Raw genomic sequence first — 142162 nt, 5'->3', positions numbered from 1 at the left:
AAAATCCAAAAAACAGCCTACACTTGCCTCGTCCACCTCTGCGGTTATTTTTCCTGCTACTTACGAAGTGGCAGCAGGTGGGATGTGAGGACAGCTGGAGAGGTGATTGGCTGGCCATCCTGCATCCAAGCAGAGACAAGTGAGCCTGAACTTCTTTTTTACGACATCCAGGAAGACAAGAAAGAGAGAATGGAAGAGACGGTTTCTGTCACATGAGGCCATATGGAGAAAAGTAAATCATCTCTTAAGGAGGCACTGTGTGTTTAAGATGGTTAATGTGTTACATAGGATGTATTAGAACTTTGTGGAGAAGAGTGGCGGTGGAGTGCCGGGTCAAGGGTGTACCGAAGGGTCAGACAGATGATGAAGTTTGTGGGAAGCTTCACTTTGCAGAATAAATTAAGACATGAAAAGAAAACAAACTAACAGGATCAACAGCAACACAAGCTGCTTACAGTGTTATTATGTTTTAAAGTCACAATTTATTCAGACAGCATATTTGTGTGCATAAAAAAGAGCAGTATGGGTTATTATACATTTATGACCTTTTATTCCTAACAAGAAAACATAACATGTAGTGATTTTATATCAAAACATGATATAATCATTTTCAAATGTTTCAAATGCAGAAACGTGATACTAGATAACAGCAGAGGTGTGGACATAAGTCACATGACTTGGACTCGAGTCACTCATTTGTTGACTTTAGACTTCACAAACTCAAAAGAAAGACTTCCAACTCAGCTTGGACTTTGATACCATGACTCGTGATTTCACTTGGACTTGTTTAAAAAGTTTGCCTTTTTAAACAATTCATTTAAAACAATTAATTTCCCGAATCAACGCTATTCACTCTCATCAAGACGTACTGTTATTCCTCACATCTTATTTTAGATTTAAAAAAAAACATTCATGTTTTTGTAATAGTTATAAATTATTGCTCTGTTGTTAAAATTGCGTTGCAATTTCAAGAATGCATTATGACTAAGCACTTGTCTTGGAACTTGTCAGTCTCCATTTGGCGCTTGTCTTTGGAATGGTCGTTCGTGACTTGGGACTTGAGTCCTAAAACTTACTTGTGATTTGCAAAACAATAACTTGTCAAACTTGACCTGGGACTTGCCCATCTTAACACTTTTTGGACTTGAGTGCAGAGACCTAAAACATACTTGTGACCTGACACCTGAATGACACATCTAGATAAAAGCGAGACGCTCTACGTGGAGAAATCTACTTTGGTGTTGTGAAAGCTTCCCGCAGGCAGCGTTTCTGTTTATCTAGAAAGAGGAAGTAATTCATACAAGTATTATGTAAGCCAGTTCTTTTGCCACCGTGCTATTTTCCCATGTGGCCTCTGAAGTTTCAGTGTGCAGTGTAGGATACATGTGTAAAATAAAAGCTGGCAAAAAAAAAGAAGCTCATCAGATGTGTTGCTGCACTGTGAATCTTTTTGGTGATCTGCAATGTCCTGCTTTACAGTATAACAAGCATGTTGCCCTCTGAAAGTGAGACTTCCAGAGATCGGAGTGAGCAGCTGGCCCCAAAGCGAGCGGTGCAACTAATAATCTGTCCTTCTGACAGATGGGGTTAGATGGCTGTCATTTGAGCCCTGCTGATCATGCAGGCAGGGATATCTGCAGCCGCAAAGAGATGCGCTCACTGGTGGCATTTCATGGGACTGCGGTCACTGTTGCACTCGTTGCTTTGAACCTCTCCACTTTCACACACCTCTCCTGCATGACCCTGACTGAGCATGAACTCACTCCTCTCTGGACGTTTCAGGACATTAAACTGATACTTTAGTGCCACTTGCCTTACGGCATTATACATGTTACACATATTAAAATGTAAATTCAGTTGCATGAAGAGCAATAAGAGAGCACTATAAATATACGGTAGTAATAATAGTCTGCTAAACTGTTACACACACGCACACACACAAATTAAGATCTATAAACAGAAACAAGGGTGTGTTTTGGTTTCACTGTGCAATCTACTCCATTGTTTTAAGTCACAATTTCAAATATGATGATTGCTGGATTCTCCGGTTGCTGCATTGTTCACCACCTGATTTGCATATTCTCCTATAACATTTCAAAGACATTCAAGGAATTTGCCCGAAAGCAAACTACGAACACTCCCATGCTCTCATTTTCATTCCAGTCAGCCGATGTGACCTGCAAACCGTTTGGGAAATAGTTCACTGACCTTTTTTTCCTTTTTTACAAGTGGATTCTGGAGGTGGTATATTCAAAATGTACTTTTGATTTCCTCATGTTTGCATTTTAATGAAGGGTTGCTGCTCATACATGCATGTACTAGTATTAAAAGATTGTTCCAGTATTAATCTTTATTATTGGATATAGGCTAGTGCAGTTGCCAGAAGTCCATCAAAAATAAATAAATAAATGATAACTAATAAACATCCTTCCCTGTGAATCCCCATTTCCTCTAGTTGGATGGAGAGAGATAGTTAAATTACAAATATGTGAGATGCAATGTATCCGCCTTATGATAGTTTACTATTTACCATGAAACCTCAGAGGAATACAAAACTTAATTTGGGCAAGGGAAGGAGAGGGACAGCATGCCATTCAGACAATACCATGCGCGGGAAAAGGAGGGCGGTGAGAGGAGGAGCAGAGAGAGGAGGAGGAGGGTGGTGGCGGTAGAAGGGGGGGTAAATGGAAGTCTTTTATCTCTAGTTTCCCACATCCTGTGAACGGCTGCAAACGCGGCCACCCAATTTGAAAGAATGAGAGGAATGCGCCCATTCAGTTGAGAGGCATTGTCAGGCAACTCCAATAAAGACCACAGTGCGGGACTTCACTGCAGCCAATGGACCTCTGTGTTAATGTGAAAATAAGCAGGTAAATGGCAGGGGGTTAGAATAGCTGCGACGCAATTGATGAACTGCTCCCAGGCTGTGTGCGTCTTTCTTTACGTGCAAAAAAATGTCTTTATTAACGACGTGGATGCCTCATGTGCGACCACCGTTTGTGTTCTCAAATGCAAAAGTGGAGAAAAAAAATAACAGTAACAGACACCATAATATTAAACATGGTGTAACTGTATTTGTATCTTTGTATGAAATTGAATATAAAAGTAGCAGTTTAAGTTACTTCATGCACTCCTCATGTTTTTGTTAATCCCAGAATAATAATAGTGTTATCATATCTTCTATTCTCTCGGTCAGTCCGTTTCTCGCGACGAAAGGAACAGGGGGGACCATTTGGCTCTGAATTTGCATTTCCCTCCAACTTGAATTCATAATCACTACTTTAGTTTCACCTCCACCCCTCCTCCCTTTTTTTTTAGCGGGTGTTTTATTCCCGCCACGTCTGTGTCTGGCCCTGCCAATTGCGAGGTACTTTATTTTCATTACGTGATTGACGTGCGTTTGAGGCGCGTATCTGCAGTTCTATTGGTGCAGAGAGCGGAAGTAGGCGGTGACATGCTGACGTTAGAGCGTGTGGCCACGCCCCCTTACTACTGCCTTATAATACTCCTCACCCCCCCTCTTCGTCGTTTCCATGAGCCGGTGTGTGACGGAGGCATTTGCTCACCGCGCCGTCTGCTCTGTTTATATCACATTCTGTTTACAAAACATCGCGGGAGGGATCAGCCGTACGGTTTTAACGTGAACCCCGACGTCTTTGGCTGTTATTTCCCAGGATCACAAGCGGCTTTTCTTCTATCCGGATGAGAGGATCCTTACCGCATTTTTGTTCCTGCAACGTGGACTTTAAGCGCTACACGGGAGACGGGAGAGTCGCACCGCCGGAATAACACCACCGTTATAAACCCCCTAAAGAAGAAGAAGAAGACGCGTGGTGGATATTTAAAGGAATGCTGCTTTCCAAGCTCAATTCTCTGGCCGTAGACATGCCGGCGAAAATCCAGCTCCAAGTTCATCAAGGTTAGACGCCCTTCTTCTGTTTTTCCTCTCCGCCGTGTTGTCATGGAGGCCGGGGGCTGCAGCAATGGCTGGCTCGTGGCTCGGTCCACGCGCACACGCTAATGTTAGCTTAAATAACGTTGCTAGTTCTCAAGGACGGCATTTCATTTTGAGCATTTTATTCATCTATTAACAACATTATAAGAGTTTTGTAGTTTTTTAAATCTCGAGCGAGCGGTTGGCTCGCCGTGTGGTCCGGTGTTAACGGGGGACTGGCTCCGTACCGGGTATTTACCGGTGTTTGTGTACGTTTCGCAGTGAAGGAGAAGGAGCCGTTCGAGAAGCTTTACCAGGTCGGCGCCGTGCTGGGCAGCGGCGGCTTCGGCACTGTCTACTCCGGCACGAGGATAACCGACGGGGCTCCGGTTAGTATGCCTTACTGTCTTATTATTATAATACGTTCATCGTAGCTTTTATATACGTCGGTTCTGTGTTGTTCGTGTCATTTGACGCGGTGTCTTCTTTGCCCCGCCAGGTTGCAGTCAAACATGTGGCCAAGGACAGAGTCTCCGAGTGGGGAGAGCTGGTAAGAAACCGCTTTATTGGCGTTAATAACGACGCCATAAGAGTAATCATGGAACTACTAGGGAGTTATCTTACATGTACTCATTTTATTATTATAATCTCCTCAGCCTAATGGCTCCCGCGTCCCTATGGAGATCGTGCTGTTGAAGAAAGTCGGGACGGGCTTCCGCGGCATCATCAAGATGCTGGACTGGTTCGAGCGACCGGACAGCTTCATCATCGTGATGGAGAGGCCCGAAAACGTCAAGGACTTGTTCGACTTCATCACGGAGAAGGGCGCCTTGCCAGAGGAGCTGGCGCGGAGCTTTTTCCGCCAGGTGCTGGAGGCCGTACGCCACTGCCACAACTGCGGCGTGGTGCACCGGGACATCAAGGACGAGAACATCCTCATCGACCTCCGCACCGGAGAGATGAAACTCATCGACTTCGGATCAGGAGCCCTACTGAAAGACACCATATACACAGACTTTGATGGTGAGTCATGGATGCTTAAAACATTTTTTCCTATATTTAATTTTATTTGGTATATGTTTTGCGTCAGTAGCCCCCTTTAGTCTTATGATTTTTGCCCACACACCGCAGCAGAAATTCCTAGGTTGTGTCATCTCTGACATCCCCCCTCCACCACCATACTGCAGCCTTTTAATATTGGCCAGCAGCATTGCCTTTGCTTTAGTGCCCCCTATAGGTAGGAAGAAGCATTTTTACAACTCAAAGTTTGTAAACAAAGTCACATGTCTGCTCCCCCCTCCCACACACACACTCTCCTCACCAACATACACACAGGCTGTCACGCTGCCTGGCACCTGAGCCCAGATAAGAGCCTCGCAAACAGCACAGCTGATAATTCTGCACTTGTTTTAAATCATTTATCTCAAAGCTTTCATATTCAGTTTGACTCTTTAATACAATAAGGGATAACCAGTTAGACATGGTTGCATCGGTGCATGAATACATCTCATAGCTTTCTTCGTTAATGCATTGTTATTAAAGATTTCTCTAAATTTCCTTCCATCTGACAGGCACAAGAGTGTACAGCCCGCCAGAGTGGATCAAATATCATCGCTATCATGGACGATCTGCCACAGTTTGGTCCCTGGGGGTCTTGCTGTATGACATGGTGTGTGGGGACATTCCATTTGAACACGATGAGGAGATCACGAGAGGGCAGGTCCTCTTCCGCAGGAGAATCTCCACAGGTAAATTCACTCCTCGGTACACGTTTGAGCCTTCTGATAACACGTGTGTAATAGTTCATACTCGATTTATTGCTTCCGACTAATTGGTTGTCAATTCCTTCCTCCAGAATGCCAGCAGCTGATCAAGTGGTGCCTGTCTCTGCGGCCGGCCGACCGTCCGTCATTCGAGGACATCATCAATCACTCGTGGATGCAGAGCACGTCCTCCGTAGTCCCATCCACACTGCAGACGGAGAAGACGGCCACAGAGATCAGGCTGCATAGCATCAACCACGAGCCAACGGCCTTCACATCCACACCTGTGGCCGTGGCTCGGTGATGGTGGCAACCGTTCGTCCTGAATTGGACTGTCCTCACACAAGAGCCTATTACAAAAGACTTATGTAACAGACTTGAAGCAGAGAGGGAGGGGGCAGCACACAGGCCGGCAGTCCAGACACAGGCGAGAACAAGGTTGTAAAGGACTGCACACATGAAAAAAAGAAGCATCATGTCTTGTTTTCAAGCTGGCAGGCCAGACCCTCTCCGCCCTCACCACCCCAACTACTTGATTTCCCCAACAGTTGGGTGTTTATCAGTCTGTCGGAGGGCATGCTCTGTATGCATGGACACCTGTGTTGAGCAATTACAGCACATGCGCTTGCTGTCCTGCTGAATGGCAAGCGTGCGTTATATAACCTCTCGCTGCACTCTACTCTGCTCTCTCCTTCTATTCTCTCTGTCAAAGCAGAGTGGGAAGAGCAGAGGCGTCGGTGCAGAGGATGCATTGTTTTCAAAAATAAGTGCCTTCTGTGAGATTGTTGGGGGACCCTGAAAATACTTGAATTTGTGAACGCAAAATGTCTCTTTCTCTCAGAGACCTTTTTTGCTCCTTACCCTGTATAAGGCTTTATATTGTTTATTGCTGGATTTTATTTTTCCTCTCATGGGCCTAGATCAGTAAAGCCTATGTCATTCACAACTACTGCTATCACTACTTTGACTAATACAATGTCATTAGGAACCAGACAGCCTCATAGCTCCGGGAGCAACCTGTGCAAACAGATTTTAAAACACGAAACACTGGACTTACCTCACTCTTTACTACAGCATCTACAACCTCCGCTTACTCTTCTTCTCCTCGTGTTGTACTGTACACAAACACACGAGGCTTAGGCAACTGCCGCCCACTCACATTCACCTGAATGCACACCACAATGCAAACCATACCGAAATACAACATCCTCTGCTCTTCACTTCAATTTTTTTTTTTTTTACGTTCAAACAGTGCCTCACACATGTCTTAAAATTCGGTGGGGATAAGAATTGTAAATAATAATGATATTTATTATTGTTGTGACTTCTTTCTCACACTCAATGAGCGCAGAATTTATTTATTTATTTATGAGAGAATTTCGGCTGTTTGTGTGTATTTCATTCCACAGTCACTGAAGGGCCCACAGATTATTTAAAAAGACAAAAGACGACATACATTTTTTTTTTTTACCATATTTATGGCTTGAAATTTTTAAAAGAGCAGATGTGGGTGTGTATGTAATGTAAATATCGTGTAAATAGTCCCAAAAGCACTTCCATCTTAATGTATCTAAGCATTGAACATCTACTGATGGCAACTGGTTTTGTTACGCTGTTGTCTGCTGTGGGAGAAGTGAATGCTGAATGGTGTGTGTGTGAGTGTGTGTGAGTGTGTGTGAGTGTGAGTGTGTGTGTGTGAGAGAGAGAGAGAGAGAGAGTTGTGATAATGAGATAACTATCCTGGTTTCATGATTGCAACTTGGATTGTTCTTGTTTTTCGTCCATTCAAATTAGAATTGTAAATTATGTTAGAAACTATTTTTATACAATTTCAATAAATATTTTTTTAAACTGACACGTGACTCCTTTCTAATGCCTCCAGTAACACGTTGGGTAGTTATGACCCAGTGCAGCTCAACATCGTCCTCACACTTCAGATGAAGGTGAAACCAAATGTCATACATGTCAGAGTAGGACATTTAAAAACACTTTGTTCAAGGATATCTTTTGTATATGATACAGGTAATACACCAGCAGTAGATGAGGAGTTTTTACACAAATAGAATTTACTAGGTCAGAAGGCTCTACGGTTCTCAGCAGGTTTCCTGTTTGACACCTTTGTAGAAAAGCAGCGGATACGGAGAACCGATGAAGAGATAAGAGAAGGAGTGCAGTGCTGACATACAGAGAAGAAAACAAGATCCACACATTCCCAGAACTGAGATATTCAAGAATGGCAAACAGCTCTGGCTTCATTTTTGATCGAACACGTGGACTCTTGTCTTGTTTGTCTTGTTGACCTGGATTTTGTCGCGGTATTCTGACATGACAGAATCAAAGCTTTTATCTGATGAGTGACCTGAATCCACCCCAAAGTAAACACATGCAGGAACAAGAGGAGAGTGCATGCGCTTGTCCCACAAACTGAAATTAGACATTGGTGCTTTCTGCTTTGGAAAACAATTGATAAAAGTTTTAATCAGATGCTTGAATTTTACTTGAGTATTTAAACTACTTAAACTCAACTACATGTATATGACAGCTTTATGTAAAGGTACCTACAACGTCTGATGCACTGTAATGGGTTAAACTAATCCAGCACCTGAGGGGGGGCCCCACGGCAAAAGAGCTTTTATCACGAAAACATGAATCTGGTGTTCGCCATGTGATTGGGTGATGCTTTAATTTGCAGTGTGGAAACTTTGAAAAATGTATCTAATTCCAAAAAAATAATTACGGTACTTTCTAGTACGGCAGCTTTAAAAAATATATTGAACTGAAAGAAAAGTCCCAAAGTCTTTAAACTAGACACAGGCGCCCTCTAAGACAGGACCACAAACATTAGGCAACAATGCAGAATGCCTTAGTTGATATCAAAGATGAACCAATGCGGGTGGAGTTGCGTTTGCGATTTTTGTTGAGTTCTTTGTTCCTTGTAGCGTTGAGATTCTCCTCTTGTCATCACTGACATTATGGTATCGGAAATGGAGGAAAAACATATTGTAGCAGTCTGTGGTCCCCCAGAGCTCTACTATAGAACTTCACATGATTACAGAGACCAGAACAAACTGTGTATAAACCAGACTGTCTATAGTACAAACAACAACATCGCTGCCATATATATGTCTAGATGACGTTATTTAATTGTTTATGGAGCAGCTACAATGTTAGCATAGCCTAGCACCCATCAATCCTAACTCAGAAAACCTTGTTGTCATCTTGCAGACAGACCTTATTAAAATTAAGTTAGAGCATAATAGTTTAGTGGGGGTTCATACTGCTGTGGTAAACCAGCCGACATGCGTCACAGAGCACTTCTGGGTGATGTTATGAACTCAGACAGGACAGCGTTTGGTTTCCCGGCATATCTGGGACTTCACAACATGTACAAAGCACCAATAGTGGTTATTTCAGCCATCATTGATGAGACTTTGTTGGTGTCTACATGGAGGAAAGCCCCTCATCCTCTTCGGCGCTTCTAATGCGAGTGACTAACACAAATTATCCTGTGAGTAACACAAGGCAATCATTTGCTCAAACTTTGGTGTAAACACACCTTTATAGTGTCAGTTGTAAACTATACTTTATTCACCCTCTCCCAATTCACTTTTTTGTGTTATAATCCCACTAACAAACTGCAGATGCTGTCGTGGTGTAATCTAGAGGTGATAGTGACCAGCAGGCAGCAGCCTATCACGGATCGGCTGTCTTGGATAGATAAGAGTTGTAGCTTTAATCAGCTGCGAAGCTCCTTTGGGAATCCTGGCCTCACCGCTAATCTTCCTTCAGACCCCACCTGCAGCGAAACAAAGATTTACACAACAGTCAAGTACACAGAGCTCGAAAACACCACCGCTCCCATCAGCCCCCGTTAGTGCCTGTCAGGTGAGCACAATGTGGGCATACCAGCTGTAATATGAATGGATGCATGGGGACTGAAATAAATTGGTATCTAGATGGATGCCATAATGGCCTGTCTTCATACTCAGACATATTTCAAGTCACAAATATTTGAAATCAAAGTCTGACAGTGGCTCCAGTGCAACTCAGTGTATGTATTTTTGTATCTGATAAAAATAGACGGAGGCCATCAAAGGAAACTAGACCCGAAAATAAAATCTCATCTTCAGCATGAATTCAAAGTGGAGTGTCAGTCATCAGTAATCCTTTTCATCTGATGGTGGCTTTCTTCTGCAGGTACTCAGGCAACATGCAATTTCCCTGAAGAGATTACAGCGTATTGGAGACTAGAGGTATAGTTTCTGTGAATAACGTTTTCATTCATTTCCCCTCTGGTTCTAAGAACCACAGACCACATCAAGCTGCACGTCGGCTGGTGTTGTAACGAACGTCTTAAAATGCAGCCGAGCCTTTCTGCTGTTATAAAGCGACTTTACTAGCTTGTGTCTCGACACAGTGATCCGTGTTGTCCTATTGGTCATATTACCTCTGTCTGATTTTCCCCTGCACATGTGAAGGGACTTGTCATGCAAAACGTTAGAGTCAAATACAGAGTTGGCTATTTGCATGTGAGTCACTCGCTCTCTTCCCCAGAGTTCATTTGACTGTCTTAGTTCAACGCTGAGTCATCACAAACAGAGGACACAGTGAATGAGCTTCCAGAGACATTTTAGTACAACAACATCTATGTTTAGTTCTCGGAAGAATAGCAGCATTGATAACTCATTTGTGTCTCCTTGGGGAGACCTGATGCATGATAATGAGTCACTGATCGTCACTCGTTTTGATCACATTACGGCGGGCGCGCTGCACGAGGTCCTTCTGTCCTCCGCTTCCTCTCGGCAGCCGTTATTGACCTTACTCTCGTCGCCGCCTCACCAGTAAGAGCTGATTGGCTCATCTTCGCCTTGTTCCCGTAAGTCGTTTGCTGCACCTTCTCATGAGAAAGAAACAGAAAGGCCAGCTGTTGCTTAACCGCCCCGCTCCCTTTTCAAACTGTGAGACGCTGAGACAGAGCTGTTGGGCAATAATGTTGTCAGGAAGCCCCCCCACTCTATCTCTGTCACTATCTGTTTCCATTTGCCCGTCTGCCTGCTTGGTAAATACACAACACACATACACACACACTGTTACTCAGCCACAGGCAGGGGTCGGATCCTCACAGCTGAATGGGAAAGTCATGTGTGCACTGGTTTAGTCTGTAAATGTTCATGTTGGGTAATGGGCCTACACATACTGCATGATCCATACACTTATGCTGGTTATTGTGTCATATTTGGCTTTGCGTTAAGTAACGTGTAATCAATGGAACCAAAGAAGGGATAGTCATAAATCAAGACGATTGAAACAGTCACAGGAAAACAGGTCTGGTTAAGTGTCATAGTAAAAGCTTTCAAGCACACACCGATATGTTTAACTATAATTATGAGGGCCTTTACTTGACCCACAGTCTTTGCTGCGAACCAGGCGGCAACCACCCGTTCTGACAAGTGAACGCTGGTGTGTTAAACTTAACACTCTCTGCTAAGAAAAAATCACAAGGTAGCCATTTCCTAAAGCATCCCCTGCTATATGGTCTATTAGACTCTGGACCATAATTTACTAAATGAACATCATGCTGGATTGAAGAAGACTTGAAACTCTAGATTGAGACCATAGACTCCCGTTTACAATGTTAGTGAGATAATACATCAAGTGAGAAGTAGGGTCATTTTCTCATATTTACATCCAGAGGAGTTTGGTTGGGGTTAGAGGCATAGACGATTACCGCATGGGCAAAGTGGGCGTGTGCCCAGGGCCCCAGAGCCAATAGGGGCCCTTGGCCTTCAGAGTTGTTTCTTGTTTTTTTTTGGTACAGTTTAAAAAATATATTGGAATGGCTGTGGTTTTTGGTTTTGTGTGGTCGTAGCTGTGGCTCTTTACTGATGTTCATTCATATTGCCTTTATTACTTTCACGATTTGTTTTAGGTGGTTATATTTTAATTAAGGTGTGTTTTACTCCATACTACTACCATGGCTGGCTATTTGAGTTTGCTGTCTCTCCCATAATATGTATATTGTCCTGTACATGGCAGGTGCCAAACAAAACAGACCTAAAATGACAGTAATTTTGTGGTTGTTGTGGTGTTGCGGTGTTGTTATGTGCGTAATGGGAAGAGCGCCTTTGCGCGCGTACTATTTGCGTGTGTAGGCAGGGGCCCGTGGCGAGTTTGTGTCCAGGGCCCGTGGTCATGATAATCCGTCTATGGTTAGAGGAGGAGTTTAAGCCACTTCAGATTTGGCTTCACTTTTCGGAACTGAAGATTGCCGCCTGCATCGCGAACAAATCTAAAACCCAGACAAATGCTCTATAAAGTGAGAAGCAGTAAAAAAAAAATGTTCTCATTTTGAAGAATTCGCTAGGTCTTTCTGTCTCGCGGTCACCACAACCTCATAAAGGCAGAAGTACATGAATACACAGAAGTGAGTCATGGCCGTTGGCCAGCCAGTGTCTGTGTCACTTCAGCAGAACCGAGGGTGAGATGGTCCAATAAAGGTCGAGCTAAACCTTCTCCTCATGAAGCAGCACATCGTTCCAGATGTCACTGTTTGGCTCTGACCCTGCTCTTCGTCACAGCTCGTCTAACAGTCGATCCAGACTGTCTCGCTATCTCTCTCTCTCTCTCTCTCTCTCTCTCTCTCTCTCTCTCTCTCTCTCTCTCTCTCTCTCTCTCTCTCTCTCTCTCTCTGTCTCTCTGTCTCTCTCTCTCTCTGTGTGGCTGCTCCTGGCTGTGCCAGATTTGACAAAAAACGGACTTTCCAGAGATCAGCTCACAGTTTCCATCTCTTCACGGTGGAATGAGTCACACAGTGATGTAGTGGTAAAGGTGGGTAAAACTACCAGCTGCTGGTCATCACAGGGAAACAGTCAGCAAATTTGGTATTGTGTGTACAATCTGTTCTTATTATGGAAGAGACGAGGGGTGGTATGTGGTGGTAATATACTAATGATATATTCACCTCCTTCCAAAACTACTCAGACAGATGGTGTGGAATTCACTCCAGATCCAGAAATTGCAATTTTACAGTAGGTTGGTAACCAAATTAGCATATTGTTACTTTTAAAAAATGTATATTCAGTAGGTCTGATGGGTGCTACGCTATGCTAACACTGTGGCTGCTCCATCAACACTTAAAATAACGTCATAAAAATGGCAACGACGTCTCTGGTTTATTCACATAGTTTTGTTCGGTCTCTGTACCAATGTGAGGTTCTATCATAGAGCTCTGGGAGACCACAGACCGATACAACACTTTTGTCTCCATTTCTGATTCAGTGATGACTGGAGAATCTCCATGCTGATAGGTATTTGTGTTGGGCCAGTTTCTCGCTCGAGTAAATTATGCTAATTTTCTCCATTCATTCACATTCTTTGCACAAACTTTGGAAGCAACGTTTCCTGGCTTGTGAAATGACTGAACAGCTATAGATAAACATATTCCAATGAATGTCTCAAATGAAATGGGATCACTACGCTCTGAATGGTGGGTTGATGAAACACCCACAAATGATGGCAATAAACATATTTCTCAAGAAGCCATTCTCAAAATAATTGTTTTGGAGGCGTATATCTCTTTAATAGGCTCTTATAACACATCACAATACAACAACACACTATCACAATGCAATGTAAATGACCTCACCTCTCTGCTATTATCAAGCAGGATAAAACCCACACACACAAAACAAACCACTATGTAAAATGGTTAAAAAGTAAAATCAAACAGACCTGTCTACTCATGCTTTAATATATGTTTTGTAATTCATTTTGCTCTGAGGTCTTCTTTTACAATGTTCGCTTTAGCAGACGTCATCGTAACCATCTACCCTGAGTAGTACAGTTTCAGCACATAGCATTAAAGTATTCTCAGATCACCATCGAGGATACGTCTGCAGATTCATTGCAAATAGGAAACAGCAGAGTGTGAAATTAATGAAAGCAAACATGGCAGCAAGGAATTTGTTCATTAACTGATGTTCCCAGGGTGCTCTTATTCATTGCCTCATTAGGTAGGAATGTTTTTCTCTGTGTCTGCGTACATTTCTCCTGTTCAGTTTAACCTGCATGAGATGACAGCCGGCGGTCATTCCTCCCTCTCAACTTGTTGTCACACGAAGGCAACGGTGCTGCTGAGGTTGTGATGAATGAGTCAGACTTCCTAATAAGAGAGGAAGAGAGAGTAGAAGGCGGACAGCTCCCAACCCCACCTCAGCGCTCTCTCAACAGCTACGCTGGATCCCACGGGTTGCGTCGGTCCCTGGACGTGTTGCATCTCTATGACTAACAAGCCTGGACATGGAGGGAACAGGGAGGTCTAGGCTGGAAGTATGAGGAGGTTTGGCCCGGGTACGCTACATAAACCCACAGGTAGCAGCAGATTGTGCAAGTGCTCCTGTCGCAACTTTTTTTTGACACCCAAGTTTTCCGTTGAAATTCCAGAGAAAGATAGCAGAATTGTGGATTATGGGAACCAGAGAGGATGCATTGCCATTTTGACATGTGAAAAACTGCAAGACTGTAGAAGGACAAAAGAATGTTTTATCTCCTGTCACAATGACATGATTTTTCAGAAAGAGACACTGTATCCAGTCAATTTAAACACATTTAAACAAACAACCGGTGGTTAGATGGCCAAGGAGTCTATAGTTTCCCGTTCACAACCTCTACTTCTTCTACTCTGTTTACTGGTGGATTACAGCCATTTGTAGACGGGAATCGACAAAGGTCGGGGAGCCGGGAAATCAATCATTGCTTCCACTTTCGCCATGATGGGGTGAACCTGGCCCACTTGATTTCCAAGATACGTAAGAACTGCCTCCCCAAACTCACATCTTGTCCGGTTATGGGTAAGGGAGGCAGCATGCAGGTGACCGAAAATCTCACGGAGGGTGTTCACATGCTCAGGATGAATAAGCCACTTTATCATCTAGGTAGACTAATTATTGACCCCACGTAGGATTGTGGCCGGTGCATTCCTCAGACCGAACGGCATGACTGCGTAATGTGCGTATAAAAGAATGATGGACACCGCTTATTTCGGATGCCCACTCTGTTAGTGGGACCTGACAGTAGCCTTTAAGGAGTCTAATTTTGTTGACAGGTTTGGCAGATCCCATACGATCAACACAGTCATTCATGCAGGGTAACTGAAAAGAGTCCAGTTCTGGTCAGATTTCAGAATGATTAGAAGGGGAGCTCCATGGAACTGCACTCAAGGAAGTGCTGTACTTCTTGCTGCATTACGACACATTTTGTTGGATGGACACGATGGGCATGTTGCTTTGTGATTTCCCACATTGATATCATGTTTTAACAAGGTCTGTCTCTTTTAATGAGACCATTGATATCAGACCTGGAGGTCACAGCCTGACTTTGAAATGGAGTTTAGAAGGAAATTCAATTGGATCAGGGCCAGAAGGACAAATAAGCATTCAAACATCAAGAGATGAGCTAAACTTCCCTCCTATATCCACCCGAAGAAAACGAGAGAGGGCATTCAAGCTGAAACAGAAATTAAGAGTCCTGAGCTGACACAGGCCGGTTGAAGCTTCTCACCGAACACACTTGAACAGCCTGTTCTCTTTTATTTGCCTTAGTTAAAAACATTTTCTGTGAGTATTTTTTCCCAGGACTAACTGGGAACCGTGGGAGTGAAGGAGCTCACTGTGGCAGCTCAGTGGCTCTGTGTTTGTCTCCAGGATGCCTGTTGGGTTTCCAGGGTAGTGGGAGTCTGAGCCAGGGGTGACCCTGACTTTCTCTTTGGTTAATTCCCTGAGCAGCTGATAGGCTGTGAAAGGGGGAGGCAGCAGATCCTCCAGTCTGAAAGGTTATGGGAAGGAGAGGTTGAGGAAGCTCGGAAGAATGGATTTGGACAGATCACCAGAAAAAGGTTCATGGTGGTGTGTGTTCGAGTTGATGTCATGACCTGCGCTGTGTTGTCTCTTGTCCCTATAAATGTCCACTTGCTGTACACAGTCACAATAAAAACATAGTGATATATATTTTTGGAAACAAGCGTATTCATACAGACAAGAAAGTGGCATCGATCTTCTCGTCTAACTCTTAACTTCTTAAAGGCAATAAATAAAGCGGTAGAGTTTAGCAGCACGTGTGGACGAGGCTTGCTTGCACTTTGGCTGCATTGATGCCTAAATAATCAACGTGATAACTGCTCCGCTGAGCAGCATCATCAAAGTTGTTTGCCTTGACAGAAGGAACATTTGCAGTTGGTATTTGGCTTTCACGTTAAACGGGACGTTGAGTGAACAGAAATGGCTGAAGGGCTCTGGAAGCAGGCATTCAACCAGCTGGACCCGGTTGATCAGGTTTGAATTTTTTTTGTCAATTTGACAGATTCTTAGCAGGGCTAATGAGTTACACCCAAAACCGAGATTCTGCTTATTGTCTGATGAAAATACAGGAAATAGAATGTGTTGTTTCAAAGGGGAGTTGTCTTGGTATTGGGTGATTGCTTATCTTCTAAAAAGGAGGGATTTTCACAAAAATGGTTTATTGGAAGATGACGCTAGATGAGCCTAAGAAGAGAAATATGGGTGGGCAGCAACAGTAAGAGGGTTACTATCTTAGGGCCTGTGTCCACTCGCACCTTTTTCTGAGCACAAGCATCTTTTTCAATTGTGAGAGAGCGTGCTTCGAGAAAACGTGCTTCACCCTGCATCTTTTTTTTTCTGAGCACTTTGACTTTTTTGTGCAGCCGCTCTCAATGCTTCAAGTTAAAGCCTCTGAACTTTCCAGAAATGTGCTTGTGACGTAACTGTAGGAAATGGGGTAAATGCTTGTTTTGGACGATGAATACTGCTGGTGAGTGTTGTGCTTTTTTCACGGTTCTGTTGTCTATGACGGATCGTCCTCCTTGTTCTAACGATTGAACAGTGACCAGCTCGTCCATACTTAAAGTGCAAATCGAGCATCCTCTGATTGATGCTCATGTTGGAAGATGTTGGAATGAAGCGCTCCCCGCCGCCCTGCAGCCTCCACAAAAAGGCGCTATGTGGACACGGGGCCCTAAACTCTCCATCGCTCTGTGCAAACCTGCGCGAGGTTTCCAGGAGATGCCGGGGGAGTGCCGCATTCCTGCTGGCTGACTCGCCGGATTACACATCGTGCCGGCTGCTGCCACGTCCTTTATGGGATAAAAGGTCAGCCTGCTTTCTACTCTCTGTCAGCGAGTGAGAAAGTGGACACAGCAACACCAGATATGGCCCGAAAGATACAATCACCCACACACACTGCAATGCAATGCAGACGTCTTCTCTTGTTACAGAAAAACACACATCCATAGAGCCTCAGCGCACGGACCAGTAAGGTGGTGTAAGCACGTGCATGTCCCTGCCCTGTGAGTCATGCTCTGTATCTGCGTACGTTTGTACATGGTGTGTTGAGCTGTGTGTGTGTGTGTGTGTGTGTGTGTGTGTGGGTGTGTGTCAACTTGCACTTTCCTTCGACCGGAACATATTTTAGCAACTTTTCCTGACATTGTGAAAGAGAACACAGTGTATTATTGCCCCAAGCTACAATAATTCCCTCTTTGAATAATAATTCATCCTGCCGTACTGTGGTATGAAATTTGCTTTCATAAGCAACAGGTTTGCAAGCAGTAACAAGGACAATCCAGAGGCTGAATGGGTACAAAGAGACCGCAATGTGGGTAAGATGAGAAATGTGATTACCCAGGCTCAAACATAATTAAAGTTTACCACCTTTGCACTTTGCCTTTCTTCTCATCCCTTCCTGTCTGTCTTAACAAATATTTGTCATAACCTCCCCGCCCACATGCATTCCCATTAGCCCCTCCCTCGCACACTTGCTGCCTTCCCGTAAAGCTGCTGCCTCACACACTTCCTCATTCCTGAAAAACCAATAAAGAACACAGATGTGGCAACACTCAAGCTTCTGCTTGCGAGCGCTTTCACCCTCGTTGGGTGTGTGATGGTAATGATAATACACTGTATTTCTTAACCGTGTTGTTGTGGATCTTCAATTGCTCTGCAATGATCAGTGACTTTATATGATAAATGTCAGAAATCCTGTTAGAATTGGTGGAGGAAGGAACATAAGCTTCATCTGGTGTATAGTTGCTCTTTTCACCAGACAAATACAGTTCATGCAGGTTATGGTGAGTTGAGTTGGGAAACAGAATGAACAAAAAATACAAAAATGATAAATGGCGTGTAAGACCCATCAAACACGACAAATAGTGTGATATTCATTTTCATCAGATTAGTAGGGAAATTGTCTTTTTTGGCATAAGGTCATAAAACTTGATATTTGGTGCATGTGTACATATTGTGTGCTCGCTACATAATGGCGATCACGCTTTTTGAGCAGACACTTTTTGTTGCCCTCTTTAAATGGCTCTTTTTCCAGCAGCGAATTGAAATAATGCAATGAATTTCCCACTTTGCACTGTTGGTGGGTGCAGGCTTTCTGGCTCCAGCCAGGCTGACAGTAAGTGCTGAGTAGGGAGAGCCTGTCAGTAGCTGCTGACCATCAATTATATAAAGCTCCACTGACTGAACCCACTGAACTTTCCATTGGGCTGTTTGTTAAACTGTCATTAATAGCGGAGGAAACTGGGGATTTGCGGCTCTGCAGTTGACAGTAATGAAGAAGGTACAAAAACAGGAAGTGACCTTGAGTCTTCCTGCTGGCTGTTTGTGTGTGCTTGCTGCTTCCTCTGAACCAACTCAGGTGGACGACAGGGAGTTCCTATGTGTTGAAACTTTCTGTCACTGGCTCCATTCACAACAGTAGACAGGATACGATCATCACACAGCGGTGACAGAGCAGAATGTGATAATTAACCATGCAAATATGCCAATATCAAAACTACAGTTATAAATACATGCACACTGTACTGTATTTAATACATGCTGTGATAATGAGACAAACATGAAAGGGAAATGCTCAGACCTTTATCCTGACAGGAGGTTGAGCTGAACGCTATTAACACCACTCAGCAGCATCTGCTGGCACTCAGCACATGAACACAACAGAGCTCAATGCACATTACACAGAAAAAGGGCTTGTTTTCAATCGAAAATTGTATTATTTGCTTGTGACACATCAGGGTCAAACGTGAAACACACAAATGAACCAATCACCAGCAGTTTGTCATATGCTGCTTGGTGTTTTTTTATGTTTAATAGGACTTTTCCTCCCTGAAACATGAACTATAACCACCATAATAAGTCTTTGGATCGTTGGACCCCTGCGGATGTGGCATGGATGTGGAAGGCCAAGGTTCAGTGCTGAGTGTTGACGATGACCATTCTTACCATTCCATTTCAACAAGACTAAAGCCATGCTAGCAGCACAGTGGGAATGCTAACATGCTCATTTTCATCAGGTATTTTGGTTCCCATGTTCACCATCTTTCTTTAGCCTGTTAGCATGCTGACATTTGCGATTTAGCAGTAAACACAAGGTGCAGCTGAGGCTGATGGGAATGTCAGTTTTGAAAATAGATAAGAGTGTTAAGTCAAGTGCAACTGGACTTTCTTTAGGTTCTTGAAGCTTTGAATTTATTTGGTCATAAACCAAAGTATTGGGACAAATGAGAATGTTTGAGCTGATGGTGGGAATAGATGTAAAGTCAGGGGATCATCAAAGTTATTACAGTTCCTCCTGATGGGGCTGTGAACCACATTCCATGTTGATGCATCCATTAATTGTTGAAATATTTCATTTAAAAAAACTAAAAAGTCTACTTGGTGGTGCTAAAGGGTCATCAAAGTTGGGGGGGATTCATCTGCTGGAGATCATGATTATCTGTGCAAACATAGCAATCCCGTGGGTGCTGAGATATCTCAGTCGGGACCAAAGTAGTGGACTGACCAACCAAACTGACTTAAGACATCCCTGCTGCTGAGAACCTTAACAGACGTGGCTAAAAACAAGTTTATTTTTGCAGCAGATTTCCTTTGTCGCAATTTCATTTGAGCATAGAATCACTTCCCTGAATGTTTGTGCAAATCAAGGCAGTGTGGCTTATTTTTAGCACAGCCATGCGTGTGATGCCAGTAATTCTGCATGATCCTGGACGGAAGGTAATAAAGGTAAGCTGACCTCAGCTGTTGGCTTAATTCATGAATTGTTTCCAGCATTCGGAGAGGAAAACCGACATTGATACAACAATAGGAAATTCATAGTAGAGGATGTAAAAAGCAAAAAAGGTACAATGAGAGCCAGGGGGGAAAGATTTAGCAAGAGACAGCGGCGCCTTTGCTACCAGCTATTCCTGCTAATAGGATGTTGTGTATGTCTGCTTTCTGTGGCTTTTCTGTCTCCCCTTGTAGCACACACACACACACACACACACACACACACACAAAGCTGATCTTGATTAACTACACAAACGCATAAATATATCCAAATCTTGCTGACGTCACTGCTCCCCAACCTTCCCCTCAGCGGAGCCGAAGCAGAGCGGAGCAGGGTGACTCTGACCCATTTCCATCCTGCCATGACCCACTTCCTGGCTCTCTTCCCCTGCCCTCTCGCTGCGCAATGCACAATCTAATCCACACACTCGCTACTCACACTTAAGAGAGAGAGAGAGAGCGAGAGAGGTCAGTGGCTAAGTGGGCCAATGCTTGCGTAACTGGCTTATTACCCTGCAAATGTTTGGTCTGGCGCTCAGCAGTTCGAGCTGGGACTTTAAAAGGAACATATAAACAGGGATTTGCTGGTTCTACCAATTTGCTGCTGAACTGCCGTTTCCTGACCATGCAAATCTAATGAAATATATATCAGGAGGAAACTAATTCAGTCCAGCAGCAGACTGTTAGTTTTCACCACCACTGTCCTTGTTTGACACTGACTGATGATTTGTATATGCAAACGTGCAATCATATCAGTGACGCAAGTGTGCACACGCACAATGATCAAATACAAACTTGAAATGGGATATTAACATACATTACCCAACAATCATCATTTATCATCAGAAAATAAAGGTTTCCTTTAATTGAATAGTTCATACAATTTATGTAGAATACAAGTATATATTTTTTTATTAACGACAACAAAAAAGAAAGAAAACCATGATGAAGATGGGTTTGCCTTTTTAAAATCATACGGCACCATTTTCAATTTACTGCATGTTTTTCTTTGAACACAGGTGTATTTCTCAGGTGTCACCCTAGATTTTGTAAGAGCACAACCTTCACTGAACACATTGTTGGGCCCCAGAGGGGTCTATTCTCTCTACATGCCTCCCCACTGGGTCCCAGTGCAACTGCATTGCCAGCGTTCTATATTTATTCTACTGAATCAAATTGTATGGGAATGGACACATTGGCCAATACATGCTACATGTACATGCACCCATCTGGCTTCTGGTGTGAAGCAGTTAACAAAGTTAGCTCATAATTCTTTACCTTTACAGCTAAGGGTTGTAGCCATCTTAGTAGCTAATTGTATTGGTAGTGAGCTAGTGACGGAAGTGAGATTGCAGTAGCAACTAGTCAATAACAAGGCAGCCACGTCCCTAAAGAATACCGTTATATCGGCTTTTCAACTTTGAATGATTGTATTGATCATAATTTACTATACGAAACATGATGCTGTGTTGAAGAAGACTTGAAACTAGTTGAGTCCATAAACTCAAGTTTACTGAGATAAGAAATCAAGTGAGAAGTAGGGTTCTTTTTGCAACAAGTGGAGTCGCCCCCTGATGGCCAGGAGAGACAACGCAAGCTTAAGGCACTTTAGATTAGCTTCACTTTTGTCGCCTGGGAGAGATGTTATAGATGACACAGAGCATGCAGGAGAAGCAGTATAAAGATGCATTAACTAAAGAAAACACAAAATCAGTCTCCCATCCATGGTGTATTGTTGCAACCTGGCTAAAAATGCTGTACCAAATAAACAACAAAACGAGCTGGCTCTTACAAAAAAATAGGTGTATCATCAAAAACCAATAAACCAACAACATGGAGGAGGAGGGTGGTCACACTGGAGCAGCTCCAGACTTCATGCTTGATGACATCACAAGTTGGAGACTTAATTCTCTGGTTTCTGGCTTTGAGTTGAGAGTAGCTCATGTTCACAAATATTGTTTGAACTTTCCTTGAACGTGGAGATAACATGCTTAAATTAATTAAGGTGAAGTTCCACTTCTGAAGTAAAAAGTGTCAAGAGACACAAGTAGATACTGGTTGGAAAATTCCATAATAATCATGTGACATTGCACATGATTATTATGGGATTGAGGATTGTAAACTAGGCTAATTGCCAACATTCACATCCGTAACCTCACTGTTACCCCCTCACTGGGACCACAGCTTCAGGGAACAAAACACAGAGGTATTTCTGGCAGTGAAACGGCCAGTGCTGAAGTGTTTCCTGTGGGAGATTCTCTGGGGCTGACGGCCGACCCCCGTCTCTGTTTGATGACCCCGGACACTTACTGGAACCTGTCACACTTGCAAGTCAGCACCAAACATTTGTTCATTGCTAAGAAGGAATCCAAACAGGAGGTCAACAATAGGAAGAGGAATACTTCATTTTAAATCATTGTTAGTGTTTGAGGCTGGATTTTACTGTGAAGAATGTTGTTTAAGAGATTTATCCTGATTGGCTAAAAGGTGTGTTCCTGACACTTATGACACAGGTTTTTTTTTTTTTTTTTTTTTTCCGTTGTAAATTAATACTCTCATTGAATTTGATGGTAATGGTTTTATTTTTTCTGGCTATTCAGGCTGTTCTCATAGACACTTACATACTTAAGAAAATATTACACACTTAAGAAGGCACTTAAGAAAGTATACGTTGGTAATATATGAATTGATTATAATCAATTTATATATAACCCACGTAATCAATCCATATTAAACCCACATAATCAATTCATATATAAACCACATAATACATTCAAATATTACCCACATAACAAATTCGTAAACCACATAAACGTGAGCCAGGACTAGTGACAGTGGTTAAACTTGTCTTTTTGTCAATCTGCCTTTGTTTGTTTGCACATTCCAGGATTGGAACTTGAATCTCACATTGGTAGCGGCCTCTCTTTAATAAAACAAGTCTACTGACACTGCAGGGAGTAAGAATCAGCAGCAAAAATAACGGGGGGCTTTTATTGTGAAGAATTTATAGGACGTTTATCCACCGTTATACAGCTGCTCCATTGACCATGGAATATGCATCCAATCTGGCAGCTTGCATTAGAGTGTGCTGCTTGGACACGCTTATGCCGACACAGCAGAGTTCTCAGCTGAGGTGGATCATAAAAGAAACATTGAAAAGACAAGTGGAACCACTGCCCAGCTTTTCATGTCAACATTGACTTTCGTTATGTGACTTCCGTACTTGCATATAAAAATCTTCAGAACAATTAGGTTAAAGTCAGAGAAACATCTTATAATAGGTTTAAAATGTGTTTGCATCAGTGAAGTGTGAAGAACTTCCTCGCATTGTTGAATCTTAAAGTATGTGCGTAGATATACTTTTGACATACACAAACGTGCATAAATTGCAGCCTTGTTTACCTGGTATGAACTCTGGTGGTGTGTTTACTGTATATAGAAAAACACACCTTTGGTTATGCTGACACCCAGTGTTCAGCTGTGGAACAGCAAGCTGCTTCATTTTGATAAAAAAAAAAAAAAAACAGCAACAACTATAACTGTAGAGACGGAGTGCTCAGATGATGAGCGGACTGTCGAACACACTAACTCCATTACAAACCCCTGCGTCATTGTGTTCGATGCTCTTAGTCCTCAAAATATGGCCAATGGCCTCATTGAGGACAAGTTCTCTTCGGTGCCTGTATGAAGACACAAATGCATGCAAGTGAGATTAATGTTCATGAATCTATTCCTGTATGATTTTTCCTTTATGACACATGCATTCTGTATCGCTCTATGTCCTGTACCTCACATAGGCTCCGTAAATTCCTATTTCACAACAAACAGAGGAGAGTTTGACCGGAAGTCCTCTCCTCAGCAGGATGTTCTGTTCCGTTTGGGGACGGATCTTGTCCATCAGAATATAAGCAGCTCTCCTTTTGCCACTTTTATCCTCCTGTAGTATTTTAACAATGTCCTTTCCATAATAATTGTTCCCTGAAGTGGTGAAGCAGAGACATGTGAGGTCATGTGTAGTCTTAACTTTGGCAATGATAGCTGTTGCAGTCAGTGACTTCAGATTTCATGCTGACATCATCTTACCTCCTCCTTCTCTCTGAGGCTTCAGGACAAACTTATCTGGGTCGGCCAAAGCCATGGCCACGGCCTGGTCACCCTCTGGGCCCTGGAGTGTTAAAACGGATTCTCTCATTATTCTTACTTAATTTGATCTCTTACAGCTGTGTGGTATGTGCTGTTTTCTCACCATGTCTAGAGTGTAGAGGCCAGTGAACGTTGCTCTGAGCTGCTCCACTTCTTGGGGCTGGTCGGGGAAGAACCTCTCCAGAACTCCAGGTCTGGCTAGCACCTGCTGGACCTTCTTGGTTCCAGCCAGGTGAGTGCTGATATCTGGACATTTCACAGCCAGAGAGCGCTCCATCAGGAGACGGGCATCCCAACTCTACACCATACAAGAATTCAGAGTTAGAAATCACTCTCAACTAGAAATATTTCTTCACATCAATTTAACTGGTTAATCAATAAAGACTTCTTCTATTTTAATGATTCAGTGACTGGACATGATAGATTTTATGATGCGTACTTTCTTGTTTCTTAATATTTAGGTTTTTTATTTTTATGAATGTATCTAGGCTTTACAAATAAGCCACTGTTTACCCTCGCAACTTTATAACGTGATGTCAATATTGTGTTTACAGGAAGTATCTGCTGCCCCAAAGTGAAAAATGAATTAATGTAGTTTAAAGTAACACAGAAGTATTGATATATATTACCTGTTCAGTGTAGTGATCTGGCATGTAGCCATAGCGGAAGTACACAACAGCTACCTCCAACTCATCTCTGCAAAGATACAGTTAAAACATTTTAAGACATCACAAATATCTTAATTTAAACAATTTAAAGTGTAGCATTTAATGAAAAAAAAAAAAAAAGAATAACGCCTGCAGTGTAATGTCACCATGTAAACATAGTGGAATTAGCAATTTAACATTAGCAAGCTCACAAGCCAGTTACTGACCACACATGCAGGAGCCTGTCCGACGTCATCTCAAAAGGCTGGCCTGTTTCATCTAAAGGACTTCCACATGCGGGGGATAACAAGTGACGATGGACTGTCCTTGCGGGGTCAACGATTTATAATTCCTCACTCTCTCCAAAAATACTACCTGCAGCAACTCCACTCCACCAGGCCCACCCTAGTGTCAAGGCCACAAAGCACAGAGCTGAGTTGGTGCTGTTTTGGGTGTCCAGACGTAACGCCCTAAAGCCACACCAACAAAAGGAACCTCTGCTCCTCCACAAGGTCCCTAATCTGCCATGGGCCATCAATGCGGCTGACATTTTTGAGATGCATGACAAAGAGTACTTAGTGCTAGTAGACTCGTAGGTGCGTGCATAAATGTGCTCGTGATGTGTCTGACCTTTATGTAGCTCTCCTCAACCTTCGCAACACCCCACGTAGGGCTGGGCGATATGGACCAAAAGTTATATCGATATTTTCAAGCAAAATGTCGATATACAGTAAGACAAATATCGATATTTGTTGACACAATAACATAGATGGCGTTGCCGCGTTCCAACTCGCCATTCTACATCAGGCACCACTGTGCATTCATTTCCAGCCTGCCTGCGTCCTTGTGCTAGTAATCGGCTGATTGCAAACTCAATCCTAAATTTGTAAAGTGAATCAGTCTGTCCAGCCAAAATCGTTGCTAATGGACATCATGTGTCTGTGTGTCTACTTTGAATGTGGTAGAAACAGTGGTTTAATAAAAGGCAAAATGCTGCATTCGATGTGCATGGCTAATAAAGAGCGACAAGCAAGTTCAACAATGTGCCCTTTTGGATTTATTACACATTTAATCTACACTGTGTGATTCGGTTCTTAATGTTACAGTCTGCGTTCCTGTTTTCATTTCTTATTAAATCTTTGTTCCTGCCACTCCATTTGTCTGCGTCAGCGTTTGAGTCTTCATCTGTGTTCCATGACCCTGATAAGACAGCGAGTCTTCCTCGTTCAGAAGGTAAAACAATCTGCCTACAGCACTTCTAAAGCTCTCCAATTGTATTTTAGCTCCGTCCTCTGCATCCCTTAATCACTCTGTTGCTTGCAATTCAACTCCATGTTTCACAACTGTAAGAAATAAATGCAACTCACATAAACAAATGTTTGGCACCATCAAGGGATCCTCTCCTGGACACATCTGCAAATTTTCTGCGGATAACACGAATATTCCTGCGCAGAAAGCACAAATGATATGTGTTTATAATCTATAAAGTTCCTGCTGAAGAAATGTTGTGTATTCATGCTGTCATCACATATTTCTTGAACTCTTTGTGTACCTCCTCCTTAGCTCTTTCTCAATGAAACGGTGACTGAGTTTGACTTCCCCAACCAGGAACAGGATTACTGCCCTGCATGGAGAGCATCACATTTATTACCACTTGGTTATAAGTGTGAAAGCAAAGAAAATATAAAGAAATGTTATAGCAGTTCCAACGATTTTAACATTTTGTTATAGTGTTTTAACTGAGGGTAAACGCCGAACCAAATCATATGGATATGTATTTAAAGGAGAGAGAAAAACACATGTGGTAAACATGCAAGAAGTGACCCTGATTCTTGAACGCCCATCACATTTTTACAAACTTCCCCCAACAAGATATTTTTACATTGTATGTTTATCAAATGTAATCGATGTCTATTAAATATATTTTTCCCTTCTCAACATTTTGTTTATACACTCTGTTATGTTGACCTCCACCATCACTTACTTCTGTTGGCCGTAGAGCTCCCAGGCCTTGGCGAGAGCACCTCTTATTCCATGACTGCTGCTCAGTGGCGTGCACAGACATTTTGGGGGGCAGGTGCTCAGTGAAAAATAAGGGCACTTTATGCGGCATGTAGAACTGACGGCTGCCTTATTATGGCAGTGTGAGATTTAAAAAATAAATAAACATTACAGGCACATGTTGAACGTTATATGCTATTGTTTTATTTCCCACAGAGCTGCTCCCCTGGGCTGCCTGCTGTAGCTCCCTTTCTTTTTCCCTTCTTATCCTCTCCTTTCTAGGCATTATGCTGCAATTGGTAAATAAAAAGAGACCAACAATATGAATAAGACTGTTTGGTTATATTTCAACAAGGCACAGGGCTACTTTTTCTGCAGGCAATTGGGTATTGCCTGTTTGTCATTTAGCAAATACATTACTGCAAGTGTTAATTATGTAGGCCTAGCCTAATGTAAACCTACACAATAGCCTACTAAATATTCATCTTAAGTAAGTATACAGATAGATTCACATGCTGTAGGATACCAATGACAAACTCTACCGGTGGTCATCATCATGTCATATCTATTACTGATTTTGGGTAGCGTCTAGCTTGTGAGCAGCCGATAATTTATGCCCAGCTGTGTGGCGTTGAGACCGGCTACTTCACAACAGAGACAAATAAATGCAAGTTGCAGCTTGGCAACTGAGGCGTGTTCACACTGCTTTTATTTTGAAAATTGAACGGATTGTCTCGTGTTTCTTTGTGTGAAAAAAACGAACTTTCAAAAGGGCACTTGCTTGGTCCAGAGGGCAAGGGCAGGTGCTTTGGCACCACCTAGTGTCTACCTGTGCACGCCACTGCTGCTGCTGGTATCCTGGATACACTTGCTCTCTTCCAAAAGACCAACTGACCTCAGTATGTGTCTGAAAGACCAGAGGAAACATTAGATTTGCATTTGTCACACCGGCGACAGAAATTGACAATGGAATTTGAAATAATGTAAAATATCTGAAAGTTCATTTTTGTAATGTTAATGTTTTCTTGAGTACATTTACAGTTTATGAATATAAATGTAAAAAAATGATTTTTTGTTTTATTACACACTGTTTTAAGCATTTATAACATAATGATAAATAAAAGATATTGAAATTGAATTCTTCCCTGAAAAAAAGGGCCAAAATAATTGGCACAAAGGACATTTTCTGACACCTTCACAGCCAAAACAACGAAATAAATCCAGGCGACCGGTTTGAGGCTTAGGTTTAGAATGAATTATACCGTTCTCAACATAAATTTAAATGAATCTTAAAAACAACTATATACTTGATCAACACACCACTCCCTGTTAAACTGATGAGTAGTTAACAAAAACACTTCTCAGATACCTGTGCACCCCAGGGAGACGCTCAGACACGCTAAATCCACTAGCAGCAATAGTGTTGATCTCTATTTGTTTCAGGGAAGAAGTCACATCCTCCCTCTGATCCACCATGTAGTCACACCTGTTTACGCCCACAACAATAGACTGGAGAGAAGATACAGTTAGAGTTCAAAATTCACTCAGAGAATCAACTACTCCAAAAATAATAAATATCACTACAAGCTGCACATGATAATGATCATTAATTCCTTACATTCCAGTAAAATGCAGGCAAACAGGTGGATGAAAAAAAGGTTTATTTTAATAAGGGTTAAACTAACAAAACAGATCCAAACATAGGGGGGGCACTGGGGCAAAACACAGGATAATTCAAACAAAACTTACAAGATATTGAAAGATCAAATTACTGAATGATCTATTCCACAGACTTGTGATCTGTTTCGGAGAACTCTTCTGTCTGACCACTGACTGATATTAAAACATGACGTGTTCCGCAACAACTACTTCAACAGTCAACCATGGCCATGATTATTTTACTAATTTAAACCAAATTGAATAGAAAAATGATCACTTGAACATACAAATGTGTGATGTGAACATTGATTATGTATTAGAACTGCACAGTTTATGAGTATAGGTATCAAACTACCTGAAATTACACAAATGTGTGCTAAATACTGTATCGCTTAGTTTTTCCCGTGTCTCATCCTCTAACTTTTGACCTATATTGCAGCCATCCACCAGGGGGCGATCAAGATGGTTGGACTTTGCTTCACTTCACTTGTGCACCAAAAGTGCATCAATAACAAATTCAGCATTTACTACTGCTTAAGTAGCCATTCAGAGACATATTTACGGTTTTGGTCTTTTTGGATTTACTGACTGTAAGATAAATGTCAACAACACCAGCTTTGTTTAAGAGTGCAAATCCTGTTTCACAGCCAGGTTATCACGAGAAGTCAAGTTTCTTACCTGTGTCCCACCTTCTTGCTGCACTTGTCTGTATATGCTAAACAACTTAGCGGTGAAATCATCTGACCGGATAGTACTGTGATGTGGAAGGAGACAAATCATCAAATGCTATACATTATGAAGCACTGTACTTTGGATTTCATGTTGGTATAGATTAATCCAGTCACTGCTTTGTGTTCCGCCATCTAGCAGTGCCTCCATTACTGAAGTGGAAAGTCATGGTGACTACAAAGTCTGCTAAATGTATTCAATGTTAACTGGAAGATGGTCCAGTGCCAACACTTTTGTGTGTCTTTGTCTTTACTGTATTGAAACAGATGACCAGCCTGCGTCAGGAGCAACTTGGCCACAGTCGGTCTTCCCAATTTCTGGCAGACTTCTGCTGAATTCCTGGCGTTTTAGGAAATTCCATCCCCTTCTCCGGCTGTGCGCACCTTTTTGAAGCCCTTTCACCGGGACTTACCTACTTCTTCTAATTGGTCACTTTGGTGGATTGAGGGTCCATCTAGCCAATAGGCAAAAGAGGAGTTGATGCCCTCTGATCCATCCTAATAGGCTGGAATAGTTTAACTTTGTAAGTTACCTACCCCTGCTGATGTCACTCCTTTGGGCTTGCTAGGTCAGTTACCATGGTAACTAATTAAGTTCACTCTCTTTCTGGAATGGAACAATCAGAGTATCCCTCTTCTCAGGGTTAACAAACCCAGAGTTTTAGCAAAACCTGCCAGATACGCACATCTGTAAGATAGGAAATGAACTTGCGTTTCCGGGCGTGTCAGCAAAAAATTGAGGCGTGGTCCGGTCCGATTTCCCTTGGTGCTATTTTGGTGTTTCAGAAAACAATTCGGCCACAGACCAGGTAAAACATGGTTTTAAGTCAGTGGAGTGTTATTTAGATGCTATTTTAAGGGCGCATGCTTGGCTATATAGACCGTTACAAGAAAACATTTTTCAACACTGGGAAAATCATTGTGGAGTCTATGACAAAATGAACAAATAGGCATTTATCTAACGTACACATTCACCCAAATTATTCAGGATCATTGTAGAGGTTGACTGATCAAATTAACATCGCTATGTCACTATATATATGTATATATATATATATATATATATATATATATATATATATATATATATATATATATATATATATATATATATATATATACTGTATATATATACTGTATATATATATATATATATATATATATATATATATATATAATATTTGCATCAGGTGCAAGAGTCATTTATCCGCCGTTACAGTGTCTGAGATCCACCAACAAAGACACTTTGCGTTTCAGACGGCTAAAATAGGGCCCTATATGAATCAAATCTTGTTCTATATTAGCTGGAAACAGTCATTTGGTTTCATGTTTATGAGATTTAAGGGCTAGAATTCAAGGAGAGTTTTACAGAAAAAAAATAAGCAAAATGTTATTGTACCCTGCAAGACCCTCTTCCAGAAAGTCTGGGTCCTGGCTGACCTTGTCCACCAGTGTGTTGAAGTGAGTCTGCACTGCCAGAGCTTGGAGGAGGGCGGCTTTGGGCACAGGAGAGGGGAAGAGTGTGAACGGAGCGTAGGTCACGACCTGGAACATGACACAAATGGAGTGAACCATTGTTTTAAGAACAATCAGGAAAGATAAGACAAATAAGTGTTGGAGAGGGGGTCGGACTATGGAGCTAGAACAGTCTCATAATTCATAAATGCACACAGAAATTCATAAATGCACAAAAAAGATTTACAAATGTATTTGGGGATTTGTATATACATGTGACTCAAAACACAAATACATTTTCAATGCACACACAAATATGTTTCATTTCATATGTAAGTAAAAAATATTCACATATAAAAAACAAGATTCATAAACATATTTCCAATGCACACACAAATCTAAAAAAAAATCACAAATACATGAATGTTAAAGTATTTGCAATCTTCATCAAATACGCATTTGGGGCTTGTTACATTCATATATGAACTGTTGGACCTGTATTTACAAAGTGCTTTTAATTTGTAAACCTCCCTGCATTTGTGTGTGAAACTTTTGAGACTCCCCTGACGTGACTCTGATCCACAAATGCGTTTTTTCTAAGAGGAGGTTGTCTGTAGCCAATCAGATGTCTCCCTCCTTTACAGCCAATCACGTGAGTGCGTTGCGTTGGAGGGATATGGGTGCTAGAGCCAGAATCGACCTTATTTCTGGAGATAGTTTCCCTTCTTCCTGTGCTCCCTGTCTTTATGCTGTATAGATTAGGTGTACAGTTATATAAATATCTATTTTTCTTTTATAAAGAAGCATTTTATGGAAGTAATTTATTCCCTCATTCTGGGGAAGATGAACCGCTGCGGGCGGAGTTGTGTTTTAGACTTTTGGGGGAGACACTCACGTGATTGGCTGTAAAGGAGGGAGACATCTGATTGCCTACAGACAACCTCCTCTTAGAAAAAACGCATTTGTGGATCAGAGTCACGTCAGGGGAGTCTCAAAAGTTTCACACACAAATGCAGGGAGGTTTACAAATTAAAAGCACTTTGTAAATACAGGTCCAACAGTTCATATATGAATGTAACAAGCCCCAAATGCGTATTTGATGAAGATTGCAAATACTTTAACATTCATGTATTTGTGATTTTTTTTTAGATTTGTGTGTGCATTGGAAATATGTTTATGAATCTTGTTTTTTATATGTGAATATTTTTTACTTACATATGAAATGAAACATATTTGTGTGTGCATTGAAAATGTATTTGTGTTTTGAGTCACATGTATATACAAATCCCCAAATACATTTGTAAATCTTTTTTGTGCATTTATGAATTTCTGTGTGCATTTATGAATTATGAGACTGTTCTAGCTCCATATCGGACTAGAATAAATTATACTGATGTAATGTTATGAACAGAAATTGTGAAAAATGTAAATAAAATAATTACGACCCACTCATCTTTTAAGAAGATATGATACCTTTTTTTAACTGAGAGAAGATGCTGGTAACAACGTCAACAACATTCAGGTTTCAGGCTTTAAAACCAAAATGATGAGCTGAAAGCACTGTGGTGCTGAGGGGAACTGCAGAGTCGGGTGATAATTCACTACAAATGACTCCTGTCATATTACGTATACATTGTTAGAATACAATATCATTTTTGACCACAAGGAGGCAGGAACTCTCCAAACAAACAAACAGCAAAGATGGAATGTGAGCCCCTTCACAAATAAATTATATAATCCATTAATTGTTACAGAAATATATTGATTATATACTCTAGATATAAAGATGTTAATGGGTCGTTCTGTGTAATTTCATCAAATTTCTGAAAATCTTCCCACCTGACCATCACAGAGTTTCTTGAAAAAAATCATCTAGTACGAAGATACACTTGTTGATAGGACAAATTCAAAATATTAGGTCTCTCCTGTCAACAGTTTTCTCATGAAACATAATTGAATGAAGGGTAGTTTAGACATTTCTTTCATCTATTCCCTCTGCTCCTGCTGTGACAATAGTTGATGTCCAACGGCAAACTTAGTTATTTTCAAACTTAATTTTGATTCTTAGATAGGTGGTTTGCATATGATAACATAGGATTCATACGTCCCACTTTATATTCGACCACTCACTCCGTCACTATTGCAAAACTCATTAATAAATTATCACTTATATTAGACTCATACCGACTGACACAGTTCTTGTGTACCAAAAGAGTTTGTTTATTTACTTCCAAAGACCGAAGACAGCGAGCACAGGGTATACTTGGGGTGCAGTCGAATAGTCAAAAAATAAGGTCCTAACTCCTATTCCTAACTCCTATTCCTTGACCTCTGGGGAAAACGTCACAGGGTTAAGGAAAGGCGATAGGAGAACTCAAAAGGATTTAGGAATAGTCGACCGCGGTGCTCAGAGAATCCGACCGGACTTTCACTAAGATACGTCATTAAAACGCGGCCGCTGATGATTGACAGCTGATGATCAGCACCGGTGATTGACGTGCGTCTGCACTGGAGAAACTACAATAATGGACTACAAAAAGCGCATCGTCCACTTCTCCACATGTTGGTTTTATAAACAGCTGGTTCACTGACCGGCTTCAGGTCCAGCAGCTCCTCCTTCCTGTTTGACCGTTTTATTTACTTTTCATTTGTGGTTTTAGTTTCGTTTTTGTCAAACATTTGTAACACGATTGAAATAAAATTAAAAAAACCATTCAATTATTATCACTGTCCACACACATTTATTATCACTATTCCAATTACTATATGTCTGCATGAAAGTCATTGTTAAATATGTAAATGCACGTTTGTTTTCATGAACGGCCGAGGTGTGCGGCACTTTAAATGTTGCTCTCGCAAAGAATTGTGGGTCGGCGTAATCTCCTTTCCTATCGCATAGGAAGGTCCGTTGCATCCTATGCTAAAGGAGCTCTGAAAGGAAGCATTGGAGCTCCTTTCCTTTGCATTTAGAGAATTCGAACAGCTCTTATCATGGCGGCCACTTGTTTACTTCCGGGTCACTTCTTCAGTTAGGAACCTTCCTAAGCAAAAAAGACTATTCGACTGCACCCCTAGTTTCGTAGACCAGGCGCAGTCAGCTTTCAGCGCACCTGCGCCGCGCCGACGGGGTGTGTCCGCCTGGACTTTGCAAGTTTCGTGCACCGCGCAGGCTCGCGCAGGCACACCTCCCGTCTCGCCCACCGGCGCAAGTGGGAAAGAGGGAGGAGAAGAAGGCGTGAGTGGGAGACGAGGAGGAGACGAGGCGTGGACTGGGATTAATACAGCCGATTCAGATCTTCACCAATCAAATGAGCTCCTCTCCTCTCCTTTAATGCGTTAGGGGAGGTTCAGTGCAAGATCCGTCACTTGACAACCCGATGACAGAAGCAGCGCCGCCGCTCCCACCACGCTCATCACGCGCTGTGCGCGCGTATCATAATAATAACAATGCCGATATTATAAAAAACAGGAGAGAGAGAGGGAGATGTTTTGGTCCGAGAGGCTGAGTTTCCGTTACGCGTGCCATCCGCCTTTGATCTGACGTCAGATGTGACGGGACAATCTATATAGATATAAATACACGTGTTGATTCAATTAGTTGCATTAAATAGTGTTTGTTGTGATTATTTATTGCATTTAAATGTGCCTGGAACTGTGGAAACCTGCCTGTGAGGTCTCGGTGACGTGTGCGCACTGCGCGCCGGTCCGCCAAACTTCCGATCCGCCAGCTGTGATTCGCATTGAATGAATGGACTTTATTTACGGCTTGCGCCGAAAGTAGACCAGGTTGGAGCTGGCGAGCTTTCAGCGCAGTCTCGGCGAGGCTTTTTACCACGAAACTTCCGCTACGCCAAGCTGAATCTGTGACGCCTCCCCCTGCTGCGCCGCCACACCCATCTTGGCGCAGGCGATCCACCAAACTGCCAAACTGACGGTGCGCAAGGCTGCGCGGGTCGAAACTTGCATTGCGCCGGCTCCGCCACCCTGCGCCGCGCCACGAAACTAGGGCCCTTTGACTTTGTGTTACTTCATATCACCTTCATGTATTACCCATTTACTCACTTGCTAAACATTGAATTACAAATAAATGTTAATTTATCGCCAAGTCGTCTATGAATATTTCTTCTGAGCAGAAACTAATATCAATGTATCGAGGATACACAACTCAGATAATGAGATTGATTTATACTTGGATATTGACTGATTAATAATTGTTTATGGAGTAATTCAATTTACCTCTGTAATTCTCTTCTGATAAGATAATGAGATCAAATACTTGATCAAAAGAATTGACACTGCCTAATAACGTAGCCAAAAATCAACCAAAATGTGGGAACGAATTGTATCTCGTGGTCACAAATTAATTAAAATGTGGGAATGAGTTGTATCTCGTACACTCAATGTAGTAAAACGTTGCCTCAATATATAGGACTATATTTTTTTGCTCCGGATGGCCTTTCCGTTTGACTTATTCAGCCGCCTATTTCATGTGTTACAAATATTATATTCGTATTGAGTCTTAAGTGTTTAAAAGTTGTCTTACCAGGGTCCTCTGTCGCGTCTTTATGGTGTGTCCGTATAGGCACGAACGGCCTGCTTGCGCAAATTTTACTAATGCTACTACTTCCGGGTTAGGAGGGGGTTAACCTGGATGTACTTTGATTTATTATTTAGCATTAATTAAATAGTAGTTGTCAAATAGTTTCTAGGCTGAGTACAAGTTTATACGGGTATATATATTTATATAAGTCATTTTACTGCCTCATACTTGTACCCTACCAGTTAGGGTGATTAGGTCAGGTCCTATATTAGGCCAGGTTTTCAGTAAGACAAGAGGGCTGTCTTTTTTTTAGGAAGGTTCCCAACTGAAAAAATGACCCGGAAGTGAAAAGTGGCAGCCATGTTAAGAGCTGTTCAAATTCTCTACGGTTGCAGTCGAATAGTCAAAAAAATAGGTCCTAACTCCTATTCCTAACTCCTATTCCTTGACCTCTGGGGAAAATGTAACAGGGTTAAGGAAAGGCGATAGGAGAACTCAAAAGGATTTAGGAAAAGTTGACCATGGTGCTCAGAGAATCCAACCGGACTTTCACTAAGCTACATCATTATAATGTGCCTGCTGATGATTGACAGCTGATTATCGGCACCGGCAATTGACATGCGTCTGCACTGCAGAAACTACAATAATGGTCTACAAAAAGCTCAGTATCCACTTCTCCCCATGTTGTTGGTTTTATAAACAGCTGGTTCACTGACTGGCTTCAGCAGCTCCTCCTTCCTGTTTGACATCGACATCAGGGAGACCAAAATGAGGGGCCGGAAAAATATGGCTGGAAAATAATGAGCATCACATTAATAGCTACAGATAAACACTATGATAGCTCACGACATATGAGTGCATATATTGTTTTATTTTATCAAGTAAAATATATGTTACAGGTTTACTCAAATTTCAACAGCTTAAAGGTTGTATCAGCGATTCTGGGCTGAAACATAAATGATCACATTCATCTGTTTTTACCTCACGATCCGCTAGCTGCCCGCCCCATAAGCATGCCGTCAAAAAAACGCGTCTCTCTAGGCAGCCTAGGCTCCGAGATCGCACACAAAAACAAATGGTACTATCAACACCTCAAAAGCAAAATAAACTTTGTTCCAACCAATCACAGACAAGGGGTGGGTGGCACGTTCATGAAAATGCGCGTCCATGATCATTTTCAAAACACGGGAGGGAGTGGCTAGCTGGCTCTGTTTGTTTTGGATCTCGCAACGGAAGTGAGGGCAACCAGAATCGCTGATACAACCTTTAATAGTTCATAAAAATTCAGGTAGAAATAGGTTAAAGGGATAGTTCAGGACATAAGACCTATTTTCCAACTCAGCCGGTGTGTTCGAGACGTCTGGAGACGTTTTCAAGACATTTCATTCAGTTCTTCTAGTTGCCGAGTTCACTTGTGCTATGGCTAGCGCAAGTCAATGGTTCTAGTGAGCATGGCATTAAAAACAGTCTTGCCCACTCCACAGTGCACCCGAGGCAAATCAATTAAAACACTAGACTGTCGATGTACATATCTGTGTTGATAGAATAATATTTGAAACAAAACTAACCTTGCATCGCATGAATCATCCATTTTTTGAGGGACTAGTTTCTCAGCAGCAGCGGAATTTTACTTTGCTCCGTCGGACTCAAAACTCTAAGACGCGCTGCTCGGAATCCAGCCGGTAAATACACACCTGAACACCGCCGATTTGTCGGCCCGTAAGCCCCCAAGGCTGTCTGAAAAGCCCTCGGAGCTCACTCAAACACCGGGCAGCACACGGCCCCGCGAACCCACAATTACGCACCGCGAAGCCGAACCTCTGCTCCGTCCGGAGAACCGTAAACCCTCAGAGGCGTTGCGGGGAATCCCTCCGGTAAATACACACCTGAACACCGCCGAATTGTCGGCCCTTATGCCCTCAAGGCTGCCTGAAAAGCGATTGGACCTCACACAAACACCGGGCAGCACATGGCCACGCAAATCCACACATGCGGACTCTCCGTCGGACTCAAAACTCTATGACGCGCCGCCCGAAATACTGCCCGTAAATAGGCAATCGAACTGGGCCGAATTGTCGGGCCTCATGCCCTCAGACCTGGGTGACAAGCGCTTGGACCTCACGCAAACACCGGGCAGCCCACGGCCCAGCCAACCCACAATTACGCACCGCGAACCCGAACCTCTGCTTCGTCCGGAGAACCGTAAACCCTCGGACGCGTTGCGGGGGATTCCCTCCTGGCACAACCAGTCTCCGTTTGTTCGGTCCCGGTTCTCAGCTCCAGCAGGGGCTATCTCGGTCTCCACAGACGCTCGTTCACGTTCTGCCCTTTGAGCATCCCTCTCGCACAATTCTTCCTCTGTATATTCAGGCTCGTACAGGTACGGTTGGGTTTGGGTGGAAAAAAACTCCTCATCAGAGTCTTCAAAAGTTTCAGTATATTCTCCAAAAGTGGCCATTTCTGTGAGATTGAAGAAACTAGCACTGCAGGCTACTCTGCGTCTGTAGCAATGACAGCAGGTAAACAAACTATTATAGAACCGGTAACTTATAAGTGCTAGGTGATATCAGTCCGCCGCTGCCATAGCCTACTAGGAAGTATGACACGCTGCTGCTGCTGCTGCTGCTGCTGAGACATAAATCCTTAAAAATGCAAGGTTGGTTTTATTTCAAACATTCTATCAACACATATGTACATCGATAGTCTGCCGTTACAATTGATTTGCCTCGGGTGCACTGTGGAGTCGGTATGAGTGTTTTTAATGCCATGCTAGCTAGAACCATTGACTTGGGATAGCCATAGCACAAGCGAACTCGGCAACTAGAAGAACTGAATGAAATTTCTTGAAAACGTCTCCAGACGTCTCGAACACACCGGCTGAGTTGGAAAATAGGTCTTATGTCCAAAATTCTGAACTATCCCTTTAACTCAGAGTTCCACAGCTTATCAAAAAACAAACTTTATTTTATTAATTTAGGCTGCCTAGCATGGCTCGGCATGACTCCAGCCCAAACGGGCCTTGGCCCGATTGCCGGTTGTACTTACGTCATCATGTCATCATTGTACTTACGTCATCATGTCATCATTGTACTTACATCATCATGTCCTAATACTCGACACACAGCCACATTTTTATTATAAAAGTACCAGTTCCGGTTCCACTCACACCACGAGTCTGAAGAGTGCAACAGCTTATCAAAATACAGTGTCAACTTTCCGATTTTTCAAAGTAGAAAGCAACATTGTGGTGGTTCAAGAGGCGGACGGTCATCAGAACAACATCAAGTGCGTAAAGTACACAAAGAAGAACGTGGCTGGGGCGCGCGGTGAGGATTGCTGTGGCCGCGTCTTGCGGAGCAAGTCTACACTGTGCTGTGCGGAGATGAGAGAGGTCAGCTCATATCGGCCACTATACGGCCAGCATGTTTTAATGTTTTTTTCCACTAAAAGGGACAGTAAATATTCCTTCGCAGTCCGGATCCCTAGACCCAGCACCCAATCCAACTTTGAGAATAGATTAACGGTGATATTTTTTTTCATCACCCAATAAGAGTCTCGCCGATAACGGCCCACCACTGATATATACATATATAGTTATAAATATATAGTTATATATAGTATGAAAATTTAATTTACAATGAAGCAACTTATTATGGCTAGTAAGCAATTGCTCGCTAGTAAGCAACAGCTGGCAATGCTAACCGCTAAATCAGTGCTAAAACGCTATATAAACTCCTCAAAAAAACGTTTGTAAACATTATTTCGGTCGATTATTCCTCCCCTTTAATAATACCAATTGGTATTTTATATCATTGGAAAGCCTGATTAGTCACCTTTACAACGAGGTCCAACTTGTAAGGATCATGCATTCATGGAATGAGCAACACAGCTAACCGTGTGGGTAGTGGCCCAAAAAAATGTGCCAAAATCCCCTGCAACATTCTTCTGTTGGTATTCACTCTCATTTTGAGCTTCAAGTGCTGGCAGGTGTATACCAGTCACAGGTGTGTGACTGGCACCTGCTTGGCACCTAATTGACAGCACTTGTGTGCATGGGTCCTGCAACTTTGTTGAGTTTGTGTGTGCTCCAAGCATAAACATGCCAGGGCAAGTGGAAGCTGGTGTTTTCCGGTACGCAGAGTGGCAGCATTATTTGGTGTCAGCCCTGGTACCATTTCCAAACTTAGGACCAAGGTCCGTGAGACTGGTGAAGTCAAAGACAGACCACGAAGTGGCCATCCCAGGAAGACAACACCCCAAGAAGACTGGTTTCCCCTTTGACACTTCCACTAGCCTTATTGCATGGGCCTTATCTTGAAGGGACAAACGTGGCAAACGATATGCATATTATATAATGATATAAAATACAATACCAATTGGTATTATTAAAGGGGAGGAATAATCGACCAAGGAAAAGAATAACAATTTACTGACAAAATGACTTATAGTCTTGTTAAAAAAATCTTTGTTCATGAAGTATTTGGAATACTATGTTATTTATAGTTAATAGTTTTTCACATAGTCTGAATCAGTAATTGTCATAAGGTGCACAGTTAGCAGCCTGATCACAGTGGAAAAGAAAACCTACATCTATACTCACCAGGATCCAGTTGTTATCAGCAGCCCCATTAAAAGACATGAAATACATGGTGTGAAATATGAACTCTGGTTGGTCAGCTAAGTTGCTTTACCTCAGCAGATGCTTCACTGGTATATTGCCAGAGTTTAATGGATCTCCATAATGTAACTGGATAGTACAGCGTGACAATAACTAACCCACATTGACGTGTCCTTGTTGCTGCCTGTCAAATGCATAATGGGTGAATCACAACCGTATTTCCTGCATCAGCTCCTCTCTCTATCTAAGCTAATGTTTATTTGACAGCAAGTTGGAGGCATTAGATGAAATTAGTTTCTGTCCATCTATTCTCTATTGCTGATTATCCAGCATGATTTAGCTAAGAGATCACTTTCAAGGTTTAATGTTTAAAGTGGTTTTAAAAATAAGAGATGAACAGAAAATATGGTCAAATAAAATCTCCACATTGTAAAGAGAATACAGGTGTTGTGCATTGAGGTTTCATTATCAGTTTTCTTCTATTTCCTTTTTCAATTCTTTATATCCTTACTTAACTTAACAACTTAACAACTTAAAATCCACAGTAAGTCTCAGCCACATTTTTAGTGTTGTAGACGTAGTCTTAGTTTTACTGTGCTACACAGTAGGTGTTATTTGTATTTAATTTTAGTAGTAGTTAATGTATTTTAATTTAACTTTTTACAAATACAATGTATAATTGACATGTATAGGCCTATTTAAGTTCAAGTTAATTGGAAGTTGGCCTATATTTAGTGGCATAAATGTTTGTAACTTGTTTTGAGAGACTTCTTCTGCTTTAATCACTGTACTTATTTGAGCTTGATGTTCTTGTAAAGCTACGACAGCAGACTCAGATTAGTCCAATGACACACACCTAAAGATTGGATCTGGATCCATCTTGATCCTGCTGTTAACAAAGTTAGTTTTATAATTCAAGGTGGTTTATTTGACTCTAAATGGACTATAATTTACTAAATGAACATCATGCTATTGATGAAGACTTGAATCTATTGATTGACGTCATAAACTCATGTTTACGATGTTTACTGAGATATTAAATCAAGGGAGAAGCAAGGTCATTTTCTCATTCTTTCAGAATAGGATGTTGCCGCCTGGGTGTTAATAAAGATTAATTTTAGTGCAGCTTTATTGGTGTGGCTGGAGAGGAGAGAGATGGAATGAGAGGGGTGGGCCATATAGAGGCAGATACTTAACAAAAATCTAACTCAAATAAAAATAAAAACAATTTAGTATGACATATTCTTCTACAAATATGACGTCAATCTATATGAGAAACTCAATGAAAACAAACGTGTGAGTATCTAATTGACCCAGCTTTAAAAAAAAAAAGAACAGACAGAATTCTACATATGAAAAAAGTTTCTTTAATTATTTATTTGTTAGAAACTTAGTATGTAGTTAACTCATCTCCTTTAGGGTGATACACAGTCTATAGTGGACTCAATAGAATTGGTAACATAGTTGACACACAGCCCATTTTTCACTTCAAACAGAGAAAAACATACACTAATGCAAATTCATACATATGCAATTCATTAAGTTTGTCCTCAGTTGGAGATCAAACTGTAGTCGAAACTTGTGTCCCAGGAAACTGTCAGACTATCCTGAAGGAGAAACACAAAAGGAACAAGATTTATTATAAATAACCGGTCACATTCCACACTACGAGACTGTACTAACAGTTTACTGATGGATTCTTTTCTAGTAGGTCTTGTGTCTATAGGTCGAGTTTATCTACTGTAGTGCTACAGAAGTGAGATGTACAGATCTGGAGTCAGGATGCGGTTAGCTTTGTTGAGCATAATAAAGGGTAGCAGGGGGGACCAGCTACCCTTGCTAAGTCCAAAGTCTTTATTTTGTATAAAGGAAAAAATGTAATAATGACGGCTTATGATTTCCACCTTTGAATTTGAATTTGATGGTGCTGAAAGATCAGGACATAATGAGAAATGTCACATAACCAAAAATAAGAAATCATCCCTGGCTGGTCCATGAGTAACCAGAGTACTATGGTTGCATGAATAGCCAATACAGATGTTTCTCTGCTATTTTATCTCTGATGAAAATGATTCCACTTCAGACATGTTGTTTCTATGGTAAATAATCCATGGCCATATAGTAATGAACCTTCCAAAATATGACCACCCAGCACATGCCTTCTGCAGTCTCACCTCTTCCATTGTTGCATCCCAAGCCGGAGGCATTTCCTATTCGATCCATCCTGGCCCCAAAGCAGCCAGAAGACCGTTTCCTGGCGATCATCAGCAGGTCCTGCAGACGGCTCCTCTGATTCGGAGTCCGACCCTGGCCTTCAGTTGGTAACTGAGATCTTTCTGATATTGAAGGTTCTTGGTCCCCCTCCTGGTCCAGGTTCCATCCTCGGCCAGCTTGGCTGTTCTCAGGCTGCTGGTTTGTCCCTTCGTAATCAGAGTCTTCCTCCTGGGCTGCCTCAGCCAGAGTCTCCTCAAAGCGCTCCAGTAAAGACTGGAAAGATGGGTAAACACACTCAAACTGGTTACATTCATACTGGTTATGGTTATGGTTATGGTTAAATACACTCCATTAAGTTACTTTCTGTCATTTAATGGTGTGTATTTAGTGAAAAAAAACACAGAATAAAAAACAGAAATACACCTGTGAATTACATACTAAAATATACAGTCATATGTCAACACCCAGATATTTTTAGTCCCCGTGAGATTGTTCATGTATCGAGAATAAAATGTGCAAAAGAAATCCACTGAAAAAAATAAATATATATAGTATATGAACCATCCTTTTCACTGAAGAGACAAAAAAATGCAGCAGATGAACATCAAACCTTCCTCACATTAACAGTCTCCATGAGAAAAATAGTCTGTTGGAGGTTTGACTGACACTCTTAATTACATCTTGTTGTGTCCTCGGTTTGTAAGATTGTTTTAATGTCACTGATGAGAGAATTAGGACCAACAGCTACTGGACACAGACTGAGGGGCCTTAGCTGTCATCAGTTTCCATGGCTTCTCCCCCGGCTGGTGAGTAGAATTAAATTGAGGAAGTTTAAGATCACTTTTTGAAGTAAATAATAAGTTAATTATTTTTGAAAGATCATAATTAAAGGTGCAGGGTTAGAAGATCAGTTTCATCTGTTAACCCCATGAGGACTTGTTCAAGGCCTCAGAACTGTCCCTGTAGTCAGATGCAGAAATCTTAAAACAAATAAGGAAAAGACAATCTGCATCTCTAGAAACCACGAGTGAAGTCAGAAAATGGTTTTTATAACAGATGTGTTCACGCCAAATGCAAAGCACATTTAAGAACATGCAAAATTAACACCATTCGCTTCAGAAAATTCTGTGATGCGAAACCTAATCAGCGTTGATTCTCTCCTGTCATCACTGAATCAGAAATGGAGTACAAAAATATCGGTCTGAGCTCTACGATAGAACCTCACATTTGTACAGAGACAGAACCACAGACTGTCTATGGTACAACAAGGTCACTGCCATTTATGTGTAGAGGGCATTATTTTAAGTGTCGATGAAGCAGCTTCAATGTTACTTCCCCCTAGTTCTGATCATGTGTGTGTGTCCTATAGATACAGTGAAAACAGCTCAGTGCCGAGCACCTCTGGGTGATGTGAACTCATACAGGACGCTGTTTGATTACCTGGTGTGTCTGCGACTTCACAACATGTACAAAGCAGCAATAGAGGTTATTTCAGCCATGATTGATGAAACGTTGATGGTATCTACGCGGAGGTAAGCCCCCCATCCTCTCCGGGTTGTTCACCACGAGTCACACGAATAAACAAATTTTACTTTGCGTTTGGTGAGAACACAGCAGGAGATGTGAAAGTGAGGAGTTTTTGCATCAAACACAAATAAACACAACAGCCTCGACAGCTACTGTAAAAATGTTCCCATCTTTGACCTTATAGTCAACTAATCCCGTTTCCTTCAGACAAACCGGCGTGATGACTAACGGGTGTCTTACCTTGAGCTGAGTCAGGTCACTGGTCGAAGAGGGCCTTCCCAGTACGTGGCTGCTAACCAGTGTGTGCTGACACAGCAGGGCCAGCAGGCCCCACAGGACCGCAGTCCTCATGTTATCCTTCTGCTGCTGCTACTGATGCTACTGCGGGCGCTGCGTGATTTTATAGACATGTCGACACACATACACACACACACACACACACTCACCGTGCAACAGACAGTATTGTCAGTGGCTCATCATTTTGTAGATCGCCTCAAGTGCATTCTGACACCTCTGCATGATAAGGCGGCTGGTCAGATGTCCATTTAAGTGGCGCTTGGTGGTAGGTGATGTGTGTGTATGTATGTTTGTGTGTGTGTGTGTGTGTGTGTGCAGTATATGTGTCTGTGTATCATCACACTTCCAGCCAGGAAGCCATGACCTCAGGAGCCATGTTGGATCTCTGAGCTCAGACGTGGTGTGTATTGACGGGAATGCAGCATTCACTATGCAAATACTTAACATTGTCTACACTCTTGAGCCTGAAAAATACCATAGTAGGTTAAAACTGCTGCTCCCGCTGCATTAGAGGGAGGCTACAGGATTCAGATTAGGAGAGGAAGGAAACAACTTCATTATCAATACAAGGATTTTATCGTACATAATATTTCACATGATCAGCTGATGAAATGTCTGTGTGGTTTTGAGTTTCAGTCTGAGGTTGTGTAAAAAGGTTTAGCTGTTGTCACATTACATATGAGTTTTGTTCACGCTCAAATAATTGCTGGCAGTCTACCTAAACATTATATTAGTCATTCAGTTCGTCCATATAGTGAGAACGGCTCAGGAAACTCTCCACATTGATCGTTATTAATGTCAAACTGCCCATCTTCTGCTGGAAAACCAGTCACATAATCAGAGAAGGCATCCAGATGATCCATATTATTTGTGATGTTAGCGCTCACATGTGACAGTGATACTACAGAACTGCTCAAAAAATATGTCATTGCTTACAAACACAAAAAAGGTCTGTTGGGAGTCAATATCACAGATGGGACATGAGTGGGGCTGGAGCGTCCAGTCCACCTAAAGTCTAATCTATGTTGATCCAGCTGTCCACAGGACAGCAGTCGGACAAACTGTGACAGCAGAGATTTACTGGTGAAAAACTGTTTTCAAGTAGGCTTCTGTATACTCCATTCAGAGGCATGAAAACAACATTGATGTTTATTGATTCATAGACTTTATTTCCCTGTAGCCTTACTGCACAGCACATAGCCATACTGGGCGCCTTGATCGATCATTGTTGATAGATTGTCAATCACAAGGTAGCCCCGCCCTAAAGCATACCCTGCTTTATCCTCTGTTTGACTCTAAATGGACCATCATTTACCAAATGAACATCCTGCTGCATAGAAGAGGACATGAAACTACAGATGGAGACCATAAACTCATGTTTACAATGAGATAAGAATTCAAGTGAGAAGTAGGGTCATTTTCTCACAGACTTCCATGCAATCAGACTTCTTTTTACAACCAGATGATTTGCCCCCTGATGGCCAGCTGTGAGATTGCAAGTGTAAGGCACTCCGGCTTTGGCTTCCCTTTACAGAAACGGAGGTTGCCGCATGAGTCCTCATACAGAGAACTCCCTCGATAGAGAGTAGTGAGTGATTTTGGACACAACTAGCGTCTTCTTTCATTGTCAGATGTAACTTCATATACCACTGTCTGAGGTGTCCATTTGTTTTATGAATGGAGGTTAATTTCAGGAATGATTCATAATATTTGTGTGTGTGCATGTGTGATGATGCTTAAGCAACACTTGCTTCAATGATGTGCAGTTGTAAACATTTATTAAAACATACAACAGAACACAAACAACAGTCTTACATCACGTTTAAATAAATATATTTGTAAGCCACCAACAATATTCAATAAATATAAGTAAATAAATAGCAGTCAAATAAAAATATGTTTTGGTAGAGACTTTGCAGTTCCAGAAGATGGTAAGACTTCATCTTTACTTTGGATCTGTAAGACAACAACAACTCTGTTAATAAGACAGTTCACATTTCCTGATTCATTTCAGGATTGATGCACATTTGTGTGAGCAATAATGGTGCACTATATCATAATTGATACATTACAAAGAAGCATGAAGACAAACAAGCTTTTTTTAATGTTTTCTGGGAAGGCCCCCACTTGAACTTACTGTATTTGCCAACCGTGTTGCAGCCCAGAGAAGTCATGGAGCCTATTCTGTCCATTCGTCGCCCGAAGCAGCCGGAGGACTTCCTGGACGAGTCATTGCGGACGCTCTTCAGGTCCTTTGCCGAGAGAAACTCCCTGATCGCCGCCTCGTCCAGTCCGGTTTGTTGCTGCTGTCCATCTTCTATGTTCAGGCTGTCCAGACCATCCCTCCCTGCAGGGACTCTCTGGTCCACATCAGGAACTGACTCCTCTAGTCTGTCAAGGAGCACCTGCAACAAACACAGACGTTAGGTTACCACTTGCACATTAACAATAAACATGCACCAGTTGTTTTCCTGCAATGCCGGCTCCAAAAACATTTTTAATGTTGTTGATTATACGACCGCAGCACAAGTGATTTATTACGTTCTCATTGAAATTCGCCTCGAGCACCAATTTAACCTGAGCACATATCAGAGTTTCATTAATTCCTATGTGGCCCTAGAGGACCATGGAGTTTACACAACAATGACAATTAGATTCTGTAAATGGAAGGAAAACACTGGTCTTGTCTTGCTGCTGCAGATTGCCTTCAATTGCTCAAGGACCTGTGTCTCCATGAACTCCAACCTTCCAAACCCAAGTTTCAGTTCGCAGACTCACCTTCAAGATGTCCATGTCAGTGTCCGTGAAGCCGGTGCTGATGGGATACGTGCTGAACGGCTGCAGGTGTAAGACGAGGAGGAGGGCACAGATAGGAATGGCAGACAGATGCATGATTTTCTGTGAGTTCCTGTCAGTCTTATCACTGGATGGATTTGGCTTCTTTGCCCTGTAGCTCTTCGGATGATGGATCCAGCAGCAGCAGCCTCTGCTCTTTTATACATGAGCGCCACGCACGTCGGTATGCCAGGAAGTGGACTGGCATTCCTGACACCTGATTCTGATAACGGGAGCTGTCGGAAACGGCTCCTTTTAAAGCGCCGTCTCTTAGATATGGGGCATTCGTATGACATAGCTGCTTCCATTTGCCCCTTTGTTTCAGAAACATACTCCGACCCTCCTGTAAACGGGACGTTGTTGTGCCGGAGTTACGGGAAGTAGTAAACTAACACAGTGACGCTGTTGCTAAATTGAGGGTTGAGCGTTATTGTGCTCGGCGACCTGCTGGTTTCACCGTTCGTTCTTGGAACGATGCTCAGACCCTCTCAGGCTGCTGCTCTGTCTCTGAGCTCTCAGGCAAGATCACTGAAGCTCCACATCACATTGATATTAGAAAATTTCCAGTCTCACAATCAAGTGTAATTAGGAAACATAGAGGCCGCACCAATCAGAATATTTATATTAGCAATTGATCAGGAGAAAAATACGCAAAATCCACCTCATTCTAAATATTTCAACATATTCCTCGAAGTTGCTGAAGATGAAGTTTCAGAATTGAAAGAAAAAACATATTGTAGCAGTCTGTGATGCTACAATAGTCCTTCATGTAAGTACAGAGACCAGGACAAACTATGTGTAGACATGTATGAGTGTAAACCACAGACTGTCTATGGTAAAAACAACGTCACTGCTGTATTTATGGAGTAAGAGCAAGCGCAAATCGTGGCAGCGGCAGCTAGCCGTGGCACTTCCGGTGGCACCGCGAGGTGCCGCGGCAGCTGTCGCTGTTTGGTGGCATCTTCCGGTGGCATCTTCAGGTGCCACCGACATGCCACGGCACCTGAGGCTGTTTGAGGCACTTACCACTGACATGCCGCGGCATTTACCGACATGCCACGGCAACTACAGCTTTTTGAAGCAGCTGCCACAGGATGAAGTGGCTGTTAAATGATATTAAAAAAAAAAAAAAGATAATAAAAAGTGATTTAACCATAAAGACTTGGCACATAAGACTGTAGCATTATCAGAGCACTAAATATTTGTTGAATTTATGAATGCGAAAATCACGGGGGTGGGGGGGGGGGGGGGGGGGGGGGGCGATGTATATTTTCTCTCGCTCTCTCTCTCGCTCTCTCTCTCACACACACACTATGGGGTCAGTTCAGTCTCATTAATAATGAATGCACAGAGAAGGATTCACAAATGTATTTGTGATTTATATATAAATGACTTTCTGCTCACAAATACATTTCGTTTTAAATAAATGTAATAGAAATCCATAAATATATGAATCAAAAAATATTTGCAATTTTCATCAAAAATGTATTTGTATGTTGTTACATTTATATACAAACTGTTAAACTTGAATTTAAAAGACGCTTTTCATTTGTGAACTTGTTTGCATTTGTTCGTGAACTGGTCTGTATTTATTTGTGGATTTTTGAGACTCTCCTGGGGCCTGTACTACGAAGCGAGTTCAACATACCCACGGTATCGTACAGAGATCCAGCATAAGTTACCCTAACAAAGGCAATCGGAGATAAGCGGTCACACGAAGCTGGTTATCAACTCGTTAAGTCAACCCAGGGTTTACCTGTCCAGCTATGAGCGCGTGCACATGAAAGAGGCGGCGTTTGCAGCATTTGACCAATCACAAACATGGATCAGTCTACGGCAGCGGAGCGGCGTATTTCACGTACGAGGAGCGAACCATAATCTTACAGAAATACGAAGAAGTTTAACATATAATGCAGGCAAAAGGAAACCGTTTCATCTGTAACATGCAGGAAGGACAGCTGGCAAAAACTCGCCGACTGTGTGAATGCGGGAGTCGTATTAATAGTATATAATATGACTGCCCCATCATAAGGACACTACAAGATCTGACTGTCATGGTCACTTTAACTTTGCTGATAGCTTAGTGGTAGAGTTACTGCCCCATGTAATGAAGCTCCTTGCAGCGGCCCCGGTTCGAATCCGCCCTTCGGCCGTCTTTTAAATCATGTCGTCGCTCTCTCTCTCGTCCCTTTAACTCTTATGATGTCTCTTATGGGAGCAAATCAAATAAATATAAAAACATCATTCAAAGTGGTAAGTAGGCTGTACGCTGACAAAGAAAAGTCTTTGTGAGAAGAGAGTCATTTACCGTATATATAAATCAGAAAATACATTTGTGAATCCTTCGCTGTGCATTCATTATTAATGAGACTGAACTGACCCCATACACACACACACACTGGAGATTAATCATGTAAAATGTATTTCATATATGAAAGCAGTGTCAGTGTCTTGAAGACAAATACAGGCAGATTTGACATAGTTTGACTGACAGTAACTTCATTTCTGCGGCCGGTGAGTGGCAACTGCCTCAAACAGCTGTAGCTGTCGGTAAATGCCGTGGTAGGTGAGTGGCAGGCCGATTTTGGCATTCAACAAATATTTAGTGCTCTGATAATGCTACATTCTTATCTGCCAAGAATTTACGGTTACATTTTTATCATCATTATTTTTTTATTAAAAAATATCCCACAGCCACTTCATCATGTGGCAGCTGCTTCAAAAAGCTGTAGTTGCCGTGGCATGTCGGTAAATGCCGCGGCAGGTCAGTGGCAAGTGCCTCAAACAGCCTCAGGTGCCGTGGCATGTCGGTAAATGCCGCGGCATGTCAGTGGCAAGTGCCTCAAACAGCCTCAGGTGCCGTGGCATGTCGGTGGCACCTGAAGATGCCACCGGAAGATGCCACCAAACAGCGACAGCTGCCGCGGCACCTCGCGGTGCCACCGGAAGTGCCACGGCTAGCTGCCGCTGCCACGATTTGCGCTTGCCCCTACTGTATTTATGTCTAGATTTATGTTGTATATTTATGAGCAGCTACAATGTTGGAATAACCTAGCATCCATTGGTCCAAACTCCATTCAGAAAACATTTTTTAAGTTATTTGCATGTCCTCTTGCAGACAGACCTGACAAACCATGACTTCTGACTTTTAACAAATCACCATCATTATATAGTTATAAAAGCAGGCTTTTATATCCATTAATTACTATTACATTGCAGCCAAATTGTTTATTCTAGGTTCACCAAGGACCTCTGATGATATGAACTCAGACAGGACATTGTTTGGTTTCCCAGCGAGAGGAACATCCATCCATCCATCCATCCATCCATCCATCCATCCATATATCCATCCATCCATCCATCCATCCATTCATCCATCCATCCATCCATCCATCCATCCATCCATATATCCATCCATCCATCCATCCATATATCCATCCATCCATCCATCCATCCATCCATATATCCATCCATCCATCCATCCATCCATCCATCCATCCATCCATCCATCCATCCATATATCCATCCATCCATCCATCCATCCATCCATCCATCCATCCATCCATCCATCCATCCATCCATCCATCCATCCATCCATATATCCATCCATCCATCCATCCATCCATCCATATATCCATCCATCCATCCATCCATCCATCCATCCATCCATCCATCCATCCATCGTCTACCACTAATCCTGTATTCAGGGTCGTGGGGGGGGGGGGGGGGGGGGCTGGAGCCGATCCCAGCTGTCATTGGGCGAAGGCAGGGTACACCCTGGACAGGTCGCCAGTCTATCACAGGGCTGACATGTAGAGACAGACAGGTAACCCGTCTATCACAGGGCTGACATGTAGAGACAGACAGGTAACCCGTCTATCACAGGGCTGACATGTAGGGACAGACAGGTAACCAGTCTATCACAGGGCTGACATGTAGAGACAGACAGGTAACCCGTCTATCACAGGGCTGACATGTAGGGACAGACAGGTAACCCGTCTATCACAGGGCTGACATGTAGAGACAGACAGGTAACCCGTCTATCACAGGGCTGACATGTAGGGACAGACAGGTAACCAGTCTATCACAGGGCTGACATGTAGAGACAGACAGGTAACCAGTCTATCACAGGGCCGACATGTAGAGACAGACAGGTAACCAGTCTATCACAGGGCTGACATCTAGAGACAGACAGGTAACCCGTCTATCACAGGGCTGACATGTAGGGACAGACAGGTAACCAGTCTATCACAGGGCTGACATCTAGAGACAGACAGGTAACCCGTCTATCACAGGGCTGACATGTAGAGACAGACAGGTAACCAGTCTATCACAGGGCTGACATCTAGAGACAGACAGGTAACCCGTCTATCACAGGGCTGACATGTAGGGACAGACAGGTAACCAGTCTATCACAGGGCTGACATCTAGAGACAGACAGGTAACCCGTCTATCACAGGGCTGACATGTAGAGACAGACAGGTAACCAGTCTATCACAGGGCTGACATCTAGAGACAGACAGGTAACCCGTCTATCACAGGGCTGACATGTAGGGACAGACAGGTAACCAGTCTATCACAGGGCCGACATGTAGAGACAGACAGGTAACCAGTCTATCACAGGGCTGACATGTAGAGACAGACAGGTAACCCGTCTATCACAGGGATGACATGTAGAGACAGACAGGTAACCAGTCTATCACAGGGCTGACATGTAGAGACAGACAGGTAACCCGTCTATCACAGGGCTGACATGTAGGGACAGACAGGTAACCAGTCTATCACAGGGCCGACATGTAGAGACAGACAGGTAACCAGTCTATCACAGGGCTGACATGTAGAGACAGACAGGTAACCCGTCTATCACAGGGCTGACATCTAGAGACAGACAGGTAACCCGTCTATCACAGGGCTGACATCTAGAGACAGACAGGTAACCCGTCTATCACAGGGATGACATTCAATGCGAATCACAGCTGGCGAAGTGGAAGTTTGGCTGACTGCGCGCAGTGCGCACACATCGCCAAGACCTCACAGGCAGGTTTCCACAGTTCCAGGCACATTTAAATGCAATAAATAATCACAACAAACACTATTTAATGGAACTAATTGAATCAACACGTGAATTTATATCTATATAGATTGTCCCGTCACATCTGACGTCAGATCAAAGGGCGGATGGCACGCGTAACGGAAACTCAGCCTCTCGGACCAAAACATCTCCCTCTCTCTCTCCTGTTTTTTATAATATGGGCATTGTTATTATTATGATACGCGCGCACAGCGCGTGATGCGCGTGGTGGGAGCGGCGGCGCTGCTTCTGTCATCGGGTTGTCAAGTAACGGAACTTGCACTGAACCTCCCCTAACGCATTAAAGGAGAGGAGAGGAGCTCATTTGATTGGTGAAGATCTGAATCGGCTGTATTAATCCCAGTCCACGCCTCGTCTCCTCCTCGTCTCCCACTCACGCCTTCTTCTCCTCCCTCTTTCCCACTTGCGCAGGTGGGAGTGACGGGAGGTGTGCCTGCGCGAGCCTGCGCGGTGCACGAAACTTGCAAAGTCCAGGCGGACACTTATATGTATATAATATGCTTATACTAAGCATATTTACATTGTGTTCATTTTCATGTGTTCATTTTTTAAATTAATAAATACATTTTTTTTTATATATTTCAGCTATGTTTCTCTTTAAAATACTCATTCATGTTCAGGAGGGCCAATATTTTTTTTTTTTTACGTAGCTATGAATGGAAATGGAAGTAAACTAAAAGTTTAGCATTTGAGTGCTTACTTTACTTTGTCCATCAGAATATTAGAAAAAAATAAGAATTAAGTATTTCTCTCAGCCTGATTCATTTTATGCTTAATCAAAATTGTGAATTTATTTTCATTCAACATTATTTTTGACACATTAATCAGCCGGTGGGAAGAGTGATACTGTGACTATAGAAGACTATGTTGCAGCGGCAGAATACAGGATGTTATCTCTATGAATGATGTTGCTCTAACTTCCACCGACTCCCGATGTTTCAACCACTGACATCTTCATCTTTCACCACCTGAAGGTTTTTGACACTTCCATAATCTGTTAATCCCCATCTTGTTACTGGATTATTAATGGTTCATTATCAAGATGATCTGGATCATAATAATAATTAATTATTCCAGTACAGTTTGTCATGTTGCTTAACACTAAGTTACGTAATGTTATTCAAATATTACATATTCCCAAATAGTTCAGACTGATTTAACAAAGGCATAAAATAAAAACATAAATGATTATGAATGAAATGCTTCTCCATCTAACACTGGTTTATTTCACAATGTTCCCTTTAGAAATGAGCCCCAAGAAGAAAAGAAAATCAACTCAGCTGTTATATGCAAAATAATTATTTTACTACAATACAAGGCAACTGTACTTCATCCAACAAGTAAATAATAAATAATAAATACATGTTCAATATTATATTGTTTCATATCTCACATATGAAAAAGTATTACAGTAATGAATGAGAATCTTGGACAGGAGCGAGCGAAGGGAGCCTGTAGAGCTGTGAGAGGAGGTGCAGGAAGGAGAACCAGAGTCTTCCTCGCCTGTAGACACACACAACGTTTCTTTATCATCTTCATGTCAGTGCAACCCAGGAAATTTACATTTACATTTACATTTAGGTCATTTAGCAGACGCTTTTGTCCAAAGCGTCTTACAATAAGTACATTTGTCAAAAGAAGGAAACAAAGAAACCACAACGTATCATTGCTGATAAAATAAAAATACTCTTATTATAATAGAACAATCTTCTTAATTTGTAATCCTTAATCTGACTTTTTCCTCCTCCTCCTCCTCTTCTTCACATCCCCTCCTCCTCCACCTTTCCTCTCCCCTCCCTCGCTTCCTCCTCTTCTTCTCCCTATCTCCTCCTCCTCCTCTGTCTCTTCCTCCTATCTCTTTTCCTCCTCTTCCTCCACCTCCTCCATTTCTTCCTCCTCCATTTCTTTCTTTTATTCTTCCTCCTCCCTCTCTTCCGCCTCCTCCTCCCTCTCTTTGTCCTCCTTTTCTTCCACCTTCCTCCCCCTCCCTCATTTATTATATTATAAAAAATAATAAATCATTTTTAATCAATCTTCCTAATCTGACTTCTGGCTCCTGTTAATCTCATTACTTTTCTGCTTTGAGCTTCAGGCTGCTGCATGATAATATATTACCCAAAATATGTCTGTTTCCTGTGCACTTTATATTAATTAGTTATATTTCTATCATTTTAATAACTGTATGAAACCGTAGGGTAGTTGTTGTTGTTTTTACCCTTTCTATGCAACTACATATTCTACCCATGCAGTAATATCTTTCTGTATTTCAGTGTAAAATAATCTAAAATAATACCTACTTCAGCATCCCAGCCCGCTAAAGGAGCCAATCCTGGCCAGCCGGACCCCAAAACAGCTCCTCAGTCCGCCCTTCTTGTAGCGGCTCCACGAGCGCTTCGAGGTCCTCACGAGGTCTTTGAAGAGACGCGCGAGGGCACTTTCTTTCGCCGCCAGTGCCGAGTTCCTGGGGTCGGAGGAGTCCCACGGCTGCTCCTCTGGAGCTCCGAACAGCGACTTGTCTGCGTGTCCATCTTTCTCCTCCACCTCCATCTGCTCCTCCGAGGAGGAGAAGTAGGGCGCCGTGTTGATCTCCTCTTCTAGAAGCTGCTTCAAACTCTGCGGAGACAAACGCAGCCGGGAAAACAAGCATGAAGGTCACAGTAACTAACACGCTGTCCATCTAACAGACATATATCTTTAATTAAATATAAATATGAACATATATAGCCTCTCATCATCCACATTGGAACATTTAAGAGGTGAACTCACCTGTAGATCAGACACGGGTTTGGCTCCCACGAGATTCAACAGTAAAAGCAGAGCTAAACAGGAGACGGTGATGTTTGGGTTCATATTGTCTTCAAAAGTTGTTCTATTTATTTATTTTTCTTGGGAGTTGTTGCGCGACTCACTGCATCCCTGCTCCTCTGTCTCGCGCTGTCTAGCGGGTGCGCAGGTGCCTCCTTTATACAGGACCTGATTCCGTCACAGGCCTGGGAAAATTAACGAGGTGTGACTAATGCTGCTACACGTGGGAGTACCGGCTAACCTGAGAATGGGACTTGAAGTGTTCACAGGTTTAACTGCCCACGTCCTGGGTCCATAGACGATACATCCACACATTATACACACACACACACACACACACACACACACACACACACACACACACACACACACACACACACACACACTGTACATTTATGGCACTTGGTGCAAACATAGGGAAATATTTTTCATTTTTTTCAGTTAGATAGAAACTGAAGAAAAAAATAGAAACGACAAGTGAAAAAGCGGATTACACATAAAAGTAATTAATAAAATAATAATGAAACTATAATAATGATAATAATAATAATAATAATAATAATAATAATAACAACAATAATAATAATTTTATAGCCCTTTTTCAAGAACTCAACAACAAAGCAAAACAAGACAAAGCAAAGCCAAAACAGAGCAACGTTCACTGTTAATGAGGGAAGGGGCAGGGGGCTCGTGGTAAGCAAGAGAAGAGATGGGGCTTGAGGCGGGACTGGAATATGGTGAGGTCACGGATGAGTCGGGGTAGTTCCAGAGCCTGGGAGCTGCCCTGGAGGCTCTGTCCCCAAAACTGCAGAGGTTGGTTCTGTGGGTGGAGATGAGAACAGCTGATGTGGATCTGAGGGTTGGTAGAAGGAACTCAATGTTGAACTTTAAATATCTGTAAATTCCTCATTGAGTATTGCATTTTTAAACTCATTTCAACCCCTTTTTATTCGATTCATATCCTGCAGTATCTCTGTGAACACTCTGTGAAATTCATGAATTTTCTCTATTTCCAAAGCGTGAATAAGCAGTTGAAACCAGTGCTTGCTGTCGGCATTAGACAGGTACCTGGGGTCAACGATGAGCGATTAGCCCTGAAACAGAGCACACTGTGTGGAGGTGGATGGCAGCTAATTGACATTTCACCAGCTTCTCAACTGAGGGCTATCACAGGAAATTGAGTCAGGCCTCAGGGCACCATGAACGTTCCACATGGAAAGAATCTGAGCACTGCTAATTCATTCTAATGGTCCAGTCACACAGAGACAGATGTGATCCTGTCAGACAGGAATACCATCAGATCAAGAAGTTTGGTTTCTCTGTTTGTTTGGAAGTCTAGAGAGCAGTGCTGGAGGATTCAGGTCCTTTATTTAAAGTAATAGTTTTTAAGATGTTCATTAAAATAAAGGAAATATCCACATCTTTATTTAAAGTTATAATATTTAAAATGTTTGTTAAAATAAACAATATTTGTATCGTTTATTTACATTTCCAATTTTCATTTAAATAAAGAACGTACTCACATCCTAAAAGTGATCATCTTTAAGATTTTGAAATGTGTGTGTATTAGTTTTAGCAGTCGGGATGAGAGTCAGTGGTTTTCTGCCTGTAAATGGCCGGTTGTACCCTTCAGGTTGAGAGTTAGTCTCAGTGAGGGAGTTCAAGTATCTTGGAGTCTTGTTCACTAGTGAGGGTATAATGGAGTCTGAGCTGGTTCGGTGGCTCCTCAGTTGAGGTTCAACATCTGTTCCGGATGCCTCCTGGTCACCTCCCTTCCAAGGTTTTCCAGGCGTGTCGAACTGGGAAGAGGTCCAGTGTAAACCCAGAAGACGCTGGAGGGATTATATAGTCCCATCTAGGCTGAGAAGGTCTGTTGTAGAGGACAGGTCGCGACAGTATTTTATCAGCTGTGGGGCAAATTGCTGCGTAGGTCTCTCCAACTTCAGAAGGACTGAGTCAGGTCTGAGCCAGTTTGCTGGTTTTCGATCCTGAGCCAGTTGGTTGGACTGACATTTAAACCTCCTAACTGTCACTCAGATGAAGAATGGACAAACCGCCCTCACACCGGTTCCCCTCTATTAAAGGCCTTAATTAGAACACGAGCACCTCATCATCTAAACGATGGAGCTTTCTGAACTCTGAAATGAGAGTCATACATCCTGCCGTCAAGCGACACAGCAGCACAGCAGAGGCTCGTCCTTCAGGAGGAACTCCCCACGGAAATGACTAAACTAGGACTCCTCCTCATGCAAATGATTGACTTTACAGACGAGGAGAATCACAAATAACAGCAGAGACACTATATATTTGCTGCTGATCTGTGCGTTAACTTGACACACCTGATATTTTAGCATAGTAAAAATGTAGAAAATGTAATAGTAAACAGTGTGTGGGAAACCACAATGTTTAAGGTGATTGACCGAACATGCAATACTCCCCACTGAATGACTGGGTAAAGTTTATGATAGTGACAAAAACAGGATTTGGCATCTTCAAGAGCAGAAGGACCTGAAGCTACACATTGATCAAACGTCACTGTGGTTTCAGACAGTTGTCTTTTGACAAAATAACGAATATTCTTTGCAATATTTTCTTCCTAAAAAAATAAAGTTAACAATTTATGAGACTAAATCATCAACACTAAATTAACATCCAGCCCTCTCCTGGAGGTTCACTTTGGTTCAGTGCCAGCAGTCAGTGCTTTGTGGATAGCACCTGGTTTCCAGGAGCACCCGGCAGCTAATTTCATTGTCTTTTCCACCTTGAAATACTTACCCATCAGCAACCAGCAGACAGCCAGACAGATAGAGAGGGTTGGTGGAGACCAAAAATGGAGCTAAGAGAGAGAATATTTGACTCACGTTGCCAAAAAGAGTGTCTTTTAATGATTGGTAACTTTACTCCATACAGATTTGTTATTTCAAAGGTGTGGGAGGCATCAAATGATTAAATCTGCAAATTGAGGTGCTTCCCATACTAAAATTATTATGAATTTTTCTTTTTAGCCATGATCACAATTCCCTAATCTTAACTAATGACTTTTAGTTTCCAGAATGTATTCAAACCTTAACAAAAAAGCAGGAGGATGAGGACCGACCTGAATGAAGAATAGTAGTATTAGTCAGTGTCTCTTGTGTGAGGACAGGACACACTTATGGTAATGTTTCACCAACAGCATCACTGGAGGCAAACACGCGATGACACTCCGCTAACATGCTAACAACACCAAGGATGGTAAGAACTGCATCCTGGTTATGACACATTTCCTGGCACTATTTGAACCAGGACTGTAAGGAGGGAATGTAACACCTGATATAATGATGGGAGGGAGAGACAGTCAGTCAGTGGTGGATGCTCATCTGAGCCATCCTGTCAACACTGATCCAGCACTTCCTCTTAACAGATTCGTTTGTCACCAGCACGCCGCCTCAGCTGCCCTCAACCGGCAGAAAACACGTCAGTCTACTCTTTTCTGACCTTTCTACAGTCCACTGTTACTCATTTCCACCTCCTAGGAATTATTGACAACTTTGCCCAAAATAGCAGTGAAAACTTGCCTCTGTAAACAGGGCAGATTTACATTTTAACTATTACATTTATTATTACAAGATTGTGGTCATTTCTGGATTGCACCCATATTTTCCATGATGCTTTTATTGTGGTGTGACGACGCTCTCCGGCCTGTCAGCATGATACTTTGGGCTCATCCCAAGTCGGGACATGCATGGAAAAAAACAGGAAACCATGCGAGGCGAGAGTAGTCGGAAATGCGTTTTTAGAGAAATGAGACGTTCTTTCCTCTTAAATGTCACAAGAAGTTTCTGCTGACGGTGGCATCTGATCACAGCTGGATCATCTGATCACAGATCAGTTGGATCTAATAGCTGCATAGACCTTTGATGGAGTATGTACAAATACTAATAAAGAAACATTTAAATAAATCAATAAATAATTTGTGAATTGGCTTGGTTGTTTATCTGCCTCTTTTGTAATGGCCGTGCAGCCAGGATTGTGACCGTGGTTATATTAGTTGTACAATGAGAAGATATGGAGTCAGTGTAGAAATGATGTCTCTGACATGTGAGCTGCATCATTCCTTCCTCAATCCCTGTTTACGTCTCCACTGCTGTTTCTGTTTCACTACTGTTTAATATCAGTGGATTGATTGAAAAAAGACTGCTTTTATGCTGCACACGTGTTATCAAAGTGTTCTCAGACTTGCAGGTACGGATCACATGATAATAACTGGTGGAACTCAAATATGTGCTTCTTTCAACTACATGTTATAATGTCACAAATAAACATTTGAGCACTCTATCACAAAAGTAAAACAAGAAGTAAACACACTGTCACTCACCAAGAGGCATGACAGTTGGTAGGAGGAGGAGGAGGAGGAGGAGGAGGAGGAGGAGGAAGTGAACTGATGCAGTTCCTGAAGAAAAGTTACATAGTTTCTTTGACTCTGCAGCTCATCCTCTTGGTTTACTTTTACACCTGCAAGGGATATAACTGATCCCTAAGTAAAGCCTCTGATGGTCTCAGTCCTGTTCGTTGTCTGAAACCGCGTCATTTAAAACAGCAAACCACGCAGAGGGTTTTCAGAGAATCATTGGTGCTTTGTGGTTTTACTTCAGTGTCGCTCCAGTCAACCTTGCTCACGGCAGAAGCTGCAGCACAAAACCATTTTAACCTTCGTGGCGCCCATCAACCCTGCTATCTATGCCTGTCCTAGACTGATCCCCGACTCCCACGCCATTACATCATGCCTTCCCCTTCCCGCCGGCGGTGGAAAGACTAGCACGCATATGTTGTTAATGTCACCCCTCTAGTGCCACCTTTACACAGATAAGGCTATTTTCACACAACAACTATGGTGTTGCATATATTTAGCATTTGTTCATGCTATTTTTAACACAGCTCACCTAAATAAACCAGGGAAGCGTTTTTTTTATTGCTGGTGACTGGGTCAGGTGATGACGTGTCTCTTTTACAAAATGAAATAGTGTTATATATTGAATCCTGAGTTACATTTTACTGGGTCAGACCAGAGAGTTGATACAGATACGTAGATATCAAAGTTATGAAAATGAGCACTGTCAGTTAGGATGTTTTTTATGGCCTCTAATTAACTCTAATATTAGCTGCACATTCATTTATTGATTTCACTTTTACCTTTGTGATCTGCAATTTGTTTCTTGTTCATCTATTGGACATGTTTGAGCTGTTGAGTGTTTTTTTTTAAACTGTGTTGTTCTTAATGAGAATACATGCAGGAACAAATTGAATGATACATAAACTCAAATGTAGGGTCAAAACAACCAATAGTGTCTCGTAGATATTATTTCCCCACTTGATTACTTGTTTTTAGAGGTTGGATAGTAATGACAATATAATATATAAAGTAATCAATGATGGAGAAAGTGTTAAATATATACTAGAACAATGGAATTGTGAAATACATTGTTTTCATTTCTTTACGTCCTCTTTGTGGACATACAGAATGATATAAACCACGGCAGGCTGGAATCAGTCCCTACATGCTTCTCCAAAGCAACGAAAACAACATGAAAATATGTCCCAGTGTGGAACCATTCGTTTGCCTCCGAGACATAGTCCTCACACAGATGCAAAGAACTGCTTACAATGTCATTAAAACCTCTTTAGCGCCCCCCCTTCCCCGCACTGCTGGCCTCCCACCGCGTCCTGACAGATATCAATGGCATTACCTCAGGCTGACACATTCATTAATGCTCTGGCAACAACACTATTATTACACTATCCCCGTGTCTACATGAAAAGCCACTCACCCTCCCAGCGTTTACAAAGGTGAAACTCTGAGTGAAAACGGGTCCCCAGGACTCCATTTTCAGTTTCCCCACAAAAACCTTTTGACAGCATGTCACCTTCCACGGTCCACCGGTGACTAATGATCTGCTCATTGAGGCAGTTATTAAAAGCACATGGTATTTCTTGTTTCTCGTTTGATCTAACTTTGCATAACACAATGTGATGTATGTGATGTAAGGGAGCCATGATTGCACCTTTAAATGGCTCCGGTTGTTGGGCTTCATAACGGTGTGTTCTGAAAGAAGGAAGAAGAGAGAAAGACCAGAGCATGCAAAGTCTCAAATAAGTGTGATCAGTTGGATTGCGACCAGAGGAAATGAGCAACTATCTCCAAGGAGTCGGCTTGTTGGTTATTTCAAACTTCCAAATCATCGGCTGACACCATAGATGTGTCCCAATTCAACTGGACTCCAGAGGATTTCCTGTCTGCGTCACATTTGCTGCTCCCGTCACCGATCAACCAGCTGCAGTTGACAAGAAAGAGCAGATAAACTAAGGTTACATGATTAAAATGTAGCCAGAAATCCTATTTTATTCTTTTTAGAAGGAGGATATGTTTCATGATATATTTCAAGCAAGAGTGTATTCTGATCTGTTGATTAAAGTCCAGTCGTCACTGCTTTGCAATGAATCCTGGTAAAGGAGGTGAAGGATCCATCAGTTGGATCCTCTGAGTCGGGAAAAGAAGGCTGCATTTGAAGGGGTCTTTGAGATGGGACAGCCTTGTCTCAGCCGCTGTGACTCATTCGGCTCAATGGAATCGTTGTGACATAAAATGGGAAGGAACCATAATTAAAGTTCTCAACTACACCTGTCTTTATCCTGTAATTACATGTCAAAATGGCTGCTGTGGAAAGGGCCAATGCCTCATGGTAGCTTTGCACGAATATAAAAATTAATTTAAGACCTACAGTTAGGAGGAACTAAGAGCCTCCTTTAATTGATGCTGATCAGAGAGGCACCCATGGGTGTTGCAGGAGGAGCAGCAGTGGTAAAAAATACTCGGGTGAGGATCATGTGGAGCTCCTCAACCCGCCAGCATGTACAAGTGGTTTCTACTGTAGGCCTTTATTCAACAGCCAGACTGATCGGGGCTGTATTATGAATAAGCACAAATAGGCTAGATGTCATCACTACAGCCTGAAGAAAATTATTATTTGAAGGCATGTCTCTCACATTTGTTGATTTAAGTTACATTAACTGACTAGATACAGTAATATAATATGACACCATTCAAATGATTTTGTAAAGAAACGAATCAAAAGAATGGAGGACAAGGTAGAGCATTGAAGGGCAGTGAGCGAGTCAGACAAAGCATGTTCTCCCTAATCCCTGCAGCGGTGCAGTCATCACGCTGTCCCCCCTTGTGACAGTTTTATTATCAGAGCTGGTATGCAACACAAGAGTAATTTCCCCTAATGATCTCAGCCGCCTTCCACACCTCAGGACAAGTGAGTGTGGCTGACATGAGTGGACAGAGGGGAGGAGAGGGAGGGAGGACGGGGGAGAAAGATAATAAATATAGTAAGGAATATCAACAAAAGAAGAAAAAAAGCAGTCGTGTGTCCTAACTGAGACAGATATTAAAACATCATGACTATAATAACTTCAACGATAGTAAATTAAGTAAACCAGCCTGTGTGAAATATTTTGCTCAAGAATCATTCTGATGATTGTGAAAGTGAGAACATCGCAGGTTGTTGGTTCTCAATATGTGTTGCCCAGTGGTATTGTGCTTCGGTGTGCAGCATCCTCCAGTGCTGCCAATCATCCAATCAGGACTCACCTGCTGCCACAGTATTTAAGCACCAGCTGCGTTAATCCACGAGGCAACGACTGAGGCTCCTGAACCCGCTCCTTTCTATGGCCGTTTGGGATTCTGCCTGCTTAATTACCTGCAACCTAGCAACCGAGCTGTTTGTAAAGTGGCTCACGTTGAAATTAACAGCAAAGTTTTGTCATATTTAAAAATTGAATAATAGAAAAATAGAATGTAACCAAAGATGTAGCTAATATGCAAATTCACACTGCCAGTCAGTAGAAGTACCAAAATAAAAGCTCAGGAGGTTGTGACTGTGTTTATAGCATCACATAATGAAGAATTAAAACCAAACTTATCAGGGACAATGAACACTTGAACATCAGGAACTACCTAATATGACAGAAACCATGTTTGGGAAAATTTTATTGGTGTGTAGCAACATTTTTTTCAAATTACATGCATGGAGAAAGTGACCGGCAGTGGAGTGTACCACTCTGGTGGTGGGGGGGTTGGTGTGGCACTATCAGTGCCCATGTAGAACATAGACACATCTTTATTTTATTTTCAAGTCAAAACTTCATGAACAAGCATAAGATGCAAATACATTCAAAGCAAACAACAATACAAAGAGAGGAAAACATAGCGAGAACATAACAGGAGTAGAATACATGCAGCACATGATGAGAGGCTGCAGTACGGCATGTTTGAAAACAGCTGGGACACACAATGTGATAAGAGCGGCGTTTATCAACGCAACAATACTCAACCCAACCGAATCCAAAACGTCTTTTAGTAGACGAGAGGGAACGCTGTAGAGGGTAATTTGTGGGTCGCAGATGCTGCACTGTTAATCAGGAGATTCATACAGGATGGAACTGATGAAAGACTGCAGGGAGGACACTAAAAAGAACCTGAGGCCTATGACTGTTACTGGAGACAAGATGAGATAGAACTCTCTGGTATTTTGCTTAGCAATAATAATAATCATAATTGTAACATTTCTAAGGCGACATGGAGCTCGTACTTGTTCCGCTTCCTCTCAGCCACTCTAGTAGCATCGTTCAGCCAGGACTCTCAACGTGGTTTAGTGAATTTAATCCTAAATGGAGAAATGGAGTCAAGGACATCAGTACAAGTGGAGTCAAAAGAGTTTTTAAAAACGTGACAACCTGTGACACAGTTAGAGGGTTTATGCTACAGGTTAAGAGTCCATTACATTGATGTCACCATGACGACGTTGACTTCTTATATACAGTCTGGTACAAAGACAGGCACACAACATGTACACAGATAGCAAGAAAGGTGTGACTAACAAGGGAAGTGAGATCAGGTGAGCAGGAGGTGACGTGGGTGTAGGACAGTGAAACTAATCACTACAGCTCATCTACAATTACGTTTAGTACACAAGTGTTTCTTACTCTCTTGTTGCCAATCCTGTATAACGGCAGAGAGCTGCGTTTAACCTCGACACACATCTGCTCACGAATGATGCACAACAGGCCAAGGTTCAAGTAGCCCACAGTGTTAAAGGTGAACTGTGTTACTGGCTGGATTAAATATTCAATCAGCCCCGGTCGTGTGATAAGAGCCTCTTGTAAATATCATCATCTCCAATCATGATGAGGTGTTTAGAGTCAGTGACAGAAGTTGGAATACAAAGTGCCATAAATGTCTGTTATGCTGTTGAGGACATGAATCCTTTGGTTAACAATAAGTAGAATTTAAAGTGACAGGGGAAACATTTTGACATTCAGATAAACATTACCTTTTACTTTCATGCTGTCCTTCATGAAGAACTGAACAGATCTACTGCTGCCTGAAATATATTAGACATAAACAATGATTAATGTGGCATTTAGCTGTTTATTAATGCACATACTGACATCATGAGTCAGTCGTGCTAGTGCTGTAATGTTCAGTGGGATGGGACGATATAGGATTATATCACAAATCTCATCTCACAATGAGTGGTGAATTTTCATTATCAGGATAATCATGAATAAAGACTTCCAATAGCTGTCTAGCTCGTTATCATGGTAGACACATAGAAAATAAAGCCTTATTTAAAAAATACAGGATACAAAAATCAATGTTGGGAGACCTAATGATTAACGATCTTCGTATTTCAGATTATTTAATTGTTGTTTTAACTAAAAGGATGTTCAGTAAAAACAGTGTGTCATATCTGTGACACAATACAAATATTTGAATTTACGAATCCAAGGATAATCGTGATATGCCTAAAAGAAAACCAAGTTGATGAAAGTTGTTTCCCTCTTCCTGAGACCTTCACTTCCACCTCTGCATTGGTTGTGTCAGTACTGGTTTGTGCTGAACTGCACCTGAACTGTCCAGGGTGTCTGTTGGTCTCAGGTCTGTCAATGGCCATTTAGGCACCTGTCTGTGCTATAATGAGACTCACAGGGATGTCATACATCATCGTCTGGCTCCACACAGCTCGGTAAATATATTCAATATCAAGCTATGAGGGTAAGTTTAGCTCATTAATCTTGAGTTTTGTTGTCACGTTCAGGTAAACGTGTAATTGTTTTTAGGGCCAATTGTTACTAAAAGAAAAGTGTAAATAATGAAATGATTGATGGTCACACAGTCATCGTCTATTGGGACGCCTGAACTGAAGGGAGGATCATCACTGATGCTGATTTGTTAACAGCTTCACACCAAAAGCTGGATGGAACCAGATCCCGTAAGGTTGGTGTTCGGGTGCCTGTGGATCTGGCTCCGTCCGGCTTCTGGTGTGGAGCTGTTAACAAAGTTACCTTCATAATTCAAGGTGAACTTTACAGCTAAGTCTTGAAGTAGTCTGAGGAACATTTATTAACGGACCATAATTTACTAAATGAACATCATGCTGTATTGAAGAAGACTTGAAACTAGTGATTGAGACCATAATTTCATGTTTACAATGTTTACTGAGGTAAAAAAAGAAGAAAAAAAAGGTGAGAAGTAGGGTCATTTTCTCATAGACTTCCATATATTCAGACTTCTTTAAGCCCCCAAAGGAGTCGCCCCCTCATGAACAGTAGAAAGACTACAAGTTTAAGTCATTAAAGATTGGCTTCACTTGACAACTGGAGGTTGTCACCTTGTTCGAATAAAAAACATGACAACACATTATGTATGTTTGACCAATCAGAAGGACCTTTATTTCAACAATAATAAAGGCACAAGACAGAGGTCTCTCTGCTTTTTGTTCATGTCTGCAGCTGTGAAAGTCCGAAACAAGGACAGGGCACCATCTACTATCTCCACAGACATCATACGAAATGCAAAGTATCTGGCAAACAGTCCCTCAGGTCTCCCTTAATCTCCCTTAATCTCATACTCTTAACACCACCTGCCATGCCTTACATAGTATTTAGAATGGCTAAATAATGACTTTGAAATAACAAGAGAGCAATGCCTATAAAGAGTATTATCCGGGTCAGCCTTGGTCCATTTACAAATGAAATTATATGACATGGAATCACTCACAACAAAGGCAGCAAATCATAAAAAATAAAATGTATAAAAAATAATCTCTTAAATAAAACATAAAGCAAAGACAAGAAACAATGAACGTTTGATGTACATATATGTGCAATCATGGTTGTTATTAATCAATCAACCTGACATATAATGGTCTTCATGTCCATCAATAAAGGTACAGATCCACTTTTTTTATTTTACTTGCCTTTGCTCAGAGTCACATTTTTAGTCCCTTTCAAAGAAATGTAACGATGTACTAGATCAACTAACATGTAATAATTCACAAATTAGATATATTAAAATGGGGAATGCCTGATTACACAACAAAACCTTAACGAAGACCGTCAAACACACAGTCAACCTGAGCCCCGACACATTATGGATCATGTCGTGAGTGCAAAAACAATGCCAATATTTTACTGTATGTCAATGAGGAAACTCTTCCTGGTGGTCTAGTTCAGTCACAGACCTGCTTTAGTGCATGTATCCCAGTTACTTACACAGTAAATAATAATGTATAGACAACAATCCAAAATAAAAGTGCTACAGTGATGACGATGAAGCTTAATCAAAAGGTCATAAAACTAAAGGTTGTCCAACAACATTTGCAGTAGAGTGGAGTTACTGTGCCACTCCCCAAACTAAACCACTGCCTCCCTCCTCCTTATTTTCCCATGGATGTGTTAAGCTGTGTAGAGCTATGACTTCTTTGATCCTCATTCTGCCTACAAAGCTCTGATTTGTCAATGGTGTCTCCAACCAGCAGAAACAGCAGGAATCACTGAGTGCGTCTTTCCAGTTGTCTTTTATCTATCTGTGTGCATGACCAGGGAGAAAAACGTGATGGCATCTGAAGCGGGGAGCATGACAGAAAAAAGAGCCACTGATAACACTGTAGTCATCAAAAGGGGAATATGGTTTGATTAGAGTACACCGAGTATATAAGTCCAGTCCCACGATTGGAGCCAGTGGATCTGAGGAGAGGCTGAAGGAGAGGCTGAAGGAGGACTCAACACTAAAACTGTAAAACGTATGTGAAATACAAGTGACTGTGCATGCTATTAGGAATGGACAGAGACGAAGGGCTCAGAAGGACCAGAACAGAGTCACAACGTCCTTCAGAACCAGATTGAACAGAATCCGGGTCAGAAGGATGGCACAACGTCTAGAGCCGGGTCAGATGGTTATGCTATGCTGCCGCAGTTTGGCCACAAGGAACTCGTGGGTTAAATTATGTCTTGTGATTATTCCAACGATCTGAAAGAGATGGCAGAAAACAAACAAGAGTTTGGTCAGACACAACATGAGCTGCTGAATCACAACTTCTTTTATTTGGGCTTTTTCCTTGTGTGTCAATAAATCTCATTCACCAATATCTTCGTAAGTGTTTTCAGAAATATGTTCCTCAGATTCTTTCTGAAATATTCTAAGTCTTGTAAAGATGGATGTCACTGTCCTCGTTAATCGAAGGCGTGAGACAGTTCATCCTAACTAGCAGGTAAACACCCTGCTAATCCCCATAAAAGGCCTTGAGACAGCAGGGCCATGTGACCTCACAGGAACTGAAACCTCAAACCAAAGTCTAAAGAGGACGGAGATCAGGGTTGTGTCTGAAATCACTCCCTACTCTCTATCCAGGGGGTTTTATGCTAATCATCCAGACAGGACTACAACATGGTGAACTCACTATTTAGTGAATAGTGATTTCGGGCAAAGGCATCAGCGTTTAAAAGCCTCACCGGAGGAACTAAAACCTTTATCTTTTCAGAACAGAACAACTGTTTTGGATGGCTTACTTCTCCAACGGCGTTAACCACTGGTAAGTGTCGCAGGCCCATGGTCCTGAACAGGTTGAACACCTGGGAGATGTGGGTGTTGGGCGACACCGTGTAGGGACACGGGTTCATGTAGGGGGCGACATCCTGGGAACACACAGAACATTATTATTGACTCGGAATGTTTCGTTAAATATCCCAAAATCATTTTGTTCCTATCCCAGTGTTTGAACTGGTCGTACCACGATCATGCGGGGGTTGAGCAGGGCGAGGTCCAAGTCATGGATGTCAGGATAACGTGGGTAATCTTCAGTCATCTCTGCATACGACAACCTGGGCTGAGTGGCACTCTGGATGGGATAAAGAGATCTGTTACAAAAATGATTTTTGAGACCTTTTACACACCAGGGCGTATGTATTTTCATGTTGTGGATTTGTCACACCCTGGTGTTTAAAGGTCTGAACATATTGTGTGTGTGTGTGTGTGTGTGTGTGTGTGTGTGTGTGTGTGTGTGTGTGTGTGTGTGTGTGTGTGTGTGTGTGTGTGTGTTCCAGACACTGACCGACTGGTTTTCGGCGTAGCAGACTCCTCTGATCAGCAGGTTGACCAGCTGGGAGCGAAGGATGAGTCCGTGGAAGGTTAGTGGTCTGAAGCGCTCCTCCATGGTCCAGTCCTCACTGGGAGACTGATCTGGGTACAGGTTTGGGTAGGGAGCATGTCTGCACGTGGACAGTAAGACAAACATTACAGGAGGACTCTTTGACTAGTAGACACTGACAGAATGTGGCAGCTCGATTTAGTATTAACGTCTGTAGTATTATTTATCAGATTATTACACAATAGTTTGAATATTTTACTATTGTTGAATCATGTAAGATTTAAAATGTAAAAATAAAAAAGAAATTAAGTAAAAAACACATACATGTATGAACTAACTGAGTCATAATTAAATGGAAATCACATGTTCAATAACACTTTTTACTTTTGGCCTTTAATAACTGAATGAATTGGTTTTTGAAATGTATGCTGCTCTCTGCTGGTTAACATTAAAACACCTCTTTGCTTGTTCTCTGTGCTGTGATTTGAATTTATCATGGAAAACAATTCAATCAGTTATTGAAAACAAAAATCTTAATAATTGTCATTTAAACAAACATTTTTAATTATTACTCAGTGACTTAAACATAAAAAGGCAAAAGCCAATAACCCTGTGCATGGAGCTGTATTTCTATGTTTAAGTCGTTTTTTTTTGTAAATCTTTCATACTAAAAGGACATTGTGATTTTCCCCGACCTCCTCTCTAACATCTGCTGCAGCAGGTCCTCTCCTTCCTCTGCCGGCTCCGCCGCCACGTTCTGTTCGTCACAAACGTTCCTCAGCTCGCTGGACGGGTACGACTTCATGGACTGGCAGCGCCGCCGCTGTTCCCCCGCACGGGACACCACGCTGGACTTCTACAAGTGACAGTGAAGCGTCAGGTGATGCTGATTAACCAGTTTGTACACATCTTAACATCAGAACATTAAAATATTATGAGAGAAATGCAAAAAGCTGTCGTTATTATGCACTTAAAAGGAAAATGAGTTTGTCATCGATACCATTAGAAAATGTATTGATTGTTTCGACACGTGTGCCCATTTGATGAAATATGCAACAGAGATATACTCATCTATCATGTTGAATAACTTTGTATTGCAAAATCAATGATGCTCTGTATATTGTGATATAAGTCAGACAGGAAAGTGTGTTTTTTCTAATCCAGGGAATTAAGAATCCAGTATTTTGTTCACACTGACACAAATCAGTGTTGATCCTCTCTCTGTCAGATACTGCTATAGGGCAGTGGGATTCTGATGGTTGGTCCTCTGGGACAATGGGATTCTGATGGTTGGTCTTCTGCCTATCAGACACTGCTCTGGGTCAGTAAGACCCTACGGTTGGTCCTCTGGCTGCCTGGTGCTGCTCTGGGTCATATGGCCTTGGTGGTTGGTCCTTGGCGGGACAGTGTAACCCTGCTCTCTTGATCTGACTTCCTCTGGATCTGCAGCTGAAGGATAAAATGGTTCAGGACTTACCTTGAAGTGGATGTTGTTGCTGACCAGGATGTTGCCCTTCATGAAGTCCCGTTCGTTTTGCCGGTTTTCAGTGACCACAGGGAAGGCGTGGTAGACAGTGGTGCGCAGGATGCTGACCAGAGACTGGATCCGGGTGTGGGGGTACACATAAGTCAAGTTGGGCTCCATGATATCACTGGCGGTCAGCCTCGATGAGATAACATAGATAATGTGAACACATGGATCACAAAGAGTAGTTCACTTCAAAGATCACAAAGACAGGAAGAAGATTCAGCAGCCATGTTTGTTTGTCAGTTTCACATAATGAAACAACTACTGACAGACTGGGAATTAACCTTTTGCCCTAATCCTTCATCCCTCCTTTGTTACATAACCTGACAGTTGATATTTTGTGTGGCAATTTCGATAAATAAATGCCACGTCTCGACCTTTTATTATAAACAGTTTATTTGGAGTGTTGTCATGGATAAAGGCACCGTGCTTACTGGTTTGTTCGGCCGACAAACACATTTTGCTGCAATACAATTATTTGAGGGTTAGGGTTAGTTGATTGAATAGAATATTGAAATATTAATCAGATATGTTTTGCAGAATCCCAATATCGCAAAATCCCAATAATTCCCGAAATCCCAATATCACAATAAGATCGTATTGTGTAGTATGATGACAATACCGTGTCTACTATATACTGAATTTGAATTACTTGTACATTTAATTCGGGGCGGCTGTGGCTCAGAGGTAGAGCGAGGTAGAGTGGTTTGAATCACGGCTCCTCCAGTCTGCATGCCGAAGTGTCCTTGGGCAAGATATTGAACCCCCAAGTGCCCCCGATGCTGCGCCATTGGCGTGTGAATGTGTATGAATGAGTTAGATCCTGATGTGCAGGCGGCTCCTCTGCCATCAGTGTATGAATGTGTGTGTGAACGGGTAAAAGTGACTGAATGTAGTGTAAAGCACCTTGAGTAGCTAGTTAGCTAGTATAGCTCTATATAAATGCAGGGCCATTTACCATTGTGCATAATTCAAATACACTATAGTGTATATATATATATATATATATATATATATATATATATATATATATATATATATATATATATAGTCTGGTATTTCATATCAAATCTTACTTGTCCATTTCAACCTCTGTCTCCCACTCGAGCAGCGGCACTCCTCTCAGCTCAATGTGGATGTCATAGATGCCCTTATTGAAGAAATCTCCAGTCCACTTGGCTACCTGGGGATCAACACAAAACCACATGAACCCAACAGGAAATACATGACTTGTATGAAACTCACTTCTGAACGTTTCAAGAGATCTCTGAAATACATAAATATGTACCATTAGAGTGATCATGATGGGCAGCCCGAATGTAATTTCATTGGTGGATTCAATGAGGATGACAGTCAGACTGATGGTCATTCTGACCACGCCCCCAAGGAAAGCAGCAGCTCCAATGAGAGCAAAGGTCCCCGAGTAGATGTCCATCCCCAGTTTCCTGTTGGAGGCAGACACACAACCTGCATCACTCCGGTCAGTGGGTGTCAATAGCTGTCATTGGGTGTCAATGGGTGTTAGTGGGTGTCAGTGGGTGTCAGTAGGTGCAGTTGTGTGCTCACATGGGGAAGGCTTCAAAGCCTTGTTGAAACAGCAGGCAGAATGACAGAAATATCCCCAAAACATCCAGTCAGCAGATTCCACTATGTGGACCAGCAGGGACGTTACCACACCCTGATCCATGACTGGTCTATGTTTAGTCATTTGGGGTTTTCATTGTTTTCTCTCATGTTCCCCTTTAACTTTCTCCTTTAAGTAGTAGTTTAACAGTGCAGGAAATGGGCGTATTCACTTTCTTCATGTCTGTATGGCTCATGTCTGTGTGTTTAAGTACAGATGTGGAGTCAGGACACCTAGCTTAGCATTGGAAGGAGGGGCAAAACAGCTAGCTAACGTGTCAGCTAACACAAAACAACCTGATCATTCATGAAGAGTGTTTGTGTCCCCCTGATGGATCTAAGTCCAGTATTCTCTCACTTTCAGTTCTGTTTTTGGTCTTTCAGCTGCTTAGTGCTTCCCTGTGTTCACCAGCTGGTCTCCAACTGCTGACGCAGGTCATTTGTGAGATCATTTTCTACATCAATTACGTTTCGGACTGTGCTGGGAAAGGGGTCCAAACATTGATCATGAGAACATGAGGAGAACATGGTTCTTACACTTTGAGGATGTTGGCAACCAGACGCCCAAAAGCCGCCCCACAGAGCAGTGACGGGACAAAGAGGCCACTGGGGACAGACACACCATAGGTCCAGCAGGCCAACAGGAAGTACAGCAGGAAGAACACTGACAAGGTCACTGGGCTGAAAGTACCTGATGAGAAGAGGAGGACGGAGGTTATCATCCAGACCAGTCAGTATCTAAAACATTTACACCACCTAAGACTGAGCAACAACTATTTAAGGACAATTCAATGGAGAGCACTCGAACAGATGACACCATGGAATGATAAAGCAGCTCTATGAGAGCATGTGAACATAAATTATTTGGGGGGTATTTCACAATGATGATGATGATTTCAGGAACAAGGAGAAGTTTTTAATGTGTGTGAGCTCCTCTCACCATCCTGGTGGAAGAGCTGGTGGATGGCAGCCTCCTGTGGATTGAAGAACAACGTGGCCATGTCATTGTAGGTCTTGTTGGTGCAGAAGAACTGACGGATGGTCGAGTTGATGTCCTCACTGCCAGACAGCTGAAAACACAAATCACAACTTAATGAGGTAACACATGATGCCGACTGTGGCGGGTCAGATGAGAAGACTTTTTATGACGATTTCAATACTTCATGGAATGTAATTTCAATTCTATAAACACTGTACTGAATATTTAAAAAATGATTAAGAAGAGTTAGCCATGCCACAGAGGTGTTCAGTGCTGTGAAGGCGGAGGAAAGAGCCGATACTTACTGTGGTGTTATGAGTTGTGGGGGAGGACAGGTCACGACATTCCCCCAACAGTATGGAAGCTGAGAATATGACCACTGTCGTCACCATGGCAACCAGCAGACTCTCTAGGACTCTGTAAGAGTGCATCAGATCTGTGATTGAATGCTGGAAAGGAAATCTGTCACATTTAAGGGCACCCTCACACCAGGGCCATTAGATCCGTACCGTGCCTCGGCACTATTGGCCCCCCACCTGGTTTGCACTCACACATATGGCTTGATGTTGTTTTCAAGGAGCGCTGTCTCAAGCCATCACAATAGAGAGCAACACAGAGAACATGACTGAAACTTTACAGACAAGTCCCGTCTGCATACATTTCTAGTAAAGACTCGGCCTGAATCAGCGTATGTGAGCACGAGCAATCACGAGCAGACAGCGTGAGCAGGCAGCTGATTTTGGACGGAGACACGCAACAGTATTTTTATTATAAAAGTACCGGTCCAGTCCCGCTCACACCACGAGTCTGAAGCCCAAACCCGACCCAGAATCCAGCTGTGTCCTACACAGTCATCAACACTATTTTCAGTCATAAATCGGATCGATAGCGGGGGGATCAGAGTTGAACACTGAGCGATAATGAGAGGGACGGCGTATCCATTAAAGCCTACGTCACGTCCACATTGCGCACCCGTGCATGTGTGCATGCATGAACCGTACCGTACTCAAATCCACCTCTTCCAAGCGTGCCGGGGCCGAGGAAGCGTACCGTTCTTAACTACGGAACAGAACACTGGACAAACAATCCGGACTTTAGGCCCAAGCGTACCTGGGTGCGGTACGGTTGGTGTAGTGTGAGTGTGCCCTTACACAGTTATTATGTTTTGATGACGTTCTGTATGAAGACGGATTATTTCCTTTGAAGAAATGTGATGTCACAATCACCTGATAAACTTTGCCTTGGGGTGGATGTGTCTGATGCGATACTTGGCCAGGCTCTTGTTCATGCAGTTGAAGAGCGCCCCCAGCAGGCCACCCACCACCCCCATCAGGACAAAGAAGGCCAGGTCCACTGCTGTCCACAGGTGGCAGTTCTTATCTCCATCTGGACACTGATGAGCAGCAAAAGGGTTTAACTCACACATTACTGTCCTCCGTTTGTTATGTGTCCCTGTTGTTTTGTTATACTTGTCTTTATATGCACTATGTTGCATTGCATTCATGTGAAAAAACATTTTTAAGCAGCAGTGAGCAAGACCAGAGATGGTGGAATTTGAGATAAGGTGATAGGATTGCTTTTACTATTTAATGACTTTAAGAATACATGAATACAAGATGTTCTGTATCAAATTCAGAGACAACTTCGGTGATTCTCTTTACCTTAAACTCTCCAAAGTTGAGCAGACCAGGCAGCTGGAAGGAGCCCCACTTGTTGAAGTTGATCCCAGAACGAAAGAAGTTGAGGGTGAAAGTGGCCGACATTGAACAAAAGAGCTAAAACAAAATGAAACAGAAGAGCAGAGGAGGGGAAATGGTGAATCATACGTGGTGGTTAGTACTCGTTGCTATGTGACTGTACAGTAGGGCTGGACTTGAAAAAAAAGAAGATTCAAGTCATTCTTGAATCTTGAGATGGATCTTTAAATATTTGCCATTTCCTGCATTCTCTGCATTAGTCTCCCGCTCAAAAAGATCTGTCCATGTCAGAAACGTAGAACCAAAACATGACAGAAGCTCCACTAAAGCACCGTCAGGCCTGGAGGCAAATGTCGGGCAGCATTCTGTATTTAAAACATGAGGACAGAAGAAAGCTGGAAAAAAAGTAAAGCCATATGCAAGATGGGACAACTAGAGGTGAAATGTTGAGGAAATACCACAAATCTCTGAAACCTATTAACCGGACATCATCCAGAAACACTAGCTCATTGGAGGAGACATTAACAGTAACGTTAATGTCTCCACATGTCCAAAAAATATTTGAGGCTGAAATGTTCACATTGCGCTACTTGAATTAACTCTATGACTGTACTGTGTGTGTTTGTGTTGGTCATGTTAAATAAAAGGTGCATTAATGTAACTGCTTTGGGGTCCATTTTTAATGTAAACATGAATCTAACCCGCCAGGTTAGAGAGTTTCATCTTTGTACAATTTGCAACAGTAGTTCTGTTGAAATATCATTCATAACCAAGAACAATTGGCATTGAAACAGAAATATCTCTAAATTAATCGTAATCTAGTCAATTCAGGAAATCAGTAGCGCGACCCAGCCCGGTTATGCAGCTGCCAGCCTTAGGCAGGTGGTTAGCAGTCTTCATATTTGACTGGTATCCCCAGATGGCTGTTGACCCTTCAGCCTTACTGACACCGACCTCAAGACTCCTGAGTCAGCAGAAAGAACGTACCACTTTCCAAGTGAGGGCTTGGTTCCAGAAAGAGGAGCCCTCCTCCAGACTGAAGAGCATGCCACCTATAGGAGCACCAAAGGCAGCAGCGACGCCAGCAGCAGCACCCGCCGACACAAAGTCTCGCTTGTCCCTGGAAAACAGCGAAGACGACACAATGAGCTACGCTTTGCCCCATAGTTTGACTTCCAGTAGAAGTGAACAGTGTGTGTAGCGCAGCCAAACCTGTCACTGCGGAAGTAGGGAAAGTCTAGATTGATCCTCTTGAAAGTGATGCTCTGAAACTGATGGAAGGAAAAACATGTTGATGTGTATGTGTTGTTGTATATTTGATAAATATGATGCAATTGTTTGAACATTGGGAGACGTGTTGAGGTTTATTATTGTTTTTTTTCCATGATTGAACTAAACAAAACTCAACTGAGTTGTGTGAATGTGAGGACGTGTTATGGTGTACCTGAGGAAGACCAGCTCCCACTATGGCTCCACAGTGAATCATCGGACCTTCTTTCCCCACAAACAGACCTGAGTGGAAACACAGTGAGTCAGAGGCGGTGATCACAAACAATATAGTATTAATGTTATTGATTATTAGTGCTCGAGTTTCACATAAATGGCAGTGTTTGTGAACAGCAATGACATATTTTGTGGGCGGGGTCAAACTGGTATCAGAACGGGACAGTTCTGTGGTTTATCCTCAGTCATAGTGTAAAATAAATTACATCACAGATAGAATATTACTGTATGAATGCTGTTATAGCATTAGCTATCAAACCTGTTTACATGCTACTTCTGCTAACATGCTAATGTTGATCAGTGGTGTTATAACGTTAGCTAACAAACCTGTTTACATGCCACTTCTGCTAACATGCTAATGTTGATCAGTGGTGTTATAACGTGAGCTAACAAACCTGTTTACGTGCAATTTCTGCTAACATGCTAATGTTGATCAGTGGTGTTATATTGTTAGTTAACAAACCTGTTTACATGCTACTTCTGCTAACACGCTAATGTTGATCAGTAGTGTTATAACGTTAGCTAACAAACCTGTTTACATGCTACTTCTGCTAACACGCTAATGTTGATCAGTGGTGTTATAACGTTAGCTAACAAACCTGTTTACATGCTACTTCTGCTAACATGCTAATGTTGATCAGTGGTGTTATAACGTTAGCTAACAAACCTGCTTACATGCTACTTCTGCTAACATGCTAATGTTGATCAGCTTGGTGTTATAACATTAGCTAACAAACCTGTTTACATGCAATTTCTGCTAACACGCTAATGTTGATCAGTGGTGTTATAACGTTAGCTAACAAACCTGTTTACGTGCAATTTCTGCTAACACACTAATGTTGATAAGTGGTGTTATAACGTTAGCTAACAAACCTGTTTACATGCTACTTCTGCTAACATGCTAATGTTGATCAGTGGTGTTATAACGTTAGCTAACAAACCTGTTTACATGCTACTTCTGCTAACATGCTAATGTTGATCAGTGGTGTTATAATGTTAGCTAACAAACCTGTTTACGTGCTACTTCTGCTAACACGCTAACCTTGCTCAGGTTGATTCAGTATTGTACTCATACTTTACCTCCAGCCACACTGAACAGGACTCCAGCAGCTTTGCAGAGAAATGTTCTCAACCGGACGATTCCTGGAATCTTCACTCCGTTCAAGTAGCTTTTGATTTCTGGGATCCCTGAACCTGCAGCTACTGGCTGGATACAGGACACCAAAACACAACATGTTCTACAGGTTAGTGTATTCTTTGGTATGACAGAATGAATCAACATATTGCAATCTACTGAGAGCAGGTAGAAACACTGAGACTTTTAAACCAGGGGGATCCTATAAAGTGATGACAAAAAATGCACATCATTTAATGTCTGTAAATGATAATAAACACCTGTCCAGGAGACACTTGTGGTTGACACATTATTTGTGATGTGGGGATGTTTCTCAATACTGAATAGTTCTCATACTAGAAGTTAGCAGTCCTACCTCGATGAGGACCAGCACGCTGGCGATGAAGACAAAGGTCATGTTGAATGATAGGAGCTCCAGCAGGGACAGAGGGAGACAGCCTTTATCGCTGCAATTCTCCACAGCTGGAGGCATTCAACTGAGGTAGAACAACCAGCAACACTGAGGAGAATCCTGCCTCTATAGAGTTACAGCTGTGTGTGTGTGTGTGTGTGTGTGTGTGTGTGTGTGTGTGTGTGTGTGTGTGTGTGTGTGTGTGTGTGTGTGTGTGTGTGATATATATTAGTAATATAAGTGTGTCTGTGTGTGTGTCTGTGATGTATTCAGCTGGTTCTCATTTAACATTGTGCAGTCATGCTAAAGGATACAGTCACCAACCAGAGTAAATTTGATTTTGTTGAAGAGGTGCACAAAGAAATCCACAAACAGGCCGACCTGAAGGAGACATGAAGGTGTGAAAGAGACATGTGCTTCATGTTGGAATCTAGCAAAGAAAAGCAAGAGGTCCCAAATACACCTACCAGACCCACTGTGACTCCGATAGCGAACATCATCACCCACCGCACTGCTTCATGCCGTTTGGCTTTCTATTGGCAAATAGAAAAATGATTTTGTTATATTTTTTTTTTATTGGTTATACAAATATTTAAATTAAATAATTTACATTGAAATTAAAATGTCAAGAATTACTTTTTTTATCAAGGATTTAAATCTTAGATGTTTCAGTATGACGCTTATCCACCAGTAGATAGCAACAGAATACAAATCTGTTATTTTGTATCCCATTTTATGTTTGAGGATGCATAAAATACGTGACAGATCCCACGCATCTTCCATAGTTTTTACTTTGTAAGCACATAAGGTTCCTATGACGAGGTGAAGACACACCAATCAAATCCCAACTGCCTCTCTGTAGATACGCTGCCCACATCTGAGCTTTGGCTCACCAAAGAAACTGCCTCACCTTGTTGTCCATCCCCTCCAGAATCTCCACATAGGGCTCACTGATGCAGCGGTCATAATCCAAGCTCTAAAGACAAAAAACATGCGACGATTACACATTAGACATCAACACTGACTGAACATCTTCATTCTGACGATGCTTTTCACAAGTGTCTCACCTCGTAATCTTTCCTGGGTAGAATCTCATCTTCTTCATCTCGGATTTCCCCAAGGATTGTCTTGAAGAAAAAGAGAAATACTCTAAATAATTGGTACAGTAACACTTCCAGCATGGCAACCCAAGTACAAACTCCATGTCTGTAGCTACCACATCTTGATATAACACAGAATTATATAAAGAAGGGGCTGTAGTGGTTAGCACATTTGCCTCACAACGAGAGGGTCCCAGGTTTGATTCCCGGTTTGAGGTTGGGGTTCCTTCTGTGTGGAGTTTGCATGTTCTCCCCGTGTTAGCGTGGGTTCTCTACGGGTTCTCCGGCTTCCTCCCACAGTCCAAAGATATTCAGGATGCAGGATGGGGATAGGTTCATTGATGACTCTAAATGTCCCTTAGGTGTGAACGTGAGTGTGAATGGTTGTCTGTCTGTACATGTCAGCCCTGTGATAGACTGGTTACCTGTACAGGGTGAACCCTGCCTTTGCCCCAATGTCTGGGGTTTGACCCTGAATACAGGATAAGCGGTAGATGATGGATGATATAAAAAGATGAATCTGATGAAAATAATTATCCTGATAATCATCTAAATATCCTTAAAATGGTACTTAAACATACTGGTATCACTTTACATTTTGTTAAGGATTGCATCACAGATGAGACACAGCTTTTTTTCAGTTCATATTTCATATATAGCTCATATTTCATTTTTTAATGAAATACAATACAATCTTCTTAAATAGCTGTACATATCGTATATCCAATATCTGTATATGATTGATACTGTTTATATTGTTTGTTTGTTTAGTGTCTCTATTTCTTGCATGTTTATATTGTTTACATTGCTTGCATGTTTACTTATTTATTATTGTCCCTTTTCCCTGTTGCTGTAAACCCTGCAAATGTGCCTGTTGTGGGACTAATAAAGGATTCTCTCATTTTATCTTATAAGATTATCATAAATGATAAGATGCCTCTGCATAAATAAAGGATGAATAAAATGTGTTATATTTTTCACTTCTCTACCATGATGGTGAGCTGGAAATCTTTTTGTGTGGTGTCCATACCCGAGTTGCGTGCATGTTAGTGTGAGTGTGCGAGTGTGTTCCGGGTGGGGGGTCGGGTCTTTCTTTCTGTTGTTGTTGTTTTTATTGTTGTTGTTGTTTTGTTCTTATTTTCTAAATTTGTATTTTCTGTACGGCACTTTGTGTTGCATTTACCTGCATGAATGGTGCCATATAAATAAATAAAATTGAATTGAATTGAATTCAAGTCACTCCTCTCGTGACGATATTGACGATTATCCCTATCATTTCTTTAATCAGGATTCGTGATAAAATCCTACATCTCCTAATGACTGCACATGAATTACACAGTAATAAGACACGTATCACCGTGCATTAACAGTGCATGCTTGGGAGAATGGTTGACTTACTTTGCAGATGTAATCACCTGACACAGCTTCAAGACTAAATTATTTGGTTAAATTCGGCATGTCAATAATCAATCCCCCCAAACAACGCTTTAACAATCCCTGAGCTGAATTAGATGGAAGATGCATTTTGGTGTAATGGGGTAATTCCAATTAAAAAGTTGCTGATGTATGAAATAAAATAATAGAAATGTGCCTGTGGTCCGTTTACTCCTGGGACCAAGTAAACGTGTTAGGAGGGTTATTATCTGTTTCATGTTTCAGTTCTGTGTTGTGAATGGACTTCGGGTCATGTGGGGCTCGTTTGTAAGAGACAGCAGAAGACAAGTGACTGAGCAGCAGGGCGGAGTGAGCAAGACAGAACAGACAACTGAGCACAACTTCGGAGAAATTCAAAATATCTGAGTACGAAATAACGAAGAGATCCCCATTCAGACCAGCTGGTGTTGCTTATCTTACCAGTTCCTCCGGCGTCCGCGTCTCTGCGTCTCTGCAGCAACATTGGCAACACAAACAGTTTCCACAACACGCCATCTTCGTTGTTGTGTCACGCTGCGTTTACTGCGCATGGTAAAACTGTCAACGAGATCGGACTTTGAAAAGAAATCGCTTTTAGAACCTAAAGAAACATTGAGTCGGTAGTAAAGTCGATTACAATAGTGTACAGCAAATGAGAGGGACACGCCGAGACCGAGTACTCACATTTTAAATATATGTTCATAATAAAGTTGCTGTGTGTTAAGTTTGATATATCCCATGACATTTAAACGCACCTTCAGTATCACGTGACGGCAAAAGTGGAAGGTTGATCCAAACAGTCAAAACTGCGTGTAATGTATGCATACGTTTATATTCCATAATAATCTCATCCTATACTCTTAACATGCTCGCGTGAATACATTGTGAAATATTACCCTGTGGAACGCCATTTAATTTGGTGAACCGTTGATTTATTTAACTGTGCATAAATGATTGCGCAGTTGCGATTCCCCTAACTACAGTGATATTTCATGCTGCGTTTGCGATCCGTGTGGAGAACCCGTGAAAAAACGTGCATACAATGTAACAAGGGTTGACAACAATGTGTATTAAGTTAAACTTACTCATCGAATATGAACTCCATGTGGCAGTGTGCACATCCTACCGACATGCCTTTTGTGCAGATAATTTAAAGGAAAGCCACCTTTTTTTAAAGAACGATCGGTAGCTACTTTATTAGGTACACCTGAATAATAGCCTACATTCTCTATGGCAGGGATTTAACAAGCTGTAAACATTCATTTTTTAAGTTTACGATTATAGTGTTCGTATCAGGTGCATAACAAAACTACAGAAAGTCGTCTTTACAACGTTTTCACGAAGCCATGAGAGTAGTGAACTGCGTTGCTTTTCCCGGTCTTGTAGAAAACGATAGCTTTGAACGCAGCACTGCATGTTCAGCCCAGGGAGTCCTGTGTTTTGTTGCCCATGCTGCAGCGGCTAATTGTATGTCTTGGATGGAAGTCAGGGAGAGGGAGCAGTCTTAGACATAACACCGGCGACACAGAGACAACCGGCCTCGGCGGGTGTGAGAAGCACCGTTAGCCTGTCTTTCCCCCCGACGTCAACAAGGTAACTGGGTTTAGCTTCAGGCTCGGTGTGGTTGAGTTACTTCTGGATGCACTTCTAATTCACTAAGCAATGGGTTTAACGCCGCTCGTGAGGCGCGCAGCTAACATTAGCCGTGGTCAAACAAGACGGCATCTAGTCGGCGCTAAATAAGTTGACTACTAAACTTTTTAAACCGCACGCGCGCACGACGCTTGTGCCTCTCCGTGGGTTAATGAAGTTATCAGCCACGTACTATAACTCAAAGTTTAACGTGCCTCACCTATTCTGTCCAGAAGTGCATATTTAACTTGCACTTTGTTTAACTGTTTTATTAATCAACAAAGCATTGCGATGCATCATAGAATCAACTATTTCTCCCACCATTAGTTTTGAATGTATGTGACGTTTGTTGTCTAAGTATAGCTTAAGATTTTCAAATTATAGAGGGAGCAGGGCCGAACATATATCATTTGTGTATTGTTTTCTTTGCAGTGTAATTGTCCATCATGGTGAATCAACTTCAGCGCGGGGACGGTAGTTTGCAGACGTTCCGGAGTGACTCCAGCGGGGCCAGCAACAGCGCGGAGAGCTCCAAGGAGAGCTCCCGGTGCTCCACCCCGGTGCTGGACGGAGACCGCTCGGACAGGCTGCGGGACAAGATGCGGAGGAGGATGGAGTCTGGGGACCGTTGGTTCTCGCTGGAGTTCTTCCCTCCCCGTACGGCCAGCGGAGCGGTCAACCTCATCTCAAGGCACGTGAAATGAATTGGACTTCCAGGGTCGTTATTCTGTGTTTCACACACCAAATTTACTTGTTTACATTTACAGACACCCGCTGCCATTCATTTGTGTGCGTCTGATCGGTGTTGTGCATGTGCAACATTCAACATAGAAGAGGGCAGTTTTGACAGACAACGCTCGCTGCCCAATCAACTCCTTAACTACTTCTATCATCGGCTCCGAAATGTTTATTATTTTTTACCACTTGCCCAAAAATTCAACAGAATAAATCTGATTGGCAAGAAAATTGGCAATTTCTAGAGTCAGTAAAGCACCCATTTCATTAATCCTGGTAATAGGCTGCAAATACTATCAGTCCTGTCCATCTAACGTTAAGAGACTGTGTCAATTTGACAGGATAACACTATTATGTGTCAAGTCGACCAGAAACGAGAATAGTGGCAGCCTGCTCTACAACACTATTTGACCAGCAATGTAAATATTGTGCCAAATCACCAGAAACGCTGAAAACAAACAGGACTGTAGCTTGATACATGAGCATGGACCAGATCCTTGTTTACACTGTGGAGAAACTTGGCTTCCAACAATTTATTTACCAGCTGGATCCAAGGTTTAGCCTTCCCTCCACAAACACCACGTCCTCTGCTAGTCTAATTCAACAATTGTAGTTCAAACACAACATTTAAAACTTTAACAACACATAAAACAAACATACAGTGTCAGTTTGAAGAGGGTGAATGAAAGTTCAAAGATTAGTCCCATATCTCATCGCCGTAGCATTATTATTGTTATTCTAATTGTTGTTGTTATTGTCTTCAGATTTGACCGTATGGGCACCGGAGGGCCCCTGTTCATTGACATTACCTGGCACCCAGCAGGAGACCCGGGCTCAGACAAGGAAACCTCATCGATAATGATCGCCAGCACAGCGGTCAATTATTGTGGCCTGGAGAGCATCCTCCACCTGACCTGCTGCAACCAGACCAAAGAGAAGATTACTGGCTACCTGGCCAAAGCAAAGCACCTGGGCCTCAAGACCATCATGGCACTAAGGGGAGGTAGGAGACCTGTCTACCGTATGAAGAAAGAGCATATTGTTTCTGTCGGAGTGGGAAACTAGAGTAAACCTTGAAGATCCTCCTAACTAACGTGTGATATTCTGCTTTCTCCACAGACCCAGTGGGAGCTGACTGGGAGGAAGAGGAGGAAGGCTTCAACTACGCAAGCGACCTTGTTAAACATATCCGATCAGAGTTCGATGACTACTTTGACATCTGTGTTGCTGGTATGTTTTGCACCTCCAGGTCAGTGGAACTGTCTCAGTCAGTATTTACATATGTCTGTATGTTCAGGTTACCCCACGGGCCACCCTGAGGCAGAGAGCTACGAGGAGGATCTAAGACACCTAAAGGAGAAGGTGGATGCTGGAGCAGACTTTATCATCACCCAGCTGTTCTTCAGAGCAGAGACTTTCCTCAAGTTCCTCGATGACTGCAGGGCAATTGGTATCACGTGTCCCATCCTACCTGGAATCTTCCCCATTCAGGTAAGTCACAAGAACTGTACAACCTCATTCAACATTAATAAATCTTTGCTCCTGGTCATAGCAGTAGACACCAACAATGTTTCCATCAATCATGGCTGAAATAACCACAATTGTGAAGTCCCAGATCAGCTTGGAAACCGGACGGCATCCTGTCTGAGTTCATAACATCATCTAGTGAATGAATAAATGGTGTTTGAGTAGAACAGAGATAGGCTATGCAAACACAGTAGCTGCTTCATAAACACTTAAAATAACTTAATCTAGTCATAAATACCTTGTTGTTGGTACGACAGTCGCTGCTTTCTACACATTCTACCATAGAGCTCTGGGAGACCACAGACCGCTATATGATTATATACTATATTGCCAAAAGTATTCACTCACCCATCCAAATGATTGAAATCAGGTGTTCCAATCACTTCCCTGGTGAATTCCACAGGTGTATAAAAGCAAGCACCTAGGCATGCAGACTGTTTCTACAAATGTGTGAAAGAATGGGTCGCTCTCAGGAGCTCAGTGAATTCCAGCGTGGTACTGTGATAGGATGCCACCTGTGCAACAAGTCCAGTCATGAAATTTCCTCACTCTTAAATATTCAACAGTCAACTGTCAACTGCAGCTCAGCCAAGAAGTGATAGGCCACGTAAAATGACGGAGCGGGGTCAGCGGATACTGAGGCACCAACTCTCTGCAGAGTCAATCACTACAGACCTCCAAACTTCATGTGGCCTTCATATTAGCTCAAGAACAGCATAGAGAGCTTCATGGAATGGTTTCCATGGTGAGCGGCTGCATCCAAGCCATACATCAGCAAGAGCAATGCAAAGTGTAGGATGCAGTGGTGTAAAGCACGCCGCCACTGGACTCCAGAGTAGTGGAGACGCCTTCTCTAGGGTGACGAATCACGCTTCTCCATCTGGCAATCTGATGGACTAGTCTGGGTTTGGTGGTTGCCAGGACAACGGTACTTGTCTGACTGCATTGTGCCACGTGTAAAGTTTGGTGGAGGGGGATTATGGTGTGGGGTTGTTTTTCAGGAGCTGGGCTTGGCCCCTTAGTTCCAGTGAAAGGAACTCTGAATGCTTCAGCATACCAAGAGATGTTGGACAATTCCATGCTCCCAACTTTGTGGAACCGTTTGGGGATGAACCCTTCCTGTTCCAACATGACTGTGCACCAGTGCACAAGCCAAGGTCCATAAAGACATGGATGAGAGAGTCTGGTGTGGATGAACTTGACTGGTCTGCACAGAGTCCTGAACTCAACCCGATAGAACACCTTTGGGATGAATTAGAGTGGAGACTGAGAGCCAGACCTTCCCTCCAACATCAGTGTGTGACCTCACACATACACTTCTGGAAGAATGGTCAAAAAGACAAGACAAGTGCAGGAATGGACCAAGCGGATGAAATTGAATATATTAATTGTTATAAAATAAACAACAAAAGACATATCTGCAAATGTGAAAGGAGTGAGTAAGAGACAGCGTTGCTCCATATCTGCTGCTCACCACAAACTTGTGTCAAACATCTTATAGACTGAAGATGGACTGAAGCCAAGTTCTTACCTGCAGCCAGCCTACGTGCATATGTGTATCCTTCTATTATCAAAGAATTTCAAACCGACACTCCACTAGAATGAAGCTGGGCTTAAACCTGTTCCTCTCCAGGGTTATCAGTCCCTGCGTCAGCTTGTCAAGCTGTCGAAGCTCGAAATACCAGAGGAGATCACCAAAGTCATCGAGCCCATCAAAGACAACGATGCTGCTATCCGTAACTACGGGGTCCAGCAGGCGGTGGAGATGTGCCGTGTGCTGCTCGACAGCGGGAAGGTACCAGGCCTCCACTTCTATACCCTGAATCGAGAGATCGCCATCATGGAGGTGCTCCGACAGCTGGGCCTGTGGATAGAGGACCCCAGGTCAGTCATCCCTCCGCGTATTGCTGCTTTTGGAGTTCTAAGTGGGGGGGGGAATGCAGTAATCGCATTGTTAAATTTTGATTCAAGATATCCAAATAATCAACACAATATGCTTTAACCTCCTAAAGGACCAACCAGAGTTACTACATGTCATTGTCCATCGACAAGATCAGCCAGCTAGTTTACATAAACCTCTAGAATGCTACCATGTTTTTTAATTGTTTTATCGCTACCCACGTGAGGATTTGTGAAGCTCTTCATTGGCCTTGTTGAGGTTCAGAGGTTTGTTGTGTTGTGTGACAGGCGGCCTCTTCCCTGGGCAGTGAGCGCTCATCCCAAACGGAAGGTTGAAGATGTTCGACCCATCTTCTGGGCCTCCAGGCCCAAGAGCTACATCTACAGAACCCAGGACTGGGACGAATTCCCCAACGGCAGATGGTACTATTACACACAATTACACATGGCCACCTACTAATGCATTTTATTTGGTGAATAAACAGGGTTCGAATTACGGTAAACCTGAAACCGTGAACCCTCAGGGACTTAACGGATGTTAGATGGTTGATTGTGAGAGGCTGTTAGGGTCTGAAATGGTAGAAATAGAAATGGGCAGCACTTGGCATGTCACTTTACTTTGATAACTAAAAGTGTTGGTTTTTATTTGAGATGTTTTTCACCCTGATCTGAACGTCTTCCAGGCTCTCCCTCTGTCGCTCTCCCTTCACTTTCCTCACGTTTCATCTTTGTCTGTCGCTTGGAACAACAAAAATGCTAAACTGATTTAGGGCCGAAAGTTCTGTTTACAACCACAAAGCAAGCAAGCACACTACGAAACCGAACGAAGTGATCGCTGCTCAGGCCGACCCGTTCCATGATGAGTTCAGGTGGCTACGTAAATCTAGTATACGTCGCCACGCATGGATGGCCACAGTAGGAATAAACACACAATTGTGTTAATTAGTGGAGACAGATGTTTGGGAAATGGAATGGAATTGGCAAGTAAACACAATATTTACATATTTACACTATTATTATTTTTTATTTTGGGAACCTTTAAGTACGGAAAATAAAATATAATTTAAAAGTGGACAATTTTTAGAGCTCCCCCTAAACGTCTCATGGGACTTTTCAGGGGAGCGCATGTCCTTTTAAGGGCAAGCTCCCCTTAGCTCCTCCATGATTCCACCTATGTGAATAAATGAAAATAATGCATGCCTGTTTTTGTGGTTTGTTTGTGCTTGTGTGCTAGCATAGAACTGAAAACTGTCCTGTTGTTGATGTCTTCAGGGGGAATTCATCGTCTCCGGCATTTGGCGACCTAAATGATTACTATCTGTTCTACCTGAAGAGCAAGTCATCCAAAGAAGCACTGCTGCGCATGTGGGGGGAGGAGCTGATGAACGAAGAGAGCGTCTACGAGGTCTTCACCTCCTACATTACAGCCCAACCAAACCGGAATGGACACAAGGTAGACCATCCTTGATTAGCTGATTCAGAAGTCATGTCTATAAATCAGCTATAATTCCATCCAATTCCTCCTCAGAGTTTCTATCAAGTGTCTCTTGCTACAGATAAAGCAGTCGGTGCAGTGAAAAGCTGACAACATACCAGGAAGTTCACTGATGTTTTTCACCAAGAAATAGTTTTGGCATAAAACTCGTTTAAGTTTCTGTCAGTGTACAGATTAGACAGACAAATACATCGTGTCAGTCGGTGAATCGTGTATTTTTGAACATTAAACGAAACATTTTCCCCCTGCTCCCAGTCTTTATCCGAAGCTGCCACGCTGAGCTTGTGCCTCTCAGAGAGAGTTGATCCCAGGCTAAGGTTTGCTCTTCTGCTAGGTGATGTGTCTGCCATGGAACGATGAGCCTCTGGCCCCGGAGACCAACCTGTTGAAGGACGAGCTGGAGAAGGTGAACAGACGAGGAGTCCTCACCATCAACTCGCAGCCCAACATCAATGGCAAACCCTCTACAGACCCTATAGCGGGCTGGGGACCTGCAGGAGGCTACGTATTTCAGAAGGTAACCATACTGCCGTCTAGTCTGTAGTAGTCTGGAGAGAGAGAGAGAGAAAGAGAGTGGGCTATTTTTGTCTGATAAGTTGATCTGCAGGTCATCAGAACGGCCCCTCCCAGGGTCAGTAACGTTCCTGGCAGAGCGCTGAGCAGACCATCAAACTTGATATGAGGTACTATATCAAGTTTGGTAGTAGAAGTAGTACTTGAGGTAGTAGAAGTCATAAGGTTTCCGTAGCTGAACCTGCAAAAGGCTCAAAGGATCATCTGGTTGTCCGCCTCCAGGAACCCGATCCTCCTCCCTCCTAGGAGGATAAGCGCTTACAGATAATGGATGTTGATCTGCCGTCTTGTATTAAATCCAACAGGCATATCTGGAGTTCTTCACCTCCAGTGAAAATGTGACGGCTCTGCTCAAAGTACTGAAGAATTATGAACCTCGGGTCAACTACCACATAGTTAACGTGCAGGTAAGTCTGAAAAGAAGGCCTTTTGTTATTCCTGTGTTTGTCTGTTATAAATATGTCCCATTGAATCTTTGTGTGCAGGGCCATAACCTGACCAACGCCCTGGACATGCAGCCTAACGCTGTGACGTGGGGCATCTTCCCCGGCAGGGAGATTGTTCAGCCTACTGTAGTGGACCCAGACAGCTTCATGTACTGGAAGGTAAGAGAGAGGTTGTCCTGCTAGAGATCAGGGATTCAGGAAAGTTGAGAAAAAAAGCTCCCGAGTTGAGATGGTGCAATACACATTTTCTATGAGTTTATGGTCTCAATCTCTAGTTTCAAGTCTTCTTCAGTACAGCATGATGTTCATTTAGTAAATTATGGTCCCATTTAGAGTCATATAAACCATGAAGCAGGGTATGCTTTAGGGTGGGGCTACCTTGTGATCGCTATCACGCTACCATTGCAGTTAGCTACTAGGATTAATTTAATACTTAGCTGTAAAGTTTACCTTGAATTATGGGCACTTCTGTTTACTGGTTGGAAAAATTCCAACATGATGTTATTTCGATAGCACATATATTAAAAGTGATGGTGACGGTCAAAATGCAGAACTCGAGGCTTCAAAACCGCAGTCCACAAACCAATGAGTGCCATTAGGATGACTAGATCCACTTCTAATATAGTCTGTGGTTCTGATGGGACAATCAGACCTGGGATTCTCTGATCAGGTGGCGTTTCCCAACCACACTGATAAATACTGACCCTGTCAGTATCACACAGCAGTTTGAGTCAGTGGGCCCTAGTTTCGTAGACCAGGCGCAGTCAGCTTTCAGCGCACCTGCGCCGCGCCGACGGGGTGTGTCCGCCTGGACTTTGCAAGTTTCGTGCACCGCGCAGGCTCGCGCAGGCACACCTCCCGTCTCGCCCACCAGCGCAAGTGGGAAAGAGGGAGGAGAAGAAGGCGTGAGTGGGAGACGAGGAGGAGACGAGGCGTGGACTGGGATTAATACAGCCGATTCAGATCTTCACCAATCAAATGAGCTCCTCTCCTCACCTTTAATGCGTTAGGGGAGGTTCAGTGCAAGTTCCGTCACTTGACAACCCGATGACAGAAGCAGCGCCGCCGCTCCCACCACGCTCATCACGCGCGTATCATAATAATAACAATGCCCATATTATAAAAACAGGAGAGAGAGAGGGAGATGTTTTGGTCCGAGAGGCTGAGTTTCCGTTACGCGTGCCATCCGCCTTTGTGGAGTCTCGGCGAGGCTTTTTGCCACGAAACTTCCGCTGCACCAAGCTGAATCTGTGACGCCTCCCCCTGCTGCGCCGCCACACCCATCTTGGCGCAGGCGATCCACCAAACTGCCAAACTGACCGTGCGCAAGGCTGCGCGGGTTGAAACTTGCATTGCGCCGGCTCCGCCGCCCTGCGCTGCGCCAGGAAACTAGGGCCCAGTCTCTTTAACTGACCACTCGTTCCCCCTTGTCAAACATTTCCCCTTTTTCCCTCAGGACGAGGCTTTTGCCTTGTGGATCGAGCAGTGGGCCAAGCTCTATGAAGACGAGTCTCCTTCACGGATGATCATCAAGTATATCCACGACAACTACTTCCTGGTCAATCTGGTGGACAACGACTTTCCTCTGGAGAGCTGTCTGTGGCAGATCATTGACGACATGTTTGAGCTGCTCGATGCTCCTCCGGAGCCTGAAGGCGAAACGGTCTCTGACGAATACTGTGAGGCTGCTACTAACGAACACTGTGAGGCTGCTACTAACGAACACTGTGAGGCTGCTACTAACCGTACAGAGCAAAGCACAGACTAAGAGGTTTGTTAATAAATGTTTTTTTAAACATTTGAGTGAATGGAAAAGGAAAGCGTACTGTCTCACCCAACCAAAACATGAAACATCCTCCATGATCAGTAGCTTCATCCTCTGCAGCACTCCCAGCTCATAAACTACACTTGTGCTCACACAGGTTTGGGATAGTCCACTTTTTAAAATGATGGACTGATTTCACTGACAAATAAGATAAATAACCCTTGTATGGTATTCGGGTCAAATTGGCTCGTTTCAAATTTGTTTTAAAGAAGGAAATGGTACAAGTAAGCATTTTTTCTACCCGAAACTCAATGGCCTTATTTTCTGTGATAAACAAAAAAGACAAAAAAAATATTTAGCACACATGCTACTATACACCACACATTTACATTCTTCATATGGTCTTCGGGTCAATTTGACCCGCATACACAGAGACACACAGAAACATGCCCACACATAGACAAACATGCACACACAGACACACACACACAGACACACACACACAGCTAATGTCCCATTATTATAATCTAAGCACAGAGAAGCTGTTTGCTCTCACTCCCACATTCTTTACCATGTCATGTGTCCACCTGCAAACCCCTTGTTTAGAACGTTATTCCATAACGTTCTAAACACCATCAACATACTTTGTCCCACTATATGCCTCACACCTGCAAATTAAGGTTGTGGGACAAATGAGATAAATACAGAGTACAGTATCTTCCACCCTCAGTATGACCAACAGATTTCAGCTTCAGAGCTCATATTTTGGGAGTCAGGCACACAGTGATGTGGAGAAGAAGATGTCTCCGAATGTGAGGATCATTTAGATATAAATTCAGAGTATTCTCATTCTGAAAGTGAATTATAATTTATAACAATTATAACCTTGTGACAAAAAAAATAACGAATCACACTTCCATTGTTAATTGTTTTCAAGTAGAGACTGATTGCAATAATTAACCATATGTTAACTCTATTGTTTGAATTTAGATAAAGACAATATATATTAATTGTTTATGAAGTATATTTTTTTTATACCCCAAATATGTCCCGGGTCAATTTGACCCGAGGGATACCAGAGGGTCCCATAAGTGAAGACCATGCAAGGAATACATAAATTAAGAACATGCAATAGAACTTTTTTAAGTAAATGTTTTTATTTTTATGGACGAGAAGTTGAAAAGCTATATTTTGATTCTGTTTTTAATGATGTGAACTCCTGGTGATGCTACTATATTGTATCACTGACAACTGTTACACTAGCTACCTTGTTTTAATGTACATCATATTTATTTGTTGTGCTTGCTCACCAAAGTATTAAATAATTTTTTCAGTACTGTACAACCTGGTGACTGTTACTACGTTTGTATAGAGCAGCATCCTGCACCGTTCTCGGTTACTAATGAATGAGGAGTATTGCTGCGGGACGTAAAGAGACTTAATTATGCATCCAGTGTAAAGTCCCGCCGATACCAAACTGCAGGTACAACATCCAGGCCACGGGACACTGCAGGGATTTTCCACTCATTGAGTAACTTCACAACCGAATGACCAAATCACCTCAGAGAGAAATGGTGTGAGGTGGTAGAGATAAGCGTGACCTCTACACATACTGACCTTTTCCACCAGATGGTCTGCTCTGACCGTCACCCAGTTGGCCGCAGGTTGTTGCACAGAAGGGGAAAACATCACAATGGTGACTGAATTAATATCAAAATAAATCCTTTTATTTAACTGTTCAATACTAGATCTGCTTATTTAGTTCTTAGGTGATGCATGCTCAGAAGGAAAATGCTAAGCAGATATCATGTTTACAATGATTAGCATTTTGAATGATGGTCAACTAACATTAAGTACAACCAGAGGAAGATCGTTTTCCTGTTTACAGCAGCTGTCTGCTTTATGAGATGCCTGAAATGAGTGTTGCTGATATTGATATTGAATATTGTTGTTCAGCGGGATTCATCGTCTCCTAAAGACACTTGAGAGTTTTAAGCTGCAGTCGGACTGTCACGCCAGGGCGTTGTTGGGATATATGAGTGTTCACTGACCACATGTCTAACCACTGGTCATGTTCTTTATACTGTCTCTACTGAGCAGTGAGCTCCCTCTAGTGTTCACTCTGCAGTATGTCAGGATTCAGTGCAGCAGCTCCTGTCTGAGCTCCAGTTGTACCATCTCTGTAACTTTAAACAATACATAATACATACATTATACATGTAAATTGAGAGTGCCTTTTTGTTTTGTTTTGGCTTTCAGAACTACAATGATACTTTGAAATACACTCATATGGAGTCCGTTAATTTACTTCATATGATTAAAAGGTGAACATATCTGCGCTACACCACCACAGCATCATGGGATGCTTTTTGAAGACACTGTGTAAAATAGTATAAAAGGAAGATGGAGAATGAGGCAAAATGAGTCATAACGTCATGAGAATACTTTTATTTTCTAGAAAAAAGACTCAAAATTACTTTTGTAAATGTATTCTCATAATATGATGACTTTTAAAATTAGGATTTTATATTAAGATATGACATTTTTATTCTTTTAATATTGTGGCCTCTCAAAATTCACACTCCTGTCATAAAGAAATTATCTCAACAATATTTTGGCAATATGAATTTTCAAAATGGCGACTTTATTACAATAATATGAGGTGTTTTCTTCCTAGGATACCTCAGCTAGAAAAAAAAACAGAAATGTCAAGAATTAAGTAAATTATTATTGTTATGAGGACAACAATAACAAATTACTTTATTATCTTAATATCAGAACTTTTTTTATTGGTGATGTTACAACATTTTTGTCTCAAAAGGAATGTGGCTTTACTCTCATCGTCTCAGAGGACCTAAGGCCTTAATTGATCATGACATTATCATGACTAATCCTGAGCTTTAGCTAATCTGCATCAAACTGACCCTACAGTGTTCACTGAATCATTGCAGTCTTGTCAAAAGAAGCTCTTGTCATCATTAGCTCATATTACATAACATTTATCAGAAAACATACAGCGAAACGTGACTTTAATAATATCCTATATTTTCTAACAGAATACAACCATCACAGCACAGTTCATTCATTCTGTAAAAAAACTGAATCAATGTCTCTCAGACATAATATGTAATATAAATGTATAAATCGAATCCAAATCTAATCTATATATTTATGACCTGTGTGAAGAAACCGTTTCATTGCAGCAGCAAACCCTGAATGCAGATCAGAAGAATAAGAATTGAAGTATTTCATTATACATTTGTTGTCATCTTTACATATCCACTTGGATTATACAGACTTAATGGAAGTATCAATCTTCTCATCTAAATCTAATAAAAAAATAAATACATTTTTTTAAATTTTACATTTTCCTGAAATTGTTGAACTTTGCTTTGATTTTGTCTTTATTAGTCTGTAAGTTCCGCAATTATTTAATAAACAGAAAATTAAATAATGTAGGAACACAGGTTTAGGATAATGCTTGTCTGTGTTGTTAGAATTATTGATTATTTTTTACTGGGATCCCTGTTTTCCCTGATTACAGATACAAGAGTGACCCTGCTCAGCACAAAGTCACAAACTGGTGCAGTTGTAATGCACATATTGAATATGCACATAAAACAGGTGGATGAATCACGTTTGGTTCTCATATGATAATTATGCTTTAAATTGTGTTTTTCCTTTACCTGTCAGAACCAAAAGACTCTGTGACATCACTGTTTAGGGCGTGGCCAGAGAGCCAACACATGATACTGTAGCTGTAACCCAATTTGTTCTTTTCCAGGGTTCAGGCGCCAGTGAAGATTGGATTTTAATCAACATGGCAGCACGAGAGTATATGCTGATATATATCATGCAGCAGTTGCACCGGGGGTGAAGCATATCCTCTATCATAATATAGAATAAGAAAGATAAAATATGATCTGACTGTAATTTCAGAGACTACATCAGCCAGGAAGATTGTGAAGGCGTGCTCAGAATTGTGGTTCACTTCTTCACAATGATCTTGTCGGCAACAGAGAATGTTAATATAAATTTATAACTGCAAAACAGGAAAAGGGTTATTTATACAACTCCAAATATAAACAATTTAAATGCCATTTTACCAGCATTGCAGGACTGAAAAGCCTTCCTACAAACCATCGTAACAAACAGTGATGTACTCTGTGGTCCATCTTTACTACAGTCGGTATGAAGACTAAACCTCTTCTAATCAGTTTGTGGGACATCTGACAACCATGCTGCACGTGAGATAGTGAATGTTACAGCAGTTTTCAAAGGTCTGGGTCGTCCCCCCTGAGGGTGTTGAACTCTTCAGCGGCTGAGTACTTGTCAGCACCGTGACTTGCTGACTGGCGGAAGCCCGCTGCAATCTCATCGAAGGTGCGTCCCCTCGTCTCGGGCACCTTGAAGTATGTGAAGGTGAAGAAGCCGAGCAGCAGGACGGTGAAGATGATGAAGACGTATGGGCCACAGAGTTGCTGCAGGGCATCAGCGGCAAATCATCATTTCTTTTCAATTATGGGCACAAGTTGTACAGCAGAGTCTCACAGCGGGTCGTCAAACAGTCACCATATACAGTCTATTGGTTTCATGTTCAGGGATTCAAACTGTCTCTCAGCACTAAAACAGTGTCAATGCAAAGTTAATGAGGATCCTTTTTATTGTTGGACGCATGAATTGAATTGAAATGAAATTGAAAGATTATGGTGGGGGGTGGGGAGGTGCATGGGTCCAAAAACACAGGACTTTCAACCATGAGACCAGTGTTGGACACGGTGTTGTCGAAACATAACAGGTTTTTTTTGTCGATGTGTTGCCTAAAACTAAGTGTACAAAGTTATTTTAAGCCAAACCATGATGGTCTGAAACCTTACTTTTGCATTACATTTTGTTTTCAAAACATTTTGAAAAGTTGGTTCCGACTTCTGCAAAAGATGAAGGATACTTCCAATTGAAATAAGTATATTAGTTTTAAAGTCGTGAAGAGTGACACATGTACACAAATTATGACTGTTTAATGAACTGCTGTGAGACTGTGTTGGACAGTAGTATGTAAAGTATGCAACAGTCAATGGTTAGAAAGGTTAGTGGTATTTTTCTCACCTCAATATACGGGAAGGTCATCCCCACTAAGAAGTTGGCAGACCAGTTGGAGAAACCAGCAACTGCAATGGCAGCAGGTCGGGGCCCCTGACTGAAGAGCTCAGCAACAATAAACCAGGGGATGGGGCCGGGTCCAATTTCAAAGAAGGCTACAAAACTGAAGATGGCTATAATGCTGATGTAGGACATCAATGGGAGCTGGTCCTGAGAAACACAGCGTATCACTATAAATGCTTTAATTAACTTCATTTAAAACCCACATGGATCAAGTAGTGACGATCACTTACCAACAACGCCATGGCAACAGTCAGAAAAACTGCTGAAATTGCCATTCCCATCAAACCAGTGAGGTGAAGTGGTCTCCGTCCCACTCGTTCCACCACAAACAACTGCTCAGACAGACAGGAAGTATCTCATTCATATTAATCTTACAAATGCAGCTAAGTCCTGGCTTATGGTTTGGTTCTTTTGTGACTTACAGAAACTACAGTGAAGGCAGTGTTGACCACTCCAGCACCAATGGTTGCATAGACCGGCTGGGCCACACCTGCCCGCTCAAAGATCCCAGTCGAGTAGTAAAACACCTGAATTTGATGACATAACACAGAGACAGTTAGTTAGCGTTCATGTTTGTAGACACAGTCCTTCCAACTGCTCTTCAGTTCTTTCTGTCAGGCATCGTGGGCTACGCAGCCTCCTCTGTTACAACTACTGCTCTGGTTCTGGCCCCCAGGTGTCCTCAGAATGGTATAACCACCTTGTCTGGTCTGAGCTGCTCACCTTAAACCTTAATTTGTGCTCACATAAGTGTAGAAATACGGATAAACAGACAGAAAGCATCATCAGCTTTGCTTCAAAATAAAAAGTAAAGATTGTCACACCTTCAGTGAACAGAAATGACTATGTTGATGAATTGAAACTCGTGATTGAGACCATAAACTCACATATACAGGTAATACATCCAGTGAGAAATAGGGTCATGAGATTTAAAAAAGTTGTTCTAACAAAATATAAATGATTTCTGACAGAATGTCCCATACATCTATGTGCCTGTTAACCAGATGCCTCCATGGTAAGAGAGATCTATATAAGACCGGCTACTATAAATACTTCCTTGTGATGGAGTCGTGAGCTTAACCCTCATTTGATTATACAATGGTCAGACCTCGTCCGTCTGACACTGAAGATGAGACTTCATATAGAGAGAACAACCTACTGCTCAATGCCAGTAAAACCAAGGAGCTGATTGGTGAGTTTAGACACTCATGCCTGTCTACATCAATGGAGCTGGGCTCATAAACGGCTGGATTTTTGAAGTTCTTGTTAACTTTTGCAGAGGAACAATAGAAAGCATCCTGACTGGAAGCATTACAAACTGCCCAAAACATCATTGGTACCCATCTACTAGCATCAGCAATATTGGTGACAAGAGGTGCCTGCACAGAGTCAAAAGCCACCCAGACACAGCCTGTTCACTCAGCTGCCAGCTGCTTTCTGGAAGACATACACAAGTATCCGCTGACGTACCACCAGACTTCAGCTGAGAGACTCACTAAATTCATCCTCCAACCTCCACCAGATAATACATTTATTTCCTTTGTATTTTTCTTATGTTGCAACAATGGGACTACAAATTGTATTTTGTTGTGTAACCCTGTTGTACAATGAGAATGAATTGAACCTTTGACTTACAGCATTGATTCCAGACAATTGCTGTGACAGATGCAGCATGATGGCAACAGTGATGGGCTGGCGGTACACTGGGGAGCGGAACAGTTCAGGGATGGTGACCGTCTTCTCCCTCATCATCTGCTGGCTCTCCTCCTTCATCTCCTGCATGTCATCAGCCACATCGTCAGTGCCTCGCAGCTTCACCAAGACTGGAAGAGAGCAGTTCAACCGTAGACATAATATGCTGTTTCATTTAATGTTAAGCTAGTTGCTAAAGTCACGTTATTTTTGCCAAATGAAGTTTAAAGTGTGTCGTGATTCGTTTTTCCTAACGTTACCTTTTCCAACAAGTTTTTAATGGAAAGCTGGTGAGCTAGTTAGCACGTCAGCTAACGTCACTGAATTGTGTATTAGCGTTAGCTTACAATCAGTCAGTTCAGAATCTCATTATGAAAAAGGAGCGCTGATCCAGCTGATAATATCTGGACAGTTCTTTTCCAGAATGAGACAGCTCAAAGAGGAAGATGCTATCTATGTAGCACAGCTAGAGTCAGGGCTGAGGTGCAGACGGAGCTGGGCCTGGCTAAAGCTTGAGGCCAAGAACATAAATTATAGCGATCCCATGCAAACTCCACACCAAAGGAACCCGACCCGGGTATCGAACCTGCGACCCACTCACTGTGAGGGAACAGTGCTGCCCACTACACCACCATGCAGCCCGTTGCGTGTTTTGTGAAAGGGAAACGTGTGTGTGGCTCACTGCTGTGGGCTTTGCTCTCCTCGTTACAGTTGATGAGGAGGTATCTGGGGCTCTCGGGGCAGAAGGGCAGCAGGACACACTGCAGCACCGCTGGCAGCAGAGTAAAACCCAGCAGGAGGGGCCACAGGGAGGCAGTCCCCATGATGGATTCAGTCCCAAAGATCTACACAACACACACAATGCACTTCTTATAATACTGACATGCGTGTTACCTTGGTTTTGAGTGTGATTTGTTTGTGTGTTATGGCCATAAAGATAGTAAGGAGGGTTGAAGAGTGCAGCATCTCACCTGTGCCATGAGAATGCCGATCACCACACCAAGCTGATGCAGCGTTCCTAACGCTCCGCGGAGAGACATGGGGGCGATTTCTTCAACATACATGGGGACAAAGCCAGTGGCGAGGCCGGAGTAGAGACCCACAATGAAACGTCCAATGATGAGCATCTCAAAGGAAGCGGCGAGCTTGGAGAAGCCCATAAAAATGGCAGCAATAAAGGCGAGCACATTGGTCACGAGCATGGAGTTCCTCCTTTAGAGATAATAAGTAAAGCATCGGTTAGAGGACTGTTTGCCATTTCTAAGGGGAAGGTTTGATTAACAGTGTATGAAGGGTCAGACCTGCCGAAGCGGTTGACAAAGAGGCCGACAGAGAAGGAGCCGATCATTCCTCCCACAGAGAAGATGGCCACGGAGAGAGACCACAGACCTGTTAAAATGGTCTGAGGGATAGGCTCTGAAAACCTGCTGGTCCACGTCTCATTGTAGAAGCTCTGAATGATCTAAAACACAACACACAGAGGACTCAATGTGAACAGAGTCTATGGGATGGATACAAACATTCATGGTCCCTAGAGGATGAACTACTAACTTTGGTGATCATTTTATTGTTCTTCCAGCACCACCTGCAGGTCAAATTTTTATCTTGGCTCAGGGAATAGAGTAAGTACTATCATAATGTTAATTTTGAAATGTTGGAACGCTCACCTGCCAAACAAAGCTAAAATGATATCTGCTAAACACTAATGTGTGATAATTGTCATTGTGAGCATGATGATGTTAGCATTTAGCCCATGGTAGCAAACTAGCCACACTCTAAAGCAGGGGTGTCCAATCTAATTCAAGAAGGGCCGGTGTAGGAGCAGGGCTGCGGTCGAATAGTCTTTTTTTAGGAAGGTTTCTAACTGAAGAAGTGACCCTGAAGTAAACAAGTGGTATGAGCCGTTCAAATTTTCTAATTGCAAAGGAAAGGAGTTCCAATGCTGCCTTTCAGATCTCCTTTAGCATCGGATGTAACGGACCTTCCTTTACGAAAGGAAAGGAGATCATGTGTCTGTCTGTTTTCTTTTTTTTGTGTTTTTTGTGTGGTTTTTTTCTGTGTCTGGAGGTGTGGCTGGCTGCTTCTGCTTGGGGCCCCATTTTATTTTAACCAGCCAGCTTCCAGCCTCAACTGCCTGCTCCTAACTAAATAAACTTCTTTTGTACATATTCATCTATTTTAGTCCCTGCTTTGGGGTCCAAACAAAACCATCACTGCTTTATGATCTATCTGACTCTAAATGCACCATAATTTACTAAATGAACATCATTCTCTTTTGAAGAAGACTTGAATGTTTACAATGTTTAGTGAGATAATAAATCAAGGGAGAAATCAAGGGAGATAATAAATCAAGGGAGATAATAAATCAAGGGAGAACCAGAGGAGTCGCCCCATGATGGCCAGTAGAGCGAAAGCAAGTTTAAAGCACTTCAGCCCTGGTTTAATTTTTCTCCAAGATTCCTCTCCTATACAACCAAACACCACTGAATTAACATGAGACCAACCCTGGCTGTAAAAACGGTCAAAAGTCAATGTGCATGGTAGATCCCTGACTAAAGACAGCATCCACACGGTTATTCCTTACAGTATAAGTCCCAGTAGGACAATGGGAAATGTGCATCTTGTTGGGTCATCACACATTATTGTCACAATAAACTGCAGGTGTCACATGAGTTTAGGCAGTAATCCTGCAAGCACAACATCTTAAGCTGCTTTGGTAACCTCGAGCTCCTTAATCCTTAATGAAGTAACAGATGCTTTATTTATTATATCATTACTTAATAACCCGCTGCCTGTCTGTAGAGTTGATCATTATCAGTCAGATCACCTGCAGAGGCCGAGCTTGTCACCTGCTTAGAGACATATAAAATATGAAAAAAATAATCCCAGAAACAGGTGACATGCAACATTGTGCGCATCCTAAAACTTAATTTTAAAAATATAATATTTGTTACTGTTTCCTTTATAATGTAGTGATTATTATAACTGAATAATATAAGTTGTCCTCTGTGTGTGAATTGCGCTACATTAATAAAGTTTGCATCTGTCCTAATTTTTAAAAAATGGTTTTCAGTCAAGATTTCACTAAATCAGTTTGTTAGATAAATGCTGGAGCGGTGAAGACACTCTCCCATATCTAATAATCTAATTATTGGATGGCTCTCCTACTTTCCCCAGTTATTATTTCTACATATGTCTTTCTTTGTCAGTCATCCTGCACACAGCTAGATACTCACATGCTGAGGAGCGTTGATGACACCAGTGTTGTAGCCAAACTGGAGAGAGCCAATCACAGCTGTCCCCACGGCCATCATCAGCTGAGGTGTCACCTGTTGTTATGAAACACAGATTTAACAGGAAAGAGTCTCAAAGATTGAAATCATCTGTTTCACTTTCCTACAGTGAAGTCATCCTGCTTTTATAAAAAAAAACTGTTGCTGCTCCTTCTAAACAATATGATACTGCAGGTAAAAGTGGTTAAGATGTATTTAATTCATGCCAACATAAGGTGATCGTAGCGTCTATATTGTTAAGGAAGTAGGTTTGTCAATTCAAACACTGGGACAAGATGACAAATCAGCTCAGTTTTACTTTTGTCAGATTTCTTTCAATGTCAGTGTCTGATAGTGGGGTGTAAACCAGAGCTTCACTCAGTTGTTGTTGATGGGATGTGTGCAACAGGAAACTGATGAATTTATGACCAGTGCATTTGCTTCCTGGAGGAACAGCGGTGGCAGAAATAAAGACTCTCTTTGTCTTTGGCACATTATTGGTAAAACATCACTACAAAACTACACTGAACAACATGGCCTGATCTGGTCTGTGCCCCAGGGCCCATTGATTCACAGTCTATCCATGCCCACTAGTATCTAGAACAGGGGTTCCCAAAATGTTCAGCCCGCGACGCCCAAAATAACATTGCCAGAGACTGGCGACCCCCACTATCCCTGAGGAATAGGCGTATCCAAACACGGGCATAACGACAACACAAAAGAACAGAACAGCCTGACAACCATATGATTTTTCATTCTACTTACTATTAGATAAAAGCAGAATGGTCAAAGTAATCTCCATAAAACTTATGAGTGAACATTGCTGCTGTCATGTGCAAACTTAACTTTGACACAATACTTTAATTTCCATGTTACCAGAAGAACATGCCTACAGTACATCTACGTGTGAGCTCAGTCGATCAATTAGACACACACTAAGTGGATTGACCTTGTTGTTGATTGAAGTTCTAATCGGGTAAATACAACAAAGTTAGCTGTGTGGCTACATTTAGCATTATGGTCCTCAGTGTTCTTCCACACACAGATAGTGCCTCAGAAGGACACAAAGCAGGACAAGTGATGTTTTAAACTGGACAGACACAAACAGAGCAAACAGAAGACTGTGTCACTATTACTAAGAGAAGAAGGACTAGTCTGTAGGACTTGGACTGGCGGCATCTAGTGGTGAGGTTGCAGAAATTCCTCCCATATGCTTACAGTATGTAGGAAAACTGCAGTGGCCAAAAACCATAGACTGTATATATGTAGCGGTGTCGTCATTGTTTACTGAGATAATAAATCAAGTGAGAAGTAGGGTCATTTTCTCATAGACTTTCAACCAGTGCCGCCCCCTGATGGCCAGTTGAGAGGATGCAAGTTTAAGGCAGCGTTGGCATCACTTTTTAGAACTGTAGGTTGACGCCTGGCAAAAACACAAAATGCAAATGGGATTCTTGAGAGTCGGTGTTTGATTTGATTGATTTGATCCTTCTGGGCTATTGTAGAAACATGGCTTTTGTGAAGAGAACCTGCTCCATAGTATAGATAACACGATTCTTATTTTCATACACTAAAGAAAACATACTTAATCATATTTTATTCAATTTCTGGTAACACATCCCCCTCAATGCAACACACTGAACCATTAAGTACTCTGGAGGTATTTCATGTCAGTATTACCTTATGCTATGTTATACTTTTACTTTTCAGATGCAGATATTCTAAATGTTCTCTCAAGATATTTTCTCTCAAGATATTTATTTAGCACTTGTTATATTATTATATACATTAAATTAGACATCTGTACGTTTAGTAGGCTACTCCACCTTAACAAACAACAAGTGTAACATGTTGGTATTAGTGCATTAGTAATAATCAATGCAACATTATAATTATTGCGTGGAGGGCTGTGGAGTGTGGAGTGTCTATAAAAAGCTAGGAGGCCATGGTGCCATACCATAAACTAAACCGTGGTTTCTAGTCACGCCGTGATTGGCCCCAAAGTACTTTTAGTAAATGTGTAAAGACGCAGTGTTTAGTATGTCTTTTTTGTTTCTTTCACCACTGCAAAGGTATGCAGACGTTTCAGTGTGCTGTTGATCGTCACTGTCATCCACATTGCATTGCCTGCACAATGGAGATGGAAATGCTCACAGCTATACAGTATAATCCTGTAAGTCATATACTGTAGACACAGTCAAATACCGTTTGTATCCTATAATATAACACTTTGAGAAGGATACATGTGTGTGTGTGTGTGTGTGTGTGTGTGTGTGTGTGTGTGTGTGTGTGTGTGTGTGTGTGTGTGTGTGTGTGTGCTGCAGTGTTACATCATCAGATATTGTTATCAGAACCTCATTCATTCATTATGACTATCTAAAACAATTGCTTGATAACCTGCCACACTAAACAAAGTGTTGGCCCACCATTGTAAGCAGACAGACTATTCATTTCTGTTTTCCACAACTAGTCAGTTTCTAACAATGTCATGTAGCATACTGATGACTCAGCAGTTACCTGCCCGCTGCACTCCATCCCAGCTTCTTGGATCACTCACAAAGTGATAAATCTGGATTGTTAGTAATCCGTCAGGTCAGTTTATATTCTACTTTCTACTACAACAAGTTCTAGTATAACGTTGTCTGCTATATCATTTAGTCCGCCATCGATGTAAACAAATGTATGTTGCTTTCTCCCTCCATTCACCTGCTGCAGTAAGCAGCTTAAAGACGTCAGAACTAAGTGGATCGTAAGTGCCTCTGGAGGAGAAGAAGAATCACTGTGCTGATTGGCTGACAGGAATACAGCATACTAGAACAGGGCACTACTTCAGACTAGTACAGCAAACACTAGTACAATACAGCATACTCATAAAACTGTAACTGTATCTGTCTGCTTGTTGAAAACCAAACTCAATGGAGGAAAGAGGCTCAAAAAGCCTGTTAACTCCCAACTCATCCAACACCACCGATTGGTCAGTGGCCGTTGACCGTTATCTGTAGCATTATAGAAATCACAGCATGTGTGTGTGCATGTGTGTATGCATGTGTGTGTGTGTGTGTGTGTGTGTGTGTGTGTGTGTGTGTGTGTGTGTGTGTGTGTGTGTGTGTGTGTTTGTATGTGTGTGTGCGTGTGTGTGCGTGTATGCGTGTGTGTGCGTCTCATGTTGGTCCAGCTGAGAGGCTGTCGGTCTCTCACTAATCCTCTGACAACAGTTACTATAAATACATCCTTCATGAGTCGGTGGATCTCACTGATGCCAACACGTTTGACATGTGACCTAATGTTGTATTATACAATCATGGGCTGTTTCCCAAAATTATATAGTGAGTTCTCCATGTTGTAGTGGTGAAAATCCATCCATTATCCAAATCCATGAAAATAATATACTTAATGAGAGTGGATCATCATCATAACACAAATATCCACAAAGAACTTTGATATATTTATTAATTTGGAAAAAATATGCTTATTGCAGCGTACCGCTCCTTTAGTTCTTACCTTTTACAATTAGCCATGCTGGGGACAGCAAATAATTAGGTTGTATGTAATTGAATATAATTAATAATAAGAAAATTATTTTATTTACATCAAATCATTCCACCTTTTTAGAACAGGAAAAAGCCAATTCACAATTATATTTAGTGTCATGAAATATGCTAACTTTTCAACTTTGATTCATAATTAATTAATAATTGTTAATAAAGTTACCTATTTAAAGTTAGTAAGTCTGAAGAAATTTGTAGTTCTTTGTGGAGCAGACGTTGATCATGTTTATTCTTATGCAATATTGAAAAACAAACAAAACATACACTAAATCTAAATGGATCACAAAATGGTGGCAAATGGCGGCAATAATATTTTAACAGCAAACCAAAATGGCCGACACTGGGGTGTCAGTCGTGTGGTTTACAACAAAGAAGGTCTCAAGGTTTTGAGACCGTGAGATAAGCTCCATGGTTTTCTTTGTCTAAGACCAGATTTCTGTATGTGTGTGTAATTAATTAATCAGTTATTAAGTGTGCTGTTAGCAACATTTGAGTAATGTGCATGTGTCTTGTGTCACAAATAGAGATTGAGACTATAAACTTAGATTTACAATATTTACTGAGATACATCAAGTGAGCAACCAGCAACCAGATGAGTCGCCCCCTGATGGTCAGCAGAGAGAATGCAAGTTTATGGCACTTCAGCTTGGCTTGAGGTTGCTGCTTGGTCAAAACCAAACACGTAAAGGCACTATTCAGTTTCTTTGTTCTATATATGAGAACAAACTGTAACTGTCACTTATTTTAAATCAAGACTGAAGAATTAAAACTGTAATTCATTGATTTTCTGTTTTATATAATTCTTCTTTTTTGTTTTTTCCATTTGCACTTTGTCTGTTGGTGTTTTATGCAAAGTGCTTTGAGTTTCCTTGCTGCTATGGAAATAAACCTGCCTTGCCTTGCTTTTGGTGGATTGAGGAACATTGTTCGAGCAGTCAGACCTCCACAAACACACTCTCCTGAGAGTGTGTTCCTGTGTGGAAACAATACACCAGATGAAGTGTGGGAATGTGTGCATCCTGGGCCATGTGTTGTTTCAGCAGCTCAGAGACTTCTGGCTAAGGCTGCTTCATGTATTTACCTTTCCGTGGAGCGTTTCCATATTGATCTCATAGAGCTAGCTCTCTCCAGTCTGCTCCGACAGCAGAGCCGCCCACCAACAGCAGACTCTTATGTAACCCTGATCGCTTCACCACATGTTCAACACTGTCACCACAACTCAGATGTATGGAAACAATTCAATAGGCCCAGTTTGCATGACATGGCCATAGGAGCCCAGTGAATTCCCCTCAGAGTAATCCATCATCAGAGCAGAGGCCTGAGAGAAGGTTTACTGGCTGTCTTCCTCTGGAGAGGAAGAGGAGTGCCTCCACATGTGACATCACAAGAAATTTGAAACCCTCATTTTCAGTGCAGGCCCTCCCTACTCTCTGCATGCTCCCTACATTTACTGCCCTCTCTACGTGGGACGCTCTTCTGTGGGTGTCCAACAACAGGACAGAAGCAGTGTTGCTGTCCAGAGCCAAACTACACCTCTAATCCCTGGACTTCACCTCACGGGTCCCCCTGCTGCAGAGACCAGCTGGTAAGTCCCTCACTTAAGTTCCTCAGGCTGAATCGGAGCTCCTCTGCTGCCACGTGGTTTGGCTGGTTGGGGTCTGCAACAGTGAGCAGTCAAAGAAAGACCATCTCAGAGCTTTGCTTTTGAAAGTAGATGTATGATCAAGTCATACAGTTATTGGTAGCCGGACTCAACGTTACTCAACTTCCTATAACTCACTCTAATTGAGATTAAAACAGCATTTTAAGACAATTAAAACAAATATTAAAAGTTTGTTGTTGTTTTTTTTAGAAATTTTGAAGTTTTGTTAATGAATACCAAATTAATTAATAATGGCTGCAGTGTTAACATCTTGAGATGTTATTATTGTTGCAATTTTATTGTATTGACACTTTTCTTTCTATGAATTCACATTTTACGTTTGATTTATTTTCTGTCTATAAACGATTATATTATGACATTAGAAATAAGTGTGGAAAAAGAATGTTAATGTTAATTTGCCCAGGCATGTATGTGTCCGTCAACAACTGCTCGAGTCTAACTCAGGAACAACAGCAAAACAACACCACATGTTTATATTTATTCTCCATATTTATACATGTAAACAGGAGCTGGTGCTTGATGGTATGCTGGAGAACCGCACTAGATCTTAATGTGCTGCACATTTTTAAAATAGACACATAAATAAGGTGACAGTATTATATAAGCAAGTCTACACAGTCCATGCACAGAGAAATAGGGCAGGGCCTCATTCAGGCACACATTGTACACTTTCTCTTCCCTCTTTTCCTCACTGAGTGGCCGACTCAACATAAAACAGTGTCTGTGAAGTTAAAGACCTGCATTTCTTTCTGTCGCCTTATAAAGGTGGTTCAAACGTCTTTGAAAGAAGCCAAACGAAGCATCGTCTTCACAACAATAAAAATGTTTTTATTAATTACATAAAACAGTTATTCACTTCCTCTGCAGGAGTGGGACATTTAAATGGACATCACACAAGCAGACAAACATTAGAATGGACGTTTCTGGTTGTACACAGATTTAAAAGCTGAGCAAAATGAATCAGTGAGCTCCAGAGCTCTAGCTCTATTTGTGAACTTTAGACGGATACAAGCTAGCCAGTGTTTGTGCTGATTCCTGGATACAGCTCTGTACTTACTGTAACACACCGCCTGAGGTTTAGATACATCTGAACCTCTGAGTATCAAAGTGTCAACTATTGCTTTAAGCGGTTTCTTTGCTTCCTGGGCCTACAGCATGTACTCAGGCCAGTGTATTCTCTTCAATTGGAATATGTGTGTTACAACAGCTGCTTTCCATGCTCTCTGGACTAGATTAAACCCACATGTAGGCGGTGTTGTACGTTTTTTTTCCAAGCCTGGTTTTGTTCCATAAATAAAGCTTGAACATTTGAGTCCCGACCAAAGCACATACTGTAGCACCAAACTTTCCATTTGTAATCTGTCTTTAGCCAAGAAACATTGGCAAGAAACTCTTAAATCTGATTGGTGCATGGGGGATTGGATAGTATCAGGTGAGTAGGCAGTCTAGGAAACTGTTTATTTACTCTACAGTCCCTAATTTTCTTCTTACTAATAACAACTGGCTTTTAAATTGTCCTTCATGGTTAAACAGTCCGTTTAGTATTAAAAAAGTAGATTTAAACAACTATGTGTTAAATGTGCTAGACAGAAATACAGGATCAGAAATCTGGTTAAATGAGTCCGTCAAAGTATAGCCGGTTTTGAGTGACAAGTCACCCTTTAATTGACAGACAGTACCTGGTCATGATACGGATCCCCTACAAGTTCCAATTCAAGTGTGAGGATTCTAACAATCAGTTATTATTTACAATGCTATAGGTGCTTTTTAGCGAACAAACCTGAGTGTAGGTATCTAAACATATGTTGTAATTGGTCTACCACCACTTGAACTGCATGACAAGAGCATCATAGATTCCACATATATACTGTATATACTGTATACATGTGTGTGTATATATATATATATATATATATATATATATATATATATACACTGTATATACTGTATGTGTGTATATATATATACTAATGCAAATGAATGCATGTCAGTATGAAAATGTATAATGTCTATTTACAAATAGAGTCCATGTGACTGAGTGTCAATGTCTGGGGAAGCAGCTCAGTAGTGTTTGAGCAGGGAGGTCATTCTCAGCTGTTATCGCTGTGTCTGTCGTTCCTGAGGCCAACAGGGACCAGATATCCACAACTGGAGCCACCCAGACTTGGCTTCAATCCAGCCTTGTATCTCTAGAGCCACGTTGCCTTTCACTGGGCTTCAGGAATTACCTACAACCTAATTCTAATAGATTTGATTCTGGCTAAGGTCTGTTTTTTTCAGGCCTGCTCTTTGTATTAGCAAAGAGAAACTCGCAACTATGAGGCTGGTTATTAGAATAGTAACTATTAACTATGTTTGAATGTGTTATTAGTAAAACAGTTAGCCTATCTAAGTAGATACCAAATTCAAATATTACAGTTTCCATAAGCAGATTTCCTACTGCTCCATGTGGAGCCCCTGCTAACAATTAGCAATGTGGTGAGCCCTTCTCGCTGTGCGGATCCCACTAAATTGACTAAGTTACAGTGGATGGACATTTTCTATATCTGTTGGGAAAACATAGCATCTATACAAAAAAAAAAAACTCTCTTGACTCTTAAACTGTTGTACTTTGCAGTCATGTTTGTGTCAAGACTGAGATTTGTCAAGTGATTTTTGTGTTATGGAGCGACATACCGACGACGTCCAAGGCTTAGCTAAATTTGTTTTCAGTTATAGTGTAAAATAAATATCAGGGTTATATAGTTTTATAACGTTAGCTAAACTGTTCACAGGCTACTTCTGCTTGCATGCTAACGTTGCTAAGGTTGATCAGTGGTGTTTACCATTATAAAATAGCCTACTGAGAAGTTTACTAATTCTTTGTAAGCTGAGACGAGAATTCAGCATGATTTCATTAGTCAGTCCATCCCTGCATTTTGCTTCAAAGGGCTTAGGTCACATTTAGGTCAACGTATACATGATCATATTTCAACAAGGAAACACATCTGCTAATGTTTAGATCAACTGACCATCTGAACATAAAACACGCTTACTAGCGTTTGAGCAACATACATGATCACATCTGAACATAAAACACATCTGCTAAAGTTTAGGTTAACAAAAAGTTGGTCATATGTAGTCCTATGATAGAACCTCATATTAGTACAGAGACCAGAACAAACTATGTATAGAAATGTATGTGTTTACACCAGACTCTGTATAGAGAGATCATCTCTAGATGACGTTATTGAATTGTTGATGGAGCAGCTACAATGTTAGCATAGCCTAGCTCCCATCAATCCAAGCTCCATTAAAAAAACAAGCATTTTACAAGTTATTTGCTTGCCATCTTGCAGACAGACTTAACAAATCATGAATTCAGACTTTTACCATCATTATTTCAGCATCCCCTTTTTATCTATTTATTGGAATTAAATTACAGCTAAATCGTTCAATTTGGGTTCACAAAGCTGTGGTCAGCCCAGCGCCCCTCCCTCTCCGGTGTGTCTACAACCAGAGATGCAAATAAACATAAATGATGCCACCAATAACAACAAATGATCCCGTGGTCAAACTTGTGCCAGTAACGCAGGGCGAAAATTCACTTTGCGTTTGGAGTGAACACACGTTTAGGGGAGAGTGGGGTAATTTGTGCTAAGGGACAAGTAGTGCCACCCCTGTTATCTAGAAAACCATACAATAAGTTGGTCATGTGACCACATATTTTTGAAGAGGCATCCATTTCACTCATCCTGCAATAAAGGGAGAAACATGGCTTGAGAGGTAAGCACATAAAAGTTCAAAACAACATTTTTTACCCTCCAAAATAACATTTCTATGAACAATCTTTTTGATTGCTGTGTTTAAACAATTATAGACAACTTTGAGTTTTTAAGTAAAAATTGGCACTACTTATGCCACTCTCCCCTACTGTATAGTTCACTCTCAGTCTAGTCTATAGCAGGCAACTCTGATGAAGCCATTGGTCACCACCAGGACATCAGAACACAGACTCATTTAGAGACCAGCTGGAGAAACCATGGACCATTTAGCAGTTGAAGAGACAGGTGTTTCCCTCAGCAGTTAGTAGAGAAGGCATCAGGCAATACAAACACAAGCCCTAATCAATCATAATGTAGCGATAAGACACTGCTAGATCATCATCACGTTCAATTAATTCAACTTTAGATGAAGAAGATATTTTAATTGGCTGTTCTACCACCATTAATTCATTCATAAATAAATAAATGTTCAATTTGAGTAGCTGGAACTGTTGAATTATTTGTTACAAAAAGGCTTAATGAAGTAATTTCCTATCACTTGACTAATTGAGTAATCATTCACCTTACATTTAATTTGAAATTTTGGGCCACTAAAGCAAATACATGATGATACCAGTTATAGCCAAACGTGAACAGTATACTATTTGACCTGCAGCTTGTTGTTGGTCTCTTCCACTGGTACATTTTGACCAAATAGACTTGGGTTTGTGTACTTTGATACTGTTGACATGGGTTGAATGTGGCTGCTGTGCTCTGCTCGTGAAATTCACTTCACCTCTCTTCGTCTGTCTTCTCTCATGAAACGTTGTTGAATAGACCCTTTTACAGCCGATGTCATTAAAAAATATATAAAGTTCATGTTGTCAACGTTAGTGTTGTTTTGCCCAGGCATCAACCTGCAGTTCTGAAAATGTAAGCCAAGGCTGAAGTTGCTTAAATTTGAATTCTCTCTACTGGCCATCAGAGAGGGGGCTCTTCTACTTGTAAAAGTAAGTCTAATTGCATAGAAGTCTATGAGAAAATGACCCAACTTCTTACGCAGTCTCTACTGTGGCCTCGTTACCATTGTTGACGTTGTAACCATGCCAATGCTGACTGTACCATGGACGTCCCTTAAACTTGCATTCTCTCTACTGGCCTTCTGGTTGCAAAAATAAGTCTTGAGAATGACCCTACTTTTCACTTGTGCGCTTGTGCTCCTCAGATCCACCCGTCGCTCCTCCACAGTCCAAATATGGTCACTTCCGTCCGCAAGCTGCAAAAGTCCAAGATTGGGATGGCCAAAATGCCAAACACAATGTCTTACTATTTATATACATTGGGATGATATTGGGGCGGCTGTGGCTCAGAGATAGAGTGAGTCCAATCGGTTGGTGGTTCGAATCCTCCAAGCCGCATCCTGAAGTGTCCTTCGGCAAGATATTGAACCCCAAATTGCCCATGAATGCTGTGCCATCAGCGTGTGAATGTGTGTGTTTGAGATGGTTCCTCTGCCATCAGTGTATGAATGTTTGTAAATGGGTAAATGTAGACAGAATGTAGTGTAAAATGCCTTGAGTGGGGAAAACACTAAAAAAAGCGCTCTATAAATGCAGGTCCATACAGTCTATGGTCTGTCTGCGACTAGGCAGGAAGTGAAGAGTGTATATCCGACCTTTTTGACTGACACCAGCTGCCTGTGTCTGCTGAGAGTTATTTCTGTCTTCTCTACAACATGTCTGTCCATGCTGGAGGACAGATCATCCCTTTTTTGCTTTTCCTTGGGTTTCTGCGTTTTACTTTTTGAAGAAGTAAAAATCTTAAATCTGCAGTGTTTGGATAGATCTAATTATATTTTTTAATAGTTACAAAGTCAACATCTGTGATAAAAAAAAAGTTGTAGAAATAGATTTGACTTGACATTATATCTAACATTAAGCAGGCCTTTTAGCACAGTCACAAATGTAGTGTCTGGTATTCATGTTCACTTATTTTAACATTGTTATTATTATTATTCTCTGGACCATTTTGTCTAAAACTACACACTTGCAGTCACCAGCTAGTATTGTTTTAACTGTGATGACTGCACATGACACCTTAAGAATATATACTGTAGTTACAGCTAAAGCTATCCCAGTAAACAGTTCAGATATTGATGAGGTCAGTATAGTACAGTCAATAAAACATGATAAAATGTGCAACACATGAGTTGTTTTTAAGTTGATTGTTTCTCCTTTAACATGCTTTATTTTTCATATTTTTGAAAACAGAATAGGTCAGCCTATGTCCCTCTTATAAGGATGGAGCTGCAGAAGCTATCTAATGGTAATCACCACCATGACGGTGCTGTGGAGGGAGGGTATGTATGTGAGCTCAGACTCGCTATCAATTCTTGGTATATCAAGTGCATTCCTATTAATTAAAGGTGTGTAATATTTGCTCTTTGGTTTGTGATGGATGTTACAGAATCCCTCCTGAAGAAGAAAAGTTCCTGCAAAAGAGCGATGGAGCGAAGAGACCTGAGTTCACAGATGTGAGTTCATTCACCCAGTGAACATCATCACACTATACACCTATTGCAGGGCTAACGAAACTGATAAATGTTGACATGATCCAGGCGGCACTGATCATTGATAATCGTTATTGTGTCTCTGAAGTTAATATTCCACTCTTTTCTAGTTTGAAGGTAAAACCTCCATGGGGATGTCCGTCTTCAACCTGAGTAATGCCATCATGGGCAGCGGCATTCTGGGTCTGTCATACGCCATGTCAAACACCGGCATCGTCCTTTTCCTGTGAGTAACAGAGATATACACACTTTAGTACACAGAGTTCAGCTGAGCGTGACCCACACACACACCCCCACACACACCCACACACACCCACACACACACACACACACACACACACACACACACACACACACACACACACACACACACACACACACACACACACATGTTCTGTACCTCGGTGATTCTCTGAAAACGACCGACAGAAGACAAACAGAAACACGAGAGGACAAAAGGTCAACATTACACAACACGTGCTGATGCCATGTGTCGTTATGAAACTTACGGAGTCATTCAAATAGAAAAGTAAAATGTTACCAAATGTCAAAACTGGAATTTCCCTGAAATCTGCAATGTCAAATCATTGTCTTCAATGACAACGTCTGTCAGTCTGTCTGTCTGTCTGTCTGTCTGTCTGTCTGTCTGTCTGACTGTCTGTCTGCTATTTGTGTTTTCCAGGATCTTGCTGATATGTATCGCCTGCCTGTCCTGTTATTCCGTCCATCTGCTGCTACGCAGCGCCGGAGTTGTAGGTGAGGCTTCATTAAATGTGGACCGTATTGTCAGATTTCCCTTCTCCTGCATCGAAGGCCAGTCCACTGCTCGTCCTTGTCCAGGTGTCCACTATCACATGCTTCTCTGTTACCGTTCTCTTCAGGTATTCGTGCCTACGAGCAGCTTGGGTTCAGAGCTTTTGGTCATGCAGGGAAGATCATAGCAGCTGTCATCATCACACTGCATAACATCGGAGGTAAGACGTAGGTATACAGGTGGTATGAGCAGCCATTTAGTTTCTGAAGTCCCACTCATCAGTCTCTGTGCTCTCCATGCATCTTTAAAAACGTAGAAATTAACAACTAAATCTCTATTGCTGTTTAAAATAAAGACTTGGAAGCTAAAATAAATAATACATGTATGTACTGTATATGCATGACACTCTGCATGAACTGTATGTGCAAGTGAAGTATTTAGTTTTGCCCTAAACGGCTTCTCGTAGTCAGGAAGGATTTATGTTAATGACGTCACTGTTCTGAGGGAACGTGTAAACTCATGTGCTCATGTTCTCTTTGCTTCCCTCCTCTGCAGCCATGTCCAGCTACCTGTTCATAGTGAAGTCCGAGTTACCGCTGGTCATCCAAGCCTTTCTTAACCAGACGTCCAGCTCTGGGTGAGTACTGCTAACAGCATTGGAATCAACAAAGCTGATCACAGTCAGCGCTCACTTCCTACTGAAGACACGAATCTTCAAACACACCTAACAAATGAACTTTCATTCTGAAACAAAAGCTCAGTCATTTTCTAAAACAGTACTTTTAGCAAACAAACAAGAGGAAATCATGCGTTTGTTGGGGACTATTTCCAGCAGTGGATAATTACACATATTGGTGGTCTTGTGTTTAGGTGAAAGCTTAACTGTATGTGTTTGTGGTGTCATGTGTGTCTCATAGCGAATGGTTCATGAATGGAAACTACCTCATCATCATCGTCACTGTCTGCATCATCCTCCCACTGGCCCTGATGAAGCACCTTGGTACGTCACTTCCTCTCAATTAGATCATAATCAGCAACTCACGAAACACACTGATGCTCTGACAGGTTGTCTATAACAACACCATCAATCATTTTAAGTCTTTTTCCAAGAAAAGTCTGTCAAAATATGGGCCAATATGTCGTTTTAATACAAGAGACTCAAAACTGTGTAAATTTGTCACAGGTGTTTTGAATCTTTTATTGAATTGTGCAAGCAATGCCTCTACTATAGCCCTACAAACTTTCATTTGATTTTTCGGATTTGGAGAAACCTTCCTCACATTTCTGTTACAAGAAATAAAAAAAATGTTTTAGTTAACATTAGCTCAGTATCGTTTTAGTTGTGAAGAGTTGATCAGCTTTTGTGTCGACCGTTGACCGTTTTTAGCATAATTTCATGTAATTTTTTGACAGGAGTGTCTGTGAATGGTACAGAGTACATTCTGTAAATCTTGAATTAAGTTCAAAAAATGAGTGTATGTGTCACCATAATTGTATATAAAATTATTTAAGAGGCACGATGTTATAATATGCACATTATTAACATGGCCTCATTATTTTTAAATATCACAGTTATCACCGTATGGTGACACCTCTATCTTCCATAACAATGAACTAGACCTTTTTCCAAGTCACTCATACACGATATTCAGTTATTCTCATGGAAATTCACCACCATCAGTGCTTTTATATCAACAATAAAATCTTATATTTCCCCATACTGTCTCTCAATGAGATTAGCTGTCTAAATTAAGGTTATTTTAAATTAATTTAAAAAAAAAACATAAAGGAGTCAAAATAATGATTCTGCTCTATGATTCTATATGTGTGTGTGAGGGTTGTTCTCTTGTGTTCTGCAGGTTATCTCGGTTACACCAGTGGCTTCTCCCTCTCCTGCATGGTCTTCTTCCTCTCTGCAGTGAGTCAACCTTAGCAACATTACCTGTAGTAGCTAGCTAACATTATACAAGCATTCATACGGTAATATTCTATCTGTTATATGACATTCATTTTACACTATGAAAGTTTTTCTTTTGTATCGATACTGGATTTGTCTTTTGTATCACTATTTACAAACACAAAAAAGTGCTATATGATATAGATATATAGGTATGTATCTGGACAGCAGATGTTTAACTGCCAGAACAGAGCAAGCTTTTATGAGGAGACACTTTAGGCCAAAGTAAACTGGAGCTCCAGATTTCAGGTAACAAGCTTCATAAGGCGACTAACTTTTGGATGTTTGATTCCAGAGATATATCTCGTTTTGGTCCCTGCAGGGGAATCATTTACCCTCTTTCTCTGTCACGTCAGGTCATCTACAAGAAATTCAACATTGCTTGTCCTCTGGAAGTGTTTGGTAACTTCTCTGTGAGCACGGACGTCCTAGAAGACACATGCACTGTCAAATACTTCACCATCAACCAAGAGGTCAGACATGAACTTCAAGCACACATCAATTACCTTTTGCATTTGAACCGTTCATTGATGATGAGTTCTGTTTCGGAGGACTGTGGTGAGCTCTGAACACGGCTCAGGAACTATTTGTGGGTGCATCGTATTACGCCTGGCTGGACGGGGTTCATGTGCTTCCTGGAAAGCAACTGAGTGAAGTTACGCTGTGGCTTGATTTGCAGACGGCGTACACCATCCCCATCCTGGCGTTCGCTTTTGTTTGTCACCCTGAAGTGCTTCCCATCTACACTGAACTGATCAAGTAAGATGCAGACGATTCTTTGGGTGAAAAAACATTCCTGACTCTAACATCAAGAGACAAGGGAATGCTGCACTCAAAAACCAAAAATATTCTCCCAGAAAATCAACACAGTTCAATTTCAGGTCCACGGAAAGAGAGAAAAGACCAGTGGCATGATTGTAATAATACATTGGTTACTGGAGTGTTTCTATACCTGCACACTTTCTTTTTCACCTTTTAGAGGTATTTTTTGAATTTCCGGGCTAGACACACTTCAGACAAAACTCTAGGGTATAGTTAGTCTTTAAGGCTAATTCTGCTTTAGTACAGCTTGGTTCTTATTTCTGTGTTTTGGTCGTCACTTCTATCAGATAAAATCTGGGGAAAAACAGCAACATTGCAGATCCAGAAACATACAGTTAATCCAGATTATCGAAACCAGCGAGAGCACCTGAAATGTCTCACTTGGGCGTTTGTTCACAATCCGTCAACTGTATCTTTCAATATAACCTTTCTAAGAATAGAGTTTATCAATAGCCATGCTTCTATCTCTTGAATACTTGTACTGTATTGATAGAATATGTGCCATCCTGTTCCCCTACAGCCCAAACAAGAGAAGAATGCAGAATATTGGCAATGTTTCCATCCTGGGCATGTTCATCATGTACTCCTTCACGGCCACGTTTGGCTACCTGACCTTCTACGGTGAGAGCGGCGTCTCTTCAAGCCAGCTGCAGAGTGTAGCTCAGTAATGATTGACAGGTGTCACATGCTCCATATGTGTGTATGTTGGCAGGAAACACTGAAGCAGAGCTCCTCCATACCTACAGTAAAGTGGACCCGCTGGACACTCTGATCCTGTGTGTTCGACTGGCCGTCCTGGTGGCCGTCACTCTGACCGTCCCAGTGGTCTTGTTTCCTGTAAGAACATGTCTCACACACACACACACACACACATCCATCTGATCTGAAATGTGTGTTTTTGAGCTTTGTGTAGATTCACTAATGTTTTATCCAAACATCACTGAGTGAGATTTAAAATATTCTGCTGCTCTGCTGTGATTTTTGACGTAAAACATATGTATATTTGTTTGATCTGATAGATTTGATCATTGTGCGTCCTCATGTCTGTGTTTCTGACAGATCCGCCGTGCACTCCTGCAACTGCTGTTTCCAGGGAAACCCTTCCACTGGCTCCGTCACATCGCCATCGCCATGTGTCTGCTGTTTGCTGTCAACCTGCTGGTCATCCTCGTTCCAAACATTCGAGACATCTTCGGGATTACTGGTAGACCCAAAAGATTCACTAATATTGTAGTGTAGAACCTGTGACTAGAGACGAAGGTGTTTCACTGCTGATGAGGATTGTATTTCCTCTTAGTCTCAGTGGACATTAAAAGACATAAATGTGATGTTAAACCAAGATAAATGCAGGTCACACAGTTCTGGACTTTATTTGCCTTAAAACAGTGATGGTTTGTTGTACCTCCTCTGTATCTAGGGGCAACCACTGCTCCCAGTCTGATCTTCATCCTTCCCGGATTGTTCTACATCCGCATCATCCCCACCGACCTCGAGCCCATGAACTCCAGACCAAAGATCCAGGTGAGTTCCCATCTCTGCCTGATGGGGGGGAGTTTAAAACCAGGTGATTCTACATTGACAGATCTTCTTTGGGTTTTCAGGCAGCCTGTTTCACAGCACTGGGTTTCATATTCATGACCATGAGCCTGACATTCATCGGGCTGGACTGGATGAGCGGAGAAAAGCGAAATCTCGGCGGCCATTAAAGTGCACCTCGAGCTCTACAGCAACAGCATTCCACTGCTGCAGAGGTCCAAGGTCCTGCCCGGCGGCTCTGGGCTTTGGTTGGACTGTTTTTATTGATCATGAGGACAATCTGTTCCTCCAGAAAGATGAGAGGAGCCCCGTCTGGTCCCAACACCCACTCAGGTTGATATATATGTAGACATGTATGTGTTTATACAGTAGCACCAGGATCCATCCCAGGTAGCATTCTTCTGTTCTCCATGAAGAACTGACAAACATGTTGACCATGGCAGCCCCTCAACCACAAAAAAAAACATACATCTTAATGGAGGCTCAATGTGGTGTAACAGCAATAATAAAAACCTCTGTTTAATTATCCGTTTGATAGAGAAAATGTATTTGGTTTGTGCTGGATTGATTCAAAAAGGGATCCCATCATGGAGGTTAACATCGTAGTCCAATGCTTTCTGCTCATCTGACAGCATGACGTAGCTGATTTGACGTGATGTGTGAACTGCGATTCTGCAGAGAAAACTGGAAGAAATTATTTTGGCTTCCATCGGCCAAAGTCAGACATGAAGTTGCATGCAACTGTGAACAAATTAATTTTGTGATTCATTTGTGAATTTATTCTGGATATCATATGTGGATATTGTTTAATAAAGATTCACATGAAAATTAACCTGTCAGCGTGGTATATCAATACAATATAAGTTTATTTAAAAATAGAAATATTTTTAAGCATGGTATGGTTATCACAAATTAATATCACAAATAAAAGGCCATATAAATGTAATGTATTTGATCATACATGAAAAATACATTTGTTCAAGTGCATTAATGATTTAATTTGATGAGTTAGCAGGAAGCAATTCAGTGTCAGAGAGCATTTTTTCCCATGAGGACTTGATGAATTGTATAGCTTGCAGATTGTATAAAAGCAGTAGACGTAGTCATCGTGACGTCACCCAGTGGTTTGTGGTCACAGAGGCTGATCCTCTGGGAACACTGCATGTGATAGCGCTGATGGCACGTGTGTTTGCAGTGGAGAGCGGATTTAGCTGGCGGAGCATAGCTTGTGTGTAATGGTGGTCTGAGTTGGCGTGCAGTATCCAGTTGCATGGGAGAGCAACCGTCTGATTTCTTCTTCTAAGTAGAAGCATTCTGTGTACATTCGACATCTGAGACCAGATTTATAACCGTACCAATATGCTGATGGAGACTGGTAACCAGTAGAAGACTTTATAAATGGCATAGACCAATGAACAGCACGTGTATAGCACTAAAAGGCCGTATGCCACTTACAGTGAGTGGGATACAGATGGTGTGTCTGTGGAACGTGAAGTGGTTTCAAGTGGACCGCAACAGCAACGTATGAGTTGGCAGTCTGATCCGCTTTTAACCTTTCTGTCCACGTGTCACAATAATGTGAGACACTGAACCTCAAAATGCTCCCGAGGCCAGCAACACCGTGCATAGCAGCCCTGCAGGGACAGACAGTTTGACACGGCAGACAGGTGGTTTAGCACCTGTCTGCCGTGTTTTACCAGGGAGTTTACACTGACGGGTGGAGTCACGGCCAGTCGAACATGAGCAACATACCAAATAATGCACATTCATCATTTAGCGTAAGAGTTTGTATCATAGTCTGGGTGCTCAAATAGCTCACTCTATAGAGTAGGAGCCCCATGTACTAAGGCTGAGTCCTCCTTACCCAGGGTTTGACACGCGATAAAGTGACGCCAGATAAAGTTCGACACGTGGCACCGACATGGGTTCAAGTGGCGCTACACTTTTGGAGCGCTGACCAATCTGCTTTATTTGATGCGATGGAATGAGAATGTGATATGAGATTCAACACAGCAGCAGCACTAATACAAGAGGGCCATACTACAATTAATAATTAGCCACTCTTCAGTTTTGCTGTCACTCTTGTCTTAAGTTTTCAATCGTCAACAGCAGAGTGGAATAGTCATGGGACGACATGAAAAAGTCACGCTTATCCTGCTAAAATCATTGCAATTCACGATTTTACCCCGATAATCATCTAAATGCACTAAAAACTCTTAAAATGGCACTAAAATACACTGAAATCACATAACATTTTGTTAGGAAACAAATATAGTGAAAAACAATCAAATAATCTTAAATAAGATGATCATAAATCATAAGGCCTCCCTGCATAAATTATGGATTAATACATTTTTGTATTTATGTATGCTGTATTTTTTAAATCAGCCTCTATTTTTTACTTCTCTACCATGATGGCAAACTCAACAGCTTTTTCCAAGTCACGATATTTACGATTATCCCCATCGGAAATTCACCACCATCAACTTATTGTGTTTTTTTGTCACAATATGCAATAAAATCCTAAATCCACATGTAGATAAAATTCCAAAACAGATATTATTTATCCATTACAAACTAAATATTTGCCTAGTTAAGTTTAAGTGGTGTGCATACCAAATTGCTGACCAATAACTTATACGGACTACTGTATATGACGTTAAAAGTGCAGCTGAGCATCGTCATGTAGATAATGTGGATGACGGCGGGTCCAACCATCATGACCAGCTGCTCTCAAGTGTGTAAGGCATCTTTATTCAAGCTGGTACCATATATACAACAATACTGTGCTGATGGGCTGGACAACATTATTAATGGAGTACATTCAAATGGCATTCACTCAACACATTCAGTTCAAATATAATCATGGCAACGAAGGAACAGCTAACGTCTGAAAATGCAGTAACAATTCCTGTATTAAAAATTCCCAGTCAAAGATTAGATTTTAATCAAGATATCTTATGAAAACTTTTCATACATTGATATGAATGACTTTACATTGGAACAGAAACCGGAGCCTCTGCTGTCCGCTGTTTCATTTGGGTCCAGAGCAACCAGACCAGTGCATAGACCCTCAGAGACCACGTCCAGCCCTAAACATCAGTTTGGGTTGTGCATTAAAATGCCGGGTTCGTTCCAAGGTTCAGAAATCAGCTCGCTTTCCTCAACAAAAGCAGCTCTCCAATGGCAGCAGGAGGTGATGTCAATGATCTGCTGTTTTCAGTCCTGTTCGGGTTTTTAAATCGCAGCTTCCACCTCAGCAGGTGGAGCGGAGCAAACCTTCAGCCTTCTCTGACTTTGGCAGCGAGCGCAGAGTTCTCCTGTCGAATAGCCTTGTAGTCGTCCAGAATCCTCTCCAGGTTAGCCACAGTTTTACTACCGTTTTCTGTCTCGATCTGTGGACAATTTGAGACGGAATTAAAAAAAACTGCTGCTGCATTTAAAAAAAAGAATGCGTCTGTGTGTCCAGTACAGTGGAACGACTTCCTACCTGCTCCTCTAAATCTCGAATCTCTCTCAAGATTGTACCGGTGTCCTCGATGGTTTGGATCAACTGGCTACAGTTCTATAGGAGAAAAGATGGAGGGAGACATGTAGCACATTCTCTCACAGCAGCAAGATGAAATCTAACAGTCTAACATGGTGACGTACTTCATGCAGGGCAGCCAGGTACTTGTAGGATTTGCGGACGGATTCATCTTTTTTGGCATCCTTCAAATGACAAAAAAAACAACAATTAATTCATACTTGAAAAACTTGTTTGGGTATATATGTTGAAAACTACCATTTCAAGGATCTTCAGGACTGAAGAGCCTTCTGGAAAGAATTGATCACCTATTTGACATTTCCGTTTGCAATTAAATAACCTTCACTTAAGCTTTAAGTTAACTTTATATTGATGTTTGCTTTAAGCAGGAGTCGGTTCACTGAACGGCCAGAAGTCTTCAGTTCTATTGCTTTTTATTTTCTTGTATGGACCATTTTTTAAACATCTGAAGATATAATTGTGTTTTGGATTGTGCTGCAGTGTTGAGGACTGCAGCCGCTCACAATCTTCAGCGTGATTTATTCTCTGTATGACGCGAGCAATTCTGGCAATAAAAATCACTGATAATGTCCTACAAATTATATATGATAGAAATGATCTCATTCTGATATATGATCATATGTATTAGTACCCGATGCTTTTAACTCCCCCGCCGCTTGCTGTTCTCCTGGAGTTGCTCTCTTTAATTCACTTCCTTCACAGTCAAACACAAAAAACTGGAGGCAACAAGTGAAACTGTGTTACCTTGAAGACCAGCTCATCAGTCACAGCGAAGGTCCTGTCCAGTTTTCCTGTCAGGCTGTTGATCTCTTTCTGGAGCTCCTTAGTGTCTGACAAAATCTGCAAGGAGTGTGAACACAGTGTTGATGAGGAGATGTTACAGCAAAGAGTTAAAGTCCAGCTTATTAACCATTTTAGATCACATCCCCGATCATATTGTTCACCAAAAAAAAAAAAACATATTCATATTTTTATATAAAATCCAATATTTCTTTTTTCCTGTAAAACAAAATGACACGTGCTTACATCAGCTAGTATCAACCAATAATATCGCAACATCCATCCATCAACCTAGAGAAGGATGTGAACTAATCTTTTCAACCACCAAATCATATTCCTCCCAACGCTACGTCCCGCCCCATCCTGTTTCACTTGGAAAAACATCCCCATATGGAAGTTAGACTCTGTAAATGACGTTAAAGATTTTAACTTATGCAATCATGTCAGTGAAATTCATTCATGGCCTCGGTACCAAGGCCTCGCTACTGCACCTGGTGGCCAGTACAGGGAATGCAAGTTTAAGGCATTTCAGCTTCGGCTTCACTTTTCCGAACCGGAGGTTGCCACCTGGGCTTAACGTAAGTCTACCCATGTCTTCAAACAAACTGGATCTATTAAAACAATCGGTGCATGTGCTTTCATACTTTATCCATTAGTTATGTCTTGTAATTTGTAAATTAAAAAAACAATTTAAACGTACCTTTGTAATCTCCTCCTTCTGCTTCTTGATGTTGCTGACGATCTCTAGAATCCTCTGAGTGTATGCTGACCGAGACGCGTCCTGAGGAAGGTTTTCTAACTCCGTTACCTACATTGGAAGAAAACACACAGTCAAACACACTTTAAGCACATTCCAGCAACCCTGTACCAAAAAATGAAACAGTAAGCTTTAACCTGAAAAAAATATAAATCAACTAAAAGTACTTTGCTGGCTTCCAAAATAGAAGTAAATTCAGTCCATTACCAGCTGCTTGTAGACTTCTTCCTTCTTCTTGGCCTCCTCTGAAGACACTCGGATCTTGTCGTGCAGAGACTTGATTTCAGACAGCTTTCTGGATGACTCCAGCTGAGGAAAATGGAGATGAATGATCACAATCAAAGGGTTTTTAATGTAAACTAATTGAGTGAGAAATCTGTTGGGCACCACTGCTTACATCTTGGTTGCTGCAGATTTCTTTGAGTCTGCGGTGCTCGTCTATGAGTGGAGCGCGGTGTTTCTCCCACTGAGATGCCAGGTTCACCACCCGCTTGGCACTGGCCTCCACCAGAGCCTAGAGGAAGAAGCATACAGGTTTCCAGTGAATCTGAGATCCCTGCTGGGTTTGATATGAAGTGTCCAGCCAGCAAGGATCAGAGATCTCACCCAGTCCTCCTACCTGATGCTTCAGCAGGTTGTCATCTGCGTCTGGCAACAGGTCGATTGTCTTCTTCTTCACCTGCACCCTCTCCTCTTTTTCAGAGTTCCCCAGCTCTCTCTGCTTCAACTCATCCAACACCTGCACCGAAATGCATCACATGTAATCACATACGTCACTCTAAATATTATTTACCCGCAGCACAAATTTATCAGTCTAGATTGTTTTGGTGTGAGTTTTTAATCATCTGCCTTCTCTCCAATTTGGAAAGGACTAGATGGCACTGCGCTTGAGGTACTTTCTGAAAGGTGCATGTTACGTTACATGTAGATTCAGGATATATAAAACACACCACGTTTAATTCAGTCTTCCACAAGTGCGCCTTTTTCTGAGCACAATGTCCTTTTTTTTTTAAAGATTTTTTCAGGCATAGACTTTTATTAGCAGTGGACAGATAGGGAAGACAGGAGAGAGAGGGAGTGTGACATGCAGCAAAAATCCTCTAGCCGGGATTCGAACCGGGGTCAGCTACGTATACGTACGTGGCTCTAACCTCTCAGCCACCTGCGCGCCACAATGTTCTTTTTTTAATAGTTCCCAATGAGCAGAGAGCGTATGCTGCACCCAGCTTCGTTTTTTTTTTTTTAGCACGCTGTGATTTTTTATGCAGCCGCTCCGAGCACGTCAAGTTGAAAATCTTGTTTTGGTCGTGTATGCCAGACAGATACGATAATAGCAAAGCCTGAAAAGACCATTAGTGTGTGTGTGTGTGTATGTGTGTGTGTGTCACCTGTGCATTAGTAACTCTCATGTGCTTCATATCTGCTGCTAGCTGGTCAACATCATTGCAGAGCTGCTGGAACTGCTGCTGGAGTGAAAGCTGCTCCTCCTGCTGACGGAGCTGCATATCGCTCTCTGAGTGATGGCCAGATATGATGGGGGGACTGGTTACTGCTGCCACCTGAAAACAGAGGAGTTAGAGAACACCAACAGTAAACTTACTGCAGAGAGAGAAGGGTGCACCATGCTGTGCAGTGTGGTCCCCACCTGTGTGAAGGTGAACTTCTGTGTGTGGGTGAAGTGAGTGCCCTTGGTCAGGATGTGGTCGTTGGGGGCGGAGCCCCTGAAGGTCTGCAGTAGCTCAGACAGGTCAGAGTTGGAGCGAGGACCACCGAAGGCACTTTCAGGAGAGGTCAGTGCAGCAGAACGCAGCTGCTCCTCGATGCGTTTACTCAGCCGGGTGAGTTTCCTGGAGCGATATTCCTGTTAAACAACACACAAACTCATTTAACACGGTTTCTAATCAAGACGTTTATCAGCACAGCAGCCTATCCTCAACACTCATCCAACCTGCCAACATGTGGCAAACACTCCAACCTCTGAGGTTTATACAAGCAGAACACATGTTTTCTACCATACTAGTCAAGAGTAAAATAATAATTCAATACTTTGATAAAGTATATCTATCTACGTATCCATCTAGTCCCACGGAACCAACTATGTCCCTTCTACTGCAATCACTTGAGAAATCAATTGACCCACAAGTTGAGAGGATCACAGTAGTAAGAAACCAAACAGTGGGAAACGTGAATGAGACATAGCGGGTATGAGGACCTGTGGTGTGAGGCGAGACAAGAGTCCCTGACTGTTCCACTCGTTGTCCCACTCCTGAGCAGCGCTCAGCTCAGCTGTGTGCTGCTCCAGTATGGACGCCACCAAAGAGGCATGATGGGATGGCTGGGCGGTCACAGGAGGAAGAATGTCTCGCTGGTAGTCCTTCACCTCTGCAATGACACACACACAGAGTTCATCAGAGACCTGAGGGTGAACTGAGCAGAGCTCAAAAATAATAAGACTGAAGATTTCTCTTCTCCCTACTCACTATACAGGGAGTTCTATATGGAGGACTATAAAATTAATTAATCTGTAAAATAAAACACACTTTTGGACTCTACTCGGGTCATTTTTTCTGCTCTCCTAATTACGTCACTGCTCTCGCACAATTAAAATGTGTCTGATCAACGGTAGCTCGTGGACCATCGATAATAAACATGCTATATATATATATATATATATATATATATGTCTAAGGCTTTTACTGTGAAAGGAAACAACTAAAGGAGCTGTGTTTCCTCCTGTTGTCATTGTGGAGGCAAAAAGCCTATTTTTCCAAATTAATAAATAAATTAAAAGTAATTTGTGACCGTCTGTGTTATGATGCCCTACTCACATTAAATATATTATTTTCATGGATTTGTTTCCATCTCCCTGACGTTCTTCTCTCACTTGTCTGTCATTTTTCTTCAGAGCAATGCATGATTGTATATAATGCTCGGTCAGTGACCATCGGTTGTACACTACTTTTCAAGATGAGTTGTGGGATACTTTGAGTCAACTTTATTTGGTAAAATAATAATTCACTAAACATTCAGACAGGACAGGATTGCTTTTAGAGCCTCAAGTGGCCATTTGATGAACTGCAGTTTTGGCACTTCCATACTGGCTGATTTTTTCAGGACTGGAGGTTAACGACCAGGTGAAACTGGAAACTCACTCGATCAATGAGCTCATGTGCTGATGTGCAGTAGGAGGCCTACCTTTCAGCTGCTTCTTTCCTGGACATTTACTGCACTGTGGTAAACTGAGGGACTGGACATGGAAGTGGTGCAATGCTCCTGGACTCTGAACAGGAAAAACACAAAGAACCCGTCAGAAACCAACACAGTCTGTCTGAGCAGGTTACGTGTTATATTAAACAAGTTAACATCAAACATCTAGAGGTGGAGATGAAAATAAAAAACAATAAAATAGAATTTATAATCCAAAAGGAATGTCCTGACCCCAGTTCAAGTCATTTCCTTGTGATTATCTGCTGATGAGTTAAATCCAATCTTTAACTATATTTCTTACACAACACCGCTGTATTGAGCCTCCAGGCACCCTGCATTAAAATGAGCTATTCCAATGTTAACAAATATAATGGTATATATAAATAAATATAAAGAATGCCAAACAGTGTCTGCCAATGTTTAACAGAAAACAATGGGTCACTTTTGAAGGCAGCTTTACAAATTCAATAAGCAGTCTGATTCATCCTCATATGCGTGGAGCGGCCAATCTCATGACCCAGCTGCTGATAGACTGGAGACAAATCCATGTATTAAAGCACTTTCACACATCAAAATGCAACTTTAAAGAGTTTACTTGTGTTTCGCTGTGCAGTGGCAGTCTGCAGTTTGGAGGCAGCCAGGGCACAGCCAACTGGGCTTTGATTGCAGTAGCGATGGCTCTCTGGAGGACCACCGATTTACCTACAGAAGAGATGACAGCTTTGGATGACTCATCACTATGTTGTCAGTCAAAACAAACATCCATACAACAGACAGCATTTCCTCATTTTTTGTACGACTCTTATGTTTTCTTAGGTCAGGGGCTCACAGAAAACATGCACCCATGACAGACTCATGACATTGACATTTATTTAAACAAAACACACACAAAAATCCATAAATAAATAAATAAGAGCAGGTTTGCAAAGCTGTACTAAAAGGTAGTGGTAGTCTATCCAGCCTGGTTTAAAATGGATATTGCAGTGAGTATGAAACCTCCAGATGTGCAACAGTGCAGTTTTCTAGGATAGATTTTGACTATTGATCTCTCATGTGACAAAGGATCTCACTAAATCAACATATATTATTTTTTTATGTGTAGTATTAACATGAAATCAATATTTAATTCTTTAAATATAACAGTACTTGTTAATATCAGTACATTGGGACACCCTTATCTAACAGGATATCCAGTTGGAGAGCTTTTCAAATCACTCATGTGACGATATTCATGATTATCCCAAACATTTTAATTCACCATGAGCCACACTAAAATCCTTCATCATTCCATATCTTTCTTTCAAAAATCTTATATATTTATATTTGTAAAACAAATTGCATCAACATGTTTACTTGGATTTATTTCTGATTAAAGAGAGATTGATTCCTGTGAGTAAAATGTAATCATCAGTGAAAAAGTCTTATATTACACTATAGCCAAAAACCAGGATTAAAGTATTTTACATGGCACAAATACATGCATGTAGCATATTTATTTGTGTCTGTGTACCTGTTGGCTGGTCTGAGGACTCTGCACTTTCTCTGGGCAGCTTCTCCACCAGGAACATGAGCAGCGAGCGGATCTCTGGCTCATTGCTGTACAGGAAAGTCTGATAGCCGATCTCTCCTTTATAACCAATGTCCTGGAAACCAACAGTTTGACATATTAGTGTTACTGCTAGGAAAGCACAGGCAGTTATTCAAGTGAGCTGGTACTCATACGGGCACATGTGGACAATTCATCTGTAAATATCCTGGAAAGCTCTTTGAATAAAATGTATATTCAACATCCTGGTCTTAATGTAGTCTCACCAACTTAGAGCTGATAAAGTCCTTGAATGTCCCTGCTCTAATGGATTCACAGCACAAAAAAAAGAAAAAAACAAGACACGCTGTAGAAAGTCCTTCTAAAAATATCTTCATTTAAGGCCCAGACCTTGTTTTATGTTTGTAAACAGTGATGTTGTATTTTGTGGTCAGCCAAAGTGTCCTCAGTCATTACACGGTCACACCAATGATATTATGTGACCCAAGGCTAAGCTACATTAATGCTCCTTCATAGTGGAAAGTAAACACTTACTAATACTTACACTGTTTACCGTTATAAAATAGCCTACTGGGAATGCTAGTGATTTATGTACTTTATTGATATTCATTGTGTGTGATCATCATCTTTTTTACAGTCCTATTCTGACATTCTACGGCACAAGACATTTTGATTTCTCAATACATCATCCATTTCTACCTGCTGTTTTTCTGCCACCACGCAACTGGACAGAAATGTGCCATGGGCTTCCTCTGTTGATGTGTTTTTGTTTAGTTTGTCCGTTGTCATTAACACCTGAGCTAATTCTAACGACAATGACCGGTTCACCATATCCAGAACACCCTTGTAAGTGGACTGTGAGTTTGTTTTTAAACAACACAATGTGAGTTGCTGTTAGTGAAGCCTACTTCAGTGTGTACACTGGAGTGCCACTGAGAGGTTTCTGTCTGTTAACTATATACTGTACAGTCACCTTCCAGAGGCTGTAACTGATTATTCAGTCATATGACCTGGCTGCTGCTTCAGTGTACCGCTACCTTTTTGTCCTGATTCAAACACCAACTTGAGGATCTAATGAACTCAATATGTGTGCGCTTTAACTCGGAGGCGTCTTACCTGACAGGCCTGTGCCAGGCTCATGCCCACTCTGAAGCGGGCCGACATGCCAGGAGGGAGGGAGGTGGGCAGCGCGCTCCCCAGGCCCGGATCGATCACCCGGACACATCTGACCACCGCCTCCACTATCAGCTCACTGCTGAACTGCTTGACGCTGTCAGTCTCCTCGCTCACCTCTCTGTCGGTCACAAATTAAACATCAAGGCACCGTCAGTCACACGTTGGTCCAAATGCAAGCTCACAACCTTTAACTGAAATAACCCACGTCTATGGTCATGTGACGGGCTGAATCCGCTTAGCTCCCCAACGTTACCTGAATGACTTCTGCATTTAGCGACCAGCAAACCTGATAACGTGTCACTTCAACAACTCGTCGTTAAGGTGGCTACGCACCCACAAATACAAGTTAATGGACATTAATGAAACGCTGGTGATACTTACGTGCCGACTTGTTTGAGGGCGTGAATCAAAATCTTGTCAACTTCTTCCATCGCTGAAGTAGTTTTGTTCTGTGGCTAAGCTAGCTAACAGGACGGGTTAAGGCAGAGCATCCGATGCTAGCAGGGTTATATTAACATCAAGTTAGCTGATTTTAGTGAAGGATTCCCATTGATGAAAGCAGACTAGAGAACTAGCTTCCATCTTCTGTTAGCTAACTTAGGAACTAGCTACTTCTTAATTAGCTGCCACTCCTAACTTCCCTCACAAACACCATCCATTGTAATTATCCGGTGTGTTAGCGCCTCGCTACGAATCAGCTTTCGATATAACGAAGGATTATTTAGCATTCCCTGCGACTTGGAGCTGGCCGGGGCTAGCTGCTACAAACGTTATCAAATCTGACATTTGTATGTCTTGCTCAGTGTGGAAATGAAGTAATGAGGGAACTGAGCAGCGGCATTCTGGGAGGTGGAGTTTCTTATCGATTTACTGTCGGCAAGAACAAATGGGGAAACGGAGCAACCAAGAACTACACTTCCCAGCCTGCTCCAAAAGAGGCAATCTCATGACCGGAAGGTGCTGGACTGAAGGATGATGTTGAGTTGGAATAAGGGTCGAATATGGACTGTTAAATGTGTGATAACAGTTTATTTTGCTTCTTAAAGTGAAACATTCTGTGATCTAAACACAACCGTTGGAACATCACTATATACTTATACTAACACTGACTGTATTATTACATGTACAGTTGCTTGATCTGTTGTTGTTCTTTTGCACATTTGCTTTTGCATTTTTCAACTCTTTTCATGCCTCCAGAGAGCCATCCCTGTTGCAGTCAAAGCCCAGTTGGCTGTGCCCTGGCTGCCTCTGCTACCACACAGTGAAACACAAGTGAACTCTTTAAAGTTGCATTTGCGTCGATGCATGAAAATATCTCCTGTCTATCAGCAGCAGGAGTATATCGTGTTAACAGTCACCTGCTATACCAAACTCAACAAAAAATCTCCTGCAGTACCAGCAGAAGTCTGCTGGCCATCAGGGGGCGACTCCTCTGGTTGCACAAAGATGTATGGATGGATGTCTATGACAATTTCGTAAATTATGGTCCATTTAGAGTCAAATAGTCCATAAAGCACAGTAAATGGACCTGTATTTATATAGCGCTATTATAGTCTTTTCAACCACTCATTTCTACATTCACCCATTCACAGATGAGCTGCCCATTGGGGCTCATCAGTGGGCAATTTGGGGTTCAGTATCTAGCCCAATGACACTTCAGCATGCAGACCAGAGGAGCCGGGAATCAATCCTCCGATCTTCCGACTCGCTCTAACTCTGAGCCACAGCTGCCGCCATGCTTTAGGGTGTGGCTACCTTGTGACAGGTTGCTACCATGGCGTAGCTGTTGCCTATTTTCTCAGGCACCAGATAGGAGGCCAATTTATCAACAGGCTGTATATTTATTGATTTTCAGTTTGGGCTTCCCTTTTCTTTTTTTAACAGCCATTATTAATCTGTTGAATTAATTGGTAAATGAAAAAAATGCTGTTATAACACTTTTTTTTGTATACTGAACTATTTTTCAAATTTTTGTGCAGTTTTGTCAAAGTGTCATAGTGATGGTTCTGTGGATGCAGGCAACTCCATCCAGCCCAGATCCCAGTTTTAGAAAATAGGAGTTGCCTGCAGCAGTGACAATGACGTTTATGTGTTTTTATATTATTCATGTATTTATTAAGAATATATATTTTTTACATTCCAATGTCAGAATATGATCTAAAATGGTCTACTTGCATTGTTATACTGTTATATTATTACAATCATTATTAGTGGCATAAACTGAAAAGTAGATTTATTTAAGAGATGTAGCTCCGAGTTTAATAAGTTAATAATTTCTGTCCATTTACCTGAGTGAGTTTTTGGATGCAGGATCTGAATATATCGCGAGGACCTGGCTCGGTGTGTCCTGTAGATGGCGGTAGTGCCGCTGTAAACACAGTGTAAAATCAAAGCAGAAGAAGATCACCAACTAAAGAGGAACTGGCAGTGCTACCCGCTACCCCCATCATGTTATTGATCATCACCATGTCGGCGTAGAAGGAAAACAAAGCTCAGAGCAGCCACCGGGTTCAGAAACGGAGTCTTTAAAATGGCAGGCGAGGAGGAGAGGGGGGTGGTTCGAGTCCGAGTCAAGGTAGGTTGCCGACGTCCGCTAGTTAGCTAACAGTTAGCGACAGCGTTGTGCTTTTTATTGAATCTTCTGTTTGCTAGCTGTCGTTCTCACACACATTGAAAACAATGGAAGGAAACAAAACACCAACTGCCACGTTGGCTGTAGAACAGTGTGTCTTTTGTGGCTAAGTACCCGCTCATGTATACATGTTGTTTATCGTTAGCGTTGTTTGTTGTTGTCTACGACAGCCGGAAGTGTCAATCTATAATATTGTCCGTCACGTTTATTTTGACAGTAACAGCTTCTCATAAGTGACACTCTGATAAGTATCTATTAAAAGCGAGTGTAACCTAATGATTTAACCAGTGACTCCTGACAGACTGGGGCTGACGTCACCTGCCTGCTCAGCAAACGCGTGCATGTAGGTATGCGCGCGACAGCACGCCATGACGTCACATGTTACCTGGAGAAGAAGCATTTTGTGGCCTCTATTTCAGTAAAGTAAAGGCTGTTATTTTAGTGCTTTACTGTGTGTTGCAAAGTGGTTAAAAAAAAAACAGTGGTCATCTTTTTAGAAGACACGGTGCTTTGAAGCGGAAATATATTGTGATAACATGAACATATCATTTTATCTGTGATTCAATCCCCAGCTCCCTCAGTCCACATATCTAAGTGTCCTTAGGCAAGATAATGAGCCCCAAGTTGCTGTGCCATGTTGAGTGTGACTATCACAATATTTATCTTCTGATGAACCTCTGTCATCATCAGTGTATGAATGTGTGTTTGACAGAGTTGTCAATGTACAGACATTCTATACTCAAGTAGAAGTACAGATACTTGTGTTCAAAAAGAGTCTAGTAAAAGAAGAAGTAGTATTTCAACTTCTTTACTCAAGTACAGACTCTGAAATGTACTCAAAGTATAAAGCAAAAAGTAACAACTAACCCTATGAAGGACATTTCTGCTGGTTGTTTTTTGCAAGGCTAACTGAGTCTCGTATGATATTAATAATATTTTTTTTTTTTAATCGGTAATACAAAAACAGATATTTGTTTTGAAATGTAGATAGTTAAAGTAAAACGTCAGGGAAATAAATACTCAAGAAAGGTACAGATACCTGAAAATTCTACTAAAGTACAGTAACAAAGTATTTGATATCTGAAAATATGTTTTGAAAATCATATTATTTCCTTCTATAGGACTGTTATTGCCCTACTAAAAATGGTAAATGGCCTCATTTATATGGCGCTCTTATCCAAAGCACTTTACAGCAATGACTGACATTCACCCATTCACTCACACATTCACACACCGACGGCGGAGTCAACCACACAGGGCGACAGCCAGCTCGCAAGGAGCAGTTGGGGTCTTGCTCAGGGACACCGGCACTCGGCTTGGAGGAGCCGGGATCGAACCGGCAATCTTGGGGTTGCCAGCCAACCCGTTCTACCTCCTGAGCTAAACCTCCCCTACTCCTACAACTACTATAAACATCCATCCATCGTCTATCCTGTATTCAGGGTCGCGGGGGGGCTGGAGCCAGGCAGGGTACACCCTGGACAGGACGTCAGTCCATCGCAGGGCCGACATGTAGAGACAGACAACCATTCACTGACATTCACAACTACGGGCAATTTAGAGTCATCAATTAAACCTATCCCCTACTATAAACAGTCGGCATGTATTGGTTATATTCTGCATATGACAAATACTTAAAATATACTTAAAATCTCAGAATGTGGATTAAAAGGGCTCAGGTTTCTTGGTGGATGCTGTTATCCAGTGCAGCACATCACTTATTTTCTAATAACAGCCACATAGTATCTCTCTGTTTTTCCCACATCATCGTGATTCTTTTCTTTCAGAAATGTGATGGCGTGCTTCCCGTGGAGTTCCGCTCCTTTGCTGTTGATCCTCAGATAACGTCGCTGGAGGTCCTGCAGCACATACTAATCAGAGCCTTTGATCTGAACGGGTAAGAGTCATCACCCTCACAGAACTCTTGCATAGACCGTTATATGTATCAGCATTTTCTCTCTCGTTTTGTCTTTCAAACCAGGAAGCGTAATTTCGGGATCAGTTACCTGTCTCGAGATCGGAGTGGTGCTGAAATGTATCTTCCTCTGCTGTCTGACTGTGATTTGGATCTTGCATTTGTCAGCGCAGCCAAACCATATCTGCAGCTCAAGATGGACATAAAACCTTCAGAAGACAGTAAGGACACCAATTTAGCTGGTTAGGAATATTACAGAGAACATACAATGAAGATGTGGCATATGCTGACAATGTAGCTTTCGTGACAGGTACTGTATGTAAGAACCATAGAAAAAGAGTGTTTTTATTTCTATGGTTTATACTAAGGCTGTATAATCATCATAGGATTTCTCTGCATTGAAGGATATAACAGCTGTAACCTTATCATCTGTTAGTCCGTCTTCAAACAATAGTCAGGTGTCCATATAAACACAGGATTTGTTTGCTGAAATATTTTCTCTTCTTCATGCTGGCCATTAAAAGGTTCCCTCTTAATGTAAGTGACAGGGGACATGATCCACACAAGAATATATTCCATAGTTTCCCTGAAGGAAACACCAGGCTGCAACCGTGTTTTTAGAATAACTTTCCCACTTTGTGTTACTGTAACATTAAGGGGAGGTTTCATAAGAAGAAAGTCACCCGATTCAACTAACTCGGATAACTAACTATTAGACCACGACTATGAACCGGGACTAGGGATGCACTGATACCAGTATTTACATGTCAGTACTTTCCGATGCAGAGTACCAAAATGAGTACTTAATATTTCCATTACACACACATGGCTGACAACATCACAGCTAAATTAACTGATGTGGTGGAGACTCACTAGACGGTCTCTTAGCTTCATACTGCAGCTGCTGATAAATTATGGATTCGGATTATTAGTCAGTGCATCCTGAACCAAGACTATGGATTGTGTCCTCCATCACTTACATTAAAATTGTATTATGAAAAACTGTAACGCTACCCTTTTAAGCAAGGAGAATAAGATAGATGTGGACGTAAAATAAATGGATCATCAAGTCTACTGCCTTTTGTTCATCTGCAGGTCCTGTTATGGAGGAATGGGACATCATAAGCCCCAAAGACGTGATTGGCTCTGAGCAGCTTCTGGCAGACAAGACTAGGTCTTTGGCAAACGCAGCTCTCCCCTTCACCCAGTCTCTACTGTCCCAGGTTCCTTCACCACTTTCACTTTCCTTAGATTGTCTCTGTTACCACCTACCCTCTTTGAGGGTCTTTGCTCACTCTTTTTTTTTCTTGTATACAGGTGGGTCGCACCCTCACCAGAGTCCAGCAAGCCTTCAGCTGGTCTTACGGGGAAGAGATCAAGCCTTTCAAGCCTCCTCTGACTGACGCCGAGTTCCACAGTTACCTCAACGGACAGGGCCAGTTGACGCGACCCGAAGATCTCAGACTGCGCATCTATCATGGTGGTGTGGAGCCTTCACTGCGCAAGGTGGACTACCTGTGTTTTATTAGCGATATATACTGTAGAGCCAATCCCATGTTCTGCTGAGTCCCTAATAAAATGGAAGGGCTATTTCATTTGATTGACTTTGATTTCTGTTTGTTAATTATGTTTCTTATTGAATCAGATTTCTGACTCATGGAAAAATATTGTAAGCAGAAGCCACCTTCATTTTCCAGTAGTGACATTTTTCACCCTCTATACCCAAAAAGAAAAAAAGCCCTATTATCTGCCTGTTTTGTGCACACATAACATGTGTCAATTGAAATGAAATGTAAAAAGGATTAAATGATCTAATTTGTATTGCATCACTGCTGGTGTGTTAGGTTGTTTGGCGGTACCTCCTGAACGTCTACCCTGATGGACTGACTGGACAGGAGAGAATGGACTACATGAAGAGGAAGACGAGGGAGTATGACCAGCTGAAGGGGGAGTGGACAGTGAGGGTCAGCCACGAGGACCTCGAGTTTATCCGTGGGAATGTTCTTAAAGACGCCCTGAGGACGGACCGGGCTCACCCATACTACGCAGGGTCAGAAGACAGTCCACATTTGACTGCTCTCACAGACCTGCTCACCACATTTGCCATCACACATCCACAGGTGTGTAAAGATGTTAGTTATCTTTGGGGGGTAGCTGCTCTGAGGGCTTCAAGTTGAAAATCTCTTTTCAGAAAAGCTCTGGTCAGGTCACTGTATAAAATGTTTTGTCCTTGTCTGTCTGTCCTGACCTTTACATGTCGGACAGACACCATCATAAAAAGAAAAGCCCATTAGTGGGAGCAGATCGTCCTGCAGAAACTGAATGCTGCTGGTGAGATAGTAAAAGCAGACGGGAAAAGATGCCATGGAGACACAGGACCTTCATGTGGAGGTTTTCAAACACCAGGGGGAGCTGGAAAGTTGGAAATTAATATACAGGTCTTCCTAAAACAACAGGAAGTTAGTTGTTGTAGATTGGCTGCTGATTGGCTGTCAGAGCTGCTGGAAGTGACACACAGCCACCAAGTAGTAGTGATGTTACCTGTGATTCCTCTGCTTCGGAGCTTGTATTGAAAAAATGAAGCAGTCTTAAGCAAAGCTTGTATGGAAGCTTCATTTGTTCTGTGACAATCATGTTATCAGTGACATCCGAAGCTTCATTTCACGCTGGATACACGCACACCCACGTAACTGCTTTGAAAAATGGTTCAAAACTGCGCTTGTCAAGCAGGACTCGAGACAAGTTGAGGGAGAAGTTCAGTTCAGTGAGAGTTGAAGCTAGTAAATTGTTATCGTTTGTGGTTGATACAATGCAGCCTGTTGCTAAGAGAGGGCGGTCTGAGATCTGGGAACACGTCAATCTGATTACTCCCCACAAGGTTATTCAATTTCAGGATAATAATGTCCCGTTCTGATGAGGAAAGGCTATGTAGATGAGCTATAATATAACCAAGCTAAAGGCCATCTAGTCCTTTGTAATTTGTAGTATTTGAAATTAATTGTTTTATCTTTATTAGGTCCAGTGTCTGATGTGTGATAATCAGCTGGCTTATAATAACAACATCTCTAGCATGATATGGTACTTCTGTGCCAAGCATCATCTACCTCCCCAATGAACAAACACAGGAAATGTTCACATGCAGAATACCAACTTTATTATTATTTTTAAGATAGAATATGGTAGCTAATCGATGTGGACGTGAATTCATGACGGTGCCTCCTTTAACTTTCACCAGCAGATGTCTCCATAGAGTGAGATGCTTCAAGCATTGAATAATTTTTCGATACAAGTGGATTGAAAGCTTCTGGTTCATGAGGCTTCATTTTGCCATCACTACCAAGTAGCCAATCACACTACTTCTCTATTAAACTCTTTCACTTCTGAACACACAGCCTTGATGGACACATTTCAGATTCTGTCTGACGTACACTATCATAATATAGCCAATGTTCATTGGATGGCACTGCAATGGAAATTTTACCACAAAAAATAAACGTTGAAAAATATAAAAACATATTAAATATGATTATTTGACATTGTCATAACAATAAACCACCCATGAATTATCAATGCAGATCTTGAGAGAAACAAGACGAAAACAAGAAATGAATGGCATAATTTAAGCTGGAAGACAAGATGTACCTGTTTACTTGTTTTATGTTCAGGGTGGTTTTAAAGGTATATGTATAAGATGAAACTGATCAATCTGATTTTGTAGTGGTTTCCTAATTAAGCTGTTGCATCCTTCAGTGGTCTACGTTGACAACATTTTTTATTTGTAACTAACATCATACGATGAGCTAGAGTCAACATGTTTTAATAATTTTATTGTTTCAGTCACTGGGATGCATTCGCTCTTCAAATGCAGCCTCTGAAGGATGCAGCTGCTGTATTGGGACACAGTTTATGTGTTGAAATGAGTGTTTATATGATTAATGAGGCACCTGTTCTACCCTTGAACTCAATGACTTCTCTTCATCATTTTTGTCATGAAATCTGCAGGCTTATATTGTTCATAAAGGTGAGCATGTTCCTGTGTGATTAAGAATTCCATTTTTCATGTAGACTAACTGTCCCACGTGTTGTTTTTCAGATATCTTACTGTCAAGGCATGAGTGATATTGCCTCCCCTATACTTGCAGTAATGGACAATGAAGCGCACGCCTTCATTTGCTTTTGTGGCATCATGAAACGCTTGGAAGGGAACTTCCGGCCGGATGGGCAGCTCATGTCCGTTAAGTTCCAGCATCTGAAACTGCTGCTACAGTACTCTGATCCTGAGTTCTACTCTTACCTGGTGTCCCGAGGAGCTGACGACCTCTTCTTCTGCTACCGCTGGCTGCTACTGGAGCTCAAGCGAGAGTTCGCGTTTGACGATGCTCTGAGGATGCTTGAGGTCACTTGGAGCTCTCTGCCCCCAGATCCTCCTGAAACTGAAGTGGAGCTGCTGGGACCGCTAGTGGAAACGGATGAAACAATGTCCTGTGGAGACAAGACGGTTGAGAATTATCTCAGAGATGATGGTGACGGACAAAAAGAGAAGCGTAGACGACATATGCTGAGGCCTTCAAGAGAGGAACGGGATGTGAGCAGCAATGCTGTCCGAGAAGCAAAAGACAGGAGAATGGTGGCTGGGAAGGCGAGCGATGGCGCTGGATATGAGATTTCGCAAGTAACCGTGGAAAAGGCAGATTTGCAGGCTCCTCCTTTTGAGAGGAAAACTAGTTTTGGGGAGTTTAAATACTATACTGCTCGAAATGAGGATAGCTTTCCTATGGAGGACGCTGAGCAGCCACATGGTTTGGGGTCTTCAAAGTCCGTCACGAGCATCCCAAGGCGTCAGTCCACAGTTGAGAGTGAGGAGGATCTGGGAGAGAGTACCCCTCTCATAAAAAACTGTGATAATGGTTTCTCTCCCATGTCGTCACCTCCTCTCTTTCCTAGTGGCCTACCAAACTGGAAAACTGGCCCCTCTGTGTCCCCCACATCTTCAGCTTCACCCTCCAGCTGGCCAGGAGTCTCTCCAGACTCTCCTCCCAAATCCACATCCCCTTCCACAACCAATGAAAGTGAGGCCTTACCAAGAACTGTCCCAAAAGTATTGACCTCCTCCGCTCAAGTGCTCGGCATGACAGGGATTAACTCGCCCACGACCCCCACTGTAAAGACATCTGTTGTGTCTCCAAGGCACGCTCAGAGTCGATCCCTACTCTCTTCGCCCATTTTGTCCTTCGGAAGAGGCCCCTCGCTGTCCGGCAGCAGGTCGTCCCCCAACAACCTCCCTTCACCTGGCAACAAATCCCCTAGCATCACAGCTAACATGCTCAGTTCTTCAAAAACTGAGAGCACCAGCATTAAACCCTGTGCCCTGCCGCCTCCTCAAGAGTTCGGCAAAGGTAATCCCTTCATGCTGTTCCTGTGCCTGTCCATCCTGCTGGAGCACCGAGACCACATCATCAAGAACAGTTTGGATTACAATGAGCTAGCCATGCACTTTGATCGCCTTGTGCGGCGCCACAACCTGAGCAGGGTGCTGCAGCGAGCCAAGGCCTTATTTGCAGACTACTTGCAGAGTGAAGTGTGGGACTCGGAGGAAGGGGATGAGGTGAGCTCGGATTCCCCAACAACAACTACTGCTGGTCAACTCTCCCCCTCCCCCACCATGTCTGCCAGGCCCATTCACAGCCCGTTGGCATCGCCTCAGTCGTCATCTCCCAACTCCACCTATAACCTGGCAACCACCATACCCTCACCAACAGCTCATGTGTTCCTTTCTCCCACCTCCTGATTCCACCCTGTCTAGACTGTTTTTGGCCTATTGGAGGTGTCCAACTTTTTCAGACAGCCTTCCACATTGAGTTGGGCTGTTAAGGATCTTCTCATTCTGTGTATGCTTGAATACATACGTATAATCCTCATGTCTGTACTCATGGTAATGTTTAATTTCTACATCAAGTTGTCAGTCCTTGAAGGGGAGATGAGAGAGCTTAATTCCTCATCGTATCTCATAGTTTGCTGATGCATGAAGTGTTAACCCCTTTGATTCTGGTGTTCGATGGCCAGGCTGGTTTGCCAGAACCAACAAAAGTTTAGCCACTTGGTGCATTTCGCCTGTGTTGCCCTTTTTATGTACTTTGTTTACAAGCTTCTGTCTTGTCCATTATGCCACACAAGTGTCTTAACTAAAACACTCTAGTTAAGTTAGTTCTAAACATGAGGGGGAAATCTGGGTAAGGCCGACACAATACAGTACTGACCTTCGTGACCTAGCCTGTCACCATCGACCTTAAAGGGAAAATCAACAATACATTTACATAGTGTAAAGCTGTTGCTTCAACAGTCTTGGTACCAAAAATAACTTCTGAGGATGTAACATGCTACTGAACAACAGGTTAGTTTCCCTCGGGTTTGACTGGAAGCGACAAATCCCAGAGCTGCATAGAAAATAATGAGGCCACAAATGGGGCGAGTGATGCCCCGATTAGTGATGTCAAAAGGTGTATTTGACCTTTGACAGCGGTACCAAACCTCTTCTGTGATCTAACTGATAGCAATGTGGCAAGAAGTACGATAACAGTTGAACCCATAGAGAGAAGTAAAATGGCAATTTTCTTGTGTAACTCGGTAACGTTTTACAGTTTACAACATGGGATGAGACCTGAAGGAACTATCCTGACATGGAAAACCCACTGATTTCCTCAGAAAGTCCTGCTCACCCTGTCAAGACAGTTGTATTATGTTGTAATGTCTGTGGGTGTAGACGAGCTTTGTCGAGTTGAACGCAAAGGGAATGTAAGGAACGGTGTGATACCGTACAGTCAACCGATCACATGTCTCACCAGGTGCCGGTGCATGAGTCGGCGCCCATTGTCCATCCAAACAGGAAGGAAGTGATGAAGTAGTAAACCCTGGTTGCTCCATTTCATTGATGCCTCGCACTGAAAAGTTGAGAATATTTACATTTTATGTGCGCCTAAAAACCAGCTTTGAGGGCGAAGTGTTTCTAGCAACGCATCTCAGTGTGATCAGCCCCAAGGACACAAATTCAGCTTGGGAACGATGATTTGACGTGAAAACTTGAGTGGAAACATTTAGATTAAACGTACGGAGATGAGTGGAGGGAAAGAGCGGGTGGTTCCTGCTGAGTTCTGGGATCGGTAGATTCTCGTTCCCACAGACATGATCTGTGCTTTCAGCTAATGTTTGCTGTAAACGGGCGAATAAACACATAGACTGCACAAACGGCCCAACTCTCAGATTCAAGTGAAGGATACAAAGAAAACATTACTTCTCTTTCTGAACACGCCATGAGAAAATAACCCTGATGATGTCATCATATCTCCCCCAGTTTATGAACGTGCAATACTCTTATCACAGATTCAAGATACATTGCCTGAAGCTGTTTTGTGCCAGTGTTGTTAGACTTTTCTTTTCCTCTTCCAAAGTGCGCCTGTGACTCGGTGGTACAGTAGGATATCCAGAGATACAAAATGTTGACGTGACCCACACATTCTACCACTTATAGGTTCGTACCATTACTTCTTCATGCTGTACATGAGCTGAAATTATATCTTTTTGCTCCGAGCTTGATATTCTTGCCATTTCTACTATCACCAAAACAAACCTTTCTAAAAGTGTAATGTTGTTTGAATGCTTTTACTTCTTCTGTAAAAAAAAACAAAGCAAATGTGGTTCCATGATTTTCAATTTTGAGCAGGTAAAGTTGAGTGCAGGTGAGGTGACAGAGGTTTTCAGCTCTTTTAAAACTCACATCACAAATTTTGGATTCGTGCAATGAGTATACTATGTATCGTTGCATTCTCTGGGCAGTTAAGTTTAAGCTAAATAATTCTTCTACAGCCGCAGGTGTTTGTTTTATTATTGCTTGCTTGTTTGTTTGAATGAATTAGAATGTGACTCAGCCAATCACAACAGAGGGATGCCAGTACCTGTTTTCTGAAGTGCGACATCTGAGGAATAAATGAGGCTATTAATGTTTCAGTTATTTATGAAATAATGAATAACCATGTGACACTGTGGATGCAGTGTGTCGATCTCTATTGTACAGATACCATTCTCTTGATATATGTATGTGCTGGACTCATACGTTTAAACGTATACAAAAGTAGTAAAGTAAGTACTCTACATTATTTAATGCTTTGTTGGGTCGTTATTCAGTGATATATCATTTTAGCTCTATGCTGGTTTTTTACAATTTATTTCAGAGCCACCATTGAAATGTTTCTCTTGCTAATTTAATGCACAATCACAGGTATCACACTCTTTGTGTGGTTGCTGACGAGAAGGTGATAACCGAGTCCTGACTGTATAAATGATAACTTTACCATTGATTGGCCATTGATATAAATATTTAGCCTCTGAACAACCTTTTTGGCAGAGAAGTGCCTCACTTGTTTGAATCAGTAGCCTTGAATTATATTTTCTTCTATGCTTTAATGTCCGACTACGCGTGTCATCATACAGACTGATTTGAAAGCCAGTTATGGAGTGATGTTTGAATTATATGATTCATGAACAGATGCTGGCTCAGATTGTGACTGGATGGTATCATTGATTGTTTATATGGTATTCATTACAGAGGAAAAGCATCTAACCAAATCCTATATATCACCACACAAGTCTTCTCTTACTGTCTCATTGACAGTTTTTTTTTTTTTTTTTAGAAAGGAAAAAGTTTGTGTCTATTTTGATTTTTACATTCCAAAGCTAGAAACAACGCAATTTAGGTTTTCCTGACTGATGTTGGGGCCCTGGTGTTTTCTTCCTGAAATGGATGTTGGCCTTTTTCACATGTTGTTTGTGACCGTGAGTGGCCACGTCCTGTGTGTGGGATGTCACTCCTGAGAGGTTTGTCCTTCAAGACAGATGAGCGGTTAGCCAGCTATTTGAAGAGGACCACAACGACCCCGACCAATAAGTTCAAGCAATTTGATGTAATCTGTTTGATTCCAGTCATTCTTCTCCACCGCCTCTTCGTTTTTATGAACACTTCCTTGGATTCTGTTTAATCAGAAGCCGCTGTATTTAGCAGCCATTTATCGACTCAATGCTCTCTCCTGCTGTTCACTGCTGCACACATTTCCTCTTTAACACACCTCAATGTCGTGAACTGAGCTCAGACTTCTCTTGGATGGAGTCTTTACTCAGTCAAACGCAGGCTAATTAGCTAATTAGTTCCCGGGCTACCTGCTGTGTTTGCCCTTGAGGTAAGGCAGCGGTGTTATACCAGGGAGTGCAGATTTTGGGCAATGAATGTGTTTTACTATACGTGGGTGTCTGTCAATGTGTGCACGGTTGAGTGTATAGCACTGCAAACTTCAGCCGAAAGAAGAAACTTATAGTTGAATGAACACCTCTCTGAAAAGTAGAGGAAAAATGAAAGAATAACATCATCTGGAAGATCTGTTGTCGTATTTAATAAAGTGGCCCAGGAGTTTAAACAAATTGTACAGTGTGAGTTCATGTTTCTGCCACTTTAGTGAACCTTCCTGTCTGAGTTCAACACATACAAACTAAATTAGAGCAATAACATAATGCATAAATTAAAGATGTTATGCAAATCTGTGTAAATGACCTCACAGTGATGTGATAAGGATCTATTTTAGAATGGAATCCCAGGTCTAGAACTGTGAGGTTGTCCAGTCTCTTTTTTGAGCGACACACAAGCCAACCACCAGACAACAAAGACACCTTGAATCCCCAGGGCTTTGCCACTGAGGAATTATTTGACTACCTCAGTGACTTCTACCAGGGAAATTGACAATGATCCTCCATCAGCTTCCAACTCTCTACAATAGAGGGCGTGTCGGTCGGATTCAGGAGTTCCTCAAAGTGCTCCACCGCCCGATTACCTCCTCAGTTGAAGTCAACAGTGTCCTTACTGTATACAGCTTGGATGGTTCCCCGTTTCCCCCTTCTGGGGTGCCGGACGGTTTTCCAGAAGCACCTTGGTACCGACCGAAAGTCCTTCTCCATGGCTACTCCGAACTCCTCCCACACCCACTGTTTTGCCTCCCTCATGGCAGAGGCTGCAGCCCTTCGGGCCTGTCGGTACCTTGCAACCGCCTCCGGAGTCTTCCGAGATAGCATATCCCGGAATAACTCCTTCAGTTGGAGGGCTTCCCTGACCACCGGTGTCCACCACGGTGTTCGAGGGTTACTGCCCCTTGAGGGTTACCGCCCTTTGAGGCTCACTGCCGCAACTTCGGCAATGGAAGCTTTGAACATCGCCCACTCAGGTTCAATGCCCCCAACCTCCACAGGGGTGCCCCTCTCTTCACCCGAGTGTCCAAAACATGCCGCCTCAGATCAGATGAAACGATCACAAAAGTGATCATCGACCTTCGGCCTAGGGTGCTCTGGTGCTACGTACACTTATGAGCATGCTTATGTTCGAACATGGTGTTTGTTATGGACAGTCCATCACTAGCACAGAACTCCAATAACAAATGACCACTAGGATTTCGACCAGTGAGGCCGTTCCTCCCAATCACGCCCCTCCAGGTATCTCTATTGTTGCCCATGTATGTATGTGTACAGACATTAAAAACTAGACTACACCAAAC

At 42.1% G+C, this 142162-nt stretch overlaps 11 protein-coding genes across 12 annotated transcripts; 4 read left to right on the top strand and 7 right to left on the bottom strand.

Moving 5' to 3' along the window:
- Positions 1-3541: 3541 nt before the first annotated feature.
- On the top strand, positions 3542-7552 carry pim1 (Pim-1 proto-oncogene, serine/threonine kinase). The gene is made up of 6 exons (XM_084016072.1): positions 3542-3919; positions 4217-4323; positions 4434-4484; positions 4591-4957; positions 5506-5682; positions 5790-7552. Exons 1-6 carry the CDS (start codon positions 3850-3852, stop codon positions 5999-6001), a joined length of 984 nt encoding a protein of 327 aa, XP_083872198.1. The 5' UTR covers positions 3542-3849; the 3' UTR covers positions 6002-7552.
- Positions 7553-23350: 15798 nt separating this feature from the next.
- On the bottom strand, positions 23351-30561 carry LOC311016882 (glutathione synthetase-like). Its single transcript, XM_084014882.1, has 12 exons — positions 30401-30561; positions 28952-29027; positions 27984-28123; positions 27467-27521; positions 26598-26659; positions 26166-26237; positions 25981-26058; positions 24596-24662; positions 24070-24264; positions 23907-23988; positions 23612-23801; positions 23351-23503 (listed from the first exon to the last, which is right to left on the bottom strand). Exons 1-12 carry the CDS (start codon positions 30553-30555, stop codon positions 23380-23382), a joined length of 1296 nt encoding a protein of 431 aa, XP_083871008.1. The 5' UTR covers positions 30556-30561; the 3' UTR covers positions 23351-23379.
- Positions 30562-40994: 10433 nt separating this feature from the next.
- On the bottom strand, positions 40995-43752 carry nppa (natriuretic peptide A). Its single transcript, XM_084015159.1, has 3 exons — positions 43596-43752; positions 41789-42101; positions 40995-41221 (listed from the first exon to the last, which is right to left on the bottom strand). Exons 1-3 carry the CDS (start codon positions 43704-43706, stop codon positions 41217-41219), a joined length of 429 nt encoding a protein of 142 aa, XP_083871285.1. The 5' UTR covers positions 43707-43752; the 3' UTR covers positions 40995-41216.
- A 1656-nt stretch (positions 43753-45408) lies between these two features.
- nppb (natriuretic peptide B) lies at positions 45409-46638 on the bottom strand. The gene is made up of 3 exons (XM_084015308.1): positions 46431-46638; positions 45790-46057; positions 45409-45608 (listed from the first exon to the last, which is right to left on the bottom strand). The coding sequence occupies exons 1-3, from the start codon at positions 46542-46544 to the stop codon at positions 45598-45600; spliced, it is 393 nt and encodes a 130-aa protein (XP_083871434.1). The 5' UTR covers positions 46545-46638; the 3' UTR covers positions 45409-45597.
- A 5524-nt stretch (positions 46639-52162) lies between these two features.
- nppal (natriuretic peptide A-like) lies at positions 52163-54626 on the bottom strand. Its single transcript, XM_084015318.1, has 3 exons — positions 54346-54626; positions 53877-54192; positions 52163-53082 (listed from the first exon to the last, which is right to left on the bottom strand). Exons 1-2 carry the CDS (start codon positions 54427-54429, stop codon positions 53878-53880), a joined length of 399 nt encoding a protein of 132 aa, XP_083871444.1. The 5' UTR covers positions 54430-54626; the 3' UTR covers positions 52163-53082; position 53877.
- A 10516-nt stretch (positions 54627-65142) lies between these two features.
- Positions 65143-79797, bottom strand: clcn6 (chloride channel 6). The gene is made up of 23 exons (XM_084015888.1): positions 79667-79797; positions 77780-77839; positions 77623-77688; positions 77180-77245; positions 77027-77093; positions 76677-76783; positions 76267-76393; positions 75128-75195; positions 74896-74954; positions 74671-74803; positions 73648-73761; positions 73213-73379; positions 72292-72403; positions 71948-72077; positions 71545-71698; positions 70673-70829; positions 70461-70567; positions 69334-69520; positions 68552-68712; positions 67821-67977; positions 67500-67607; positions 67279-67404; positions 65143-66739 (listed from the first exon to the last, which is right to left on the bottom strand). The coding sequence occupies exons 1-23, from the start codon at positions 79739-79741 to the stop codon at positions 66659-66661; spliced, it is 2589 nt and encodes an 862-aa protein (XP_083872014.1). The 5' UTR covers positions 79742-79797; the 3' UTR covers positions 65143-66658.
- An 855-nt stretch (positions 79798-80652) lies between these two features.
- Positions 80653-90975, top strand: mthfr (methylenetetrahydrofolate reductase (NAD(P)H)). Its single transcript, XM_084015889.1, has 12 exons — positions 80653-80818; positions 81290-81548; positions 82357-82595; positions 82712-82822; positions 82890-83083; positions 84753-85003; positions 85307-85441; positions 86291-86471; positions 86848-87030; positions 87392-87493; positions 87572-87691; positions 88989-90975. The coding sequence occupies exons 2-12, from the start codon at positions 81304-81306 to the stop codon at positions 89298-89300; spliced, it is 2073 nt and encodes a 690-aa protein (XP_083872015.1). The 5' UTR covers positions 80653-80818; positions 81290-81303; the 3' UTR covers positions 89301-90975.
- Positions 90976-91787: 812 nt separating this feature from the next.
- LOC311017523 (solute carrier family 2, facilitated glucose transporter member 1-like) lies at positions 91788-102130 on the bottom strand. Its single transcript, XM_084015919.1, has 10 exons — positions 101942-102130; positions 99389-99481; positions 97454-97614; positions 97124-97364; positions 96835-96997; positions 96096-96283; positions 94883-94987; positions 94691-94792; positions 94404-94607; positions 91788-93778 (listed from the first exon to the last, which is right to left on the bottom strand). The coding sequence occupies exons 1-10, from the start codon at positions 101957-101959 to the stop codon at positions 93572-93574; spliced, it is 1482 nt and encodes a 493-aa protein (XP_083872045.1). The 5' UTR covers positions 101960-102130; the 3' UTR covers positions 91788-93571.
- A 2306-nt stretch (positions 102131-104436) lies between these two features.
- Positions 104437-116837, top strand: slc38a5b (solute carrier family 38 member 5b). Of its 2 annotated transcripts, none has more exons than XM_084015829.1 (16): positions 104437-104557; positions 110649-110737; positions 110845-110911; positions 111058-111173; positions 111630-111703; positions 111829-111921; positions 112257-112338; positions 112619-112701; positions 113561-113619; positions 114015-114131; positions 114338-114417; positions 115001-115101; positions 115193-115317; positions 115540-115684; positions 115898-116001; positions 116082-116836. In XM_084015829.1, the coding sequence occupies exons 2-16, from the start codon at positions 110679-110681 to the stop codon at positions 116184-116186; spliced, it is 1410 nt and encodes a 469-aa protein (XP_083871955.1). In that variant the 5' UTR covers positions 104437-104557; positions 110649-110678; the 3' UTR covers positions 116187-116836. The 2 variants fall into 2 exon arrangements, with proteins under 2 accessions (XP_083871955.1, XP_083871954.1); XM_084015828.1 differs by lacking the exon at positions 104437-104557 and adding an exon at positions 109708-109755 and having other exon boundaries at positions 116082-116837.
- A 1912-nt stretch (positions 116838-118749) lies between these two features.
- On the bottom strand, positions 118750-127827 carry ccdc22 (CCC complex scaffolding subunit CCDC22). The gene is made up of 16 exons (XM_084016164.1): positions 127411-127827; positions 126970-127147; positions 125818-125950; positions 124903-125009; positions 124296-124380; positions 123313-123482; positions 122746-122961; positions 122489-122659; positions 121720-121839; positions 121498-121614; positions 121308-121409; positions 121044-121151; positions 120308-120403; positions 119668-119727; positions 119507-119581; positions 118750-119411 (listed from the first exon to the last, which is right to left on the bottom strand). The coding sequence occupies exons 1-16, from the start codon at positions 127458-127460 to the stop codon at positions 119298-119300; spliced, it is 1902 nt and encodes a 633-aa protein (XP_083872290.1). The 5' UTR covers positions 127461-127827; the 3' UTR covers positions 118750-119297.
- A 1605-nt stretch (positions 127828-129432) lies between these two features.
- On the top strand, positions 129433-139726 carry tbc1d25 (TBC1 domain family, member 25). The gene is made up of 7 exons (XM_084015488.1): positions 129433-129604; positions 131449-131558; positions 131643-131797; positions 132672-132799; positions 132894-133082; positions 133421-133696; positions 135670-139726. Exons 1-7 carry the CDS (start codon positions 129560-129562, stop codon positions 137362-137364), a joined length of 2598 nt encoding a protein of 865 aa, XP_083871614.1. The 5' UTR covers positions 129433-129559; the 3' UTR covers positions 137365-139726.
- The last annotated feature ends 2436 nt before the right edge of the window (positions 139727-142162 follow it).

This window comes from Eutrigla gurnardus, assembly GCF_963514095.1.
Source record: "Eutrigla gurnardus genome assembly, chromosome: 8".
Taxonomy (NCBI): domain Eukaryota; kingdom Metazoa; phylum Chordata; class Actinopteri; order Perciformes; family Triglidae; genus Eutrigla; species Eutrigla gurnardus.
Note: the sequence above shows the minus strand (reverse complement) of the source record. Positions and strands in the feature narration are given on the sequence as shown.

What these genes read in the sequence shown, in the direction of transcription:
- ccdc22 (XM_084016164.1), bottom strand. Translation starts at nt 127,460, where the DNA reads ATGGAAGAAGTTGACAAGATTTTGATTCACGCCCTCAAACAAGTCGGC. An exon ending in AGGAAAGAAGCAGCTGAAAG is followed by an intron (nt 123,483 to 124,295) that starts GTAGGCCTCCTA and finishes GTGTCATTGCAG; the next exon opens with AGGTGAAGGACTACCAGCGA. An exon ending in AAGAAGTCTACAAGCAGCTG is followed by an intron (nt 121,152 to 121,307) that starts GTAATGGACTGA and finishes CTTCCAATGTAG; the next exon opens with GTAACGGAGTTAGAAAACCT.
- slc38a5b (XM_084015828.1), top strand. Translation starts at nt 109,723, where the DNA reads ATGATATTGGGGCGGCTGTGGCTCAGAGATAGA. An exon ending in AACCAGACGTCCAGCTCTGG is followed by an intron (nt 112,339 to 112,618) that starts GTGAGTACTGCT and finishes TGTGTCTCATAG; the next exon opens with CGAATGGTTCATGAATGGAA. An exon ending in TGGCTACCTGACCTTCTACG is followed by an intron (nt 115,102 to 115,192) that starts GTGAGAGCGGCG and finishes GTATGTTGGCAG; the next exon opens with GAAACACTGAAGCAGAGCTC.
- mthfr (XM_084015889.1), top strand. Translation starts at nt 81,304, where the DNA reads ATGGTGAATCAACTTCAGCGCGGGGACGGTAGTTTGCAGACGTTCCGG. An exon ending in GCGGTCAACCTCATCTCAAG is followed by an intron (nt 81,549 to 82,356) that starts GCACGTGAAATG and finishes TATTGTCTTCAG; the next exon opens with ATTTGACCGTATGGGCACCG. An exon ending in CTTTGACATCTGTGTTGCTG is followed by an intron (nt 82,823 to 82,889) that starts GTATGTTTTGCA and finishes CTGTATGTTCAG; the next exon opens with GTTACCCCACGGGCCACCCT.
- tbc1d25 (XM_084015488.1), top strand. Translation starts at nt 129,560, where the DNA reads ATGGCAGGCGAGGAGGAGAGGGGGGTGGTTCGAGTCCGAGTCAAG. An exon ending in TGGTTCGAGTCCGAGTCAAG is followed by an intron (nt 129,605 to 131,448) that starts GTAGGTTGCCGA and finishes CTTTTCTTTCAG; the next exon opens with AAATGTGATGGCGTGCTTCC. An exon ending in CATAAAACCTTCAGAAGACA is followed by an intron (nt 131,798 to 132,671) that starts GTAAGGACACCA and finishes GTTCATCTGCAG; the next exon opens with GTCCTGTTATGGAGGAATGG.
- nppa (XM_084015159.1), bottom strand. Translation starts at nt 43,706, where the DNA reads ATGAGGACTGCGGTCCTGTGGGGCCTGCTGGCCCTGCTGTGTCAGCAC. An exon ending in GTGACCTGACTCAGCTCAAG is followed by an intron (nt 42,102 to 43,595) that starts GTAAGACACCCG and finishes CCATCTTTCCAG; the next exon opens with TCTTTACTGGAGCGCTTTGA.
- LOC311016882 (XM_084014882.1), bottom strand. Translation starts at nt 30,555, where the DNA reads ATGTTCCAGGTCGTGACCTACGCTCCGTTCACACTCTTCCCCTCTCCT. An exon ending in GCCTCTACACTCTAGACATG is followed by an intron (nt 23,989 to 24,069) that starts GTGAGAAAACAG and finishes TTAACACTCCAG; the next exon opens with GGCCCAGAGGGTGACCAGGC. An exon ending in ATTTACGGAGCCTATGTGAG is followed by an intron (nt 23,504 to 23,611) that starts GTACAGGACATA and finishes GTCTTCATACAG; the next exon opens with GCACCGAAGAGAACTTGTCC.
- pim1 (XM_084016072.1), top strand. Translation starts at nt 3,850, where the DNA reads ATGCTGCTTTCCAAGCTCAATTCTCTGGCCGTAGACATGCCGGCGAAA. An exon ending in CCAGCTCCAAGTTCATCAAG is followed by an intron (nt 3,920 to 4,216) that starts GTTAGACGCCCT and finishes TACGTTTCGCAG; the next exon opens with TGAAGGAGAAGGAGCCGTTC. An exon ending in CATATACACAGACTTTGATG is followed by an intron (nt 4,958 to 5,505) that starts GTGAGTCATGGA and finishes TCCATCTGACAG; the next exon opens with GCACAAGAGTGTACAGCCCG.
- nppal (XM_084015318.1), bottom strand. Translation starts at nt 54,429, where the DNA reads ATGAACCCAAACATCACCGTCTCCTGTTTAGCTCTGCTTTTACTGTTG. An exon ending in AACCCGTGTCTGATCTACAG is followed by an intron (nt 54,193 to 54,345) that starts GTGAGTTCACCT and finishes TTGTCTCCGCAG; the next exon opens with AGTTTGAAGCAGCTTCTAGA.
- LOC311017523 (XM_084015919.1), bottom strand. An exon ending in CTGCCTTCACTGTAGTTTCT is followed by an intron (nt 94,793 to 94,882) that starts GTAAGTCACAAA and finishes CTGTCTGAGCAG; the next exon opens with TTGTTTGTGGTGGAACGAGT. An exon ending in CTGTTGCCATGGCGTTGTTG is followed by an intron (nt 94,608 to 94,690) that starts GTAAGTGATCGT and finishes TGTGTTTCTCAG; the next exon opens with GACCAGCTCCCATTGATGTC.
- clcn6 (XM_084015888.1), bottom strand. Translation starts at nt 79,741, where the DNA reads ATGGCGTGTTGTGGAAACTGTTTGTGTTGCCAATGTTGCTGCAGAGAC. An exon ending in CGCGGACGCCGGAGGAACTG is followed by an intron (nt 77,840 to 79,666) that starts GTAAGATAAGCA and finishes TTTTTCTTCAAG; the next exon opens with ACAATCCTTGGGGAAATCCG. An exon ending in ACAGAGGTTGAAATGGACAA is followed by an intron (nt 69,521 to 70,460) that starts GTAAGATTTGAT and finishes TATCTCATCGAG; the next exon opens with GCTGACCGCCAGTGATATCA.
- nppb (XM_084015308.1), bottom strand. Translation starts at nt 46,544, where the DNA reads ATGCATCTGTCTGCCATTCCTATCTGTGCCCTCCTCCTCGTCTTACAC. An exon ending in CTGACATGGACATCTTGAAG is followed by an intron (nt 46,058 to 46,430) that starts GTGAGTCTGCGA and finishes TGTTTGTTGCAG; the next exon opens with GTGCTCCTTGACAGACTAGA.